A 142,388-nucleotide genomic window follows, 5' to 3' on the forward strand; every position below is an offset into this window, starting at 1 on the left:
TGTGCAGCCACGTGTAGAAGCAGTGCGTGCTGAACATGGTTCTTCCTCTTTGTCTTGGCAGAGGCCGCATCAAGGTAGATTCAAGTGTAACATCGATGCTGCTTTTTCGAACGTTCTGAATGTTACAGGTTTAGGCATGTGTATCCGCGATGAAGAGGGAGTTTTTGTGCTTGCGAAGGCTATTCCTTTACCGGTTGTGCATACTGTTCAGGTAGGGGAAGCTATGGGCCTTTATTATGCTTTGGAGTGGTTGAGTGATATGAGATTTGATAATATTGATTTTGCCTTGGACTCTAAAACTACAGTGGATGCTTTTAATAAGTCTCGCCCGGATGTCTCTGAATTTGGGCTCATTATCTCCGCTTGTAGAAGTCTCTTCGATTTGCATTTCACCAACTCAAAGGTTGAGTTTAACCGGAGACAAGCGAATGAGGTAGCTCACACGCTAGCGGGGGTTGCCACATCTAAAGCTAGTCCCACTACTTATTCTTATGTACCTCGTTGTATTGAACACATTATTATTAATGAAATGATCTAAGTATCTTTTATTCAAAAAAAAAAAATATGTGGTAGTAATGTATATCGTTACACTTTTTTTTATCCAAAGTGGACTAGATTGATGGTCTTGTTTGGAGAAGCACAATTGAGGATATAGGCAGCTCTTTTGAAGGGCGTAATGTCCCCGCAAACATTATGAAAATAAATTCAATTTTTATCAAGGGTGTAAAAGAGGGTACGTGTACTTCCCTCAAAAAAAAAAAAAAAAAAGAGGGTACGTGTACTAATGTCTTATTGCTGTCACTAGGTCGCATTTTATTAAGGCTAAAATATGGTTTTAGTCCCTGCAAATACGTCTCGTTTTGGTTTTAGTCCCTGTAAAAAAAATTGTAGTTTTGGGTCCCTGCAAATTTTTTTGTTTTTTAAAATAGTCCCCAAAATGGACTATTTTCATAATCAAAATATTTTGCAGGGACCTTTTTAAAAAAATCAAATATTTTGCAGGGACCAAAAACTACAAAATGGATTCAGTCATCATATGCCACGTATGCAAATCATCACAAAAGTAGGGTCAAGACTATTTTCAAAAACAAAATATTTTGCAGGGACCAAAAACAACAATTTTTTTTCAGGGACTAAAATCAAAACGAGGCATATTTACAGGGATTAAAATCATATTTTAACCTTTTATTAAATTAAGAATTTGTCAACGACTTTAGTGAGAGTATGTGTTTATTGTTAGAGACCTAACTGATAGTAAGTATACACAGTCAGAGACCTAACATCAAGTTGGTGTTTAATGAAATTTTGAACAAAACATATAATTAGATGAAATTTAGGGATTTGAGATTCAATTTAAGGACATTGATTTTTCAGTTCAAGAACAAAGTGATCATTTTCTATTTTCACTTTAATCTTGCGACACATCGGAATATAAAACCTTTGCCACATCATTACTTACCAGAATTATTTAACGCCAAAGACTATAGTGATAACAGAAGTGCACATCTAATAACTACTTTGTATTTAATCGTGAGTGAGACACCTCTATGACAACCAACGAGGTGCAGAGTCCGGACCAAAATGACCATTTACTCGAATAAATTATTTTAGATAGTAGTTAAAAAAAAAAGGGTTAATTATGTTTCTAGTCCCTATAAAATAGCGACCTTGTAAGTTTAGTCCTTACTTAATTTTAATAGCATTTTTAGTCCCTATAAAAAAAATTTACTTATAATTTTAGTCCCTGCTAAAACAAAGTTTGATTAATTATCCTTAAACTCTTAAATTTTTGAACGATTTTTTTGAGACAAGATTAGAACACTATGAAAGGTTCGTTTACTAAAATTTAGAATTTTCTGACATGAAATGAATTAAATATGAATTTTTTAAAACGACAAAAGTTAAAGATAAAAAGTAATAAAATCTGGATGTAGAAATCAAATTTTGCAATAATTTTTTGCGGACGAACTTTTAGTAATGTTCTAAACATGTCTGCAAAAAATTGTTCAAAAATTTAAGAATTTAAGCATAAATTAAACAAATTTGAATTGAGTAGGGACTAATACTCAGTGCAGAAAAACAAAATTAGGGACTAAAAATGCTATTAAAATTAAGTAGGGACTAAATTTACAAGGTCGCTATTTTATAGGGACTAGAAACATAATTAACCAAAAAAAAATATTGGTGAAGAAAAAAAATGATTTTAGACAAATATGAAGCATTTTAAGTGGTAGGGTTTTGATTAATTAATGTTTCACTCTCTCTCTATCTCTCTATAAACCCTTGCCGCCGTGGGAGCTAGAGCTAGCTAGCCAGGGTTTACTGTTCAATTCCATTTCCGATCATGGAAGGAATCGAAATGGAGCAACCAACATTCAACAACGAATCCAACGATGATATATGCAATTCAATTCTCTCTCGTTTCTCAAAATCCACCGCCGTTAACCACCAACACCTCTGCACCGTCATCGGCGCAATGTCACAGGAACTCAAAGACCACAACCTCCCTTCTTCCCCAGTCGCATATTTCGGCGCAACGTGCTCCTCCTTGAACCGCATCGTACCGGAACCTAATCCACCTGACCACGTCATCGAATCGCTTTTAACCATTCTCTCGATTGTTATCGTTAAAGTGCCCGTGGCTGTGTTGAAGAAGGAGAGAGAGTCTTTGTCTGAGCTTATTGTGAAAGTTATTCATTCTCCGTCGTCGAAAAATTCGGAGAGTGTCGTTGTTGATGGATTGAAGTGTGTTTCGCATTTGTTGATTCATAGAGATAGTGTTCATTGGTCTGATGTGTCCACGTTGTTCAATCTTTTGTTAGGATTTCTTACTGATTCACGATCCAAGGTAACTATTCGTGAATTAAAAACTTCGTTTTTCTATTGATTTATTTGTGTCACTTTAGAAGTAATTTAATTGTGTTTAAATTCAAATGTTTGCAATGATTTGATGGTTACTATTGATTGGAGCTATATGGATGCATAATTTGCGATTACTTTAGTTGATACTATCCTAATACAAGTTGTACATTGCCTTTGGGTTGGTTTGATCCTGCGCAGTGTTCAATCTTCCACTACCGTCATTTTGCTCACAATTTTTTCGATGAAAAGGCTCTAGTTTTCAATTGTTATTTATAAGGAAGATGATTTATAATTTGTCTTTTTTCCCCTTTTCATCTCTAACATTCGAATATAGAGCAATAAATACTTTGTTCATGCAATAGTTGGGATTGGGACATGTTTCACCATTTTAATTTGCTGACCTTGTGTGTGTATTGTGTAGAAATTTTAAAATTTTAAATGTTTTGGACTTTTGGGGGTAAGGGGATGTAGCATGGTTACATGACTTTTGATTTGTTTTCTAAATTATGGTATATACTTGAGTGGTGTGTGCTGACTAGTTCTTGCAACAGGTAAGAAGGCAATCCCATTTGGGCCTCCGTGATGTCTTGATAAACTTTCAAAAGTCTTCACTATTAGCATCTGCGAGTGAAGGTGTCAAAAACCTACTTGAAAGGTTTTTACTGCTTGCTGGTGGAGCAAATGCAAATGCTGGTGAAGGAACTAAGGGAGCCCAACAGGTTTTGTATGTTCTTGATGCCTTGAAAGAATGCCTACCTTTGTTGTCACTAAAAGACAAGAACAGCATTCTCAAGCACTTCAAAACTCTATTGAATCTGCGTCAACCCCTAGTCACTAGGCGCATAATGGATGGTTTGAATTTTATCTGTCTTAACTCAACATCAGAAGTTTCCTCTGAAGCACTGCTTGAGGTGTTGTGCACATTATCGGCTCTTTCTACCTCATCAAATGAGATTTCTGGAGATGGTATGACATTTACTGCTCGCTTGCTTGATGCTGGAATGAAGAAAGTTTTTTCTCTGAACAGGCAAATGTGTGTAATTAAGCTTCCCAGTGTTTTCAGTGATCTCAAAGGTATCATGAGTTTCGATTGTGTTTGTGCATATATTTACCTGTTTTTTTTTGGCAACTATGGAATTATATTTTTTTACTTTGTGCAGATATTTTGGCATCTGAACATGAAGAGGCCATATTCGCAGCCACAGATGCACTCAAAAGCATGATCAATTATTGCATTGATGAGAGTTTGATTAAACAGGGAGTGGATCAGATAACTCTGGATGAATCAAGGAGATCAGGACCAACCATTATTGAGAAAATTTGTGCAACTGTTGAGAGCTTACTTGATTATCACTATGCTGCTGCCTGGGACAGAGTTTTTGATGTTGTTTCCGCAATGTTTCACAAATTAGGTATTTTGATTGCTGTTAAGTCTTGTTTCTGTTTCTTGCATTGGCTTATAATTTATATAGTTTGTTGGTTGTTCATTCATTAGTTTGATTTATTGTAGTAGTTTGAATAATAATGTATACAACTGTTGTTATACTTCTCCCGTTTTTTCTGTTAGATTTTTTCTTACATAATGTATACAATTGTTGTTGTACTTCTCCCGGTTTTTCTGTTAGATTTTTCCTTACAATTTCACATAATTTCATTCCTCAAATAATACAGTGTAAAATTTCTGTTACTTATTTTTGAGATTACTGCTATATTCAATGCAGGAAGTAACTCTCCTTACTTTATGAGAGGTATACTCAAAAACTTGGAAGATATGCAGAAGCTGCCTGATGAAGATTTTCCCTTTAGGAAACAGGTCTAACTATCTTTTCTGTGTTGCATTTTTTTGTTGCCAAACCACACAAATACGAAACTCAAAATCTTATAAAATGAGCTTTGATATGTTCTTTACCAGAACAACCATGTGTCCCAATTATATGAACAGTATCTAATATGTCTGACCTGTAAAAAAGTAGAATGTCTTTCAAATTATTATATTTATGATATTGATGATTTCAAAAGCAAATAGGTGTTTTGTAGCAACCCTGTTAGTTATTCTGTGACAAATCGTAGTTTATCATATCATACATATTAAAATGGGCATTCGATGTTGTTGATGATGATGTATGCATGTTTATTATATTATTATTATTATTATTGTTATTATTATTATTATTATTATTATTATTATTATTATTATTATTATTATTATTATGTGATTTGTCTATAACAAAATATAGTATTGAATTTCTATTGATTCATGGGAATTTGAATGGTTTCCTGGTATTTTTTTTGGCCAATATCATAATCAAGTTGGTTTTTGTTAGAGGATCTGGGAATTTGTTTGATCTTTAATTTTTTTTCATGTACAACAAATTACTGATGTGAAGTACTACTATATTCTATGTCGTGCAGCTTCATACGTGCCTTGGATCAGCCCTTGTTGCAATGGGACCTGAAACTTTCTTATCCTTTATACCATTGAATTTGGAAGCTGAAGATTCATCTGTGTCAAATATATGGCTTTTTCCCATTTTAAAACAGTATATTGTTGGTGCATGTCTAAAATATTTTACCGACGAAATTTTGCCTATGATTGGACGTATTAGGGAGAAGGCTCAAAAGGTATTGGACATTGTATTTTGAGATGCAGCGTTTTTCTTCTCTCCATGGTATTCATTTCCTACTCATTATACTTTGCAGCTTGAGAAGCAGGGACTGACAGTGTCATCAAGGAATGCAGACGCACTTGCTTACTCTTTGTGGTCTTTACTGCCTTCATTTTGTAACTATCCTTCAGACACAGCTAAAAGCTTCAAGGATCTAGAGAGACATTTACGTAGTACACTAAAAGAAGAACCTGATATTCGTGGAATAATATGCACTAGCTTGCAGCTTCTGATTAGACAAAACAAGAACATAAAGGACTCAAATGATAAAGATGATATTGGGCAAGATATGGCCAAAGAACAAGTCTTGGTTAATTACTCGCAACAGGTTGCAACAGAAAATTTGAGGGCATTGGAGATATCTGCCAAGAACTTGTTGAAAGATCTGTCAGACGTGTTCCTGAAATCTACAAAAGATGATGGTGGTTGTTTGCAGGTACTATTTCTTCAATGTACTATAGTTGAGCCAAATGTATGGCATTGCATTCCATGTTCTTGCAATTGAGCATGCATGTTGGCATAACATAAAACTGGAGTTTGCAGTTCTGTTTATGTCACTGTTTTGTTTTTTTTTTTCCTGTTGTGCTCGTATGTACTAATCTGATAATGATTTTTAGAAATGTTAATAAAAGTAACCATTTTTTAATTTCATTCCTCACGTTGAAAGATTGCTGCATCGTTTTCATGAACAGATGAAGTACTCTATTTTTCTTGGTTTCTTGATATATAGGAAGCTTACAGTGATGATTTTGCTTCATTTACAGGGCACAATTAGTGACATTGCTTCTATAGCAGAAAAGAAAGTCGTACAAAACTTATTTAAGAAGAAGATGTCAGACCTCTTAAAATGTACTCAAAATGCCAACAGAATAGATGGTTCAGACAGCTCTATGCAGATTGATGCATCAAATGATGAATCTCAATCAGTTCTCAGGTGTTGATTATTTTCTATTTCTCTCAATTGTGTCTGATTGATTTTTTCGTGAAGTTGGAAATTATATTTAGTTCAATCTGCATTTTACCTGAGTTATCTTATTTGATTTTTCGGTGTTAGTATTATTTAATAGAATTTCTTTTCATCCCAGGGCGCGGCTTCTTGATTTCGCAGTTTCATTGTTGCCTGGATTAGATACAAAAGATATTGATTTATTATTTCAAGTATTAAAGCCAGCATTGCAGGTTTGTCGGAGATATATAGTTCTCCTTGCAAGGAATTACTGAAATTTTGTTTTCAAATAGAAAAGTTACGATGGTTATTGTGATCATTATTTGCAGGATGTTGGTGTCATGCAGAAGAAGGCATACAAAGTTCTCTCGATCATACTCAAGGTATTTGTATATTTCCTACTATTTGATTTTTCTTATTAACACAGAAGTTTCAAATTATTTTAATATTTTGGTTAAAATGTTCAATCACGGGTGTTGTCATGGTTATGCTTCTTCTATTTGTTTTTATTTGTTGGTTTATCCTTCTGAGCTAGTTCCATGTTAGAAAAACATTTCTGCTTACTGTTTTCTCCTTGGATTATTCTTGACAGAGCTCAGACAGTTTTGTTTCATCGAAGCTTGAGGTTCTGCTTGGGCTTATGGTTGAAATTCTTCCTTGCCATTCTTCTGCCAAACGCCATAGACTTGATTGCCTATACTTTTTGATACTCCATGTCATGAAGTCCGAGGCAGTCAAAGTTGAGTTCCTTTACTTCTTAACAGTCCAAGACTCGAAATCAAAGGTATCCAAAATTGGGTTATTGCATCCATGTTTGTCCCCTTAATGCACACTTTTGTTGTGGTGTATCTGATATGTTCGGTGTCTCTGATATGTTCTAAATATTGTCTTGTCTCATATTATACTTGTACTAATAGCATGAATAATCTGAACTTATGTACTGCCGACAGGATGATTCAATGGCCTGGCCAGAAGTTTTCCTCACTGAGATAATACTGGCTCTTAAAGAGGTAATGCAGTGTTAGTTGTGGAAACTTAGTTATGCAGTTTTATTTGTTCCTCTGAATCAGTGTATTTCTTTTGGCTCTGCTCGGTTTTTTCTGGCATCAGTATACTTGTATATTTCTTGGGTGATCCAGTATCCACACATTTTTTAGGTTTGGGGGTGGGCTCTAGGTTGCGAGCCTTCATGAGCCTAACCATTCCTTGTAGTAAGTAGTGGTGAGCTGTTGCACATACAATAGCACACTGGGTAATTGAAATAGGCAACCATGTTCACACATTATGAACCTGTTTTTGTTGCTGCCATGTGTAAACACTAAGATGAATAACATAACTGTTGCATGCTACTGGTAACATCCAAAATGATGGTATTCAAGGAGTAAATAAACTCGGGCATTTATGTTTCTGTAACGACCATCTAGTGGGTGTTCTCTACATATCATGCTGACCTGTACTCTTTTGAGGTTCCAACAAGCACATATTACTTCAATCACCAAGCACATATCCCTGAGTAAAATTGATATATCTTTTTAGTCAATAAAAATGCATTACTTTCATTCAACTTCGCTCTGTAATTGTATTTAGTTTTTAAGTAATAGGATGGGATGGCCATTGTTGTGTTTGCTCTGGCAATAAAATAAACAGTCTGCGATTGTTTTCTATTTGATTTTAGTTATTATGTGGGTATAATGTTCAGAAAGGAATCAAATGATGTTTGTACCAGACATCACTTTTTGCCATCTAAATTAACTTCACAAGCTTCCAGAGGTGCTGAATTTTGAAGTTATTTTTACAGGCTAATAAGAAAACCAGGAACAGGGCTTATGACATTCTGGTCGAAGTCGCCCATGCATTTGGAGACGAGGAGAAAGGTGGGAACAGAAATAACCTCTATCAATTTTTTATCAAGGTAAATTTACAGTTTATTGTCCGTGCTTTTTCATCTTTATTTTACATATGTACCCTTTGCCTTAACCATACCAACAGTAATTTGATTTTGTGCTGTTTTGTGAGCTTAGGTTGCTCGCGGCCTTGTTGGAAAAACTCCACATATGATAAGTGCAACCGTCAAAGGTTTAGCTCGCTTGGCCTATGAATTCTCTGACCTTGCTTTAACTGCTTTTGATTTGCTTCCATCTACATTTGTCCTGCTCGAAAAAAAGAATAAAGAGATAACCAAGGTTTGTTTCATTTTCTATTTTGTTGGTTAAATGCATTGCTTACTGAAGTAACATTTCCTTGAGCTATTAATTAAATATTTGTTTTCTCCGTGTAGGCCAATCTTGGTTTATTAAAGGTTTTAGTAGCCAAATCACAAGCAGAAGGATTGCAAATGCATCTGAAGAGCGTGGTTGAGTGTTTGTTTCAGTGGCAAGATGAAGCCAAAAATCATTTTAAAGCAAAGGTTTCTGTTTTTGTCATCTTATGTGATTTCATTGATTTGTTGAGGATGGCTGTTGTTTTGGAATCCGACCTATTTATTCATATTTTAAACAAGCGTCATTCAAATTATTTTCAGGTCAAACTTCTTTTAGGGATGCTTATCACGAAGTGTGGATTGGAGGCTGTTAAAGCTGTCCTGCCTGAAGAACATATGAAACTTCTGACCAACATACGCAAGGTTAGTTGATCAACATTTTGATAATTCTTTTATGTGGAAGTCTTCGCGTAATTTTCGATCCATTTGTAAAACAGATCAAGGAGCGGAAAGAGAGGAACCGAGGTGCTAAATCTGAAGAAACCAGGTCTCATGTTTCAAAAGCAACTACATCCAGGTATTCATCCTGTATTTATTTCCTTTATTCAAAATGAAGAGAACTGATTTTAATTACATAACCCTCTGTGAGATTTTGAATTTATCCACTTACATGTAGTGGCCTTTCAAATATATATGCTAATTTCTTGTATATATTGAAGTTTAGTGAACTTCTAGGGTTAAATATATATTGAAGTTTAGTGAACTTCTACGGTTAAAAGTTATCAATAACGATGCAAGAATGGTTTTTAAGTTTGATTCACCGCTGATCTTAAGATATGCACAGCACAGCCATGTTAACATGACATGCTTGTTGTGCCCAAAAATTGACGCACTTTTTCTTCTGAATTTTGCAAGTGACAGAACATATATTAGTTCTATGATTGGGGTTAGACTTGTGTGTTTAACATCATGCACTTCTGAATCATTCTGTTTTAGTTAATATTGTGCTATAATGAATTTGGAAGCTGTATCTTGAGCTGCATTTGGACAATGTGATGTCTTTTTCAGGAAAAGTAGATGGAACCATACTGATATTTTTTCGGAGTTTGATGGAGACAGCAAAGGTAGTGATGCAGAATACCTGAACGGCAAGGCAATTTCTAGAGGGGGTAAATCTTCCACACATCTCAAATCAGCAGCATCGTCATTCAGGTAAGCTTTTAATTTGTCTGTTCATCTCATGAATTTTGCTGTGACACACTGTTATTATTGTAATATACTTGAAGTCTTCATTTTTGGATTTACGTCTGCTTTCTATCTTTTTTTTTTTTGATATTGCATAAATTGGCAGTGGTCCTTGATTAGTAATAACCGGTCCTGTGATGAGTTATCCGTAACCTACAATAGCATAAAGTGTCCTGAAAATCAATTTCAACTAACATTGTTGTTACTTGTTCCATCTAGGTCTAAGATGAGACTAAAAAACAATATTCCTGAGCACTTGTCTGACGAATCAGATGACGAGCCACTTGATTTGCTTGATCGGCAGAAAGTAAGGTCTGCTCTTAGATCTGAGAATCTCAAAAGGAAGTCCAGGTCAGACGATGATGAGATGGAGGTAGATTCTGAAGGACGTTTGATTATCCGGGAGGAAAGGGAACAGACGGAGGAAAAACCAGCCGATTCAGAATATGATGCTAGGAGTGAGCCTGATAGTCATTTGTCTGCAAGGTCCGGAACTAAAGCCCAAAAGCGGAGAAGAACAGCAGAGCCTGGTAGGGCTGGTAGGGCTTACACTGGAAAGGAATATGCTAGCAAAAAAGCTGGTGGAGATATTAAGAGGAAGGATAAGCTTGAACCTTATGCATATTGGCCACTTGATCGAAAAATGATGAGTCGTCGGCCACAACATAGGGCTGCTGCAAAAAAAGGTATGGCTACTGTGGTAAATATGACAAAAAGGCTTGAAGGCAAGAGTGCCTCTGGCGTGCTTTCTATGAAGAGTATGAAACTAAAAAGAACTCAAAAGAAAGGTAGCAAGCAATAGAAAATGTAGCAGATTGACAGAGCCATGGTTTACTGTAAGTGTATTTATTTGATGATAAAGGAAAGCAGGTTTTTGGGTTTTAGTTTTCTTATACATACACAAGAGTACTTGTGTTAAATTTTTGAATTAGTTGCACCCAGCTTCAAGACTGCGTTATTGTCATAATTGTATTTTTTTTTTTAAAGAAAACGAAATACTGTTTGAATTGTACTATCCAAAACTTTGTATTCTGTTTTTGATTTTTGTGATAAAATTAAAGCAATTAATATTGAACATTATTTTTGTTAAATAACTCTGGTCGAGTTTTTCAATGGTTGTTAGCTATCCCTAGGGCTGGAGTTTGTTCTACTCGAGTCAATACAAATTTTACCAACAGCTTTTATTTGGCTTAAATTCGACTCAATACAAATTTTACCAGCAACTTTGTTCAACTTGTTAGTTTGAATCCCATAATTCATAAACCAAAATTTAGATACTTGACCTGTTATACTAATATTGTAATGGTCTTTTTAAAAACAACTAATAATATAATGGGTACTTTTGGTTAAAAACTGTCTAATTGAAACATGTTAAGAGTATGTTCTTAAAAAATAGATGTTTTTTTTTTTGAGGAGTCACGTTTTTTTTTTTTAAAAGATGAGATGATTTTACAACAAAAAACCTTTTATATAGATGTATGCAAATAAATTGAATTAATTTTTTTAAAAGTGATTTTTATTACGATAAATAAACACAAAATAGACTCTGGCTTTGTTTATTTATAAATTCTCTAAATTATTGAATCTTAAAATCACGTTTATTTTAATTTGTAACAAATAGACCTTAATTTTAAAAAATATGAAATTTTATTTTAAAAGAGGTGACTAGTCAAATAATGTTGAAGTTGACTTGAGTTATTGTCAGCCCTCTGTAACACCTGTTTATGCGAATGTATTACCACTGCCCTGCCGCTGGCTCCTTCCACTTTCCATTAAAAAAAGAAGAAAAAAAATGAAAAAGAAAGAAAAGTAATTTCCTTATAATTCACATCATATATCTCTTCTAATTAATCTTGTATCACTGTCTCCTTCCACTTTATGGAACAACTACATTAAAAATCGTATATATATAAGAAAGATATACGATTCTTAATGAAAGGGCGTGAATCACAATCTTTGCTTTTATTATGACAAAAATCAAATCCCGCCCTTGTCGTCGTCTAATAAACATTATTAATGTTTATTGTTCTTCTCTTGTCATTGAGTAAAATTATTAATGTTTATTTTTCTTCTCTTGGCATGAGTAAGATCTAGATGATTACAGGTTTTAAATTGGCTTGTTGTTGTTGTAGTGAATTTTATTAATTATATAATGGGAAATGCTAAAGAATGCCCTTGGGCATTGGTTAAGATGATAAAAATAGAAATATTGCTTTGGAAAATGGTGAAAAAAGATGAATTTAACTACTTAAAAGTTAAGATATTGTTGAATCTAATACAAGCATACCACTTTTGAGTGGTGTTAACTTGTAAAGGGAGGTGTTTGTCGATTATAGAAGAATTTTAGGGAAGTTTAGTGTCCACGATAAAACTAGAGGGGGTGAATGTAACTTTTCCTAATCATTATGTATGAAAATAATTCTCAAGTAATTAATTTTTTTAAATTTGCAAGAGGTTTTTAAATAAGACACAGGTATTACACAATGACACATACAATTTCAAAATCCAAAGAGAAAGGGAAGTTCTCATATATATGCATACAAATAACAACATAGGAGTCAACAACGATGATATCCACTCACGAGGTTACGCAACCTAGTCTTCAATTACCATCGTCAAATTGCCATGAGTGGAAATCAGTTTGACAGGTTCGTAGTACTTAAGATCCGATGGGAGACAGATTGTCAAATGTAGTAAGCCATCATAAAGGATAAAATGTAATATTGATGCTTCATTTTCATCCCTTCACAACATAGTAGAGTTTGTCTTATGAATGAATGAGGAGTTTTATTGGTGGATACATCAAATTGTATTGAACACATTTTAAGTAATGAAACGTTTCTATAAAAAAAAAAGGTAATGAAATGTTATAATTCTTTTTTCTAACTCCCTCCGGTCACTATTATAAGCAAAAATCAACTCTTTAGGTTCACTCATTAAATGATGTATTTGGTTAATAATATAGACTAGATACATCATTTAATGAATGAACCTAAAAAGTTGATTTTTGCTTATAATAGTGACCGGATGGAGTAAACGAAAACAGAGAAAGCCGGCTGCAAATAATATACGATACCACTTAATTAAAAAATTTAACACAAGTGCTCGTGTATAAGAAAACTAAAACCCAAAAACTTGTTTTCCTTTATCATCAAATAAATACACTAAATTACAGCAAACCATGGCTCTATCAATCTGCTACATTTTCTTTTGCTTCCTGCCTTTCTTTTGAGTTCTTTTTAGTTTCATACTCTTCATAGAAAGCATGCCAGAGACACTCTTGCCTTCAAGCCTTTTTGTCATATTTACCACAGTTGCCATACCTTTTCTTGCCGCAGCCCGTTGCTGTGGCCGACGACTCATCATTTTCCGATCAAGTGGCCAATATGCATAAGGTTCAAGCTTATCCTTCCTCTTAATATCTCCACCAGCTTTTCTGCTAGCATATTCCTTCCCAGTGTAAGCCCTACCAGGCTCTGCTGTTCTTCTTCGCTTCTGGCCTTTAGTTCCGGACCTTGCAGACAAATGACTATCAGGCTCACTCCTAGCATCATAGTCTGAATCAGCTGGTTTTTTCTTCGTTTGTTCCCCTTCCTCACGGATGATCAAACGTCCTTCAGAATCTACCTCCACCTCATCATCGTCTGACCTTGACTTCCTTTTGAGATTCTCAGATCTAAGAGCAGACCTTACTTTCTGCCGGTCAAGCAAATCAAGTGGCTCGTCATCTGATTCGTCAGATAAGTGCTCAGGAATATTGTTTTTTAGTCTCATCTTGGACCTAGATGGAACAAGCAATGACATTGTTAGTTGAAATTGATTTTCTCTACACTTTATTTTATAGTAGGTTCTGGATGACTCATCACAGGATGGATTATTACTCATCAAGGACCACTGCCAATTTATGCAATACCAAAAATAAAAAGATAGGAAGCAGACAAAAATCCAGAATAACGACTCCATTTATATTAACAATGATTACAAGTGTGCCAACAAAATTCATGCGATGAATAGACAGATTAAAAACCTAAAGCTTTACCCAAATGAAGACACTGCTGATTTGAGATGCGTGGAAGATTTGCCCCCGCTAAAAATTGTCTTGCCGTTCAGGTATTCTGCATCACTACCGGCGCTGTCTCTATCAAAATCTGAAAAAATATCCATATGGTTCCGTCTACTTTGCCTGAAAAAGATATCACATTGTTCCAATGCAATTCAAGATACAACTTTTGAATTCAATATAGCAAACATATTAACTACAAAAGAATGATGAAAGCTTTAGAAGTGCATGGTTTTAAAAGTACAAGACTAACCATGGAACTAGTATATGTCCTGTCACTTTCAAAATTTAGAAGAAAAAAATGACAATTTTTGGGGTCAAGTATGTCACTCTAACATGGCTGTGCATGTCTTACAACAAAGCTTAGTGGTGAACCAAACTTAAAAACCATTTTGGCATAGCTATTTATTACTTTTAACTGTAGAAGTTCACTTAACTTAATTATACACAAGAAATTAGCATATATTTGAATTGAAAGGCCACTGCATCTAAGTGCAAGACGATAAATATTCAAAACCTCAAAGGGTTATGTGATTGAAAAGTTTCTCTTCATTTTGAATAAAGCAAATAAATACAAGATCATTACCTGGATGTAGTTGCTTTTGAAACATGAGACCTAGTTTCTTCAGATTTAGCACCTCGGTTCCTCTCTTTCCGTTCCTTGATCTGTTTTACAAATGGATCGACAATTACACGAAGATTTTAACACAAAAAAATGGCTAAAATATGCATTTGGTCCTTGCTAAAAAAAGTTGATTTATACCCTTGAAAGTTTCAATTTTTTTTAAAAAAAGTCCTTGATGTGTTCTTTTTAATCAAAAAATGCTGATGTGGTCAATCTTTGCTGACGTGGCATGTCGCCGAGTTGACCAATTTGTGCAGATGTGGCACTGATGACAAAGATATGACATGCTAACTTGTAATTTTTTTCATATTCATTAAAACTCTTCAACTCAAACCAAGAATCTTATTCATTCTTTATCTCTAATTCAGAAATTAAAAAACCATCTATCTCTGAGATTGTAATTGTGTGCATCTTCCTTCATTTACCTTGCCATTAGACACACATCACTCCACTATTATTTTCTATGATGAGATGACAACAAGAATTCATTGGTGAAAACTACGAATCAGAAGAGGATTTTTAAAGTTTGCAGAAAATGCATGGAACAGCAAGAGAGAAGAAGGCCCAGGCAGCACCACACTTGATGAGAGCCAAACCCGAGACACCACAAACTTGAGGGTACCTTCCTGATTTCAGTAAAAACATCACCCACCCACTTCCGTCTTGTTAATTCCTCCTCCACACGCATCGCAGCCTACATTGTGTTATCCTCGCTATGATGCGTGTGCGCAATCCCCATCTCCATTGCTTCACGCTCCTTAACCTTCACCCCCCCTCAACAGAACTTCACACAACGCCATCGCCAGCCTGATCTTCGCCCTCATCACAACAGCTAGTAGTCAGGAACTGTGATTCCGAGGACAGAGATTCTGACATGCGATAGACTGCGCAGCGACATTTTTTTGAAGAAGCTGGAACTTCTAGATCTAGATCTTAAAAAGGCTTGGGGGGTTGGGTAGCTCAACTGGTTTGAGCTAAGGGATGAGAAATTGGAGGTCCTAGGGTTCAAACCCAGACGAAGGAGAAAAACTAATCTAACAACTAATTACCAACATTTGGCATTAAAAAAAATCTACAAAAGGCTCTCATTTATTCGTTTTTGGGGTTCTGGGAGATCAAAGAATGTATGGATGAAGAAGAATGGGTCAGGTTTTGGAAATGAACAACAAAATGTAGCAATAAATTTGGGTTATTGCAAAACCAACATAGGTCTGATATAAAAAATAAGTTCACCAATGAGTTGGTTTCAGACTATACGAATGTTAGTGAGATGTTGAGGAGGGGTTGGAGGAGAATTTAGGGGCTGCTGTTGGTGATGTGGATAGAAGGTTGTGCAGGTTTCTGGGTCTAGCTGAAGAAGGTTAAGTTTTTTTTTTTTTTTTTGCTTTTTGGTGTTGAAGCTCAACAATGTTCATGAAGATTCGGGTTTCTAGTTGAAGAACCCCTAAATTACTTTTTTACAAATTTGTGTTAAATGTTTTTATTATTTGTATTAAAGAAGCTGATTGGGAATGGAAGTGAAACATCAAACCCATAGAATTTGTTCTCTTTCAAGTGCCCAGATCTGGATTTTGATTAATTTGTTCTCTTTCTTCTCCCTTTCAATGCTTTGACGATGGTATGTGATAGCAAGGTGAAATTTAAATTTCAAAATATGATTTTGACTAATTCGATTGACAAAGGCAGTGATTTAGATCTGGAAATTTGTGGGGGTGAATAAGGAGACACTTGGGGTTAAAGATGAAGATTGATGGATTTTTTTATCTTTAATTCATATACTGATTAATTAAATATTTTAAAAGAATAATTAAAGGTAATTATCATTTTAATAGTAAAATATGCCCAGTCAGCAATACTCACACAGTCAGCATGTGCCGCATAAGTTTAAATTGGCCAAATCAGCTAAAATTTCACCTTAAGGACTTGCTTAGTTTTTTTGAAAATTCAGGGGTATAAATCAATTGTTTTTTGCAACAACCAAAACTCGCTATATTTGCAAGGACCAAATGCATATTTTAGCCTAAAAGAATTATCAAAATGATGTTCAACAAACCTTGTGTATGTTGGACAGAAGTTTCATATGCTCTTCAGGCAGGACAGCTTTAACGGCATCCAATCCACACTTCGTGATAAGCATTCCCAAAAGAAGTTTAACCTGAAAAGAATTTGATTCTGGTTCAAAATATGAATGAATAGCTTGAATTCCAAAACAACAGCCATACTCAACAAATCAATGAAATCACATTGATTCTTTTTCTTTAAGAAACGATCACATAAGAAAACAAAAACCTTTGCTTTAAAATGATTTTTGGCATCATCTTGCCACTTAAACAAACACTCAACCACGCTCCTCAGATGCATTTGCAATCCTTCTGCTTGTGATTTGGCTACTAAAACCTTTAATAAACCAAGATTGGCCTGCAGGGAGAAGACAGGTATTTAATTAAGGGCTCAAGGAAATGTTCCTTCAGTAAGCAATGCATTTAACCAACAAAATAGAAAATGAAACAAACCTTGGTAATCTCTTTGTTCTTTTTTTCCAGCAGGACAAATGTGGATGGAAGCAAATCAAAAGCAGTTAAAACAAGATCAGAGAACTCATAAGCCAAGCGAGCTAAACCTTTGACTGTTGCACTTATCATATGTGGAGTTTTCCCAACAAGGCCGCGAGCAACCTTAGCTCACAAAACAACACAAATTCAAATTACGGTTGGTATGGGTAATGCACAGATAGTACATTTTTCTACCAATAAGAGTACAAGATGATATCAAGTGGAACCAAATAAAATAGAAGATGTAAAAAGCATAAATTAAACTGAAAATTTACCATGATAAAAAATTGATAGAGGTTATTTCTGTCCCCACCTCTCTCCTCGTCTACAAGTGCATGGGCAATTTCGACCAGAATTTCATAAGCCCTGTTCCTGGTTTTTTTATTAGCCTGTAAAGATAACCTCAAAATTTAGGACGTCTGGAAGCTTGTGAAGTTAATTTGGATGGCCAAAAGTATTGTACATGATTAACATCTCTTGATTCCTTTCTGAACATTATATCCACATAATGACTAAAATCACAAAGAAAACAATCACAGACTGCTTATTTTTTTGCCAGAGCAAACACAATAGTGGCCATCCTATCCTATTAAAAACTTAATACAGAGTGAAGTTGAGTGAAAATAATGCATTTTTATTGTCTGTAAAGATATATATTTTTGACTAAATTGACTATAAAGATATATTACTTCTAATCAAAAGTGATATGTGCTTGGTGATTGTCAATCATATTGGCATGCTGGAACCTTAGAAGACTATGTAGAGAACACCCGCTTGATGGTCACTATGAAATCATGGGTGCCCGAGTTTATTTACTCCCTAAATACCACCATTTTGAATGTTGCCAGCAGCATGCAACAGTAATGTTATGCATCTTAGTGTCTTACATATGGTGGGTACAAAAACAGGTTCACAGTGTGTGAACATGGTTGCCTAATTGCCTTACCCAGTGTGCTATTGTATGTGCAACAACCATTGCTTACAACTATAAATGGACATATCAGGAAATTCCCAGTTAGGATCAGGAAGGTTGACAACATAGAACCCACCCCCACACCTAAAAAATGCGTGGAAATTGGATACCCAAGAAATGTACTGACGCCAGATAAAACCGAGCAGAGCCAAAAGAAATATACTGATTCAGTTATTTTAAGAAATGCGACATTGGAAAGGGACAAATAAAACTGCATGACCAAAAATTTCCACATTTAACACTGCATTACCTCCTTTAGAGCCAGTATTATCTCAGTGAGGAAAACTTCTGGCCAGGCCATCGCCATCGACTCATCCTGTCGGCAGTACATAAGTTCAGGTTCTTTATCAGATACACCACAACAAAAGTGTGCATCAAGGTGACAAACATGGATGCAATAACCCAACTTTGGATACCTTTGATTTTAATAAGTAAAGGAACTCGTCTTTGAATGCCTCTGACTTCAAGACATGGACTATCAAGAAATAAAGGCAATCAAGTCTATGGCGTTTGGCAGAAGAATGGCAAGGAAGAATTTCAACCATAAGCCCAAGCAGAACCTCAAGCTTCGATGAAACAAAACTGTCTGAGCTCTGTCAAGAATAATCCAAGGAGAAAACAGTAAGCAGAAATGTTTTTCTAACATGGAACTAGCTCAGAAGGATAAACCAACAAATAAAAACCAATACAAGATAATTTGAAACTTCTGTGTTAATCAGAAAAATCAAATAATATGAAATAGACAAATACCTTGAGCATGATCAAAAGAACTTTGTATGCCTTCTTCTGCATGACACCAACATCCTACAAATAATAATCACAATAACCATCTTAGCATTTCTATTTGAAAAAGAAGTTTCCAAAATTCCTTGCAAGGAGCGCTATATATCTTAGACAAACCTGCAATGCTGGCTTTATTACTTGAAATAATAAATCAATATCTTTCGCATCTAATCCAGGCAACAATGAAGCTGCGAAATCAAGAAGCCGCGCCCTGGGATGAAAAGAAATTCATGAAATAATACCGACACCCAACAAGCACATAATTTAAGTAAAATGCAGACTGGACTAAAAATTATTTCCAACTTCACAAAAAATAAAAAAATCAATTAGACGCAATTGAGAGAAATAGAAGATAATCAACACCTGAGAACTGATTGAGACACGTCATTTGGTGTATCAATCTGCATAGAGCTTTCTGAATCGTCTACTTTGTTGGCATTTTGAGTGCATTTTAAGAGATCCGACATTTTCTTCTTAAATAAGTTTTGCACAACTTTTTTTTCTGCTATAGAAGCAATATCACCGATTGTACCCTGTAAATGAAGCAAAATCATCACTATAAATATCTTGTACAAATCAAATGTAACAAATAAGGACAAATTTAATTCTCAGTTGTCAAGTAATCAAGAAACCAAGAAAAAAATAGACTAGTACATCTGTTCGTGAAAAACCTTATCAGAATAATGAAGATCTGTCGGTTGTAGTTCTGTTAAGCCATATATAAGTATAAATTCTATTTCTATATTCACAATTGAAGGACCTGGTTGAACACTTCTAAAGCTTTTTGCTCAAGACATCTACTCATGGATAACTAAGGAGCAATACAAACCAATAAGCTCTGCAAGCCCACATAATCATTATTCGAGTTTTTAAACTAAAGATCGATATTTCTTTAGAGAGAGGGGGTGTATATTGTCATATATTTACTTCAATCTTAACATTAACTTATTTACTAGGAGTGAAGTGAGCTCGGACAATGACATACAAATGCAAAATATTGTATAACTCCAAAGCCAAAATGCTGGCAACTGGTGAGAATTATTTTGTTGACATCACGTATATGAAAGCTGAAACGTGCACACTGGATAATTAAAGAATTGCATAGCACATATCAAAACAACAGAAAAAGAAAAGTGACATAAACAGAAATGCAAACTCTAGTTTTATGTTATGCTAACATGCATGCACATACAGAAGACGCAATTCATATATTTGGCCCAACTATAGTGCATACTGCATTGAAGAAAGAGTACCTGCAAACAACCACCATCATCTTTTGTAGATTTCAGGAACACGTCTGACAGATCTTTCAACAAATTATTGGCAGATATCTCCAGTGCCCTCAAATTTTCTGTTGCAACCTGTTGCGAGTAATTATACAAGACTTGTTCTTTGGCCATATCTTGCCTACTATAATCCTTATCATTTGAATCCTGAATGTTCTTGTTTTGTCTAATCAGAAGCTGCAAACTAGTGCATATTATTCCACGAATATTAGGTTCTTCTTTTAGTTTACTGCGTAAATGTTTTTCAAGATCCTTGAAACTTTTAGCTGTGTCTGAAGGATAGTTACAAAATGAAGGCAGCAAAGACCACAAAGAGTAAACAAGTGTGTCTGCTTTCATCAGTTCTTGCTTCTCAAGCTGCAAAATGTACAAAGTAGGAAATGAATACCATGAAGAAAAATAACAGTGCATCTCAAAAAAAAAAATGTCCAATACCTTTTGAGCCTTCTCCCTTGCTCGTTCAATCATAGGCAAAATTTCCTCTGTAAAATATTTTAGACGCACACCAACAATATACTGTTTTAGAATTGGAAAAAGCCATTTATTTGAGACGGATAAATCTTCAGCTTCCAAATTTAATGGTATAAGGGATAAAAAAGTTTCGGGTCCCATTGCAACAAGAGCTAACCCAAGGCACGCATGAAGCTGCACGACATAGAATATAGCAGTACTTCACATCAGTAATTTGTTGCACATAAAAAAAATTTAAAGATAAAAAAGATTTCCAGATCCTCTAACAAAAATCGACTTAATTATGATACTGGCTAAAAACAAACCAAGAAACCACTCAAATTTGTATGAATCAATTGAAAAATTCAATGCTAGATTTTGTTATTTTCTAACCATACAAATAATAATAATAATAATAATAATAATAATAATAATAATAATAATAATAATAATAATAATAATAATAATAATAATAATAATATAATATACACACACATAGTCATCAACATCATCGAATGCCCAATTTTATACACATGATAAGATAAACCCAGACTTGTCACAGAATAAATAACAAGGTTGTTACAGAACGCCTATTGGCTTTTGAAATCATGTATACCATAATATAATATAATTCAAAATACATTCAACTCTGTTACAGGTCAGCCCATATGAGAAACTGTTCAAAATTGGGGCATATGGTCCTGCTGGGAAAGAACATATCAAAGCTCGTTTCATAAGATTTTGAGTTTCATATTTGTGTAGTTTGGCAACAAAAAAAAAAAGCAACATTGAAAAGATAGTGACCTGTTTCCTAAAGGGAAAATTTTCATCAGGCAGCTGCTGCATATCTTCCATGTTTTTGAGTATACCTCTCATAAAGTAAGGAGAGTTACTTCCTGCATTGATTATAGCAGTAATCTCAAAAATAAGTAACAGGAATTATGTATTATTTGTGTAATGAAATTATAGGAAGTTGTACACATATATTTAAGAGAAAAAACAGGAGAAGTGTAACAACAATTGTATGCATTATTAGTCAAAAACAACAACCAGCCTTATCCCACTAAGTGGGATTGGCTACATGGATCAAATTACGCCATTATGTTATATCATAAACCATGTTTGGATTCAACTCATTAATCTCTAAATCTTTTCTAATAGTTTCTCTTATAGTTTTTATAGGTCTTCCTCTACCTCTTGTGATATGATTATCCTCCATCTGATCTACTCTCTTTACTATCAAATCTACAGGTATTCTCTCCACATGCCCAAACCACCTAAGCCTATTTTCCACCATCTTTTCTACTATAAGTGTTACCCCAACTCACTCTCTAATGTTGTCATTTCTAATCTCATGTCTAGTCTTACCACACATCAAACGCAACATCCTCATCTCTGCTATGCTTTACTTTATTCTGGTGTTGGTTTTAACCGCCCAACACTCTGTTCCATACAACATCGCTGATCTGACAATTGTCCGATAAAATTTCCCCTTCAACTTGAGCGGTACTTTCGTATCGCATAAAAAACACTTGAGGCTTGTCTCCATTTGAATCACTCAGATGGCCAGATTGAATACGATGATTTACAATTTGAGTGGTAACTTGGGGTATGATATGATCTCGGTAGAACTTTTTTTTTAATGGCACTCTGAGGTAGAACTACTTTACCTTTTGCTGAAATTACATTCTATATACTCTATCTTGCTTCTACTTAGATGGAAGTCATACGCTCCCAAGACTTGTCTCCAAGTCTCCAACGCCCCATTCAATTCCCCCTTTGACTCTCCACGCATGACTACATAATCTGCAAAAAGTATAATCTGCAACGTCTCTTTCTCGGCTATCTTATATTTTTCCCTAGTTTCGGCATTTTTACACCTAGACCAATCTTTAAATCATTCCCTTTTGATTCAAATTTTACTCTGAACACAGTCTTTCCCTTTTGTATACATTATTAGTCAAATTACAACAAATCGAACTAACGAATGACCCAACAAACAAATTATATAAATTATACAACAATACAATAAACTGAAACAAGACTTGCAGCAATCAAAATACCTAATTTGTGAAACATAGAGGAAACAACTTCAAATACTCTATCCCAAGAAGCAGCATAGTGATAATCAAGTAGGCTCTCAAGAGTTACACAAATTTTCTCAATAATGGTTGGTCCTGACATCCTTGATTCATCCAAAGTTATCTGATCCACTCCCTGTTTAATCAAACTTTCATCAATGCAATAGTTGATCATGCTCTTGAGTGCCTCTGTGGCTGCAAGTATGGCCTCTTCATGTTCAGATGCCAAAATATCTGCACATTTAAAAGTAAGAACACGTACTTCCATAGTTGTCAAAACAAGTAACTAACTATATGCACAAACACAATTGAAATTCATGATACCTTTGAGATCATTAAAGACACTAGGAAGCTTAATTACACACATTTGCCTGTTTAGAGAAAAAACTTTCTTCATTCCAGCATCAAGCAAGCGAGCAGTAAATGTCATACCATCTCCAGAAATCTCAGTTGATGAGGTAGAAAGAGATGATAATGTGCATAACACCTCAAGTAGTGCTTCGGGGGAAACTTCCGATGTTGGGTTAAGACAGAGAAAATTTAAACCATCCGTTATGCGCCTTGTGACTAGGGGTTGACCCATATTTAAAAGAGTTTTGAAGTGGTTAAGAATGTTGGTCTTGTATTTTAGAGACAAGAAAGGAAGGCATTCTTTCAAGGCATCAAGAATATACAAAACTTGTTGGGCTCCCTTAGTTCCATCACCATCGTTTTCATTTGCTCCCTTAGTTCCATCATCATCATTTGCATTTGCTCCACCGGCCAGCAGTAGAAACCTTTCAAGTAGGTTTTTGACCCCTTCACTTGCAGTTGCTAATAGCGAAGAATTTTGAAAGTTTATCAAGACATTGCGGAGACACAAATGAGATTGCCTTCTTACCTGTTGGAAGAGAACCAGTCTATTAAACTAATCAAAAGTCATGTAACCTTGCTACAGCCGCCCCTTGCCCCCACAATTCACAATAGTAATAATTTTTCCACAATACAATAATACACGAACACACAAGCTTGACAAATTAAAAAGGTGCAACATGTCCCACTCCCAACTATTACAGACTGTCTTGCGCTCTAACTCAGAATGTTAGAAATGAAAAGGGCAAACAAGACAAATCCTAGACCGTTTCGTTTTAAATGACAATTATATATCTCAAAGCTTTTTCATCAAAAAAAAAATTGTGACCAACCGACCAATGATGATGGAAGTTGAAGATTGTATACTAGACCGGACCAAACCAAAACAAAAGCAGTGTACAACTTGTATTAGGATAGGATCAACTGAGTTTGATAGTCTTACAAAAATGAAGACATCGATCTAACAATGTCCTATAGACTATGGTATATGCACTAAAGTAATTATCAAAATTGCATCTCAATTTCAGGATTTGGATCCTCTAAAGTGAGTAAAGTGTAAAGTGAGAAAATTAAGTGTTGTTATTTAAACAAGCTCATGATTTTTTATGATCTACCTACAATACCTATGATTTGTTGATTAACAATGATATTATTCACTTTACACTCTAAAGTGAGTTGCTCCTGATCCCTAGTTTCACATTTGTATAGCTCCCAGTAACAGTAACCATCAGATTATTATAAAGGTTTGACTTTAATCATAACTACTTCTAAAGTGACAAATATCATTGTAATTTGTTGACAATGCAAAGCTTTTTACAGCGAGAGTATAACAAGTTAAACTTTAAACTTAGTTTACACAAGTAAAACCCTATCAGATAGAAAATTTGAAATTCACGAATTGTTACCTTCGGTCTTGAATCAGTAAGAAAAACTAACAAGAAATTGAACAATGTCGATACATCAGACCAATGAACACTATCCCTGTGAATCAACAAATATGAAACACATTTCAATCCATGAACAACACCACTCTCCAAACTCGATGGCAACATAACAACTTTCGCAACAAGCTCCGATAGAAACTCTCTCTTCTCCTTCAACACAGCAACGGCAACTTTAACGATAACAATTGAGAGAATTGTTAAAAGTGCGTCGATGAGGTGGATAGGTGGATTAGGTTCCTGTGCGATGCGGTCCAGGGATGAGCATGTGGCGCAGAAGTATGCGACAGGTGAAGAAGAGAGGTTGTGATCTTTGAGTTCCTGTGACATTGCACCGATGACGGCACAGAGGTGTTGGTGGTTTGCGGCGGTGGAGTTTGAGAAACGAGAGAGAATTGAATTGCATATATCATCGTTGGATTCGTTGCTGAATGTTGATTCCTCCATTTCGACTTCTTCCATGATCGGAGATAGAAATCGAACGGTAAACCCTGGCTAGCTTCCACGGCGGCAAGGGTTTAAGCTGTCGCTATGTTGAGCGAGGGAGAGAATTCTTTCAAATTTAGGATTGCTAAAATAAAATAAAATTAATAAAATACCCTGCAAAGTTGAGTAGAATTGCAATAATATTGCAACAATAATATATAAAAAAATGTTAATGGTGTTTTATTTCTGATTTTCCACTCTGTAATTTTTTTGTTTGGTTTTTGTCCTTTTAATTTAAAGATTTTTTTTATTTTGGATCTTCATGACAAATTTCGTTCCTGTAAATTGAGAAAATTTCGGTTTATCCCTTGTAATTTGAGCAAATTTCGGTTTACCCCTGTTAATTTAAGCAAATTTCGGTTTACCCCATGTCATATCGTCGATTTGTATTGTCAAAATTCTTGAAGGTCAAAAACCATAAATTTTCAAATTAGAAGGACAAAAACGAAACAAAAAAAATTACAAGGTGAAAAACCGAAATGACCTATAGTACGGGGTAAAGCACTAATAACCCTGTAAAAAAAAAATTACACTGATAATATTGTGAAATCTTTTAAAATATTAAAATAAAATTTATGGATACTAACAGAAACACAAACACGTTTCTTCCAAAAAAAATACAAACACATTTTCTTTAAGAGAAAGACAGACATGTTATGAATGATGTTTTTGTGAAAATTTAATTTTGATTATAAGTATAGTGATTAAATATTTTCTTTTTGTTTGTGAATTTGTTTACGGTATAATTTGAATAATGAAAATCTATCCCACTTATTCTTTTTATATATTGTTATAAATAATAGTATTCCTATTATAGTATACGAGGCGAGATTGGCTAGACCAAAACCTGATCCTAACTTAGAGTGGGCCAATTATTTAGACTCGAACCCAATCCTAAACTTGATTAAATTTGATGAGATATGACTCCAATAAAAACAAGACGATACAAGAACACTACCGAGTATCTTTCAAAAAAAAAAAAGAACACTCCCAAGTTGATCCATTCCACCTTAACTAAAATCACTTTAATCTATATAATGTTCATGTTACAGCATTCCACCTTAACTAAAAGCACAAATTATGATTTACATTCAAAATGAAAGGATCAATTTTAAAGTATTAAACAATAGAACTCGCTGCTTTAAGTGGTAGATAATAGATATGACATGTATAACAAAGTGATAATATTAATTGCTAAAATAGTTATTTTACTAAATAAAACATATAAATGAATTAAAAATACAAAAAAGGGAATAATAATAATTCGATAATAATAATAATAATAATAATAATAATAATAATTCCTTCAAAATAATAATAATGATGATGATGATGATGATAATAACAATGTAAAATAATATCATATATTAATCAATTTGGGTTAGGACGGGTAACACATATATATGTCACTCCTTCTATTGTGTCTCATCCTTGTTTGTGTTTTTTGTCCCTATTTTATTCTTTGATTGAATCACACCCGACCCAAATTGTATGGGTTGGGATGAGTTAAAGGTCTAGGTATGGTTTTGTACATCATTACTTCTCTTTACCAATTGATGGTTAGACAAATGCAAATATAATTGAATACGAGTTACTTGTGTCTTTCTTATATATCGAAGTCCACGAAGGTTGTGGAAGTGATAGAATCGATCAAGACTCACTGTAACGATAATTGGGCATTTTACTTGTGTTCCATGTTTTTTTCATCACTAACCAAAGAAACTAAGAGCATGGAACCAATTTATGAGAGAGTTACACACACACACACACATAAGGGAAACAATAAATGTCTAAGAGCTCGAAAGATCAAGCCAAACGTGTGATGCCACATATCTCCACCAACAGGAGGATTCATGTATTACATGCATAAATAGCCAAGCGAGACTAAATTATATGGCTCACGTTGTTTTGGCCAACAGGACTAGTGCTTGCATATAAATATTAGACTTGTAGATTTTCTGAACACACAAACAACCAAACAAGCTTTTATGCATTTTATCATTTTCTTTAATTTACTCTTTTATGTATTTCTTGGTCCAGTAGCCCAAAAACATCCAAAATATCGCACCTAACACTCTTTGGAGTAGCTAAGGAACTCATGGTTCAGGGACAAAGTTCATTCTCAAGTATGGGTCGCTTGAGGAAATTTTAGTGGTTGCTAGTAGTTATCTAATACATGAGATAACTTTAAAGTTCAACAACAAATTTGATACGTTCGATGGGACTTTACGACCATAAAAATTGAAAATTCAATTTGTCGGATTACGGCTACATTTGGTGTATGTACTAGCATTTTATTAAAGTCTCAGCAGCATAGATATGCCATTCAAATTGTAAAGGTCAGTTCAACATGTATATAATAAACTTTTACAACCCTCCCATATTGTATCTATCACCATTAGCTTTCGGAGATATGTCGAACGATCCACTTGAAGCATTAGTGGTTATGATAATGTCTTTTATCAAACATAAAATTGATAGGGTATACATCACATATTATATCGAATCTCATAACAACTCGTTGATATTGTTGAAACCATGACCACAATGAGGTTCAACAAGTCAGAGAGTGGGAGGCCAAGCGAGTCATTTTTTATGGCAATTTTGTCACTTCTACAATTCAAGGAGTTCAAGGGGACCAGGGTTAAACGGGCATCGTTACAAAGCTCAATCGAATCTTATACATCTTGTACCTTATATTCCATTGATTTCTCAGTATAGTATTTTTGCCATGATTAGTCTTCGGGGTATCCAATGACAAATATTAAATTTAATCAGGCTAATCTTCAATCTGTATAGGTACATATGGAATGAAATCCACCTAAAGCAATCTGACAAATTGATATGCCGTAAGTTTCACCTTATGACAACATTGTATGTGCGAAAATTATATCTTATGTTGGAGGAGTCAAATCCAATATCCAGTATTATTATTAGTAGGAAAGTGGCCATTTAGGCACTAATTATTTGCTCTCGGACGCCATAAACTAACAAAAATACCCCTATCGACAGTTAATTACCGTTCACTCAAGTCAACTGTAGTTAACTACCACTCCAATAACCCACTTGAGTTGGCCTGGTGGTATAGGCTTGGGATCTGGGAGTGTGCTCCTCCTCAAGATCCCAGGTTCGATTCTCTCCGATGTCAATTTGGTGGGCTAATTTAACTTCTTCAAAAAAAAACAACCACTCCAATAATTGTAGTCAATTGTTGTTGCCCATACGGTAGCTAACTATCAGTTCCAGAGACAAATGCAGTTTACAATATTTGAATGCACAACCTTGACACAAAACAATATATCCTGATACCCGTTTGTCATAGACATCATTCAACAAGCAATGCACCAATTTAACAACAATCATCGCTCTTAATCAACAACAAAACATCACACCATTCATAATTCAACAACATTACACTAACTCAAAATTAAATCAACAATACATAAAATTGAAATTCAACAACAATCCAACATTACAGAAATTGACAACATCATGCAACATTATATCAAACCTCTACTGATAATACAAATAATTTGGACACTTACAGTTTGAACTAATCCAAATATATAGCTAATTGTTTTCATACATAAAAAAACATGGATAACACAATGTCATCATCCTTAAGCATTTAAGGATGACACACCCCAAGATCTATGTACCGTACATGTACAAAAATGTTGGTGCATTATCAACAAAAAAAATACGAATACCAACAAAAGTACCATATCTTATATAGTGAAATTGCTCCTTAATTTTTATCTTCTTCAAGTTCTTCCTATTCTTTATTGTCACTATCCAAAGGATTGTGAAGGACTTCATTTTATTCTTTTTTGGATTGTTTATCTTCTTTTTCAATATTCATGATGTCTTGAAACCAAAGTTGGCTATCCAAATAAGCATCTTCTCATGTCTTAGTTTCTTCTTTCGACCTTTTGGATGGAACACAATATGAAATGTGGCGAGTGAATAATATGTAATACAAGTGAGCTGCTTGATATAAGACACGTCTAGAGCACCAGTTAAGTGACAATAAAGTACCGTTGACTTGAGCAAACGATAGTTAACTGTCCACTGAAGATATTTTCGTCGGTTTAAGGTCTACAATAGCAAATGGTGGGTGCTTAAAAGCAATTTTCTATTAGTAAATAAACCAACTGCCAAAGTGACCTTTTTTTCTTTTTCTTTCTTTTTTTAGGAAAAACTAAAGTGACCTTGTTGCATATAAAATTAAGATTTAGTGAATTATTAAAAGAATAATATTTTTTGAAGGAATTAAAAGAATAATATAAAAGGGTGTTTGAATGTGTTTAGATATACCATAGACAAAAATCTCTCGGTGCGGAAGAGAGAGAGAGTGAGAGAACGACAAGGAGAAGAAGAAGGAAGAAGAAGAAGAGGATAGAGTAGCGAAGATGGAGCAGGAAGAGCACGAAGTTTATGGTGCTGACATTCCCGATGAAGAGGTTGACATGGATGCCGACATAGATGCTGAACATCAAGAAGGCGATGAAGAACTCGCATCCAATCACACCACCAAGGTTAGGGTTAGGGTTAACGAATTAGGGTTTGGGTTTCTCTATCTACGTATTCTCTTTTAACATGAATCGATTTTGCAGGAATTGGAGGATATGAAGAAGAGGCTGAAAGAGATCGAGGAAGAAGCTAGTGCCCTTCGCGAAATGCAAGCTAAGGTTGAGAAAGAGATGGGCGCTGTTCAAGGTTTCATTCTTATTATGCTTTTCAATTTTCGAAGATTTGATAAATTTTTGTTATTGATTCATTGTTTGTTTAATTCAGATCTGTTTATCATTTGGCTCAATTATTGGTTTTTTAAGCTTTTTGAATTTTTGATTTTAGATCCTGCTGGGTCTTCTGTATCTCAAGCTGAAAAGGAGGAAGTGGATGCTCGATCGATCTATGTCGGTAATGTGAGTTTTGCATACCTTTGATTTTATTTATGATTAATTCATATTTTAGTTTATGTTTTTACTCTGTTTTATATGTTTTATATCTGAAGTATGTTATGTGCAAGTGCTCAAGTAGAACGTTTAGGTGTATGATGGTTTTTGCTTATATATATGATTTTTGTTACTCAATTCTGCAATCTTTTTGGCGGTTTCCGAGTTTTTAGGTGCATCTTTGTCGCTTACAGTTTGAATTTTAGGTTAAGAATTTAATGTTTGGATTATTGGGATGGGATGGGATGTAAATCGAAATAATAAATGTTGATTTAATTTTTTTTGGGGGAAGTCAGTCGCACTGCACGTTGAAAGCGACAACAATCCTTAACATGTTTCTGAAAAGTCAAACCCTTTTCTAGAACATCCATCCCCGACAAGCAGTTTTAGTTTTCAAACAATAAATGTCGATTTTGTTTTTTTGGGAGACGTCAGCCGCACTGCACGTGATTGACTAATACGGGCCATATGCACCAAGTAGTTGAAAACAACGGTCATGAACACGTTTACGAAACGTTAGCCCCCCTATTAGAATTTAGAACATTTGGCCCCAACAGGCAGTTTTAGTTTTGAAGTCAAAAGAGATTGATTGAACCAAAAACCCTGGTATGGTAGGTACCTATGGCTAGTTATATAAAGCTAAGCACCTATAAAGTAGTTTGGAATTGGCCAAAACAGCCTGTTTCACTTTTCATTAATTTTATTTTTAGAGTGTGTGGAATGGTTGAGATGGGAAAGAGGTTGTATGGTCTACTTTACAAAGTAGTCATTGAGCCTTCCATTTTTTAAAAAAACTATCTTGAAAAGGAGAGAATTTGATGTGTGTGTTGTACATGTAGCCAGTTGGTTTGGTTTGGAGCGAGTCTGGGTAATTTAGAAATTGAGCATGGTTTTGTCAAAGGTCAAAACTCTTTGTTGAAATATTTTCTGATATCATGTCCTTTAAAGGTGTTTTAGTTTCCCTAGCATTAGTTTGTTTTCCTCTTGGAAGGGACATGTTATCAGGGTGATCTTCAAAGCTCTGCCGAATTAAGTGTTGTTAAATAGCAGTATAGCGGTGCTATAGCACTATTGCATAGTGGAATATGAACTAATCACTATTGTTCTGTAATACGCAATATGATATGAAAGATTATGAAATAGCGGCTATAGCTGTGCTATAGCATTGTTGCGGAATTTGAACAAACCGCTATATTCTGCGATCTGTAATTGACAACACATTCCATTTGTTAACATATATATATAACCCAAAATGGACTTCGGTTTCAATTTGGAAAGCCATTAAAACTAACAATAAGAGCTACTAGACCATTTGGTTGATTACCTGAATGTGATCCTGAAAACATGTCTGACTTAATTCCAGATCCATATCATCCAAATTTTTTAAAATACCCAGGTAACTCGTAAGAAACCAAATATTTACATGTTTATAATGCTGCAAAACCGATCATTTGTAAATGTTATGGTAAACTTCTCATAACTGGACTGCTTGTATCCTTCATCAGCCCTGTACTGCATGGTAATGCTTTTAAGCACTTAAATTTCATGCGAGTATACTAAAATAGTTAGAGGAAGAGGGAGACCAAAGAAAACTTTAGGCCAAACCATCTAGATAGATCTAAATTATATGGTCTATCTGTATTTATGGTCCATGGCAGAATATGGTGTCGTTTGATCCATGTAGTCGGTTCCACCTTGCGGGAAAAAGCTTTGGTAGTTGTAATCTTTGTCGTCTTGTCTCTTGCATCACTCAAAAATCACGCATTTGATGTGTGTTCAAGATTGATTCTGGTGACTCACCCTCACATGTCTAATGCATTTTTTAGTCATTTTATGCGTAATTTTCCATGTCATTTAAATCTCAAAAACTTCAACGGAGTGTTAATTCATCAAACTGGTTTCTAAAATATGAATCAGGTTGACTATGCATGCACACCTGAAGAAGTCCAACAGCATTTTCAGTCCTGTGGTACTGTGAACAGAGTCACAATATTGACAGACAAATTTGGTCAACCGAAAGGATTTGCTTATGTAGAATTTGTTGAAGCTGATGCTGTTCAGAATGCTCTCATTTTAAATGAAACTGAATTGCATGGCCGACAGCTGAAGGTTCTGATTATATGTGTAAATTCAACTAATCACTCCATGTTTCCATTTGGTTTTAATTGAATTATGGTTTTTCCTTCAGGTGTCTGCAAAACGTACAAATGTTCCTGGATTGAAGCAGTACGGAAGAAGACCTGCTGGTTTCCGCGGTAGGAGGCCTTTCATGCCTGCACCATTCTTTCCACCATATGCTTACGGGTAAGCTATCATTAGAAACTGAATAAAATAAAATCTTTACCCAGAATTCATTGTTGCTTTTGTTTCTCTATGACATCCAATGTTTAAATTTTGGCATCTTAAAGAGTAAATATGTTTACTTTTTGTGTAAATGGTGCTTCACATCGCGACTGTGATATTTAAATAAAACTAGTGGATGGATTTGCTTTTGTGATAGTAATACATCTGATGATAGGTAACCACATAAGCGTGCTTGTTAATGTAGTGAACCTCATGTTCTGTATACTTTCCTTGCAAGTGTACTTTTGTGGGCAGGGTAATACAGATATTGAGAATTACACTTATATTTGTATAACCAAAAACTACATAGGGATGCATGCTATGCCAACAGGTATATATACAGTTTTGGTATAATTGCCTGCAGCAACAACACTAACTGAATGGTATACACTACAGTTAAAATGGATGGATGGCAACTCTTAATTTGTATTTTGTAAATTTCATTTTTCTATAAAATCTTGTGTGCCTGCTATCATGACATTTGTGCAAGTGTTTGAAAGTGCTTAAAATAACTTGTATTGTTCTCAGAACTTGTTTTTAGCTTATTCTGATATAATAAGGATAGTTTATTGAAAGTTACAAACACTCATGACAGGCTTATACATAGTTTATTCTCATTTTATATTTATTTTATATTTAGAAACAACTTGTACGGACGATTTAAATGATAAGCTTTTATTCAATTAAGTATTTAGTTGAACTGTTTATCCAAGCATAGCTTTATTGTTCGTTCATTCTCTGTAAGAAAACTCTGTATCATCTAATTTGACATTGCCACATCATTAAATGTGGTAATAGCTATATGAAAAAGTAATAGTTTCTTAAATGATTTTTATTTTATGATTTGGTGGTGTTAAAAATTGACTCTGACTGGATCAACAGTAGGTTTTGGTTCCTCCTAATTGTCATTCTTTCTCTATATGATAAGATGTTAATATTTCTTCACAATCCAGGCTTTGTTTTTTTAATATTAAATTGAGATGATAAAATGTTTTTATTTATTCATGGCCCATGCTTTATGTTTAATTATTAAATAAATAATTTTTCCATGCAGAAGGGTTCCGAGATATAGAAGACCCACCCGATACAGGCCATACTAGTTCTTATTCTCAACAATAGGCGGTTACATCTTTATTATAAAGATAAGGACAGATCACTATTAGTTTGTGCCATTGTAATAATGTTTATTTGATGGAGCAAGAACACGAAGCTTCTTTTTACACAGGAAGTTAAATGCCCTTAACTGTTAAGGATGTACATGTACTATATCGACAAAGTAGGTTGATCGCCTCATTTTCCCTGAGTCATTGAGGTTTACCTGTGCAATAGTGGAGGCAACTATGCAGGGAAAATTCTCAATAGTTTACTAAGTTTTTCGGTTTGAACTTCTAGATTAAACTATTCAGTTCAATGTTGGTTTTGTTGTCTTTTTATTTTCAGAAATTTATATGAATTTCGGTGATCGAATTGGTTATGTGCTGTTGGAATCAATTTTTAAAGTTAGTTTGAAGTAGGTTTACTGTGGCTTATATTAATGTTACTGTCTCGGAAATATAGGTCAAAGAGTTGATTATGTTTCTTGATATTTGTTGCCTTGTTAGTCATCTGAGTAAGAGTGTTGTCTTTCATGGTGGCACTCATCTCACACGCTTGGGATGGGAATGTATTCTCTCTGTTGGCATTATAAGTAATGGGAAATTTAGACCCTTAACAATAAAAGAGGCTTTATTTTATTAGAAAGAAAGATTGCAAGGTTTGAATGAAGAAATATGAGATATTTTCAATGTAGAGAATCAATCCGCTCAGTACTGGAAACATACCATTATATGGTTGAACTATGCCTTTTAAAGATAAAAATGACCGTAAGTTTGATGAACTATGCTTTTTAAAGTTAATAAATACTTCATAGAAAATTAGTGTTGTGAGAACCACTAGAGCAGGTATCAAGCATTTGAGTTTTTGGTTTTTCTTTTTGAATTTGGAGAAATTTTTTGTGAAACGTTGATTTTGGCTAGGAATTAGGATTGCCTTCACTGAATCACTGCCATTGCTCCAAAGATTTTTTAAGAAATGCAATTATGAGGAACATTGAGTTATGAATTTGGTCAATAGGGGTTTGATGAACTTCAACAATAATATGTTAATCACACACAGCCAAAAAAACACCAACACAGTACAATTAACAAGTTTCTACTGACAGGTGTAACAGCAAACAGACCAGTCATTTTATAAGACGCAGACAAAGAACCATTGCTGATAGAGTACCCAATACTTGCATGATTTGAGCGTAACCAATTCCAAGATGACAGTTTTAATTGTTCTACCATAGCTTCAACTGAAATTACTTTATGTTTAAAATTTTAAAGATTTCTTGCTTTGCAAATGAACAAAATATTCACAAACTGTTCTGAATTTTTCCATCATGCTACAATCCCAACCAAATTGCTAAGACTAGCTAAACCTTTGAAAATGGTTGATTGACTGATTTGCACCACACCGTATTTGGAAATTTCATTTACCTCTATGTTGGAAATTTTCTTTTCTTTTTTCCTCTTCTGTAATATGTCAGTTCGATTGGCTATATATTTGATAGCATCGATATTTTTTTTGATATTATGAATAGATCCTACCATAGGGTTGAATGACCCTATTAGGAGAAACGATACTTAAATCAAGACTCTCCTTGGTAGTAAAACCAATATTCTCACTTGAATCTCTATGATTGAAGTCTAAAACAAGATTATATTATAATAATCGTTCACAATATTCGTTTATTAACACGGTATCATGTAACACTGCCTTTCCTTTTCTCACTAGTTTGTTGCAACTTAACAAACTTTTCTGCTTGTTTGTCTTGATTAGCACCAGTAGATCAAGTCTTAGACTTTGAACATAAGTGGTCTGTTAACAATTAGCACCTCTTTGATCCATTAATTTTTGTGTTTATTTGGTTCCTACTATGCCTCTTAGTTTGAACTTGAAGACAACTTCTTTTACACTATATTTGATAGAGGCAACAACACTCTCTAACAACACTCTCCTATATTTGATAAAGCGGTGATGCCTGCATTGATTTCATCCAATAAAAGAATGAGTGTTAACGTTGAAAAAAGTGTTGCTAGCACTAGCCTATTTGATATGGGTGAAATTAGGAAAAGAGAAGTTGAAGAGAAAAGACACACTTCTCTCGATTGGTCTAGTAGAGAAATAGAAGAGTGATAACTTTTGGGTGGGACCCACTGAAATATCAATCTTCCCACTTATTCAAAGAAGATCGAGGGAGACAATGCAGCTCATATGATGATTGAATTACGAATGGCTGACAATGTTATTAAGTTTAATGAGTTCAACGACAAGGAACTAAAAATCGTTGGACATCACGTTTTGTGTGTGGAACCAATCACGGTTTCACTTTTTCATCTGGACGTCAATAGTAGATAGATATTCTTGTAAAAAAAAAGCTGAAAAATATATTCGAAAAAAATATTTTGAATCCTAAATATAATATAATATAAAATAAACACATTGTCTGAGGCTAACAATCATACATTTATTTTTTCTTTTAAAAGAATCTTAAACGTAGCACATCTAAATGGTTTGATTAGGTTATGACCATTGTTTTTGAGAGTTCAGTTTGGTTTAGAACCAAGCAACACACTCAACTCCAAGTGCAGGGGAAGTAAACAAAACAGAAAGTGCAAAGAAGATTTTCCACTCTATCTTGCTCATACTTACAAGAGGAATGATGATAATCTAATCTAATCAAGCAATATTTGATCTAGGTAAATTGGGCATGAAGTTTCACCATTGACAAGCATTCTAAGACCAGCTTTAAGCTCTGGTATCCCTTCCTCCAAAACAGCACTCACAGCAAAGATAGGAACACCCTGGACTCTTCTCTTTAACTCTTCATACACTTCCTCAGCACCTTCCTCATCAATCTTATTTGCGACTATCAAGGATGGCCGATTGGATAAACCCTCCAGATGGTACTCAAGCTCTAGAACCAAGTCTTTCAGTTGTTCCCACGGTGAAATTCCTTTTCTTCCCGGTAAAGCAGCAGCCACGTCTACCACATAAGCCAGAACCTTCGTGCGTTCTATGTGGCGCAGAAATGCATGTCCAAGTCCACGATTTTGGTGTGCGCCCTTTATAAGTCCAGGAATATCAGCCACAATTATCGACATATCATCATAGTTCAAATTCCCTAAATTCGGCCTAAGGGTAGTGAAGGCATAGTGACCAACAGCAGGCTTAGCTCTCGATATAGCTCCAAGTAAAGTGCTTTTACCAGCATTAGGCATTCCCACAAAACTAACATCAGCAATGCACTTCAATTCTAATATAAGAACAGTTTCAGAACCAGGTAAACCTGTACTTAAGGAAGAGTTAACACTGTCAGTGTCCTGAACATTGGTTACGTGTTGACCTACCCCTGCCTTCGTAGTCGGAGGCTTCCTAGGATCTTTTTGAATAGACACATTACCGAGACCACCTTCTCCTCCACGAGCAACAATAATCTGTTGACCTTCTTCTGTTAATTCAGCAACATTACTAAGGATCTCTGGTTTCTCTTCTATATCCTCTGAACCAAGTTCGGGAGTTTCATTAGAAGATGAAAGTTGAGAAAGTACATCTGCTGATGCAACACACGTAGATTTTACAGACTTCTCAACATTTGCTTCAGTAGCTTGGGATGAAGAGCAGCCAGTAGGATGTATTGCATTGACTTTTTCCTGCTTTGTAACGTTGGAAGTAGAACCATCGCGAGGGTTGGAATGATCATCTACAAGTACACCAGGAACATCCCAAGGGTCTAAATCTGCCGAGGATTGAACTTTTTTTACTATAGAAGGAATATCACCACTAACAAGATGAAGTACAGTGCCAATCGGTACACGAACAACCTATTAAAGCAAGTTAGTTTGGATAAGGTCAATTTTGTTTTGAAAACACAACCAAATAGAAGAAAATAAAAATACGAAACAATTTTTAAAGGTGAAAGAACAAGTAAAAGATCAATAACCTTATCAGCACCCCTGGTTCCTATCTTATTTTTTGATGATCCATGTCCTCCATTACCTGCTATCTACCATGCACCGTTAGTGTCACTGACATGAAAAATCTCATCATTTTTTGACATAATTTTTTTTGGTAAAATATATAAGTGCATACTAGATGACGCTGCAGACCACTGAAATCCCAAACTCTACGAGAGCATTCCAGAATTACATCACCACCTACCCCACCACTGCCACCTACATTAAACAAGCACACTGTTATCAGCTCTACAACACTCCATCTAAATTTCTTGACATCAACTGGATGATGGTATTCACAAATAAATAGCATGTTTCTGATTGCTGAATAATTAAATCCGTATATATAGGTTTGTATCGACTTAGTCCTCCAAATTACTAACAATTCAAAATGTATCCTGAAATTGCAAACTGGTGCTGAATAACTTGAGAGATTAGTTCTCAGCCTTTTGTATTTATAATAAGAATATGTACAAAGTAAATCCCATGATCATAGGGAGTAAATCTGTCCTAATTATATAAGAGATATTTACAAGGAAATAAAGATAATATAAATAAGGAGATAATATATCAGTCAATGATACTATTATTACGCATATCTCAACACTCCCCCTCAAGCTGGAGCATACAAATCATATGCATCAAGCTTGTCACATATGTAAGTGATCCTTGGTCCTCGAAGAGACTTCGTGAAGATATCGGCTAGTTGATCATTAGAACCAACAAAAGAAGTAGCAATTTCACCGGACATAATTTTCTCACGAATAAAATGACAATCGATCTCAATATGCTTAGTTCGTTCATGAAAGACTGGATTAGAGGCAATGTGTAGGGCTGCTTGATTGTCACAAATGATATTCATAGTGCCTATTTTACTGAAGTGAAGCTCTTGGAGAAGATGCTTGAGCCATATGAGCTCACATGTAGTAAGTGCCATAGCTCTATATTCTGCCTCTGCACTTGATCTAGCAACGACATTTTGCTTCTTACTTTTCCATGAAATCAAATTGCCTCCAATGAGAACACAATATCCAGATGTGGACCTTCTGTCAGAAGGACTTCCAGCCCAATCTGCGTCTGTATACGCAACAATATCTGAATGACCTCTCTCTGCATAAACAAGACCTTTTCCAGGGGCTCTCTTGATATATCTTAGAATTCTAACCACAGCATCCCAATGAATATCACAAGGGGAATTCAAGAATTGACTAACAACACTGACTGCATATGAAATATCAGGTCTTGTCATGGTCAAATAATTCAGCTTCCCAACTAACCTCCTGTACCTTCCTGGATCTGACAAGGTCTCCCCTTGATCAGGTAGCAACTTGACATTTGGGTCCATAGGAGTATCAATCGGCTTGCAATCAAGCATACCTGTTTCTTCCAAGATATCTAGAGCATACTTTCTCTGGGAAATAGAAACTCCTGCCTTAGATTGAGCCACCTCAATACCGAGAAAATAACGCAACCGACCTAGATCTTTAACCTGAAAGTGTTGGACTAGATGTTGTTTAAGTCCTGCAATCCCATCATGATCATCACCTGTAATAACAATATCATCAACATACACGACCAAATAGATATATTTGTTGGATGAGCATTTATAAAACACAGAGTGGTCGGCTTCACTTCGAATCATGCCATATTGTTGAACAACATTACTGAATCTCCCAAACCATGCTCGAGGGGATTGTTTGAGACCATACAAGGCCTTATGAAGACGACAAACATACCCACGACACTCCCCCTGAGCAACAAAACCAGGAGGTTGCTCCAAATATACTTCTTCCTCTAAATCACCATGAAGAAATGCATTTTTTATATCCAACTGATATAATGGCCAATGTCGCATGGCAGCCATAGAAAGAAATAGGCGAACAGAAGCCATTTTAGCCACAGGAGAGAAGGTATCGCTATAATCTAGGCCAAACACCTGAGTGTATCCTTTAGCCACCAAACGAGCTTTCAATCGGTCAATCCTCCCATCTGGACCAACTTTAACAGTATAAACCCAACGACATCCAACAATAGATTTTCCAGAAGGAGGTGGCACAAGAGTCCACGTCTGATTAGATTCCAAGGCTGTCATCTCATCAATCATAGCCTGTCGCCAACCTGGATGTGAAAGAGCTTCCTGTGGAGACTTAGGAATAGTGACAGAAGAAAGAGAAGATATAAAAGTGCAGTGTGTAGGTGATAAACGATGATGACTTAGGAAATTATAAATGGGATGAGGATTACGGGTGGAACGTGTACCTTTACGTAAAGTAACAGGAAGGTCATCTGACAATGTCGGCGGATCTGAAGTAGAAGACGAGATTGGGGCAGGAGATGAGTCACTTGGACTTTCTGTAGATTGTGGATCGGCAGGAGGGAGACGTGGACGACGCTGATAAATTTGCAGTGGAGGAGGTGGAGGTGGAGGTGGAGGAGGACTAGGGGGTTCCGTAGAAGAGGATGGAGTTGACTGATCAATGACAGGCGTGGGTGGAATTACCGGGACAAGGAAAGGAATTGGTAATACTTGAGAGATAGACTCAGACTCAATGGAAGACGCAAAGAAAGGTGTATCCTCAAAGAATGTGACATCAGCAGACATGTAGAAGCGATGTGTGGAGGGACAATAGCACCGATATCCTTTTTGAACTCTTGAATAGCCTAGAAAGACACATTTAATTGCACGAGCACACAATTTATCTAAACCTGGAGTAAGATCATGAACAAAGCAAGTGGATCCAAAAACCCGAGGAGCAATACGAAACAAAGGTTCATCAGGGAACAATATGGAATGGGGAACCTTGTTTTGGATTGCAGATGATGGCATTCTATTAATCAAGTATCCTGCAGTGAGGACAGCATCACCCCAAAATTTCAAAGGAACATTGGCATTAATAAGCAAGGTACGTGCTGTTTCAATTATATGACGGTGTTTACGTTCAGCAATGCCATTTTGTTGTGGGGTATGGGGACAAGATGACTGATGTATCACTCCGTTTTCAGACATAAAAGAATTAAAAGATGTTGAAAAATACTCTTTTGCATTATCACTGCGCAAAATGCGAATAGAACAACCAAACTGATTTTGAATTTCCTTAAAGAAATTTTGAAATACACTTAATAGTTCTGATCTATCCTTAAGTAGGAAGATCCATGTACATCTAGAAAACTCATCAATAAAAGTAACAAAATATCTATGTCCTACAACTGAAGTGACTCGACTTGGTCCCCATACATCAGAATGAACGACATGAAAAGGAGAGCGGGCTTGTGACTGAGTACTGCTAGGGAAGGAAGACCGGACATGTTTCCCAAGCTGACAGGATTCACAATCCAATGACTGCAACTGAGACAAATTAGGAACCATAACTCTAAGCTTTTTGAGACTTGGATGACCTAAACGACGATGAAGAAGACTTGGAGACTCTGTAGTAGAAGAGGATGCAATTGTAGATGAAGACTGAAGGTAGTAAAGTCCATGTGACTCATAGCCTGTACCAATCATCTGCTTCGTACTCCGATCCTGTATAACAAAAGAATCAGAAATGAAAGTTATAGAGCAATTAAGACTCTTGGTTAAACGGCTAACAGAAATCAAATTGAATGGACAGTTGGAAACAAAAAGAACATTGTCAATATTTAAAGATGGGAGAGGAGTGGCTTGACCGACACCACTTGCTTTAGCTTTAGAGCCATCTGCAACAGTGATATGATGTGGGATTTTAGGTTGGGTTATTTTTGATAAAAGAGATGGATTACCAGCCACATGATCAGAAGCTCCAGAGTCCAAAATCCAAGGGCCAACAGATGATGATTGGGAGAGACAGACTGTAGAATTACCAGTGTGAGCAACTGTTGCCGATGATGAGGCTTGTGAAGCCTTAAACTGCAGGTATGACTTGTACTCCTCATCAGATATGACATTGTTTTTGGAGTTTCCATTATCAATAGACTGAGCCACATTCACCGATTTTTCTGGGAAGCCAATAATGGAGTAACACTGATCTTCATAATGACCAAAGCGTTTACAATAAGTACATTGAGGACGGCCACCACCACGACCTCCTCGGCCTCCCCTACGACCACGGCCTCCGCGACCTGCAAAATTTGAAACAAAAGCAGAAGATTCCAAGTCAGTTTGAGACCCGTTCCCCCCTGATCCTTTCGGATCAGGAAGACGTGTGAGGCGCCTGATGAGATCCTCTGCCGAGGGAATATCTGATGCAGAAAGAATGTTGCTCCTAACTGACTCATACTTTTCATGAAGACCATGAAGGACATAAACCATGCAAACATTATCCAATTTCTCAAGCATCTTCTTTGGGTCGTTGTCAGTCACAAGGAGCTTGAACTCAGTTACGGCTGACTGAGCTTTATTAGCATAAGTTTTGATGTCATCTTCTGTCATCTGCAGGGTGGCTAGATTATGAATCACACCATAAAGACGTTGGATATCATTAGAATAGACATTCTTAGCTTTCTGCCAAATATCATAACAAGTGGTGTACGAGCGATAATGGACCAGCAAGGAGGGCTCAATGGTTTGCCACAAAAGAGAGACTAATTGACAGTCAGCTTGCTCCCATTCATCACGCAGATCTTTTTCAATTTCGGAGGACTGCTTAGTGAGGTGATTTGCGAGCTTCTGTCCAAGAAACCACATGTTAACAGTAGCTGACCAATTGAGATAATTATCACCATTTAGTTTCTCCGACGTTATAGAGGGATTGCCGGAGAAAACATAGGACACAAGACTCTTAACAGAGGATCCAGCCTTATCCGATGTTGAAGTCATCTTTGACAGCACTTGGGTGTAAGTGGGACCAAGGACAGATTCGGAACAGTGCAAAAAACTGTTCACAGATCACAAAAAGACAGCGGAAAAGTGGAACCTACCGACCAAACTGAGCCAAAAAAGGATTTAATATCAGAGGTGGTGTGATACCTAGGGCCGGCGGTATAGATCAACCGGCGGGACAACTAGGTTTGTGACTTGACGGCTAGGGTTTTGAGATTTTAGATTTTTGCTCTCAGGCCCACTGATCGTGAGCTCTGATACCAAGTTGAGAACAAGGTTTTCTGGTGCTGAATAACTTGAGAGATTAGTTCTCAGCCTTTTGTATTTATAATAAGAATATGTACAAAGTAAATCCCATGATCATAGGGAGTAAATCTGTCCTAATTATATAAGAGATATTTACAAGGAAATAAAGATAATATAAATAAGGAGATAATATATCAGTCAATGATACTATTATTACGCATATCTCAACAGTCCCCATGCATAGATTGTTATCAAACATATCCCTTATACTATCCACTTAACTTTAAATTCATTCCCGATATTACCAACTTAATATCATTATCATTATAGCTATTGTAAACATTAATGAGGGGATGAACCTTACTGACATTTTTCAATATAGCGATCGTTTTGAATTATTGAAAATGTGAGAGACTAAGCTGATAGAGTCCTATAATTTCAAAGACCAAATTGGTTATTTACTCAATTAAGCATATGTCAAATTATTATTTTTTGAATGACAAATGTTAATAGTTAGATTAGATTAATATTTACTCATTTGTCCGGGTTTGAAACCAAGACCTCCAACTTCTTATCCCTTAGCTCAAACCAGTTGAGCTACCCGATCCCCCACATTGTCAAATCTAGAAGATAATAACATAATAAAAAAAGAAGAAGAAAATGCACCATCAGCTATGGCCTTTCTATCATGTCGACTGCGGCGAGAGCTGGTGCAACCATTACCACCATCTCCTGCTTTTGCAAATATCTTAACTTTGTCAATCATTCTTCTCTCCTACAAACAAAAACCTCAATGCAGTGAGTACTTACAAACAGAAAATAAATAAATCACAAAATGTCATTATTTTTTTTCATGGTGGTAGAAAATGAGTTGGATTGGAGATGAACCTGCAAAGGGGCAAGCTTAGACTTGCTGTGAGGAGAATCTGAATAACAAGAATAAAATACAGTAGACCATCTCGATACACAAGTTCGAGTAAAAGCTTCTACTTGTCGAACATATCTTGCTTCAAACACCAACATTTTTGTCTGTGTTTGTTATGAATAATCTGTCAATAAATTTGTAACTTGTTGCTTCACACCTTCAAAATGAACTGAACAAAGAAGAAAAAAGATTAATGTTAGATCAAAGCAAAGCAAAAAATAGAAAAAAGAAACTTTATTTATAGGATTTCTCATTGGGGAATTTTGTCGAGCAGGTGTTATGCATAGCCAAATTTTAATGGTTTTGCGTTTTTGTGAATATTTTGAATAGTTAATTTTGGTACATTTTTTGTTTAAGAGAAAAAATGGATGATAGTATATAAATCAGCTATTTTCAACAAACAAAATATAAAAAATGGAAACTAAAAAAATGCTAGCAGAGAAAGAAGCAACAGAAGAAAACTCACGAATGTGTGAAGGATTGGGGTCGAATTGGTTGGTGCCGCCGAAACCAAATTCTTAAAAAATAAACAAGTTAACAACGATAGATGTGTCAAAGTACAAAGGTTGTTTGTTGTTTTGGTGCCAGGGTATCGGTAAAATGTTGAGTTTGAAGTTGAACTAACACTGTGTTTGGAACAACAGATTTAGAGGGGAGAGAAGTTAAGGGAAGAGAAATATTGAAGAAATGGACAATTTCTTCTGTTTGGCATAGCGATGAAATAGAGAAGAGAGAAAAAAATCTGCGGGACCCACAACCTTTTTGTTTCTCTTCATATGTGCGAAGAAAGTTGAGAGAGAGGACTCAAACTTTACCTTTTCCATCTATACCCCTACCTTCCTTGCTTCTCTGTTTGTTTTACTCTCTTCAATGGCCAAATTAAAATTCAGAACGGTGATGTTGGTATTGTGTCGAGGTTATCAGAAAATTGCATATCTTAATTTACTTCTGTAACTTCTGTAACAAAACACGATTAATTTCTGCATTTAATTTTGTGGGTGGTGGTAACAAATCAATTGAATCCTCTCAAAAAACAATAATCAATTGAATAAATTTGGTTGTGGTTTATGTGAGTGAGAGTTGAAAAATTATCTACTGATTTGTGCAAAATTGGGGAACCGAATAAAGTACTAGTATTATTTCTAAAGTAAATAAGTTAAAACAACCCACTAACAAAATTAAAAATAAATAGTTTAATTATTTGGTTATTCAACTAAATATTAGTAAGAAAAATCCTCCTCTAAAAAAAGCAGTAAGAAAGTAAATTAGTTTTCCCTTAAAAAAAAGTAAATTAGTTTTCACTTAGAAATGAAATTTATAAATTGAATGGTTATTTTAAATAAGGGTATATTTGTCCTTTTACAAAATAACAATACTTCTTTCTCTTCTATTTCTCTTTTCATTCTCTTCTATCAAACAACCCTTCAAATCCACTCTATTTCTCATCTCTTTCTCTCTTTCCACACTCTCTCTCACTTATTTCTCTCTTCACAACTTCTCTTCTAAACCAAACACACCCTAAGTAAAAGTGTTGGGTGACATGTCATAATGGCTTTTTTCTCTTTCTTTTACAATAATTTTTTATTTTATTTTTATACTTGTGACATTGTGGTGTCATTGGTTTGACGGGTAGCTATATGTGGTAGGCCAATGTCACATGACATTGACACTTCAATGTCACCAAGTACTACCCGTTAAAGTGAGTTTAATAAATTAAGTAAACCTATCAGTTAATTGGGTCTGTAAATTGAAACCGAGCATCCAATTAGTGTCCTTTGATTTTTGAATCGAACTAGAAAAGATCAGATAACTTTCAATTTGGCTTGTTTGATTTTTCAGTTTGATCATTTTTGTCTGACCGCTTACATCTCAAGATATAACAAGTAAAGTGTATCTTAGATTATTTTTTTTTGCCATACTTGAAGAAAGTAGCATAAAGTACATTTTTGTACATGGATAAAAAAATTATTCTACATGACCATATTGAACCAAAGTACATTTTTGTGCACAGATAAAAAGATGTCTAAATGACCAAATAATCTCAACGTAAACGATGTTGAGTCATATTGTACATGTAGAAAAGTGTACGTTATGATTTTAGTTGTACCGACCGTACCTACATTATATTTGATGAAGATGATACTGAGACATGGTTAAGAAAACTTGAAGTGTTTCCCCTAATTGACTGTACCTTTGAATGACATTTTTTATACACTATCATCAAATAGGATGAATATAGTTAATTTTTGCTTGAATTTCAATCCAACTTTTTTATTTTATACAAAATTTCATCCAAGTTAGATGAATCAAATTTTGTCTATATTTTATTGCGAAGAGCGATTATATATTATTAGAAATACAATTAGCTCTTTTGGTAATCCATGCCTAAACAATTTGCATTCTTCAACTTTCTTATTTTAGCATACAACCCTCATTCTTCAATGTCTGATATTTCATGCTGGAACTTGAAGCATTGTATTTTAGAGAAAATCATTACAATTTTAATTTATGGTGATTTTCAAGGGAATAAAAGGAATTCAGCTGTAGCTATCAACAATCACATACACATCTCATATTGTGAACAATCCCCATCTGGCAGGTTTATTTGTTTGGTTTTCTTTGTCCTAGTTAGTTCAATTTTCAGGAACACAGGTCACCCTTTTGTAGCGTCTAGTTTTCATATGTATCCAGAGGTTTGTGGCAACATTGTTGCTTTGCTTGATCAATGAAGCCAAAATAATTTTGTTTTGTTAAAGAATAGTATTTTTTAACAAGAACCCAAAAAAATCATTTTGAAAATAACTGGACCCTGTTATTATTATTACACGAAGAAGCAGGATCCTGCAGGCAATTGCAAAATGCATCTTCATCCTTAGGAAATGATGTTGGTAGAGGATGGTCAGGAATGACACCAACCTACATCCAAATGCAAGGTGTTAAAAGGGGAAGTCGTTGTTTTTTTTTTTCTTTTTTAAAAAAAAAAAAAACTGGAAATAGAAGAGCAGACCTTGTCAATATCTGTGTGCGCAGGTGTCTCGTAGCGAGCAACTGTAACAACTAGTCCTGAGCCATCTGAGAGCTCAAATACTGATTGGATCTTCCTGCAAGATGTGTAGCTCATATTAGGAAAATAACATAAATTTTCGTTTCTTTGAATTGAACCAAACCAAAAGTAATTTACCCTTTTCCAAATGTTGGCTCTCCGTACAATATGGCCCGCTTGTTATCTTTCAATGCACCGGCTAATATTTCGCTGGCACTTGCAGTTCCCTTGTTTACCTGATTAGGCTCAAGATATTTAATTGCTCATTTTTACCATACAATTGACAAATTGGAACTCTGAAGGAGAGAATTATCAGCAGTGAATGAACAACTATCTAGATTTAAAACAATTATGCAATATCTGTTCTTTCTGTAGTTTACTCCCTATTTTTCCCATAATCACAATTAAATTGATTCATGGACCTGACCGAAAGGTGTGTCTGGTAAACAACCACCCTCGAGTATTTGCTGGACTACACATTAGCTCAATCTCATTCATTTCTATACAGCAGCAAGATCCTAAAACTAGTAGTTTCACTTACATCACAGGTGCCTAAATAACTATGAAATGAGAGAGAAACTTGCAACATCTCAACTATTGAGGAATGAAGCCTAATCCATGACAGTTTATTAAGAAATGAAGATGCATATTGTTATCATTAGACTTGATGTTGCATACTACTTTAAACTAAAAAAGACCAAATATACAAAGTATAAACAGTTTCAAAAAAATTGCATACATTCAACCACGAATTAGATGAGAAAATATGTTATCTACGGTACCGCTGTGGGATCACAGGAAAGGAGTCAATAGAACTCTTAAACACCCCTTACCCAATAACTGCTTACTATCCCCACAGGAGTCAATAGAACTCTTAAACACCCCTTACCCAATAACTGCTTACTATCCCCACATATCTACCCAATACAGAGTTTGCGATTCTCTTGAAACCCGTACGAACTGCCCAAACCCAATACAAGTATCCCTCAATGCATGCATGTCCTGCAAATCCTATTTTTGCGAAACCAACTAGTACATGAAGAAAACAATAATTTATAATAGAGAATCATTGTAATTGTATTATGCATTTGTGCCCGACACGATATATGACACCAATGCAATGAGAGGAGAAAGCAAAATAAGAAAATTACCAGCACAGCCAGAGGTTCAGAAGTTGCTAGGGCACTACTTCCATCTGTATCCAGTATATCTCGAACACCACGACTATCACAAATATACACAATCACACCTTTGTCCAACCTAATTGATAGTATCTGTTAGAACTTGAAACTGGACAAAAGATAAATAGTTTAAAAACAAGAAAAAAAATAAGGTATGACTGGAGGAGTTCATTTTCGGCTGTTATTGTAAGAACTCTTCACAACCCAATTTTGCAATGCAATCTATTTCAAAATGGTAAAAGGTGTTTCTGACTGTATGGTTAGCACTTGTGATCCATAAAAGGTGAGAATACTGGTGTGGTACCATGCTGCAGAAATTAAATAATTGTAACCGGAATGATAAGATAAAAAATTTACTTGAATTTCATGCCCACCAGCCAAAATTGATATGCAATGGATGTAAAAAATGTCAATAGCTGAAAGACATATCTTACCAAAGCTTGGCAATCTCAATTCCTTCTGGGAAAAGACCACCACTGCAACAAATATAAGCTTCAGAAAGCTAGTGATTGAAAGTATATAGAGGCAAATGTTGATTGCTAAATCACCTATTATCTCTGAGGTCCAAAACAAATGCATTTACATTATTACTCCTGAACGTATTGATTGCTTCTTTGATAGCACCTGCAAGGATGACAGATTACGGTAATGTGACAAACAAGTATCAATAATTTCAACATAATAAATCATGCTTAATTTAAATCGTCAATGAAGTACAAATTTTTTATATTTGTCATATTCAAGTTAAAACTCCAACTAATGACTGAATTTAATACCACGAGGTTCATAAAGAAGTATCAAGCGTGCGACTAAAATAATATGATTCAATAACATATAAAGAACATCAACCCAAATTCCCATCTCCATTAAGCATCAATCCAACTAATTTTTTGTATTTTTTGCAACTATCATTCAGAGGAATGGAAAATTGTTATCGGTTGTACCACCACAACCCTAGTCATCGAAACACACTATTCACCAAAAAAAAGGCATCAATACATACATTTTTCGCTGAAAAGTAAAATGTGATATTGGTCAGTTCAGAGAAATAAATAAGACAGCTGCAAGGGCATCAACCCAAATGCCCGTCTGCAGTAAGCAGGTTCCTAAATATAAAGAGAAACAATCCCAACAAGGCAGGGAAGTCATGCATAGCGCGCTCAATACTTAGTGTGGATGTATTTGGTATTTCTTACTTCAGTCTATCAAGTAAATGCCATAAAAATTTAAAAACATTCATGAATGTTTCTTTAAAATATTCATTAACTGGTCAAACTTCATATGGTCATCGGGAAAATGTGACTCTTTACTATACCAAAATGAGGATTATAGCAAGTAAGAATTATGGCTTGGAGTACTAGGTAGAAAAATGTATGATGCATCACATGATTAATGCATATTGGTTACAAAATTATCCCTTTTTTTAGTTAGTACATAGAAGCAAGAAAAGTTCTGCTTGGCCCATCAATCACAACTTACGAGATGCATTTTGGTTGAACGATGTTAATTTTATATAACCAACTGTTGGGGAATTATCTCCTGCAGCAGGTAACTTGCACAGTCTTGACTTCACTGGATTGACTGTAACTTTCTCTCGCCTGAAATGCATTGATTCATCTTTTTAGTTGTTTAATTAGAAATGATTTTTATCAGTAAAAAAAAAGAATTGAAATGATTTTCTTTGTAAAAGAAAAAGGTATCAATTAATTAGGCCTCTCAAGTAATGGTAATAATACTTATGACTAAATCAGCAGAGTTAACAGTGGTATCAATGATTAGCCGAGTGTAATGTAACTATATATAATGAAGCATTATCAAACTGCAAGTTTTTGCATCATCCTAGGTAACAAAGCATATTCTCTAAGGTCAAAGCTTCAAATCTAGTACTGCATCGAAAGAATACCAACTTACGTTAGAGCTAGGTGCTTTACGTCAGAACCACTACGTATGGTCAATGCAACAGAGCTTCCATCAGGTCCTCTGTAATTTCCTTTAGAAGGTCAGGCAATCAAATAGATAAGCTCAAAGCAGATAATGAGAAGTACAATAAAATTTGGTCTTTTAAATGGTTGATTACATTAACTTTCAAGTAATTAAGAACCTCATAAATGGCTCATACTAGAGTAACGGTCAATCTAGAAAACCTTCAAGCAGATTAATTCACAATAAATACAGCAACTATCAAAGTGTTCTTCCACCAGGCGGTATTGACTACATGGATTTAATGGCGCAATAATACTTTGTCTTGGACCATATATAATAGATAGACCATTTAATTCTAAGTCTCTTTTCACAATTCGGCCTATAGTTTTCTATGGTCTCCCTTTTCCTCTAACTATTTCTCCACGTATGTTTGAACCAACTGAGACGAGACTCTACCTTTTTATCTACAACAATGGAAGCTATATCGATTTTCATTCTAGTGACTTCATTTTTAATCCTATTTTAGTATGACTACTTGTCCAACATAAAATTCTCATCTCAGTAGCAACCAGTTGTATGCAACTTTACAGTTCTTAAGGCACAACAAGTACTAGTCCAATATTTATATCAAGTTATCAACGTAATAGTAGTAATACTTTCAACTTGTTGGAAAACTATCAAGACATAAATGCAATCTTATCTGTTGATGTTTTGCACATTATTAACAATATGTTCTTTTTATTTTAACTTTTTCACGTTTGTCTAAAACTATTGATTCGAAAGCACAAGTGGCATGTAGGATGAAGAAAAACCCACTGTAGGCGTTCAGCTGCATCATACAGACCCAACTTTTCTGTGCTCATATCATCAATGGCCAGGATAACATCTCCAGACAAAACACCAGCTCTATATGCAGGACCTCCTGGAGAAGCTGAAATGACAACAAGTCCATCGGATGGCATGTCTGCTTTGGTAGGGTAGCCTATTGATATCCCCACTCCAGTTAGAGCGCCTTTAGTTCCAGACTGCCTTCAACAAAATTTTAATTTTTGGTGTTATCCAATATGCATTACACAGTCAGGACTATATGTGAAATAAACTAAAGGAAATCTTAAAATGATATAGATTTGTACCCTCAAACTTCTGAACTTCTCAGGCTCTAAAAATCTAGTGAAGGGATCATCCAATGTGGCAAGCATCTTTCTTATCGCCATATCTGAGAACAAATGCAGCAACAACAATTTTCAGTAAATTTGTAAACTTTTGACTGCATAGGATTATGCAACCTACTTAAAAAAAACTTTCCTGAATCATAAAGTTCCATCTGGACAATTTAGCCTGGTGAATAAGTTGGCAATTTTATCATTTTTTTACTTTTAAAATGAGTCATTATCCACTTCATTTTGATACTTAAAGTTTAAAAGTGTGAAATATAATTTTCATAACAGAAAAATCATTCTTCAATCTGTCCAGGTCATTCTCGCTGATTTATTTTCTGACATGCATCATGCATCACATAGATCAGATATATGTGGTGCGGCTTATCCTCTCATAATTAACAATGATCAATATTGACAAGAATTTAAGCTATTATACTGCTTCCCATTATTATGTCGAGACTCCAGACAATCACCAATGACAACCCAAAGTCAAGCTTTCAACCATTCCATTTTTATTCTGTGGAGAGCTGTGTGCATTTAAACTAAAAAACATAGTGCTAGACAAGAAAAAATCTACTTAACATCTAACCATGTTTAAAACCACCACCCATGAAGATGTTATCTTGCATACCAAGAGTCAAGAGGACAGAAAAAGGAAAATCAAATCGACCTACTTATCTTCACAAATTTGAATCTAGAACTGAGAATATGATGACCACACTTCTATCTGAAACCAACTAATCCAAAGCAATTTGTTGCAGATTAAATCATCAGAAAGTACCAGCATTTAACTATATCAGATAGTTCTGGTTCTGGATAAGTATAGTCAGTTGCTCAGTTTAACATATTTTGCCATCAAACATAAGTTCTCTCTACTAAAACTAAAACTTAGACCGATTTCAGTTAAACCATTTTACTCCTCATCAAGCAAGCATGAAACAATTCAGTGAAAAAGTTAAATTGTAATTCCACTCCTCAATCCCTAGAAGGCAATCATAAATGATTATCTATGTCAAAACAGAGATAATTTACCATAAAATTGTTTTTGTTCAGCAAGTTGATAAAAAAAAAGTAAGAGGTAGAAAGTGAAAGTCATACATGTCTCTTCACGGTTGTTCATGGGTTCGTTGCGCAATGCATTTTCTCTATACCTAAACCAACTCTGTCCATTAAAATTCTTGTCGATATATGCTCGGTCAATTGTTCTCCACGCCTCCAGAAAGAGGAGATTCTCTTCCGTCAGGGCCCCTTCAAGGGACAAAAAAGAATCAAACACATAAATTGAGAGAATAAAGAAGAAATGAAGACGAAATAACACAACAACCAAGCCACTACTAGTATATAGTACTAGGTAGATTTGGGTCCTCTAAAGTCAACAACCTCAACCATTAATAAGAAAATAAAGAGTTGATACTTCAACACCATATTCTTTGTTATGCATATGTATGTAGTATTAACTATTGAATTATTGAACCTCTTAATCTACACAATCCATGAAAGGAAAATGCAAGAGTAAGAGATAAATTTCGGTGTAGAGAACAGCATGCTCTAATCCATTTTAGTATTTCAGAATGAATTACAAAGATAGGCACTGGACCTTATCTACAATGGGAGAAGTAGTGCTAGGGACACTCTTTTTTCAACACTCACTCTCTCGATAAGTGAAATGAATGTAGGTCCCACATGAAATAGAGATACTCACACGAGTTCCACCCATCGAGTGAGTGAGTGTCAAGGTGAATGTTGGAAAGAGTGTTTCTAGCACTCCTCAAAATGAGAGACATAACTGAAGAGTGATTAAGTAACTAGACCGATGGCATAACAAACTTCTAACAGCTGTAATAACTGACTAATTAGATTCAACTAACTGAAACTAAATAAAATCATATAATGTGATTTATTCATCAATAATTATTATTACTTAATTAACACTCTAAAGCTATGAAACACCGAAAGTCTGATACAAACATGAACACCGGACATAACACTTACACAGACACGTAATGTAACTATATGTCTGACATATGTTAGACACAGACACGCCTTCGATTTGAAGTGTCAGTGCCACGTAATCTAACCCAAATTCCAACACAAATTCATTATAAAGAATGTATTTATTTAGAGATAAAACTTACAAGAAGGGTTGTTAGAAGCTAAAGAAACCGACACAACCAACATAACTCCAGCAACCAACCGCACAAACAGTAAAGAAGCATGCTTCACAGAAGAATCCTTGTTCCATTTCCTCCTTCTGCGAAGGAAACTCCAACTTTGAGGAAAACAAACGTTGTTTACTTTTGGCACCACCCCAATTGAAAATTTAGTAACTTTCTTCCTCTTATGTGTGAATGAAAATGAAAACCTTGATTCTACTACGGAAAAACAGTTCCAGTTTGAAACCTGCAGCATAAATATTGTTATTTTACGCGGTAAATAATCAGAATGATGAAGAAGGGGAAATTGAGAAGGGAACCTGAAAAACGGAGATTGTTGGGTAACGAAGAGGGAAAGAAGGATTGATTACAGAGCTAGCAATGATCTCCATGGAAGAGTGAAGGCAGAACCTACCACCTCTGCCTCAAACCACTCACTATCTTGTTTCTTTTACATTATCGTTCTTTTTTTTAAATTAAATAAAATAGGTAAATAAACAAATAAATGTATTAAATTAAATAATTAAGAATGTCTTTCCTACTAAATCTATACTATATATACAAAAATACAGAATTTTGAGCCGACTTTTTTATTATCTCACTTGTACTTCTAAACAATTTTTTTATAATAATGTTTATTGTGGTTATCATTGAAAAAAAATAAAATTTATATTATGTTTGTTATATTATTAGTTTTATTGAAATAAATAAAATTTAGATTTGTAATAATATAAAAGTCACAAACATTATCCTAGTGGACATATTTTAGTTGGTAAAGACAATACATTGTAATATGCAGATTTGGGGCTCAAACCACTAGACTATTTTACCAATAAAAAAAAGTCACAAACATTTGTATTTGTATTTTTAATCAAAATTCATTAAAAAAAACACAATTCACAATTACAAACAATAACACAATAAAAATAGCAGAAACACAAACACATTCCGCTAGTATTTTGTAAAATAATTCAATTAAGATTTTGATATGGTTTTGTTTAAGTTTGTTAAAATCATGAGAAATGAAAAATATGGCTCTCCAATATAGCTTAGTCGATAGGATATATGTAAGGATTGGATTGAGAGTTCAGACCCAGATTCTCCACTTATTCTTAAAGGGTAAATTTTTGGTCATTAGACTATTTGACCAACGACCATAGCTCAATTGATAGGAACATTACATTATACGTGCCGCGGTCGAGTTCAAACACCAAATTCTTCACTCATTTGACAAAAAATATATTTTTCATAACTTTTTAAAAATAATTTGATTTTTTTAAATACAATAAATGTTTAAATTGTTTTGTTTTGATTGCATGAGGATGCGCTTAATTTTATGTGTTTTTGCCCAGAATCGGAGAACTATTTACGTTGAACTCATTACAATTATATGTTTTTTTTTTATTTTTTTTCTTCCCCAAACCAAGAGCATAATCGTGGAATAATAAAAAAGAGAAAAAGCAAAATAATAAAAAAAAACATAAACAAAAACGAAAATTAGGAGTGTCAGAACGGTCATAAAAAAGTTTTTGAGGCAAGGTGGCATAGAATCCTACCAAGCAAAGCCTAAAGAAGCGGAGAATTGCTCTTCGCCCATACCCTTCCAACATGAGTTAACTCACGCTGAAAAATGTACCTATGCGAGTTAACTTTACTTTTTTATGGGAACGACAGTTCTCATAAAAGGATGATCCAGGTAGAGATGTCAATGAATATCCATAAATACGAGTAGTATGATACCCATCTCCGTCTTGTTACCCGTGTTCGTCCCGTACCATGTGGGTACCTATTATATGCGTAATCCACACATATTAAAGTATCAACGAGTATTCAGGAATAGCCATAGATTTATCTATTATTATTTTTGTACAAAGAATAACATTTTTTAATTCCCTAAAAAAACATTTTTTTTAATTACGTAAAAACTTTAACTTTTAATCATCAATACATAATCCAATCAAATTTTATAAATTATATCATAATGGATACAAAATTTATGATTTTTACATAATTGGTTTAAATTATTGAGACCCTACACTTCTATACACACAAATAAGGATATTTTAGTTATTTTTATTATCGGGTACAAGTATCATCACATCTGTGTATCTTTCATTATAGGTACTTTAGAGTCTAAATTATACTTCCTCCGGTCACTATTATAAGCAAATTTTGACTTTTTAGGTTCATTCAATAAATGATGTATGTGATCTACAATGTAGACCACATACATCATTTATTGAATGAATCTAAAAAGTAAAAATTTGCTTATAATAATAGCGGGTGGGAGTATAGTTTATAGTTTATGGACTACATTTTGGAAATTAGATAGTCTACTATAAAGGGAAAAAAATGAGTTGAGACATTGTACGAGGAACATAAGATAACATAAAAAAATGTTGCGCGTGTCCGTTCGTCCCACACAAAAACTACATATACGGACGAGACAAAATCCAACCTCAGAAGAAAAGTACCAAAACCAGAAATCTGACATCAGCATTTAGCACCCATTCAAAATCTACTTTACTAGATGCCATTGCTCTCTTCCGCAAAAGCTTTCCTTATCTTCCCACGCACCATGTCATCACACTTAACCACCAAAACGCGCCTCCGTGGCGTCGTTTTCGACATGGACGGAACTCTCACCGTCCCCGTCATTGATTTCCCTTCCATGTACAAAGCAGTACTCGGCGACGATGAGTATCTACGCGTCAAAGCCTCAAACCCTGCTGGAATCGATATCTTGAAACTCATTGATCACTGGTCTCCACATCAACAACGCCAAGCCTATGATACCATTGCTCATTTTGAAAAACAGGCTCTCGATCACCTCCAAATCATGCCTGGTAGTAAATACCTACTTTTCTTCTTCTTTTGTACTTTTTTATATTAGGTAATTGATTAATTAATTATGCTGCAGGTGCTTCTGAGCTTTGTAATGTTCTTGATTCAAAGAAAATTAGGAGGGGTTTGATTACAAGGAATATGAAATCTGCTGTTGATTTATTCCACCAACGCTTTGGGGTCAGTTTTACTTTTCTTTCTTATATTACATACTTACAACTATTCAGAGTTGGACTCAATTTACATTACACAATTGGGTTGGATTAGTGACTATAAAGCACGAACACTCCTCAAATTAGCTGTCCTTCGTGTCCGACACACATAATTACAATGAATTATGTGATTTTTTCAAATTATTAGCGGTGTCGGCGTGTCAGTGTCCGTATCCGTATCCGTGCTTCATATTCAGTGTTGTCAAGCACAGATTGCAAAAAATAGTGGTTTGTTCAAATTTTGCAACACAGTAGTGCTTTAGTGTTGCTATAGCCGCTATTTAACAACATTGGCTTGGATTCATAACATGCTACATATGTTGCATTTTCATTATTGTCACGTCAACAAAGGTTTTGCATAAATAAGTTGTTTTGAATAAATTGTTTTTTAAAATGAAATCGTAATAAGCTATTTTTAATAAATAAGTTGTTTTGAATAAAAAAAACTTTAAAAATAGTTTTTTTTTTTTTTAAAAAAAACTTTAAAAGAAAATGTTTATAGAAATTTTGGGGCTTGGGGCCTTGAGGGCTTTTGATTTATGGGCTTGCATGAATGTGGGCCTTTTAATCTTGTGGATTTTTAAGCCCCATTACTATGTGGGCTGGGGCCAAAACTTCAAGGCCCCATGATATTGACACCTCTATGTATGGTTTATGACAAAAAAAAAAAAAAACTCCCTTTTTTTTATAAACATGCTCTCTGCTGTGCTTATGTTATCAAGTTACTACTATTGGCTGTAGTTTCAATATTGGGAGTTAAATCTATAAAGTTTGGTTGTTAACTATTCCATTTTGTTAATCTTTGAGAAAACAAAATCAGTAAAAGGAATTTGAGACTGTGGCATTTGGACAACTGAGTAATTTTATATGGACATCTACAACTTGTTTAGATTAATTATGTGCTTATAGCATTAGCGCTTATCATATATAATCTATTTCCATAACAAGATAGAATAAAATCAAATTGTTTTCGTACAAGTTATAAGTTGTATTCATAAGCTATCTTAGAGAGCTTTTGGAATTAAGCCGAAAACAACTTATGAACATCTTATAAGCTGTTTCCATAAGCTTTCTCAAACAGTATAAAAGTGCTTATGCTACTATATAAACCTAAATAAGTCAATTCAAACAAACCCTTAAAAGGTTCATCTGCTTTTTTACCCAATTCTATTGGAGGCATAATAAATTGAACTAACAGGTTTTTCTGGCTCTTCCCCTCCTTTTATTTGTTCATATTCAATGGTTCATCGTATGGTGAAGGAAATCACTATCTATTTTTTTCTTTCTTTCTTTCTTTCAAGTGTTGAACTCTTTCATTATATGTTTTGCCTCGTTGCTGCAGATTACATTTTCTCCAGCATTAAGCAGGGAATTTCGTCCTTATAAACCTGATCCAGCTCCACTACTGCATATCTGTTCTCTTTGGGAAGTTCAACCAAATGAAGTAGTAATGGTCGGGGATAGCCTTAAAGATGATGTAAGTGGTTTGTTTCCCATTAATTTGATTGAATGTTCATGATTTATATGGAAGCCATAATTGTCCACCTTTGGGTACAAATGAACAATCTATAGAAACAATTGTAAAATCGAAGGAAGAAATTCAGAACAGTATATATTTTCACAACAAAATCCAGAAAGGACCTAAAAGTTCTAACTAGTAGACTGTTTAGTCAGCACAATTTTTTTTATCATCATTCTGCAAACCCATAGTGTGATTGCTTGTAAAAGAACCCTATGACTCGGTCCTTTCACTATGCATTTTGGTATTTGCCCATAACTTTAACCGTTTCAATTTTATGCCACTTATAATACCGGCATTTGATTTGCAATAAGGATGAGGGTTCTTCACAATCATAAATAAGTGGCCTGCACAGGGTAACTTCAACCCAGCTTGAAGCAATATCTTTCCATTCTATGCACATATTTTCCAACGAAATATTTGTTGATTCAGATGTATTTGGAATTGGATGGTTAATTGATTGATTTTGCATGTTTTTACCATTTTGCAGATTGCTTGTGGAGGGCGAGCAGGAGCACATACTTGTCTGCTTGATCAAACTGGAAGGTATGATTCTCCCGAATATGCTAATGTCGATTTCAAACCAGATTTCAAGGTAACTTCCCTCTCTGAAGTTTACTCAATTCTTGAGACAAATTTTGAATTGGCACCATGATCTCAAGTTTTGTTCGCGTGGACCATTTATTTTGTGGTTTATGATATAAGAATCTGGAGGAGGTGACATCTACATTTGGAGGTAGTTTTATTCCTCACCTCATGTAAGGTCATGAAAAAAAAAGTCCTTGACATTTTTTGGTTCATAGGTGGGATCTTTTATAATAATGTTGTATCATATCTTGGACAGTTAATGTAAGCTTTATTGACTTCTTAGGGAATGAATGTCACAAAATAGTGGTAACTTCTGAAAATTAATGTCTGTTGATTGTAAATGATGTTACCTATTACTAGTTTCTTTGGATTCGCGGGTTCTATTTTAGATTTTGTAACTTCAATTTATCAGACCCGTTTGACACGATATTGCGCGTGTTAAGATTTCCAAGGCTGATCAGTTATTAGCATCATCGTATGTGTTTGGAATCTTTGGATATACAATTACTTGCCGCCACTGTAAGTTTGAACTCATTTCACCATTGAAATGGAGAAGCTAAAAACTAAAAGCTGCCAACAAAACGTGCGTTTACATTTGGCTAGCTGCTGAAACAAACACGCATCATCTACTTGGCATACAACTAATAATCACGACGATTTTCTTGAAAATGATTTTTTTATTAATAGAGAAATATTAGAAATAGTATTTCCTCCATTAGAGATTGCACTTCCTTGATAATAAACAAATTTTTGTAACAATAAATGCAATGTAAGTAATTTCATAGTGAGAAATGATATTTGAACATCCATTTAGTGACAACTTTTGCAACAACTTTCTCTCTCATACCCACATTATTTTTTACTTTATCTCTATTGCTATGGTTTCCGTGCCAATACCACTTTTTTCTTTGTAAAATATGGTTGTCAAATAAGTTGTCACCAAATTGGTTGTTCAAATAACACTCTTCTTTCATAAAAGGGCGCATTCTAGCGTGGGAGAGTGGTTCATGTCCCCCATGGTGGACAAGTGAAAAAGTGGCAAGTGCATTGTACACTCGTCTACTCCGTATCAATATCCACCATCTCCCTCTTCTCTTACCTTTTTCCATGTTTCTTTAGGCAAAATTCTTCTTTCATTATTCAAACTCAGCCAATTCTTGTTCTTCCAACAAAAACAAATGCTGCAGATTCAAACCAAGCAAAATACTTTCAAAACCAAAAAAATTCAAAGCAGAACATCAATCTCAGATTTAAAACTTGAAAAATGTTTGATTTACTCTATCTAATTGAAAATCGATTTCAGGTCTGAAACTAATCTTGAATCCAAAACCAGAAACCAATCTTCTTTTTGATTAACTTGAATTGGTGACGACCTTCTTTTTTTTTTTTCTCTCTTCTTATTTGTCAAAAACAATAGAGAGAAAAAAATGAAGAGTCTTAGAAAATGTGGTTGAGCCTAACACAACCTTACAAAACTGGTTTGTGAGGTGATGATTGCCCCCACTTATAAACACATTGTCAGACCATCTCTTATCCGATGTGGAACTTTTTAACAGAGAGATGGTAAGAACATAATGTGAGTATGAGAAAAAAAGTTGTCCAAAAATTGTTGTACAAATATCATTTCTCTTTTTGCTGTCATGTTGGTTCATCAACAGGGAGAGAAATTGGAAGATGGAGAATAATCCACGACAGAAGCATCCTGGGATTTGATAGGATAGTTTTGGTGTACTTTGATAAAAAAAAAAGTAATTATTTGTATAAAATGGAGTAGATGAACGGTGATGAGATGTTGCCCATTTATCATTGTTATAATTATAAGAAGTTATGATAAAATTTTTTTTTTAAGAAGTTATGATTGTCTTCAATATCATGAAAAAGTTAACATTGTAATTATTTGTAGGAAGGAATTAAAGATTGATAGCAAGCATCATTTAACGAACGAACAAAGAAGTTTAAGATTTGTATGAATGACATTCACCGATTGCAAACTACGTATACGATATTATGTACTCCCTCCCTCCATTTTAAAATGAATGTCGTTTAAGATTTTAACACATCAAGAAATGTATTAATGCAAAGGTAGAGTTGAATAGAAAAAGTTGGTATTGCATTACAAACTAAAAATCAACAATTATTTTAAAACAAAGGAAGTATAAAAATTCATTTGTCATAAATACGAGAACAATATAAATGCAAAGAAAAAATTTGAAATAATATTGCAAGGCTCTCTTTTCGAGAACCCTTCCAAAAATAAACGTATACCGCTTAAAGTGACACGCACACGGTATTCTTTAGTAAAAGGCGAAAGAATAGTTCGCTTTGTGCTTATCACACGGTTCCGTGATTTCATTTCAGTGTATCTCTTTCATTTTATAGCACAAGCACCTTACGTTACCTGCTATACTAGCCGATGTGGGACTCGCTCACATAACATAACGCGTCTGACACTTTTTTTTTTCACCTTTGTTTTGTACCTCCACAATCGAAACATGCTCTCTCTCATTCATTAATCCACCCTGTATGACTAATATTTATTCATTCTTTCATCATTTCTAATCATAAATTTGATCCTGACAAAGTAATTAGCTATATTTACAAGTGGAAAAATAACTTAGCAGAAGAGTACATAGTTCAAAATTTGATATCTTTAACAGTAGTTTCAATTCTGCATTATCTGTCTTTCTATGCTCCCTTTCCCATTTTCTAACATCTGATGACGAGAAATATAGTTAACATCAACAACATTGTCACCACTAACATACACTACTTTGAAAATATCATACTTCATATCGATCACAAATCGTTCAAGATAAGGCATCATCCATTTCATATGGTCAGAGTTAAGAATCCATGAGTAACAAAAATGAAGAGATTTCCATAAACATCAAGTTATTTTATCGTGATGTCGGTAGGTAGTTTGAATTCGGTGAATGTCATTCATACAAAAGACATTCTTACGGCATATTGATTAAAATGTATTGGTTTAATATGATTCTGGTTCCTGCAGTTTCTTTTTGAGCTATGGCACATATAATTTACCACCGTTGAGGTTTTCTCCCCTTCATGATGGCCAAACTATATATAAACATCCAAGTATCTCATCGGCATATTGATTAACTGCTCAGTATCTCAGGGGAACAAATTGCACTCACCCTGTTCAACAATGCATCACCTAATTAAGTAAACCATGTTTAGTACACTACTTAAATAAAAGTCGGGCCTTTCTACTCTCGCTTAAATTATCATTAGTATGTTTGACTTTGAGTCATGAATAAAACACAAAGCTAGTAGTTTCAGAGTTGGCTGAGCTATATGGCTGGCCAGTTTTCAGTGTTTACTAGACACTTTAAAAAGCAGATTTTTATCACCAATTTCAGGAGATTTAAGTCAGAATATCAATATCAGCACAACCATCTGTCATTACTGATCCAATACAAGGTCATCAAGCATTTCATACATTGAACTAGAATTTGCAGAATAACACTAGTACTTGGAACCTTAAATAAACATATAAAGTACACAAGCAAATAACAAATGATAAAAACAACCAAACTCTTAACAAAAATACCCTTGAATTTGCAATTCAAAGCTGAGAAACTCAACACAGACCAAACTCAAACATGTGAAGCTGGCTCAAAAAGTATCTTCCCATTAGCTTCATCCTAATGAAAGCACCCACATCAAACCCCAATACCAAAGGGATTCATCTTATTTGATCAGTATGGTGGTTCAATACCTAGGAATCTTAGTTCCATCTGGGATATGTCACAATATAAGCCCGGAAGTTGTTTCCGTCTTTGTGGATCACCAGGAAGTTGACTTGATAATATGTTTCCTATCTCCAAAATCAACTTCCTGTTCGACGTATTTATTCCACCTTTTATTATAGCTTCCATCGTAGCTTCGCTAAAATAGGCTAGGAATTCCCCACTAAATGTCTTCTCACTGCTTTGGCAAGCAGTAAAACAAATACCCAATGGATGTCCACAGCTCTTGCCAATACCTAAGAAAGGACTCTTAGGTCCCTGAATTCCCTTATCTGTTATTGTGCGATCATTGATATTGCTATTACCCACTTGATCGTCCACCTCCAGTTACCCAATCATCCCCACCGGTTTTAAAACCTCTCTGATGCCTAGAACCTGATGGCGCATATCTGTTTGATGACAATTACCTGCTTGATCGTCCACCTCCAGTTGGCCAGTCATCCCCACCGGTTTTAAATCCTCTCTGATCCCTAGAACCTCTCTGATTACTTCTATCTCTATCAAATGTAGCAACAACTTGCTTGGTGGATGATTCTGGAAGATCTTGCATAGCTGGTGGACTAATAAATTCAAATCTGGAGCCTAAATCACGCTCAAGGGATATTAGTTCGTGTACATTACAACAGCAGTACCCTCTTTTCCGGCACGTCCAGTACGACCAGAGCGATGTACAAAAGTCTAGGGGACATCGGGAAGTTCATAATGTATAATCTTAAAAAAGAAAAAGAAAAAATGAAAGGCCGACAAGATTTTCAATATGTTGAGAACATACAGAAATTCAGTATTAGACCAAACAATAAAAACCTTTTATTACAAATAGAGACCTTAAACTTAGCATACAATAAACAAAATTGGAGTTACTACAAAAGAATTAACCAAGGTACTGTTTACACATTTTATGAAAAAATGTAATTGCTAGATCAGATCCAATAAGGTAGAGTGACAGAAGTTGGGCAACACGGTCAGATGTAGTAGAAACATCCAATGTCTCACTATATCAAAACAGCAGACAATCCAACTTATATGCAACAGCTAACCCAAATTAAGAGTTGAGAAATCCTTATCCATAATAAGCTTACATTTTTAATGTAACCTAGAGATAACAATATTTCAAGATCAAAATTTGCAGATACTAAAATTCCAATAACTGTGTTAAAACCAGAATCTTGAATTTAAAACCCCAAATTTCTATTAACAATAATCCACATGTTGGGTTTATTACTAAAGCCTCAGTTGGCACAGAAGCAAGTTCTCATATACTTTATCATTCTCCTTTAACAATCTGAGAGGATTCATTTACCATTGTACTCTATACCTCTTGTATTACATTGTAAAGTCAATTTTTGGCGATAACACATTATTAAAGTGTTACTAATATTAACATCCTATCGTTTGGGAGAACCCGATTTCGATTCTTTGTGGAAACAATTCTTGGCCAGACTTCACTTACCTCCTGATCAAACTCAGGATTACTAGGACCCCCTTCCCCTAGGAGCCGGAGGATTAACACAAATTAGCATCCCACATATTTAACATTATTATTTGTGTCTAAATTTTCAACCATCCAAACATATTTGAATTTATATTTATTTTTATAATTTCTTCACCAAACTCAGTACACCTATCAAACTTAAACAACAATTTATTTTTAATACTATCTATTCTTATTACACATAAATATTAACACTAGCATTAACATTTGACTTATGTCAGCTTTATTTTGAACTTTCCAGAAAATAATTTAAAACAAACTCATGCCCGCGCAAGGGGCGGTCTAAGTCTAGTTTTAAACTAATGACCTAGCACATTTCTTTATTTTTTTTTTTGAACAAGGACCTGGCACATTTCTTTTGATAATAGTATTAGTGACATTCATTTGTTTCCTGTATTACATTTACCATTGCTAAGGTTTTTTCCCCCTTCTTCATGATGGTTAGACTATATGTGAGCATCCAAGCATCTCATCTGCACATTGATTAGCTACTCCGCATCTTAGGGCAACAAAAATTGCAATCACCCTGTTCAACAATGCAGTCACCTCATCAAGCAGTTTCACTCAAGTGGCATTTCTGCTGTTTTTTCTCGCTCAAATCATGATTAGCGTGTCTGACTTTGAGTTTTGAATAAACCATCAGAGAAGTAGTTCCATAGTTGGATGAGCTACATGGTTGCCCAGTTTTCTTTTCAGTGTTAACTAACACTTTAAAAGAGAAGATTTTTACCACCAATTTCAGGAGATTTAAGTTAGAATATCAATATCAGCACAACCATCTGTCATTATTGATACAAGGTCATCAAGCATTTCATAGATTGAACTAGAAGAAGGATGCGCTTTGTCAGCAACAGTGAAAAAATGATTCTTATCACTGATAGTTATCCAACTGATACCGGGAACTTTTCTTAAACCTCTCTCTTTCATCATTGACCTCACCTCAGTTATTTCATCCCATCTTCTAGAAGACGCGTAAGTATTTGAAAGCGAGATATAATTTGAAGGGTTTTCAGGTTCTAGCTCTAAGAGACACCTATAAGCCAAGTCTCTAGTCATTGAATTCCCATGTATTATAGAGGCTGTTAAAAGAGATCCCCAAACACTTGGACCAGGAATTATTGGCATTTCTTTGATGAAATCCAAGGCTTGATCGAGCTGGCCCGATCGACCTAACAAATCTACAACACAACCACAAATTTCAACCGATGGTTTCATTGCATACTCAGTTGTCAGGGAGTTATATATGCTAATGCCCTCATCTACCAATCCTGACCTGCAACAAGCAGAAAGAACACCAACCACTGTTATCGTGTCTGGTTTGATCCCTTGCTGAAGCATTTCGTAATATGTAGTCACAGCTTCCTGTCCTTTGCCATGTAATCCATACGCAGAGATAATTGAACTCCAAGTGATAGCATCTTTGGAGTAAGAACCATTATCAAATACTCGTCTTGCATAATCTAAACTCCCACATTTGGCATACATATCAATCAAAGCATTACGTAGAGAAATATAATCATTAAACTCCATTTTAATTGAAAACGCATGGACTTGTTTCCCTCCCATTAATCCAACAAGCAAGCCACAAGCTGGAAGCACACTAACAAGTGATACTCTATTGGGTCGTATTAGATCCTTCCTTTGCATCTCACGGAAAAGAATCAATGCACCCTCGGGCGCTCCATTCTGTACATAACCATTAATCATTGCAGTCCATACATATATGTTTCTACTTTTCATTTGGTCAAACACTCTCCTACTAAGAACAAGTTTATTACTCCTTGAATACATATCGATCAAAGAAGAACCCATATGAACATCTGAACCCATTTTCAAATCCAAGCCATTCTTCACAAGATAACAGTGAAGTTCCCTCCCATGATCCAACTTTCCACCACTATCACAACACATAGGCAAAAGACTCGCAATGGTGAAAGCATCAGCGCTATAACCTTCACACTGCATCTTTCGGAAAAAATTCCATAAACCACCATCTAAACTAGAATCAAAACTTGCCAAGGCAGCACATCCAGAAATTATAACATTAAACGAACCAACATTCCTCTGAGGCATTTCATCAAACACCTTCATAGCATCACCAAACTCACCACATCTAATATACATTGCCATCACAGAATTACCAACAACAATATCCGACACAAACCCAATCCTCACACTCTTCCCATGAATCAATTTCCCTAAAACCAAGTCCTGAAGCTCACCAGAAACTTTGGAAATTGTAGCAAGAGTGTAATCATCAGGCAACAAACAACGACCCATTTCACGAAACAACGCAATGGCATTGTCAAATTGATGATTTTTAACATACCCATTAATGAGGGAATTCCAGAGATAAACGTTTTTGGTCTGAACAGAGTCAAAGACGAACTTTGACATGGTGAACTCTCCAAATGTGGCGTATGCAGAGATGAGCCTGGTGGTGAGGAAAGCGTTTTGGGAAAAACCATTTGAGAGGATTTGAGAGTGACATTGTTGGGTGAGTTTGTGAGCGTGAAAGTCGATGCTGAGCTGAAGAAGATGAAGGAGATTCTGTGGTGAAAGGGATACAGTGGCGGAGGTGTGATAACGATAATGAGAGGTTGTTGTGCGCGAAAACGTTCTCGTCAGAAACATAAGAGCTATCGATTGCATGAAAGTGGTTGTTATAAGCTATCGTTACGTTACCATCAACTTGTTTGTAGCACTCAAAAAACTTTAGAACGGCGTAGTTTATTGTGTCATCGGTCGTGATGCTTGTTATAAGCTTTATCGATCCTCTTCCAACAATTATCTCATCATTTTTATATATCAACTTCAACATTTGAATCATTTGAATAACTTAATACTCCTTTGGTTGGAATCTTTGTTTTCGTATTTCTTCTTCAAATGCTCATCAAAATAGTCTCATACGGGGACTCAAAAGTTACTATTTAAATAGGACAATTTGATTTACATTTGAGATTTTTATGAGTGAATTGTAAATTTTTATTTATTTATTTTCAAGACCAAATAAATCTTTGTTTCTTTCTCATAGAAGCCTTTACTCTAAGGCTTAATTACACTTTTGGCCCCCTAAGTATCCAAAAGTTGCGATTCAGGCCCCCTAAAAAAAATAACTCTTTTCAGGCCCCTTAAGTTCACTTTTGGTTGCAATTTTGGCCCCCTAGCCCAATTTTGACCCAGTCAACAGACACGTCAGCGCCACGTGTGTAAATTTTTTTATTTTATTTTTTTAATTTATAAAAAATAAAAAAAAAAAATTTGTAATTAAAAAAATGTTTTTTTATTACAGAAATAAAAATGATTTTTTTAATTACAAAAAAAATTGAAAAAAAAATCTGAAAATTAATAAAAAAATTGAAAAAAAATATTATAAAATTCTGGAAATTTGAAAAATAAATAAAAAAATTTAAAAAAAATAAAAAAATTCTGGAAAATTGAAAAATTAATAAAAAATGATTAAAAAAAATAAAATAATCTAAAAAATTCTGAAAAAAAAAAAATTCGAAATTTTCCGAAAAAAATTAAAATTCTGGAAAAATGAAATTTTCGAAATTTTAATTAAAATTCTAGAAAAATTCTAATTAAAATTTTAATGAAAAATAAAAATTCTGGAAAATATTTAAAAAAAATTCAAAATTTTCGAAAAAATTAAAAAAATTAATCATTTTTAAAAAAATGAAATTTTTGAAATTTTCATTAGTATTTCTCGAAATTTCGAAATTTTCATTAGTATATATGTCGAGCTTAGGATTTTTCAGTGTATTTTTCGAAACTTCTAAATTTTCATTAGTATTTTTTCCGGGAAATTTTCATTATGTGTATTCCGGTTTACAAAAAATTATGTGTATTCCGGTTTATAAATACACAAAAATTCCCGGAAAAAATACTAATGAAAATTTCGAAAATTTTTAAATATTTTCCGTATTTTCCAGAATTTTCAATTTTTTCAATTTTCCAGAATTTCGTTTTTTTAAGAATTCCGTTTTCAAATTTTCCAGATATTTTCGAAATTTTTAAATTTTTTTAATTTTTTTCAAATTTTAAATTTTTTTAATACTAATGAATTTTCAATTTTTTTAATCATTTTTTATTTTTATTAATTTTTCCTGAATTTTTAAATTTTTCCGTATTTTTTCAATTATTTTTCATTTTTATTAATTTTTCAATTTTCCAGAATTTTTTAATATTTTTTTTCAATTTATTTATTAATTTTTCAATTTTCCAGAATTGTTTTCAATTTTTGTATTAATTTTTCAGAATTTTTTAATATTTTTTTCCAATTTTTTATTAATTTTTCAATTTTTCAGAATTTTTATAAAAATTTCAATTTTTTTATTAATTTTTCATTTTTCCAGAATTTTTATTTATTTTTTAATTACAAAATTAAAAAAAAATATTAAAAAATTCAAATATGCGTCCACGTCAGCGTTGACTGGGTCAAAATTGGACTAGGGGGCCAAAATTGCAACCAAAAGTGAACTTAAGGGGCCTGAAAAGAGTTATTTTTTTTAGGGGGCCTGAATCGCAACTTTTGGATACTTAGGGGGCCAAAAGTGTAATTAAGCCTTACTCTAATATACTTTTCTTTTTTTGAAAGAAGTATAACTATTTTCTTGTCTCCTCGCGATGTCATATGCCTAATCTGAGAGCTAAAATAAAAAAATACCTCCTCCAATAGAAAAATATCTAATTTTTCTATTGCTAATTTGGGTGGGCTAATTTAGCTTCTTCAAAAAAGTAAAATATCTAATTTATTTTTGAAAAATCATATTGTTCTTCCTCTCTTATCCTCACTCTAATCATCTTTTTCCATGAACCTCTTTCTCCTGGAGTGTTATTTTGTTAGGGGAGAAGTTGAACACACGACTTCTGTATCACTAAGAATAATATGTTACTCCCCAAACAATATTATCACTTGTTTTTTTTCAATTACCTTTTAAAAATTTATACATAAAAAGTTAATTTGAGACTAAAATTCTCAAGCATAAATCAATTGTTTATATTAATTGTTTCATCATTATTTCTTCAAATTCAACAAATCAATTTAAACCATACATGTCTTAAAGAACAATTTTAAGCAGCATATATCCCTCTTTAATTCTAGATTCTAAAACTGTCATACATGATACCATAGATACTAGCAGAATGTAATGTCCAATCGCTGGTTAAAAAATACTTTTACGTACATGTTAAAGGTATAACCTAGGATTCGGATTTGTTGCTCTAATAGATGCACACAGTTTCATTTTTCAATCTCGACCGTTCATCTGAGATCAAACAGTTAATATTGAAAATTGTGTCTTTTTAGTTAAAATAATCTCGGCCGTATAAGAGATGCCTTAGAACATCCTACTGGAATAAGAGAAAATCTGCTTCCGTATAATCCACAAGGAAAAAGATGGTATGTGAAATTAAAAAATGCAACCGTATGAGTCTATGAGATATGCTAGATTTGAAGAATCCAATTCTATCTTAGTTTAAGTCTAATCCCAATTCCCAAATTTATTCATTTGATAGATATGATAAAAATAAAAGAGCATTTGTAGTATGTGTTGCTTAAATTAGACATAAAGAATATCAGAATATGATGACAAAGATGTCATTCAAGAATTCCACATGGAGTTGTACTAGCTAGTACATTAGGTGTCTTATAATCTATGCTCAAAAAGGGATTTTCTTTTTGCAATAATGGCATGATGTGGCTTATGCACACAACTTTCCCATCCAAGTGACGCAAAGGGTCTTTAAGCTTCCACTCTCTACTTCCGCTTTGGTTTCACACAATTGCAAGACGAAAAGTAACTGGAAAAGAAATCAGAAAATCAGACTTTGTTTGATTTGCATAAGTAAAATAACAAATGTGTTCTTTTATTATTGGATCATTAAGTTTTAGAGAAAATCTTGTGTGGACTAGGACCAAGAATTTTGGTTTGGTTACACACACAAGATTTTCTCCTTCTCTCTCTTTTCTTATCTCTTCTACATTTTCTCTCTCTTCTCTCTTTGTGTGTGACCAAACCAAAATTCTTGGTCTTGGTCTACACAAGTGTTTCTCTTAAGTTTTATCTGTATAAAGAAGAAAAACATAAAAAGGAATAGGGAGTATATTCTCTAAGGATGAAATTTATCGATTCAATGATGAAAATTAACTTGTATGTGAGCCAATACTTATCTCACTTCCCCACCATGATAGTAGCTTAGAAATCAATGTTTTAAAAATAAAACAAGAGATTGAATAGATGAGACTTCAAGCTCATGAATCTATTGGTTTAATCAGTTGAACGACAATTGAATCAGATTACTAATAAATAAATAAGTATTTAAAAGGAAATTCAAAAAACAAAAAACACCTTGATGAACAAAATGCAGTTCAACTCCATTCTTAGAGACTTGGAACGAACCGTGGTTGAACTCAACTGCCCGATCCGATTTGGTTCCCAAAACATTGTTAGTATATACATGTAGAAGTGTCTAATATAATTTATAATCTACGGTTGATCAATATTTGAAAATATTTTGAAACTTTATTAATGACTAATATTGATCTTGGTAAGTAGGCTTAACTCAAAGTATTGCTCGTCTTAATGATCGAGACTGCGAGCCAATCGGTATCGGTTGGCAAAAAATATGGAAAACAAATAGTTAAGTCTTAAAATTCAAATTATATTTACTCTCTTTTGTTTTTGTCGAATAAATAGTTATATCTGTCTCGTTTATAAGGATGTAAAAAATTAAGAACTTCTACTTAAAGTTGGCAACGCCGACGTAGTTGAAGTCTTGAGCGATTTTCAAACATCGGTCTATTGTAGATCACTTGAGACACTTTTTCACACTAGCCTTTGCCAAGGAAAGTTGTCAACTCTTTGTGAAGATTAAGAATAAAAATTTCAAAGCAAGAGAGTAAAGTTGAGACGGTCACAAAAAACTAGCCTTCATAATATGATATGCTACAATGAGTCCACAGTTCATGCATCAATTAGTCTTAACACTGAGCTTTTTAGTACTATTCTTAACATAATTAAGGGTTACACAAATTTTTTAACAAAATGGAGTAACTACATTGTGCACATTGGCTGGCTTTGCTTGTAGCATTAGCTGCATTGAATTTCCAAGAGCATCATCCAAGTTCCAAAGTTCATCCCACAAATTCTCTTCATTTGAAGACTCTTGTGCATAGACATTACCACTATTATCATTGAGCATAGAATAAAAGCAACCCTGTTGTTCTTGTGTATCAGCATACATGGAAACCATTTCTTGTGTCTCTTGAGAAGTAGAAGGCACACTAGTACAGTAGTCATTTTCCTCAAGCAACAAGTCTATTATCCCTTTCATATCCATGTTGTATTGCAGTTGTTGTTGCTGCATCTGAACTTGTTGCTGTTGTTTCTTCAATTGTTGTTGCTGCTGCCTCTTGAAAGAACGATTTTTCGCCTTTTCAGCAGCATCAGAGGGGTTTTTGGTCTTTTTCTTGAAATGAGTTCTCCAATAGTTCTTTATCTCATTGTCTGTTCTCCCCGGCAAGCTTCTTGCAATCGTTGACCACCTGAAATGTTTTTTATTTAGTAATAATCAACTAGAAGCATTAACCCGTGTTGCAACGCAACGCAACACGGGTCTGGATAAAGTGTCACATGTCTAATACAGGAAACATGTAAGTTCAAGGGACATAGTTCAAATTTGTACCTGTTTCCCCACCTAGCATGTAGCTCTAGGATTATGCTTTCTTCTTGTTGTGTTATCTGACCCTTCTTGAGGTCTGGTCTTAGGTAGTTCACCCATCTCAATCTACAACTTTTCCCATTTCTTCTCAGTCCTGCAAAAATAATATATGATCAATAAGGAGTTAAGAATTCAATTGGTATTAATTAAACTAAGGTACAAAGTACTATGTTAGGAATTAAAATACAAAAAATGTGTATAAAGTTTGGTTGTATCATGTATGTATGTACCTGCAAGCCTAGAGACAGAGTTCCATCTGCCTTCACCATGCAGCTTGACATACTCAATGAGTAATTTGTCTTCCTCAGAAGTCCAAGGTCCTTTCCTCCATCTATCTTCTTCCATTACACTCCATCCAGTGTTTCCTTCCATCATTCCTGAATACATATTGAAAGAAATACTCTAAAGTTGGAACTTAGATAAAGTTTGTTTACTAAATTATGCTGTGTTGATTGTCACTGGTTTTTAGTGTTTGCTATATATTTATACCTGCAGATGTGACTCAGCTTGTTTCTATCAGTCAACCAATCTTTTAATTTCTTAATGTCCCTATCCATTTCAGTGTTTTTTGCAATGTAATTAACTTGTGTGACAAAATATATATATAAAATTGGAATTATTGAGGTTTTGTTTCAATTGTCTTATCTAGAAAACTTTTGACATAATTTTGGAAGAGCTTTATTTTACAAAAATATAATTAAAAAATGGGAAATGTTAAGGAATTATAAAAGGAAATATTGTCTTAAAAAAATTAAACTTAATATGCTTAAAGAGTAGTGTGTTGTTCTATGTTTGGTATCACGTTAAGTATGTGAGAATCATGATGACTCACTGTAATTTTCAAAAGCTAAACTTCTGAAAAATCATAGTGAATAAGTGTGATTCTGACATAGTCATTGTGATATCAAACATACAGTATTAAGTGTGAATATAAGAAGTTTCAAATTCACAAAAATAAATCTCAAATTCGAAAAAAATTGTGTGTTGCGCAACATATAATTGACATGACCCATATATTAAATACATAAGATTTTAGGTGAAGATGTATTTTCTGAACTGCATATGTTATGTCATTGATCTTAGTCCAATTTACAAAATCTCTTTAGAGCATCTCCAATGCAAATTCTTACATATAGTTCTTAAATATAATACCAACTTTTTTATTTGAGTATCACATAAGTATGTCAGAATCACGATGACTCACTGTAATTTTCAAAAGCTACACTTTGTATCTTCTGCAAAATTACGACGAATCAACATGATTCTGACATATCCACCTTGATACAAAACATATAGTATTAAGTGTGAGTATAATAAGTTTCAAATTAGCACCCAAAAAAAAAATCTCAAACTAGATAAAATCCGTGTTAAGCAACATATAATTAAACCACCATTTTTTAATATTAATTTTTTTAATGACAAATATTATTAATTGGTTGTTATAGTATTTGTTTTTTTTTTTGTCCGGATTTAAACTTAATATCTCCAACTTCTTATCTCTTAACCGATGTCGATCATCTTTTCTTAATATTTTTGTCTCTTAGTCTCTTTCTTCTACAAGTATCACATTTTTGCCACAAAAGTTGTTCTTTACCATCTCATTTCATTTCATTAGAATGAAGTCTTCTAATTCAATGAGGCAATGTGTGACACACTTATTTAGTTTATTTAGTGTTCTTAACTTTGTCATCTTTGCGTTTTAGCCTCTGCTAGCAGCCCAATATTACGTCAAACTTAGTTTATCGACATCAAATTCACAACAAAAAAAAAAATATACATACCCTCCATTATTTACATCTGTCTGATGTTACTCTTTGATAAGAAAAATCTAGTTCCTCACAGCCAATGAAGAGTTGGAAAAGATTACAAGCAGTCAATTCATAGAACGAAATCACAAAGGGGCATATTAGAAAATTAAAAAATGTGCCCAGGTGTTAGGTGACATGTTTAACTAAGGGTTAAATTGAACAAAGCAAGATTATATTTGTTTGACACCAAAACATGACAAGAGAAATGTTAAGGGAAATCTTTGTGGTGCCGACACGTATGAACGAGACTTATGTATCTAGACACTAAATTACAAATTAAGAAAGCATATATAAGGTATGATACATAAAATATTAATAGTGGTGAGCTTTTTCAAAACTGAAAATTACTAGATCCCCAATGGGCATACCCCAGGTGTTAGATTGCTTACTTCTTTGGGAGGATCAAGACACATTGTGTGTGATATTTCATTAAAATAGAATAAGATTGGATGCCATTTTGGGTATTGGGGAAATTAAATATTAACCTTATGATCGAGTGGATCGTCATGTTAGGGACAGGTGGTGCCTCGTAAATATATTTTTGGAAATAGGGTGCTAGGTGGACTGCTGAGCCATGAAAAATTCCAAAAATATTTCTTCTTTTTTGGGTAATTATATATGATTATATTAAGGACTAGGGATTTTTTTGTCTTTCTTTCGCTCTCCCTTTCCTTGGTTAGAATTATAATCTTGGGTTAATTATGTTTCTAGTCCCTATAAAATAGCGACCTTGTAAGTTTAGTCCATACTTAATTTTAATAGCATTTTTAGTCCCTATAAAAAAAAATTTACTTATAATTTTAGTCCCTGCTAAAACAAAGTTTGATTAATTATCCTTAAACTCTTAAATTTTTGAACGATTTTTTTGAGACAAGATTAGAACACTATGAAAGGTTCGTTTACTAAAATTTAGAATTTTCTGACATGAAATGAATTAAATATGAATTTTTTAAAACGACAAAAGTTAAAGATAAAAAGTAATAAAATCTGGATGTAGAAATCAAATTTTGCAATAATTTTTTGCGGACGAACTTTTAGTAATGTTTTAAACATGTCTGCAAAAAATTGTTCAAAAATTTAAGAGTTTAAGCATAAATTAAACAAATTTGAATTGAGTAGGGACTAATACTCAATGCAGAAAAACAAAATTAGGGACTAAAAATGCTATTAAAATTAAGTAGAGACTAAACTTACAAGGTCGCTATTTTATAGGGACTAGAAACATAATTAACCCTATAATCTTTCATTTTTAATGTGAAAAAAATAAAATGGTATGTTGTCTTTTTTTTGGTAGTGAATGGTATGTTGTCTTTGTTGCAGCGACATAAGATCAATCGATTTTCAGGATTAAAGTATGAATTTAATTTACGTAAATCACTCTTTGATAGTATCACGATTATATAGTATCTAAAACAGATATCTATTTGTAATCTTTTGATTGAATGTTGTATTAAAAAAAAAAAAAATACAATGCATACAATTTAATTTCATAAATCATTTTCAAGACTCGTGAATTAAAACTTTTTTTAAGGTATTTTGAAGTAGAGCGGTGCTATTTATAGTGACATCTTCTTTAATGATTCACGAAATTTCAAGCAACTAATTAAAACTCGAAAATGGCTAAAAATCATGCAGGTAATAGGTTGGATTTTTTAACACTTTTTAAAGTTAAGACTCTCTTACTTGTAACGTCATCGTGAAATAATTTTTCGTGAGGTTGAGCATTACCCTTAAAGTATTTTTTTTAATAATATTCTCTTTTTTACCTTTTTCATAATAATATTTCTTTTGACAACACGAATTAAAAACTTGTAAAAGTATAAAACGTTAAAAAAAAAAAAAACTTGTAAAAGTATGTACATTCATTTTAACTTTAATTTTTGCTTCTTCACATGGTGTGTAAGGTCGTATTTTTGTTTTTAACATTGATTCAACGTAAATTAAGTGTGGCTTGGCACGGTGGAAGGTAAGCAGATATAGTGAACTTGTCCAAATTTGCTTGTCCATGATTTAGGTCTAGGAGTTGCTTCATAAGATTCAAAGGTTTGAGAGAGACTTTATTTAGGGAGATGAAAATCACCATCATAAAATTGGGCGGTCTAGCAATTTGCAACTTTTTTGAAAAGTATCAAGTGTGTTTAGAAATAGTGAACCAAATTTTCTTAAAAAAAGGTATAATATCTATCTCCCGTGGTCTTTTAAAATAGATGTTTGTAATGAGATAATCATTTTATTTTATTTTGGTAATAAATAGGACATTTAAGTCATAAAATGTGTTCCTTCAACAAAAAAAAAAGTCATAAAATGTGTGTATCATTACCCTATTTTCAACTAAATTCAAAAATGTTTATGTGACTGTTTAATGCTAAGACGATAGGTCCAAATTCACTCTCATCATAACTAAGGTTCATTGGAGTATTATTTAGTCTTAGTTTGAAACAAAATCAATAGATTACATGATTTATAATGTTGTTTATGAAATATTTATTTATAAAATTAGATTTGAATTCATAAACAAGAATAAGAAAATATGTTTAAGTAATCATATCTGATGTCATAAGTATTAATGTTAAGCCGTCCTAAACAATTTGTAACATAATTTGTTAAAAGTAACCGTGTAAACAATTTATGACATAAAAGACAAATCTGCTATAAAATTTTTTAAAAGACTAATTTGTTACGAATATCAAACTTAAAGAACCGCATGCATAAAATGTTTGTCCTAAAAATGAAGAAAAGAAATAGTGATACATGCATGTTTGATGAAATGTGGTAGAGCCTTGCGTTCCAAAAATTAGTAACGGTTCTTCTAAAAAAAAATGAGCAATGATATTTGGACATCTATTAATAACAACTTTGGTGACAACTTTGTTTTTCTCTCTTCTTATCGGTCAAAAACAATGGAGAGAGAAAAAGAAAAATAGAGGTTAAGAACATTATGTGAGCATGAAAGAAAAAGTTGTCACAAGATGGTTGTACAAATATCATTTCTAAAAAAAAAAATAGTAACGGTTCCTTTGTATTTTGATGACCAAGTAGTCTTTCAATGGTTTAACACAGTTTTTCCTTCGCATTAGGATATAATGGAGGAGTTTTACTAACTTGTGCTCTAAAAACACATACTAGGGAACATAAAATTTGAAAGTTTACATTGAGTAAAATATTTTGAGGTCATTTAATATGTTGAAGCATAAATTCAAACATACAACATTCATCATCTTCAAATTTAGTGCGCGTGAGAGAATTATGACATCAATTATATGATGTGATTGACAAATATTTGGACATCTTAGCCATTTAGTTTACAATCAAATGCTCAATGATCACAAAAGAATGAGACATCACATCTCTTTCCAAAATCTTAAAACATTAAATATGAGTCATCCGTTTTATATATTCAATATTTTACTCATTCATAATCGGTGTGAAACTAACTACTTACACTTGAATCCAACAATATTAACATATGATAAAAAACCATATATCCCATCAAGATTTTTTTTACTCAATCTCTTCTAGATGCTACTTTTAATATCCGAGTGTGGTACGGATTGATCCTATTCATAATTTCAAAATTCATAATAAAGTAAAATCCATGATATACTTGTACTAGTTAAAGCACTTTGTTTAACAGCTAAGCTTGTGTGCGTACTTGAAAGAATTTTTTAAGAACTATAGGTGAAAGAATCACATGCAAGCATTATTGAGTTTAGTAATTTTTTTCTAAAGAATATTGTTTATTGTTGTGAATGAGTTTAGGAATTAACGTTTTACAAATAGTAGCCCACCAAATTTCTTATGTATAGTCAGAATCTGAAGATCAAATATCATATGTTCTTTTTGGCTGTCTTTTCAACATAGATTATGATCCATGTTTAGTGATTGTTGCGGGGATCACAATTTTTTTAAAATTGAACCATTTGTCTTTAGAGTTAATTGTTTAATATGAATAGATAAACTTGACTAGTTAGAAGAAGCGAGAGCAATAAAGTTAAAAATCTTATTCATGAGCCGAAAAAATTTAATTATTAATACTTTAACATGATGGTGTGTTACGTTAAATGACATTTTGTTTTGTCCAAGTTGATTTCACTTCACACATAACCATAAACACAAGTTTCATTTAAAAAATTTGTGTATTGGACTTGCGTCATCAAAACCCTAAAACCAAATAGCGTTGATGAGGATCGAGGAGTCTGCCTAAAAAGTTATGTTTTTAACAAGTGTGAAACTTGGGGTTAAGTTTATGTGTAATGTGACAATAACTTGGACAACTACGTGAAACATCAACATATTTAATAGAGTTACTTGGCGGAGGGAGAATTTTGACATGTTGGTAGATAATTTAGTGGAACAATTTGTTATTTCATAAATTTAGGGTCTAAATTGTTAAACACTAATAATTTCAAGACCCAAAATAGTAGATTACGTGAAACCAAGACTTTCAGGCCCCGTTTGATTGTCAATGTATTATAAAAAAAATGATATGATATAAAACTAGATAGAGATAAGATAATATATGAACATGATAAGTATTTATTCTGTCATATATTTGATTTACATGATAACAAACAAAATAATAGAGTGAATCATCAACTTCGTCCCTGAATTTTCACGGGTCGGCCAACTTCGTCCCTCAATTATGCCAAATATCAATTTAATCCCTGAATTTGTTAAATGTCAATCAAGTTAGTCATTCTGTTCAAACGGAGCGTTAACGGGGCTGACGTGGCCGTTAACCTCTCACATGTCAGACGCCACGTAGGCAGGGACTAATTTGGCTGATAATAACAAACATTTCGAAGGACTAAATTGATTGATTTGCAGAAAATGTTTTGGCTTTCTTCCCAAATGGCTCTTTTCTTCCCCAACAGCTCTTTCTTCCCCAATTGTATAAAATTGGAACCCTAATTACACAATCTGCAATCTACACTCTATAATCACGACAATTTCCTCCAATAATAAGTGGTCTAGTTCTGCCCCAATTCAAAAAACTTCAAAGTCTAATTTTTTTCGTATTGAATCTGAAAGCCAAAATCCTCAAAATTTCTTGAAGCAAAGCTATTGAAATTGAATCTGGAATGATGTGGGGTGGGAATATGGGAAAAAACGGTTATGAAAGTCAAGCTTCATCTTCAAGCTCCAAGTTTAATGGTGTTGTGAGAGTGCTTGAATGTTGGTGTCCTACAATTTGTGTTGTTAGAAAATCCAATACTTCAAAAAACCCAAGAAGACCATTTTATGCTTGCCCTCTGCCAAAGGTTGGTTTAACTAATAAAAAGAGGTTGAAGATGATTGAAAAATGTAATCTTTCTATAATAATATTGCCATCAAATTAGTCCCTGAATTATTTCTCTATCTATCAAATAGATCCCTATGATAGAGATTTTGGCAAGTGCACCAAATACTATCGAAGTAGTAAAAATATCGATCCCACGAGGACTGTTTTAACTTCAATATTTCAATTGCGTTATAAAAATAGAATGTATAAAATTTATTTTGGTTTGCCACTAGGCAGTAGATTTGGTTTGATTTTAATTAAATCAAGTAACAGAAAATAAAGATTTGATTAAGAAAATATGAGAGAAAGATGAGATCAGATCCGTCGAATCCTCTAAGTTCCCCTAATTGGTCTACTGCACCTATTTGTTATGAATCCTGATCTAATTTACGATGATTAACAAAATAGTCCTAATCAATCCCTTGAGTTAGGACCCTCTTCTTAAACTACAGCCCCTAATTCCTTAGGTGGTCTAATAATTCTTGAAGGTTTTACCGAACGTTAACCTATTATCACTAACAAACGATTATCTATTCCTAGACTAACCCTGTTTATTAGAACAATTCAATTAGGTCTAAGTCGAAAGCCATGGTCAGTGGTCATTCGTTCTCACAAAATCAAGTTATATGTGATCAAGATATAAAAAGCATTAAGAACAATTGAATTGAATAAACTAGAATTGAATTCATAAACAAAATAGAGTTTCACAGCAATATGTGTCAATTAGGGTTACAAAGATTCATCTCGGATCTAATCTCTAAGAGATTTAGCTACTCATAATCGAGTTTACAAATAGCATAATCAATGAAATAATTAAAACATACATGAATTGGTAAAAGGATGAAGAAATCGCCCTTCTAGCCGTCTCCGATGTCTCAAAATCGCACTTTGCCCTCCAAAATCGTAACCCTTGTTCTTCAGGATTAGTGCAGTATTTATAGAAGTCATGGGCCTGACCCATCAAAATCGCGCCGCGCCATGTATATAGGCGTGCCGCGATTTCCCTCAAACAGGGAGGTTGTAATTTCGCTTCAAAAATCGCAGCACGGCTTGAAATTGGCGTGGCGCGATTTGCTTCAAACAGACTTCAATATTTCAGCTTTTTGCACTCCAGAACAGTATGAATTGCATGAGAAATCTATCAAAATGTCACAATAAGTCCTAAAAATTACGTAATGACAGCATGTCATCACCTTACGTTGTATAAAAAACCATCAAATAAGTCCCTGAATTGTTTAATCAGATATCAAATTGATCCTTGAAACTTATATGTACAAAATAAACTAAAAAAAGCAGAACACACAAATTGAAATTGAAATATTACATAGGCATAAGTCATAGGTCATAAGTCATAAGTCTGAGAAATTACATAGGCAAAAGCAACCCAACTATGGGGCATTAACAAGTAATAAGTCTTAAACGGCAAAAAGAAACCCAACTATGGGGCATAATTCAAATAAGCCAAAATATTACAAATCCAAAACATCTATTAAACTCCAGGAAGCATCACTTCTTTGGAAATCTGGGAGTTAGTATAAACTCCATGAATTTAGTAGGTCGAGTCGAACCAGATGGACCATAAGTTGGATATGGAACCCTAATTATGCCAGCAGGAGTTGGATGAGCTGGGTCGGAGAGACCACCAAAAAATCAGAACAAGAGTCGTCCGCCACTCCAACCTGTTAGACATGTGAATTTCGAAAGATTTCCTACTTTCGAAGAGGAGGAGGATGCTGACCCGGACACTACATCATCTTCCAAAACGAGGCGGGGGAGACTAAAAAAAAATCAGAACAAGACGCCACACCAAGCTTTAGAAATATACAAGAAGAGAAGGATTATGACTTGCTTAAATATGAGATGATGCCGGAATATATGCCGGTGTTAAGAGATATTTTCCGCAATCACGGAGATATCGTTAAGGACTGTTCCCGACAGAAAAGGTAGATCGGAAGCGGTGGTTGAAGATGGTATGTCATGTTGTGTTAGATATTAGTAAAACCGACCAAAAAGCATTGGAAATAAGTCATTTGAAAAGCAAGTTGACTACTGTTCGTGGAATGAAAGTGGATGTAGAATGACTTATCACTGACCTGGATGAGTTAATTAGTGAGAAACAAGAAGTGGATAATTTGGAAAAGAAGCGAGAGGAAAGCCGCACGCAAGTTCAAATTTTGCGAAGTGAGTACCATGTATGCCAGGAACGAGCAGACGAAGTCATACGTGCTAGGGATCTGGCCAAAGACAAGTTGCAAGAGAAAGAAATTAAGAATTCCCAGCTAACTGAAGACGTTTCCACTGCCGAATCTAAATTAAAAAAAACTTGGTAAAATTTCGCGTATCAGTTGGAGAGGTCAGTGGAGTCGGTGTTGGTTCTTCATAATCCTTTGAGGTTTTGGTTGTTTCTTTTTTGTCGTCTTGGTTGAATCTCATGATCCTTGTTCGGCTGGCTACGGCTGAAGAATGTATGTTTTTTGATGTTCTTTGTAAGCCCGTTAGACGTGTGTGGCAAGAAACAAGATCCTAAGAGGACTGTATCTTTTTTCCAAAGGATTATTCGGCGCCTGTTATTTGTGACAGCTTAGGAATCTACAGTTTGTACCATTTGTTCCTGTTGTATTATTGATGCTGTCTTGGTTATAGATAATCAGAATGGTGTGGGTGATTAATTGGGAAATGATTTTTCTATTAAGAGTTATACTAATTGCCAAAACAATCCTTAAAAATTAAGAGTCATACCTGTCCAGCATTTGCAACAACATTTCCTGCAGTTTCTGCATTTCCAGACACAACATTGTCTGGCACAAAGTTAGGAGCATTTCCAGGCACAACATTTTCAAATTTTTAAGTCTTAACCCAAAACCCTAAAACGAATAATCAAAACAACTTTCTGAAAAACGCAACAAACATAAACAAAGAACAAGGCAAGCATCAACGATCACAGAAATAAAATAAACAACATGATCAAAACTTATAACGAAAACACAAAAAAAGGACAAAAACAGGGTGAATACGAACACATAAACTTGATAAACAACAGGAAAGGCGTTACCTTTAATCGCAGCCGAACACACAAAAATGTCAAAATCGTCGGAGATGATGATGATTTTGGAGGGGTGAAAATGGAGGATGTTTTAGCGGGAAGAAGAATGGTCAAGGACGTTTTTGATGTTCTGAAATGTGAAGCAGGAGGTATGGGTAATGCAGGGGCAAAATGGGAAAAACAGGAAAAAAATAAACGGAAAAGTGAAAACTCAACTTTTTCCAATTCAATCAAATTAGTCCCTGAACACGTGGCTTCCTTCTTGCCACGCATACAAGACAACACAGCATGCAGGGCGACATATCAGCATGGCTAACAGAGCACTTGGACGGAGGGACCTTTTTGATGGACGTCTGACAAATTCAGGGACTAAGTTGATATTTTGCATAATTGAGGGACGAAGATGGCCGACGCGTGAAAATTCAGGAACGAATTTGATGATTCACTCCAAAATAATAGGAAAGAGGAAAAATCAAAATCGAATAAAAAAAAGATTAAAAAAAAGAAGAGGAAAATTTGAAATCGATAGAATAAGTAGAGAAGGAAAAATTGAAATTGAAATCGATAAAAAGAGAAAGAATCTATGAGTAAAAGGAAGAGGAAAAAAAAGAGAACAGGAATCTATATAAAAGAAGGAAAATATTGTTAAAAAAAGTTTAATTAATGATTTGGTCCCTTAAGTTATTTATAGGTTACAATTTGGTCACATAAGTTATTAACGTAACAAAATGTTCCCTTAAGTTACTCTCCGTCAGTCAATTAAATATAAACCGTCAATTTAAAAAAATGTTAAATCATCCTATGTGGCATATGACTGGGCGGAAAAACGGGTAAATGAGTGATGATGACGTGGCATAAGTCTGTTGGGCATAAATTAATGTAACACCCACGACTGATGAGAGCAGGGGAGTGATCGCCGGTGCACAAGGCACGACAATGAGCGGCTCCCGACAGCATCTAGAAGAACCGAATCACATCGGAATGAGAGGGATCCTGAGGCCGTGTAGGTATGGAACTATATGGTTGAAGGAAGACTTATAAGAATTGTTTGGTACTACTTATATCAACAAGATGCATCTTCTTTTCGGTAGCTCATTCCATAAGAACTCCACAGTTAAGCGTGCTTAACTTGGAGCAATTTTGGGATGGGTGACCTACCGGGAAGTTTCTCGGTAAGCGTGCGAGTGAGGACAAAACACGCTGAAAAGACTCGTGTTGGTTTGTAGGGTCAGTCGGCAATGCTTAAAGTCGTCTGGGATGTTACAAATGGTATCAGAGCAGACCTCTCCCAGTACGGTGTGGTTCGTGGACGAACCAGGCGGAATGTAACGCCCGTCGTAAATTATTTAATTATTTAGAAATATATTTATATATATTTATATGATTTATGATTTAAGTGATTTATGAGGTTTATGTGATTTTATGAGAGATATATGATTTACCTGAAAATTATGTGATATATGCGATGTTATGATTTTTTAGAGATGTTATGAGGTGTTGAGACTTATTTTATTATTTAATAAAATAAGATTTAAAAATAAAATGAATATTAAGTTGTGGGGTTGTTTTGTGAATTTAGAAAGTTTAGTGGCTGTTTTAAATGATTTTACGTCCTTATGTGTAATAGTGACTATTGTGATTAATTTCATTGTATGTGTGCTTGTTATGATGTGATGATTTTCTTTGTATTTGGATTGATGTCCTTGCCGTCACATTCTATTAAAATTGTTAATGATATTGTTTATATTTATTCCAATCAAGAGTTTATATATTAGTTTTAGATTATCATTATTATTTTTATTCAGAATACTTTCGGGTAACTAATATGCCTAAATATATGTTAGTTTTGCCTTTTGCCTATATATACTAACCTATTAACCTTTATGCTACATACGACGGCAAACTTCTTGTTTCTACTACCAGCCACACACAAAACCACTACCCAATAACCTAACATGTGCAACCTAGATGTGCGTGTACCAAATTCCATCATTGTACACATCCAGAAAATCGAATACAAAACTTCCCTTAGAATTAATTGATTAACCTTTGGATTTCAAGAGAAGAATCCCATAGACGTCACCAGCGCTAGTGTTATAAGAAACATAAATTGATTTCGACATAATCAGAGAGGCAAACTGAAGATAGAAAGAAGTAAAAGGATGAGGCTGCTATGTTGACGCAAAGGATAATTTTTGGAAGCTTAAATCCAGGTAAGGGTGAGACTAATTTTCAATATTATTAAGAGTATGATTCTATAGGATGAATTTAGCATGATTAGATTAAGTTTTGGTGAGAATTTGGAATTAGGTTTAAGACCGAATTTGATGATTGAATCATGAAAAGACGTTAGGTTGATGCTAAATTAGTGTACAGAACTTAGATATACCATAAGATGATAATTAGATGTTGAATTGAGGTTAGAATTAGGAGATTAAGTGAAAAGTTGGAATTTTTAGGTTTCTGGCCGTACTGACATTCATCGTTCGCGCCTGCGAGCAAGAACACTCGCAACTGCGAGCTACCCCAAGACACTCGCAACTGCGAGTACCATCGCTCGCAACTGCGAGCCAGACCTTTGAGCTCGCCACTGCGAGTAGAATCACTCGCCACTGCGAGTTAGGCTGTCAGTTGCCCAAAATTGTCCCGATGCGATCCTTTCGCACGTATAGTCTTGAGCTGACCTTAGAAGTAAGAATGAGGGAGGTTTAGGATGTTTCCAGATGTTACAGAAGTCTGTTTATATGACTGAAATGATTAGTAATGTTGCATGAATAATGTTATGATGTTTTATGATATTTATGTTGATGTAATCCATTCCTTAAATGATGTTGAGATATTCCAACACTGGTATATGTTGCAAATCTGTTGCTGTTCATTGCTGCTGACCTATAAAGTCTTTAAATTGCATGAGTCGGTCTATGTTGCAAGAGTTTAAGAAGTTGTCCATGATTATGAGTCGTATGAGTTGTTTATGTTGTTGTCTAAGTTGTTGGAAGTTGATGTTCATTGCATACTCATTAAAGTTGGGGGCTTTAGGCCCGGCAGCCTTTGTGCTCATTAAAGTTGGGGGCTTTAGGCCCGGCAGCCTTTGTGCTCATTAAAGTTGGGGGCTTTAGGCCCGGCAGCCTTTGTGCTCATTAAAGTTGGGGGCTTTAGGCCCGGCAGCCTTTGTGCTCACACGTTGAGGAGCCTATTATGCTCATTTTGTTGTTGATTGGTACCACATGCATTTGCATATCAAGAAGTTTCATGATGTTTAAGTTGTCAAGTTGTTGTTGAGTTGATAGAGTTGCATGGTCAAAGATGAGTTGTGTCGTCAAGTTGAGTGTTAAGTTGATTATGATTTGTGATGAAAATTAGTAATGATATTCGATGATTGTATTTGTTATGAAATGAAAAATATGCTAATTGTTAATTGTTGATATGTTATTAATGCTTAAGTTGTTAAATGCATTTTATTGGATTATATGCTTAATGTATTGATTATGAAATCTCACCCCTTCTGCGTATATGTTGCCTCGACCGTGGGTAATGTGCAGGTAATAAAGATTAGAGGCGTTCATGAGTGGACTCTCAGTTGGTGTCTAGGTGCTCTGATACGTAACGGGATGGGGGCTTGCTTTTACTTCTGTTCCTTATGTGTCTCTTTTATGAACTAATTTATGGGATTTTTTCAATAAGGCCTGCGTGCCAAGACTTTCTAAAGTTGAACTATTTTCCGCTGCAACAGCTTAAGATTTTTCATGATGTTGAATTTGAAGGATAATTATTACTATCTGTTTTGAGATGTTAAAGTAGTGTGTGGCATTCCGTTATGAATTAAATACTCTGATTTTAAATGAAATTTTTATGTTGGGAAAACGGGGTGTTACAATTGGTATCAGAGCAGGTCGGTCCATCCGGCCAAATAGATGAGTCGAGTAGTGTCGTTGACGGTTGAGATACCGTCATTGAGTTGTCATGTTTGTTGTTTAACCCTTAGTATGAACTGGTTGGAGTACAACCATGTTCACATTAATTGTTTTAGTAAGTCGGTGTATTTCTCTTCTGCTGAAGAAGAAAGTGGAGCAGAGTTTTTGTCTACTAAGCAGCTGAAGCAGTTAGAACGTGATGGAATTTGTCTGCCTCTAGAGAGAGAAGTTGAATTTACGATTGATCTCATTCCAGGAACGAAGCCCGTGTCTATGACACCTTACCGTATGTCAGCTTCTGAGTTGGCTGAGTTGAAGAAACAGTTGGAGGATTTGCTTGATAAGAAGTTTATACGACCAAGTGTTTCACCTTGGGGAGCGCCGGTATTATTGGTTAAGAAGAAAGATGGTAGTATGAGGTTGTGCATTGATTATCGACAGCTAAATAAAGTAACCATAAAGAATAGGTATCCACTTCCAAGAATTGATGGTTTGATGGATCAGTTAGTGGGTGCACGTGTGTTTAGCAAGATTGACTTGAGATCGGGTTATCACCAGATTAAAGTGAAAGATGAAGATATGCAGAAGAATATGCTGAGCATTTGAAGATTGTCTTGCAAGTGCTGAAAGAAAAGAAGCTTAATGCTAAGTTGTCTAAGTGTGAATTCTGGTTGAAAGAGGTAAGTTTTCTTGGCCATGTTATTTCTAGTAGTGGTATTGCAGTCGATCCGTCTAAAGTTGAAGTAGTATCACAATGGTGACTTCAAGGTCGATGAACAAGGTGTGTTGAGGTTTCGAGGTAGGATTTGTGTTCCAGACAATGATGAGATAAAGAAGATGATTCTTGAAGAGAGTCATAGGAGTAGCTTGAGTATTCATCCGGGAGCTACAAAGATGTATCATGACTTAAAGAAGTTGTTTTGGTGGTCTGGATTGAAACGTGATGTAGCACAATTTGTATATTCTTGTTTGATTTGTCAGAAGTCGAAGGTGGAGCATCAGAAACCTGCTGGGTTGATGACACAGTTAGATGTACCAGAATGGAAATGGGATAGTATATCCATGGATTTTGTGACGAGTTTGCCGAATACTCTTAAAGGGAATGACGCTATTTGGGTGATTGTTGATAGATTAACGAAGTCGGCACACTTCATTCCAATTAATATTAGTTTTCCTATAGCTCAGTTGGCAGAAATTTATATTCGGGACATTGTGAAGCTGCATGGTGTTCCTTCAAGTATTGTGTCAGATAGAGATCCAAGATTTACTTCTAGGTTTTGGAAGAGTTTTCAAGAGGCTTTAGGCTCTACGTTGAGATTGAGTTCGGCTTATCATCCTCAAACAGATGGTCAGTCGGAAAGACCAATTCAGTCACTCGAAGACTTGTTGAGAGTTTGTGTACTTGGACAAGGTGGAATTTGGGATAGTCATCTTCCGTTGATAGAGTTCACATATAATAACATTTATCATTCAAGTATTGGGATGGCGCCTTTTGAGGTTTTATATGGTAGGAAGTGTAGGACTCCGTTGTGTTGGTTTGAAACAGGCGAAAGTGTGGTTTTAGGACCAGAGATTGTTCAGCAGACTACTGAGAAGGTAAAGATGATTCAAGAAAAGATGAAAGCGTCACAGAGTCGACAAAAGAGTTACCATGATAAGCGTAGAAAGGACCTTGAGTTTCAAGAAGGAGATCACGTGTTCTTGAGAGTTACTCCGATGACCGGTGTTGGTCGTGCATTGAAGTCAAAGAAGTTAACTCCGAAGTTTATTGGTCCGTATCAGATATCGGAAAGAGTTGGGACGGTGGCGTTCCGAGTGGGTTTACCACCGCATTTATCGAATTTGCATGATGTGTTTCATGTGTCGCAACTGAGGAAGTATGTTCCAGACCCGTCCCATGTGATTCAGAGAGATGATGTGCAAGTTAGAGACAACCTTACGGTGGAGACTTTACCTTTGAGGATTGATGATCGCAAGGTGAAGACGTTGAGAGGCAAAGAGATACCTTTAGTGAGAGTTGTTTGGAGTGGGGCGACTGGTGAAAGCTTGAAGTGGGAGCAAGAGAGTAAGATGATGGAGTCTTATCCAGAGTTGTTTGCTAGAGGTAAATTTTCGAGGACGAAAATTCTTTAAGTTGGGGAGAGTTGTAACGCCCGTCGTAAATTATTTAATTATTTAGAAATATATTTATATATATTTATATGATTTATGATTTAAGTGATTTATGAGGTTTACGTGATTTTATGAGAGATATGATTTACCTGAAAATTATGTGATATATGCGATGTTATGATTTTTTAGAGATGTTATGAGGTGTTGAGACTTATTTTATTATTTAATAAAATAAGATTTAAAAATAAAATGAATATTAAGTTGTGGGGTTGTTTTGTGAATTTAGAAAGTTTAGTGGCTGTTTTAAATGATTTTACGTCCTTATGTGTAATAGTGACTATTGTGATTAATTTCATTGTATGTGTGCTTGTTATGATGTGATGATTTTCTTTGTATTTGGATTGATGTCCTTGCCGTCACATTCTATTAAAATTGTTAATGATATTGTTTATATTTATTCCAATCAAGAGTTTATATATTAGTTTTAGATTATCATTATTATTTTTATTCAGAATACTTTCGGGTAACTAATATGCCTAAATATATGTTAGTTTTGCCTTTTGCCTATATATACTAACCTATTAACCTTTATGCTACATACGACGGCAAACTTCTTGTTTCTACTACCAGCCACACACAAAACCACTACCCAATAACCTAACATGTGCAACCTAGATGTGCGTGTACCAAATTCCATCATTGTACATGTAACATCCCGCTCATCAGCTAATGGAAATTTCATCTGCTAAATGTATCAGAGGACTAAGATTCATTAGAAAGTGATCATGATGAATAAAGTAAGTAAGACGAAAGATATTAATGAGTAATATCAGTCAAGCATGAGTTATGTATCAGAGTCAGGTGAACACGACTGAGGTGAAGGGCAAAGTGGTAAAACGTCGCAAGCGACTATATAAGGCCATAAGGGCCATTTTCCCTCATTTCCCACTTCACTTTCTCTCTCTAGGTTTTGGGAAAAACATTTCTCTCCCCCTTCTCTCTAAGAATTGCGCCTCCCTCTCCTCTCTAAGTCATCCAATCTTCCTTCAAAACATGATCAAGCATGGCTTAACAAGCAAGAAACAAGTGGAGGAAGAGATTAAAGCATGGTTTGGAGGAAAGGGCTAAAGATCAAGAATGAAGAGGAAGCTAGGGTTTGGTGCTAGATGCTTGGAAAGATGCAAGGAACTTGATTAGGTGAGTTCCATAGATAGTTTACCTACCTTTGGTTATGTAAATTCATGCTAGAAAGTAGAGATTTATGTTTATGAGGGGTTTAGAACCTTAGTGTACTTTTGATAAATTCTTGTTGATTACTTGTTAGTTTGCCATGAGATAAGTTTAGAAATGTATATGTATGTTGCTGGATGTTTTGGTGCATTGCAGGAACCATTAGAATGAGTTTTGGGTCAAAAATTGGAAATTTGGTACCACAGACCCGAAGAACTACGCTATTAGCGAAATTCTACGCTAATAGCGTAGCTCCCCAGAAAAGCCACGCTCCAGGGGCGCTAATAGCGCAGCCCTCTGGACCAGCCAACATGCTTTTTGGCTGTTGGCTCAGTGTGGGTCGGTGGTGCGTTCCGAAACATTTCTTTCATCGTTTTACAACTTTATAACCCCAAAACAACATCGAAGCAATGCACATAACATCAAACGATTCTTGAAAAGGAAATCATGGCAAACTTAACAAGAATGGCAAGAGTGAATCAAAAGAGCGTAAGCCGATATTACTCGGGTAGTGATGAATCAAATAAGGGCATGAACATAGAGCCTTGACATAGCTTGTCAAGAACTAGAATAGTTAGTAAAGAATAGAATGCTAGGCATGAGTAGTATGCTTGATTAGATGCGAAGTGATATAGAGTATTCTCTTCGTATAGAAGCTAGAGTGCCATACGAGTATGGCAAGACGTGAATTGATTAGATATCTCTTCACACAGAAAGTTAAGCAAGCATATAGTTTACCTCTAGTTGGATCGTATAGGCATCCGAGGTAAAAGAGATAGCTAGCATAGATTTAATACTCATGCATTTATAGACCAAGACTTTAAAGTAAAGGTGCCATGTCTCTTGTGTCCACACTAGGTTGGCTCAAGGGGTTTCCATTAGGTGAAACGGGGTTAGCCGTAAGGAACCCGCATGTCACTTAGTAAGAAAGATGTAGTGGTCGTGTCTCTTGTGTCCACATTAGGTTGGTGCAAGGGGTTTCCATTAGGTGAAATGGGGTTAGCCGTAAGGATCCCGCACGTCACTGCAGGAGTGCCGTTGGTTATACCTTAGATAGGTTTCCATCGGGTAGATAGGGATTGCGCTCGGGGTTACTCCACTCGGGGCTTTCCGTAAAATGAACTCAGATAATGTTTGTTTGTTAAACGCTAACTTTATGAATGAATCTGACTGTGCATATTATTAGATATATTATGTTACGTCATAGAGCCTTGACGTAGATCGTCAAGAATAGTAGAGCCTTGACGTAGATCGTCAAGAATAGTAGAGCCTTGACGTAGATCGTCAAGAATAGTAGAACATAGACGTAGATCGTCAAGAACTAGTATGATAGCAAGATAGAATATGTTGTTAGATACAACATAGTTATGCATAGAGCAAGAATAGAGAAAGATATACCGATGACGATCTTAGGTTTCCCCTAATCGTCCGGTTTAGAATTGTGTCATGATTATAGTATGCTTAGGCCTCGATACGTAGAGCGTATTCTTGGCATTGCGGTTTTAGTTTCCCCTCGACCGCCATGACACGTATAGGATGTGAAGCCTATAACAAGTGAGATAAGACTAAGACGGCCGTAGTATGCACACCGTCTAAGTATGCAAGTCCCCACACACGTATAATCAACCGACAGGTTGTATTCTAGACACGTGGTGACCGTAGGTTTCCCCTGAGGTTACCTATAGCCTAGGATTTAGGGGAACTCACTGAGACATTATGTCTCATCCCAATCCTTTTTTGTTTCAGATAAACAGGTTGGATTAGCAAGCTAGTAGCCGAATGGATGATGCGTCAAGTGTTCGTTCGTACCCGCTGCAGGATGAGATGGTTATGCAAGGATGCATTCATTATACTTTAGAAAAGTTGAGTTGTATTATTATGTACGAACACATTTGATTGTATTTATATTCATTCGTAGCTGTATTGTTGTAAATTTTTAATGTATCCAGTACTAAACTAACGCACATGCTAGACTTTCTAGATACGTCTAGTATGGGTGTTACAGTACACATCCAGAAAATCGAATACAAAACTTCCCTTAGAATTAATTGATTAACCTTTGGATTTCAAGAGAAGAATCCCATAGACGTCACCAGCGCTAGTGTTATAAGAAACATAAATTGATTTCGACATAATCAGAGAGGCAAACTGAAGATAGAAAGAAGTAAAAGGATGAGGCTGCTATGTTGACGCAAAGGATAATTTTTGGAAGCTTAAATCCAGGTAAGGGTGAGACTAATTTTCAATATTATTAAGAGTATGATTCTATAGGATGAATTTAGCATGATTAGATTAAGTTTTGGTGAGAATTTGGAATTAGGTTTAAGACCGAATTTGATGATTGAATCATGAAAAGACGTTAGGTTGATGCTAAATTAGTGTACAGAACTTAGATATACCATAAGATGATAATTAGATGTTGAATTGAGGTTAGAATTAGGAGATTAAGTGAAAAGTTGGAATTTTTAGGTTTCTGGCCGTACTGACATTCATCGCTCGCGCCTGCGAGCAAGAACACTCGCAACTGCGAGCTACCCCAAGACACTCGCAACTGCGAGTACCATCGCTCGCAACTGCGAGCCAGACCTTTGAGCTCGCCACTGCGAGTAGAATCACTCGCCACTGCGAGTTAGGCTGTCAGTTGCCCAAAATTGTCCCGATGCGATCCTTTCGCACGTATAGTCTTGAGCTGACCTTAGAAGTAAGAATGAGGGAGGTTTAGGATGTTTCCAGATGTTACAGAAGTCTGTTTATATGACTGAAATGATTAGTAATGTTGCATGAATAATGTTATGATGTTTTATGATATTTATGTTGATGTAATCCATTCCTTAAATGATGTTGAGATATTCCAACACTGGTATATGTTGCAAATCTGTTGCTGTTCATTGCTGCTGACCTATAAAGTCTTTAAATTGCATGAGTCGGTCTATGTTGCAAGAGTTTAAGAAGTTGTCCATGATTATGAGTCGTATGAGTTGTTTATGTTGTTGTCTAAGTTGTTGGAAGTTGATGTTCATTGCATACTCATTAAAGTTGGGGGCTTTAGGCCCGGCAGCCTTTGTGCTCATTAAAGTTGGGGGCTTTAGGCCCGGCAGCCTTTGTGCTCACACGTTGAGGAGCCTATTATGCTCATTTTGTTGTTGATTGGTACCACATGCATTTGCATATCAAGAAGTTTCATGATGTTTAAGTTGTCAAGTTGTTGTTGAGTTGATAGAGTTGCATGGTCAAAGATGAGTTGTGTCGTCAAGTTGAGTGTTAAGTTGATTATGATTTGTGATGAAAATTAGTAATGATATTCGATGATTGTATTTGTTATGAAATGAAAAATATGCTAATTGTTAATTGTTGATATGTTATTAATGCTTAAGTTGTTAAATGCATTTTATTGGATTATATGCTTAATGTATTGATTATGAAATCTCACCCCTTCTGCGTATATGTTGCCTCGACCGTGGGTAATGTGCAGGTAATAAAGATTAGAGGCGTTCATGAGTGGACTCTCAGTTGGTGTCTAGGTGCTCTGATACGTAACGGGATGGGGGCTTGCTTTTACTTCTGTTCCTTATGTGTCTCTTTTATGAACTAATTTATGGGATTTTTTCAATAAGGCCTGCGTGCCAAGACTTTCTAAAGTTGAACTATTTTCCGCTGCAACAGCTTAAGATTTTTCAGGATGTTGAATTTGAAGGATAATTATTACTATCTGTTTTGAGATGTTAAAGTAGTGTGTGGCATTCCGTTATGAATTAAATACTCTGATTTTAAATGAAATTTTTATGTTGGGAAAACGGGGTGTTACACGGAAGCTGGTGGGCATGTAACACCCACGGCTGACGAGAGCAGGGGAGTGATCGCCGGTGCACAAGGCACGACAATGAGCGGCTCCCGACAGCATCTAGAAGAACCGAATCACATCGGAATGAGAGGGATCCTGAGGCCGTGTAGGTATGGGACTACATGGTTGAAGGAAGACTTATAAGAATTGTTTGGTACTACCTATATCAACAAGATGCATCTTCTTTTCGGTAGCTAATTCCATAAGAACCACACAGTTAAGCGTGCTTAACTTGGAGCAATTTTGGGATGGGTGACTTACCGGGAAGTTTCCCGGTAAACGTGCGAGTGAGGACAAAACACGCTGAAAAGACTCGTGTTGGTTTGTAGGGTCAGTCGGTTGGTTTGTAGGGTCAGTCGGTAATGCTTAAAGTCGTCTGGGATGTACAATTAGAGATGAAATTAGGTTTTTTTTTTTCAATTTCCATTACTTCTCAATCGTACCTTGTTTCCTCTTATCCTTCTCCATCGATCTCTTCTTCTTCTCTGGGATGTACAATTAGAGATGAAATTAGGGTTTTTTTTTCAATTTCCATTACTTCTCAATCGTACCTTGTTTCCTCTTCTCCTTCTCCATCGATCTCTTCTTCTTCTTCATCGATCTGCATCTTCTTCTCCTTCTCTTGCTTCGTTTTCTTTCAATTCCACTATGTCTAGTGCAAGCCAAAGCTCCACACATGTTGGGTCTGTGTTGAGAAAAATATCTGATAAAAAATGTGGTTGTAAGGATATTGAGGGTTTTGAAAACTGTTACTGATGTAATGAATCCAAACTATGGGAAACAATTTTGGGGCTGTAGAAACTATAGAAGCAGATTGGATCCTGGATGTAACCATTTTAGGTGGTTGGATGATGATACTGTTGATAAAAGAGATATGTTAATTGAGAAGCTTAAGAAGAAAAACTTGAAGATGAAGTTGGCGCTGGCTAGTACAAGAAAGCAATTGAAGATGTCAATGGTGTTTGGGCGTATATGCTTAGGGGTGAACATTGTGTTGGTTACAATGTTCATGTCACATAAATTATGTGTAATAAGTCTATTTTTTTTGGGTCAATTGTATTTGAAATAGATTTAGGATTTTCTGGGTATGTATTTGAAATCAATAAAAAGGAAGAAAAAAAAGAGAGAAATCTAGAGAGAGAAAAATATAGAGGGGGAAGAAGAAGAAAGGAAGCAGCTTAGATGGTATACCGCGCATGCAGGATGAGTACAAAATAAAGATTCATTTGATCAAATCTAATAGGTTAATTTTAACTCAACCGAAACTTAAATAGAAATTACAAAGGAGTGATATGATATGATAATTAAAATGAATAATTTATCTTATCTCATAAGTGTATCAAACAGAAGATTAAAATATAAGTGTATCAAATGGAAGATTAAAATATAATAAGATATATTAATTATATTTTATCTCTCTATCTTGGTCAACAAACACAATCTTATAGACGGAATTAGTTGATTTTAAACACATTTCAGAAATTAAGTATGTCACAAACCCCATAAATTTGAGTCCAACTTTTACAAATAAACGTAAAAAAAAAAAACTTTTACAAATAAGGATGTTCAAATCTAAAAAATTGAAAACTGCACAAAGCTAAATATTATTGCATATTTTGGACCTTCTTTCATGAAAATCGCACAAATTAGATTGAAATTCAGATTCTTTTCTTTTAAAAATCAAACCAAAATGCATATATAAATTTTAATACTCGTTTGTTTATTTATTTATTAGGAGAAGATGTTGCATTAATTGGTTTTTATGGCTTCGAACATAACTGATCATTGTTTTTCGTTAAAATTGATTTTTAATATATTACTATTTGTCATATTTTGCATCAAACATATTTACTTAACCGTGATTTTATAATATTAGTACTGACAACATTTTTTAGGATTGTAATTTTGATAATTGGAAACTCTTATCCAATTTAAATTACACTATTTCAGATCAGATCGTTCTTTTTTAAGAATTATCTAAACCGAACCAAACCATAAGTATTTTAATTTTTAGATCAGCTAGAATTTTTTTTCTTTGTAGTCGAACCAAACTACATCGCAAACACATCTACTAACACATCTATGTCAAAAACTTAGGATATATAGTAATAATTATACAGTAAGAGACTAAGAGTGTAGTGCAAACCAAACTATTTGTCGTTGTTGTTCTGATATTCTATCATGTGTTGGATGTTTGGCACTACACCGTCCAAATCAAAGCCAAAGCTTTGTTTTATTTGGACAACAACAATGATAATAACACCACTTGCAAAGTATATGATGTAACATTATAGTACTACTATATCAAGAGAAATGATATTTTGACAATCACTTTTTGACAACTTTGCACAACCTTCTCTCTCAAACTCACATAATGTTGTTATCATCTCTCTTCCTTTTTCTCTCTCCATTGTTTTTGACCAATAAGAAATGAGAAAAACAAGGTTGTCAACAAAGTTATCATCAAATGGATGTCAAAATATCATTACTCGTATACCAAAACAATGTTTTCTTCTAGTTTCTAGTTCCACACAACATCCTAATCTCTGAATTGTTATGGGAATTGTGAACCAAGTTCATAAAAGTACTCATACTTTAATTACTTTGACCGAGAGATGCATGATTATGCAGTAGATATCCATATGGTCAACCAGTCAAAGCCTTAGAGTATGTGATCATATTCAAAACACGATTGCCACACATTTGGGCAGGCTTACATAGCCATCATTCTCACTGTAATCCACCATCTTATATATTATTATTCAGTGTTCTTTTGGGGGGCTTAATGTATTCTATTTATGATAGACATCATCATACTTACACGCTGAAATTATCCATTTCGTGATGATACGTGATATTAAAATATTGATGAATTCACTTATAACTTGTAAGAAGGATAGTTGATGAAGACACAATTACCTATCTAGATTCTAGAGTATACTCGTTATCCATATGTTCATATAAAATATGATAATTTTTTTTTAACGGCATAAAGATCAATTTATTGAATGAAAACATTGATTTGTACAAGTAGTACTCTACCCATCTAAAAATAAACAAAGGAGTAACTTAACTCGAACAATAAGGTGCATCTTGGAGTGGGTAAGTGAGTGTGTCTTGGTTTGACTTTTGTTTGACATGTCGTTGTGTTTTTTATTTGGAACTTCCGAAATGATATTATCTTTGTTGGATGCTCAACCTCAGGCGATATAGTGGTCAAGAGGGTCCCCCACCACATGAATTGGATACTGTCCTTGATGACAAGAAATAATATAGGTTTTGAGTCATAAATTAGTATCATTTTCGCAATAGAATAGAAAATTTATGTTAGTTTTAATCTAGTTTTGTTAAAGAAATCATTCAAAAAGTCATGAAAGACCACGGGACGGAAAGATGTCTTGAAGCTATAGAAACCCACCCGAACCAGACAACTCTATACTTGTGATATGCTTTTTACAAGTTTATCATTGATTAAGCTCGAAGTTTAGTCGTTACAAACCTTCTAGTAAAAATAAATGGAGCAAGGAGTGAAGAAACTAAGGAGTTGACTACTGCCTACCTAGCATCCCGGGCTATGAGCCCCACATCACGATAATATGAGGAAAATCATGGGGATCATTATTGTCTATCTAGCATCGCGGACTATGAGCTCCGCATCAGGTGATAGAGCTATTAGGTCAAAACTTACGTTCTCTACTACCTTGCATCGGTAACTAATTTCCCTATAACTTAGGTAAACATACACCTATAAATATTGAACCCCTAGGTCAGAGGAAAACACATTTTGAGGAGCAAATGAATTCAGAAACACGATTTCTGAAGGATTTAAGCAACCAAAGTTATTCAAGAGCCAAAAAGTCATCAACCCGTGCTCCACTTCTCATGATTTTTTTTATTCATACCTAACCTTATCTTATGTATTTAGAAGCTATGAGTACCTAACCCTCTCTAGGTTAGGTCATGAAAGAGGAATTTTCTTGCAATTAGTTGTTCATGTAACTTAAAATGATTCTATAAATTTTAAGTCGATTACTTTGTTATTTAATTTGGTTAATCCGTTCCTAAATTTAGAGTGCCTATAAAGATTGAACCCCTAGGTAAGTTGACAAACACATTTTGACGAGCAGACGATCACATAAACACGATTTCAAAAGGGTTTGGAGCGAGCCACTGGAATATGCTTCCACTGGATGCCATGGTGGTGCTTGCTCCTGTTCTACCTCTTCCCGGTTCACCCCAAGTTGTGGCTCAAACACAAGCTCTGGTTACGGCATATGAGTGGGTTCGCCTCTCTAAATTTTGCACTACATTTGGTGCTCAAGCCTAATAGAGGTAGTCGTGTTAATGCGATCAGTATGCCTGTCCATATTTGAAACATTGACAAAGACATACATAAATTAGTATCCAAAATGCATAAATGAAAAAAAAAATGGCAAAGATTTGAGCAAATGTGTACTAATATCTTGTGTCGTAATTTTTTTTTCCCTTTCTAAATGTGATAGATTTCAACAAGCTTACATGAAAAATGTCACAACATGATGATATTTAGATTTGGGGGAAAATGGAGAAGTGAAGATGTCTGGGTCGATTAGTATACGGGTTTTTAATTTCAGATTATAAACTCCGAACGAATACATTTTTGGAAAAACACTAAGACATGGAGGGATTTCACAAATTGAATTAGGCTTACTATAAATATTTTGAAATTTGTGTAGTCAAAATTTTAAAAGTGTAAAACATGATGTTTTCAATGCAAATGTTTCTTTTTTTATATTATAAATATTTTGAAATTTGTGTAGTCAAAATTTTAAAAGTGTAAAAAATGATGTTTTGAATGCAAATGTTTTTTTGTTTTGTTTCCTTAACTAGTGTCATAAGGGTACCAGTTAACATGATCCTTTAAATAATTTTATATAAGTATGTCTAAATTGCTTATTTTGTCCCTTAATTAATTATTGAGTTTCAATTTGATTCCCTAATTAATAAAAGTTTCATTCTAAATGTCTAAGATTGACCAACGTTACAGTGGTCTATCATAGACCTTATTAATAAGTTTTTTCCTTTTCAAATTGGTTCATACCTCAATCTGAATTTGGTAATCGTGGCCAACATAAAACACAAAAAACTATCCGTTCAATTACAGTTTTACAAAATAGAACATGGTGATATAAAAATAGTGATCTTTGTAGCTCTGGAAATAAACTTGGAAGAAACAATCGTAAACCATTGTCGATAACCATTTGGTTGTCAAATTAGCTAATCTCGAATACTTAATAGAGTGCCTTTTTTCCAACATTGGAATAGATTCTAGGATGATAAAGGCAGAATCTAATAACATTTTCTAACTCAATTGTGTTGGTATGGTCTGATAGGTTCAACTAAGTCTTATTTTGAACATGCCATCTCTTTCTAAACAAAAAGTTGATAGAATTTATGCAGTTCCATGTTATGATTCAAATAGCACTTGAGAAAATACACTTGGCAAAATGTAATTGGTTGAAGTAAGTGGACATGTGGCTAGTGATTGTGCATAAATAGGGAAAGGATGATCATTGAAGATTATGAAGAAAAATGATGAAGTCCCTTTGGTACTCTCTTTGAAAGTAATGGCTTGAGTCTCTTTGGACCAAGTCTTCTTCTATCTTCCTACTAGTTTCTTAAGTTGTCAATTTACATTGTATTCCATCAATTTCTCTTGTATTGTGTTTTTCATTGAATTCAATACAAATTATTTCATCTATTTCACTGCATTCATCAATTACAAAGGGCCAAACCTTTACATTCCATTTTGTAATTACCTCCAGCATAATGTGAATATTGTGATCACATGAACAGATTACAGATAGGCTGTCGTTATTCCCAAACTTTAGGCAGTGATTATTATGGAGAGAGTTGTTTTGATTATCAAAGGTAGTTTTCAACTTAAAAAAATAAGTTGCTATATATTCATAATATCAAAATAAATGCAGCTTATATAGCCAAATCAAATTGTCACTAATGAATAATAAGCATTATTCTAATCATATATTCATGCTATAGACATGAGCAACACAAAAGGTAGAATTAGTCATAAATTTCTCTACCTTCACCGCAGAGGCAAAGTATCCCAATGCTGCCTCAGCTTAAGCATGAAAAAAAAGTAGAAAAAGACTATGTGGAGGCAAAAGTTGTTTTGGTGGTTCATAGTTTCATACGATACGATTGCACTTGAATGGTTAAAAACACATCATAAATATGATTACAAATTACTAATAATTTGACATTCAGAGATATGATTACAGGATCAAAACAAAATTTTTATGAGTATTACTTTTCCCACCCTATGGTCTTCTCCCGCGCCCTGTAAATTTTCCAAAAATGCCCTTGTGCATTCCGGATTATAGAATCCGGATTGCATTAGCACCATGAAAAAAAGTATAAATGATGGAATTTTGAATTTTGGGTGTAAAAATCATGGAGCAAATGATAAGAGGAGAACTTTTGTATATTGTTAGTGCACTCCAATGTGCTCCTGGCTTGGTTGAACTTATTATACATGTAAACATGATTACCTAAGCTTCTGAGCTTATTTCTTATTGTTGTATTTTGACACTTTAATTTTTACACTTTAGAGTTACATCGATGCTTCTACCGTACAAGTGTCAGATCATTCAGAAGAGTTAGAATGCAGTAGTGATTGCCTTAATAATCTGGAGATGGTGAATATCCATGTTAGAGCATGTAGAATTTCTCAGCATGCAATGAGTTTGATACGGTTCATACTTGCAAATTCAACATCGTTAAGGACTCTTACTTTTAAAGTTTGTCCTGGTTCTAAGAGTTTAGATGCACATAGAGTTTTAGAAGATTTGTTACATATGAAAAATTTGGTGCTGGTGCATTCCGGAATATAGAATCCGGATTGCATCAGTACCATGAAAAAAGGGTGTTTAGGAGGTTTTCGGATTATGTAATCCGAAAAAATCATGTAACGCGCCCTATTTTTTGAGCTTTCCGGATTACAAAATCCGGAAAAATCCGTAACTCACGTTGAAAGTCAACAAATAGGGTGAAAAATGATGTTTCCGGATTACATAATCAGGAATACGTTAAACAATTCGGATTTTGTAATCCAGAATGTGATTATATGGAGGATTTCTCTAGTATGACCAATACTTTTTCCCAGAAACAAGCTTTGAATTGCATAAAAAATGGTTGGGATATTTTGTTGGGAAGAATAAATCCTTGGAACCCAGTGTTGGAGTACTTATTTCTCTACATAACAATGCTCAAAACATGAAGTTGACATATCCATAACTCTTGTGATGAATGAGACAAGTAAAGTTTCAATACTCACTTCAAAGCATTAGAATCATGACCTAACAAGTATTTGAAAACTTCATTCAGTGCTGATGCCTTTGGAAGAAAGAAATTAAGAAAGACAACTCTGTAATATCATTCATATTATATTTAAAATTTGCAGCACATTGCAGAATATACCTCTCTCCATAAATGTTAAGTGCACCGTTATTTTTAAAATTTGTAGCTTGTACATAACCAATTCCACAGCAATAGAAAGCTTAAAATCAAAAAAATTCTGGAAAAACATCATTCCGGATTATAAAATCCGGAAAACTCCGAGGGTGCGCGAGGAAAGGCATAGGGTGGGAAAAGTAATACTCAATTTTTATTAATTAGAAGACAAAAACAAAACTCAAAGATTATTCAAAAGACCGAATTTAACCTTTAAGTGTCAATTCATTTTTTTTACAAGATATAAGTATCAATTCATATAAATTATCAATATTAATTCGTATTTTTTTTGTCCAGGGTTCGAACCGCAGACCTTTGCATATATTATGCATTGTCCTTACCAGCTCACGACAATATTAATTCGTATAAATACATTAACAAAATAAACATTCTTAAAAAAAATAACAAAAATAATGATTTAATTTATATAGGGTGCGTTTGATTTGCTAAAAAATGAAGCACATGACTAAACAACTCAAGTTGTCCTGTGTTTGATTTGTAAAACTGTTTCAGGTACACGACAAATTGGAGGCAAGGGACATGACATAAATTCTCACAAAACCACATCACAACTTTTTGTCCTACGCACAAGTTATCTAAAATACCAAAATAACATTTCGTCCCCAAAAATCGTATAAAACAAAAAATAGTTCAATCATATAAAAATTTGTCTTGTACTTTTCTATCTTGTGTTGTGGTATTCTATCCTGTATTATGTCTATTACTTACTTAGGGGTGGGCATCGGTTCGGGTCGGTTCGGGTTCGGGCTCAGATCCCTAAACCGAGCCAACCCACGGGTTGAGAGCTACAACCCTATTGCAACCTAAATTCACATCGGGTTTTTCGGGTTCGGGTATATCGGTTCCGGGTTTGTTCGGTTCGGGTAAACGGGTTACAACATCAGAAGAAAAAAGCTCTTAAATCATATTCTGATTCCATTCAAACCCAAGAAAGAAACTAGATCTAAACCATTTTTTCACAAAACTCTCAGATCTGAAGAAAAAGAAAGAAGAAGAGAGCTTTTGAAGTTATTAATTTGTCAAGTTTTCCAGTTCCAACCACTGATGAAGGTGAAGGTGAAGGTTTGGTTCCAGTTTTCTCCAGATCTGAACAAAGAAGGTTTGGTTGCATGATTTGGTTGTTCATGTTTGATCTTACATGATGAAGGTTTGGATTTACAGTTCATTGAACTCTCAATTAGAAACAAAAAATTACTTGTTATGAACTGCAAGGTGAAGGCGGCGAGAATGTGTATTCTGTATGGTTGGTGGAGACTGAGTGGAGTTCACAAGAGAGAAGGAAGCATATCTTTTAATTAACTAAGTTTTGATTCAAGACTAAAATAATATTAACATATGAGCTGGTTTTAATGTTTTTTTTTTTACGTGAGTGATATGTTGGACCCAGTATTTAAAAAGCCTATTACTCTATTAGTAAGTTTATATATGGGTTAGTCGGGTTAATTCGGGTTCCGACGGGCTCAAAATAGCAAACCGAACCGAACCGAACCGAATATACCCATAATAACCCGTAAAATTAACCCGACTAACCCGCAACCCGTATTAATCCGAACCGAATGAAACCGATTGCATCGGGTTGATCGGGTTAATTCGGTTTGATCCGAGTTTGCCCACCCCTATACTTACTTACCTTGTAAAGTTTAAAAAATATATCCAGTTATTGTTACGTGTCAGACTCATCCAAGTCAGATCCGACCTTTCAACCTTAAAACTGAATACACCTATTCAATGTTTGATTCGGTCTTAATCACCTTTGCCAAAACAAACTCGGACTCTATCTTTCCCTTTCCCACCAAAATCCCAAACCACTTTCCGAAACCCAACAATTTTCCCACCAATAAATAACAAAGAACCATCCTAAATGGACCCCCTTTCATATTATTATTCAATTCACATGAAAGAACAAAACAAAACAATTTTAAAGCCATCAATTCATCGCCAACTCAATGGATCCCAAAACCGGGTTCAATTCCATTTCCAGAACCTTCCACAGTCTAAGAGCCCCACTCAACCTTCCTCCACCACACGCCAATATCTCCGCCGCAACATACACCTTCTCCCTCCACAACTCCGACTCACACACTTTCCTCATCGACTCAACCACCTCTCACAAACTCTCTTACTCCACCTTCATCCAACGCTACAAAACCCTCGCAAAAAACCTCACTCTCCGCGGACTCACCAAACACCATACCGCATTGATTCTTTCCCCAAACATCGTCCAGGTACCAATCCTCTACTTCGCATTACTCTCCATTGGCGTGGTCGTTTCACCAACAAACCCAATTTCCACTCCCTCGGAAATTTCTCATCTGGTAAACCTCTCTAAACCGGTTATCGCTTTTACGACGTCGTTTTTATCTCACAAACTTCCGAAACTCGCTTTTGGAACGATTCTCATCGACTCGCCCGAGTTCGTCTCACTCACCACCGAAACAGATGTTACTTCGACGGTGTCGCCGCCGGAGGTCAGTCAATCCGACGTGGCGGTCATTCTGTACTCATCAGGTATTACTACAAAGAGCAAAAAATATAGAAAAGTGAAATGAAAAAATAATATTCATTATTAACCTGTAACTAACTTTTTTATCACTAATATCAGGAACCACAGGGAAATCGAAAGGAGTGATGCTTACTCACCGCAACTTGACGGCGACGGTGGCAGCATACAACGCGGTTAGGATTCCAACGGCGAGTCCTGCGGTTTGTTTGCTGACAGTGCCGTGTTTTCATGTGTACGGTTTTACGTACCTTTTGAAGGGTGTGGCTATGATGGAAACGGTGGTGATGATGGAGAGGGTTGAATTGGGGAAAATGCTGGGTGCTGTGGAGAGGTTTAGAGTGACTAATGTTGCGGTGGCGCCGCCCGTGGTGGTGGCGATGAGTAAAGAGGGAGTGGCGGATGGGTATGATTTGTCGTCGTTGAAAACCGTGGCTTGTGGTGGTGCTCCGTTGGGAAAGGATAACTTTGTTGCTTTCATGGCAAAGTTCCCTCATGTATCGATTATCCAGGTTTCTTCTCAAACTTACAACACAACATGCATTTAGGGTTATTTTGAGAAAATAGAAGATGCACTGACAGTGTAAAATATATAGAGACATCCAATGAGCATCTTGTATTATGCTAAATCACAGAAATGTTTTAAAATTAGTTGTATGACATGACAATTTGATAGTTTCTTATCGGATGAAACTGTAAAACTATTTTACATTTTGTTATAAATAATGTTTGCCTATGTCAAAAAAATAAAATAAAAAATGTTTAGAACTTTATAGATATAAGAAAGACGTCCTTTCCTTTATCCATGAATGGGTGGGAAGAGAAATTCCTATGTGAACTCGAAGGGATACACTTACCAAGGAAATAGATCAAGTAATTCCAAACTGCATTTGTGAGTTGCCTCAAAAGTCTTTAGCATTTCTGTAATAAATTTAGGTGGTGATCTGCTGAGGGTGGTAGAAACGTTCACCGATTAAGCTAGAGCAGACCTGGAAGAATAAAAGCAAGAAGGGGACTAAGATTTTGAGGCTTTAGTGGATTCAAAAAGCCATTGGGAAAAGGTGTTGAGGCTTCAAATTGGAAATAATTCCCGCATGTCAAGATATTTCCCATGAGGTGATTTTATCATGGCCAAAGTGGGGTATCAACCTAGTTATGTCTCGAGAATTTTAATGTATGCCAATGAAATGTTTGAACTCGGTGCTAGATGGGTGATTGGTGACGAGAAACAGATTAATATTTGGGGTGATATCTGGATGCCTGAGAAACACAATTTTGAAGTCTCCACCTGAGTCACTCCTTGATCAAAGTGCTAGGATCAGTGAACTTGTTGATGCAGGTACAAAGCAATGGAATTGAAAATTTTAGTTATTGAAGATTTTAATAATAACTTTGATGCACAACAAGTCACCAACATTTCCATATCTATGAGACTTCCAGCAGATTCAAGCACATGGCTTTGGGAAAAGGATGGAAGATATTCACTTCGATAAGCTTATCACCTTTTCTAAACAAGGAAACACAGAAGCAGACCCCAGAATGCTCGAATTTTAGAGCATAAGGTTTGTGAATGGCAATGTGGTATATCTCCATTCCAAACTGCGTAAAATTTCCTTTGGAGGTTTGTTTGGATTGTTGTTCGAGTAATAGATATTTTAGTTCTTGTTGGTCAATTTAGTCCTCAAATTTATAAAGTAAGTAGCAATATAGTCTCTTAAACTGAACCATGTCAGTCAATTTAGTCATTTTTTCAAATTTAACACCACAATTTTAAAGGTTCTATACTTGACTTGGTGCAGGAAGAGATTACTCCCGTCAATATTTAGGTATTTCGGTCGTTTTGATGAATTGTTATTTTATAAGTTTGAAGAACTAAATCGACCTTTACAATTTCAAGGATTAAACTACATATTTACTTCTTCCCACTAGACACAGTCTGAACGAAAAAAGAGTCAACTTAGAGCCCCCCTGCGCGATCGGCAACACCGGAACTGAAACACAAGATAATCTTTTCATGAGTTGCCCTGTAACCTGTCTGGTTGGGTTCTACTCAGCCCTTGGAATTTATGTGCCAGACGAGCTAGACATTAACTACTGGATGCTACACTGGCTCACTTTCTCTGATTAGTTAGCTCAAAAAATATTCACCACCTCCCTGTGGAAATTTCTGAAGGGAACCTCACTGTGATTGGACACCTAACATAATCTAGAAGAAAGTGGGGCCATATGGGAGAGAATGAGTTGAGTAGTGAAATTCCTAGAACTCAGTTACGGGTTTGCTATATGAAGGAGTGAGGTTGTGTAGTGGTACTGATAGGAGTGGTCATTCGGAATTATTGTTGATAGTATATTAGGAGAGATGTTCTCTCTGGTCTAGGAGCCTAGCTCTAGTAGGAGTGGTCAGACTCTAGTTTACCTTCTCTTTACTGCTATTATACCATTGTAGAGTCTTTGAGCTCACCTTCATCATAAGAGGAAAAAACGATCCTGTCGTTTCTACGTCACGCAGCGACAGAAAAGTTGTAACCAATTTATAAGATCTTTCACAAAGGAGCTATTTTCACAATCACCTCTCAAAATGCTCCCAGAACAAGTAACTCTCATTTTTATTATAAAGTGCTGCCCCAATATTATCCCTATAAACCATCACGTGGTGCCACCATTAGTTGTTAACATAATAACTCGTTTGTATATTGTCAACTGTCATTGATTTTTAACAACAAAAACTGTTGTGTAGAAATATACAATTTAGTACTATGTGTTATGTATTTAATTTTTCTAAACAAAATTGTTGATTAACATATCCATTGAAATTGTCAATTAAGTAGTTAAATACTTTAGAACTTGTTGGTTATGTAAAAGCTTATAAGATGAATACAACCTTATTATTATAGGGATATGGTTTAACTGAATCAACAGCCGGTGTTATCCGAATAGTAGGTCCTGAGGAGGCTAGCCGGGGAGGAACTACAGGGAAGCTGGTATCAGGGATGGAAGCTAAAATAGTGAACCCAAACACAGGAGAGGCCATGTCTCCTGGTGAACAAGGGGAACTTTGGGTTAGAGGACCTTCAATTATGAAAGGCATGTACATTCATTAATGCTATTCTTTTGTGAAACTAATGAAGTGTTGGTGATTAGATTATGGTTCTAAATTGCTGTTATGGTTACGATGTGAACCTTGATATTGCGGATAAACTCTGCCTCGCGATGCTATTGCGGAGACTCCTAAAGCTTTTATATGTTTTATATGCGGTCATAATTATAGTTGTGGACCGCAATTTAGAATTAGGAATTAGATTATTGCCAGTTCTTTAATGAATAATGGACATTGTTATTGTACATTTGGTATTTGAGCAGGTTATGTTGGTGATCCAGTGGCAACTTCTGTTACTTTAGTGGATGGATGGTTGAGAACCGGGGATATTTGCTATTTTGACAATGAAGGTTTCGTGTATGTTGTAGACAGGCTGAAAGAATTGATCAAATATAAAGGCTACCAGGTATGCTTCTTTAGGCCTTCAATCAGTGATTGCAAAAAAACCAAAATAGGGAACTGCTAGGTTAATTTGTTTATCTGAGGATTGTTTGCACAGTTTTTAAAATAATTTCTATTAAAATTAATGTTTTAAATTTTTTTATGATAGTTGTGAAATCTTTTTAGTCTCCAATCAAAGAATAATGATTGGATTCGTAATTCCCTTCTTGTGGGCTCAAAATACAACGTGGGAATTAAGAACTCTCACATATTGTACAACTGTTAAGAATGTGTTCATTGAAGAATTGTTCTATGTGACTGTCATGCTAAGCTACTTCAAGGTTACACAAATTGGAGATATGGTTTTTTACATGTCATAAAAAAGACAAACTTCAAGCTATATATTAAAAAGACAAACTTTCAAAAAATCATATTTGTATTTTATTTTTCACATGTCGTAAATAGTCCCTTAATCCTTTTGTCAAGGATTTGGTCCTAGCCATTGCTTTGGAAAAATCTATCGGGACAGGTCAACCTCTAAAATAAATTTCAGATCTCGAAGGATTAGTCTTCGCAGTTGGGATGCATTGGTTTACAAAAAAAGTCAAAAACTGAAATATGCAATTGAATTTTGATGTTAAAATTTTGAACTTCCATGTTTTAATGTTAAATCCTAATCTATATGTTACGTATTCTGATGTATTTGTTTTTTTTTACTACATTTGTAGGTGGCTCCTGCAGAGCTGGAACAATTGCTCCAATCTCACCCAGAGATAAAAGATGCTGCAGTTATCCCGTAATCTTCTTTTTTCACTTATCTCGTAAGTCCAATTTTTTCAAATTTTCACATAAAATATGTTTTAGAAAAGACAAGTTAATAGGACAGAATGCATAACCTTTGAAATTAACAACAGATACCCTGATGAGGACGCTGGCCAGATTCCCCTAGCTTTTGTGATAAGGCAGCCTCACAGCTCCATGGGTGAAGCCGAAATAATAAATTTTGTAGCCAAACAGGTGCTATTTTCTTGAAACTTTTTATTATTATTGTTGATATTTCAGTTTTCTTTCCCAAAATCAGTACTATTCCTTCTTGTTTGCTTGTTGAAGGAAATATAAATTATTGTTATGTATTTTATTTTGTATTTTGCTCGTGGTTGTAGGTTGCACCATACAAGAAGGTAAGGCGTGTGGTATTTGTCAATTCTATACCAAAGAATGCAACAGGAAAAATACTGAGGAAGGACTTGTTGAATAAAATTCTTCTCCAACGAACTTTCCCTAGGTTATAATATCTTTCGATGATAATCAAGATGGTGATAATAATGATGAGAATAATGACGACAATTCTAAAGGGAAAATTTAGAGGTGAGACTATGGGGAAAATTGAAGTTGTTTCACCGGAACTTGCATAGAATCGTCAATAATAGAAAAATGGTGATGCCAAAGGAAATTCTAGAGAGGTAAAGTGGTGTAGCTAGAATTCTTGAAGTTAACAAAATGATGGTCTTCTATATACAGGCACAGCCTAAGAAAAATAGAAAACCAACACCATGACAGCCGGTTTTTATTAGTACTTTTTTATAAGCATGTTCAAATGAGTTTCACATAATAGATGATTTTAATACCGATGCTTGATCCAGTCTAAAGTTAGATGCATCTATGTGATTTATAAATAATTCAGTAATAATTTAAGTTAGGGAAATGTTAACCAGTGCCTCCGGGGCACGGGTTAAGGAATTATAAATGGAAATGTTTTCTCGGAAATTGTGTAATTTACTTTTTGAAACTTGAAAAAGTGCTGCTTTTAATCTTGACTTAGTTTTTTCTTTCCACTTTTAGTTGCTTAACTAGTGCCCCGGGGGCACTGGATCAAGACCCTTTAAGTTATTTCATGTTAATAGCGTCATCCTTTGAGGCGCGATTCAGTAAGTAACAACTCACAGTATATAAGTTCATTGTCGAAATACATAGGACAGTGAATCCGACTTGCAAATGTCCAATTCTACATAATTCCATCAGTAGTCATCAGATGCTAAAGGTGGATCAATTTAGTAATAATTCCATCGGTGGTCATTAGATGGCACAAGCCATTTCAAGTATATATCACTTATCATTGCTTGGAAGTCGTAAATAGGGATGTGCAAAAATATGGTTAACCGAATCATACGAGTAAATTGAATCATAAAAGATCAAATCATATTAAATGGTTCATGCACTGAACCATAAAATTTAAAAGGTTCAACTAACCAAACTTTATCAAAAAACCGGTCTCTTGAAATATTGGGGAGTTACCTAAAGTTAATTTGTGTGTGACCTCATGCATCCATATAACAAGAGCTGGAATGCTCCTATTATTGCCTCAATTTTTTATAAGGTTATGTCTAAAATTGTTAGTCTCTATGTAATTTGGTTTTTTAAGATAAATCGTGTCTTGTGTGATGATAATGATTGGGATAGTCTTCATGTGTTATATAATGAGGAGAGTCATCATGTGTTTTTTAAATGTCCCAGTAGCTCCATGGTTTGGCAAATTTGCCCTCTTTCGTCTATTATGAATACAATCGTGAATCGAAGTCTGAATGTGTCAGGTATTATCTTTCATATTTTGTAAAATATAATTGTTGATGAAGCTGCACTGTTTGCATGGACTTTATGGAAGCAAAGGAATAACATAGTATGGAATACTGTGATTGATGCTCAATCTTATGTTGTTGAACGAGCACATGTAATGCTTCTAGGAGTGGAAACCATTCCGACAGGTTCGTGGTATTCGGCTCATGATGGAAGATATGTTGTCAGGTGGAGTAAGCCATCATCAGGATGGGTAAAATGTAATATTATACTTCATTTTCCTCCTTTCACAACAAAATGAGAATTGATGTTTGTATTAGGGATGAATGGGGAGTTTTGTTTTGGTATAACATAATGATTTTTGTTTTGGTATAACATAATGATTTTCTCCATTTATGATGTACATGTTGGAGAAGTTCGTGACTTACTTTCAACTCTTCCTTCTTTTCCCTCCTCCTTTTTTTTAAAGAAATTTCATAAGTTTTTCATTTTCTTAATTTCCATTTCAGCAAAGGTGTAGTGGGTTATTTTTTTTTTTTACTACTTTTGGAATTTCTAGGTTATGCTCGTGTTAGAGGACAAACAAATAAGGTAGTTCAATAGTTAAAGTTTCCTTATCTCACCATAGTCTTTAAATTTTTCATGAAGTATCATCTCATTTGTACTCTTTACCTTTTAATGAAATGAATTAGTTTTGTCTTTGTTAAAAAAAAAAGGTTATACTTTTGTGTTTTAATTGTGTTCTCTAGGTGTGTTTGATATCCTAAAAAATAAAGAATATGACAATTTCAATTGTGCAGTATTTGATTTGTAAAACTTTATAGGACAAGACAAAAACTGAAATTTATTTTCCCTCATTAAACCAACACACAACTTTTTATCCAACGTACAAATTATCTACAATATCAAAATAGCTTTTTGTTCACAAAAAAATCGTATAAGACCAAAAATTAGTCAATACCATCAAAAAATTCTTGTTTTGTTCAGTCTTATGTTGTGTTGTTCTGTTCAATACTTACTGTTTAACATATCAAACACCCTTAATTTCTTAAACACTTCAAACATGTTGTCGTGGAAATTTTTGTTAAAAAGAATGGACTAAAATCAGTTATAGAAAAATTTGCAGACCATACTTTGAAGACATTTTTAGAGGGATTGAAATGAAAATTAGTATATTTAGAGAAATCAACAACATATTTAATCGTTGTATACCTAAAATGCTCCACCTGATCATCCTTTGGGTCGTCCAATAGTAAAGCCCGTTAGGAATATGACATGAAAGCCCAATAAACGAATTAAGTCAAAGTCCACCGAGATTACCACCTTGTCTTTATCACATGGTGCAAAACAAGATTCTATCTCCTACACCATCTTAGGTGACATCACGTATTGAAACAACATGCAACACAGTAAAGGAACATTCTACGACGTCTTAGAAGCCACCTCGTTCTTACCTAAAAAATAAGCAGAGCATCGACACGCTTCACCACCTTAAGCATATCCAACTTCTAGAAAGTTATCAATTCTTATTTACGAGGATCTCATTTGAACCGGATAACCACCCATCTTATCGTGGTTTAATTAACTTAAACATACTGAAATATCCCGTAACCAACTACGCCAAATCGTAGGAGAAAAGATGCAACAACCAAGGAGTTTATCATGTTATGCATTACTATAAATAGGGGCATCACCCCCAAGTATGATCACGCATTATACACTTCACTTACTTACTTAGGCTCGAATATGTTTTGCAAGCACACCCCCCACGTTTTGGAGAAGGAGTATTCGGCCAATCACAATGAATCTAATCACTGACGAGATGTTGACACCTCTTACTCAATAAATACACCCTGTATGTTCATACAAGGACATTGACATCCATCGCGGGGCCTCGATAAAATTAATATATAGGCCTCAAGTAACCTCACCATTACTCGCACTAAAATCCAAATTTCACCAACAAACTCTCGTAATAAAAAAAGTATAACAAATTGTTTTTATTAGCGATTAAATCTTGTTTTTGTGTGAAAAAGTAAAAAGTAATAACTTGTTTTTTTGTATGAATGGAATATCCACTAGTTTGATTGAATGTAACGAGTGACATTACTCTTTCTCAAGATATTTAATAACTTATGAACAATGCACAAGATATTAATTAAATCATATAATTAAAAAGCAATTAATATTATATTGAAATTGTAAATTTTAATTTTTTGCTGGACAAATATTTTACACGCGCCTCTAAAAATGGGTAAATATGTTTTTGGTACTTATAAATATCAACTTTTTAGTTTTGATTCTTCTAATTTTTTTTCTTAACTTATAATCTTTCTAAAGTTTTACATCACCACTTTTATTTTTAATTTTAGTAAACTCTTGTGTAGTATATAAGATTTTGAATGATACATATTTTTTTTGTTGGTGTTAGATTTGACTTAACAATAGGCTTAACCACACTTTTGGCACCCCATGTTTGCCACCGTAGCAATTTTGACCCCTAACAAAAACAATGCAATTTTGACCCCCTAATTTTGCCAACTATGCTGAGAAGCCGCCACGTGTACCAAAAAAGGGGTCATAATCACAACTTTTTTGTAAAGATAAGGGACCAAAAAAGCATATTTTCCTAAACATGGCAAAATTAGGGGGTCAAAATTGCATTTTTTTGTTAGGGGACCAAAATTGCTACGGTGACAAATATAGGAGGCCAAAAGTGCGTTTAAACCAAAACAATAATGAAAAATATTGGAGGAATTAAAAGCCAAAGAATTTTCCTTAAAAAAAAAGTCTAAGATTTTGTTTTTGTTGGTCTAGTAGTCTAGTGGCTGGAGCTCACACAATTAAACGTGGACAAGTGGGGTGTTCGGAGTTCGAACCCCGAGACCTGCATAAATTATGCAATGTCCCTATCATTTGTGCTAAGCTTACGGGGACGGTCAAATAATTTTTTTAAAGGGATTAAAACATAATCATTTTTGTCTAGAAGTACTAGCTCAACTGACAAATACCGAAATTGCAAGACCGAATGTCGTGATCCGGATTTGAATCCGAGACCTCACAGTTGCGTGTGAGTTGATTTTAATGGATTACCACTCTATCTAAGAAAAAAAACATAATCATTTTTAACTCCAAAAAATGATTCAAAAAAAAACTCCAAAAAAATCCACATTCGACACTAGGTGATGATTTATTTATGAAAAATTGAATTTTTGAGGTTTCGTTATTCAGTGAAATTGGACGATAAAATCCTTCGTCTCTATCTCTGCAACACACTCGTTCGTTCCAGCGACTGCCGCCATTTCTTGTAAGTCAGTTTTCTTCCTAACATCACTTCAAACTCAACATTTTCTTCAAATCTTTCATCTGCTACAACAATTTACCGTTCATGTCAAAGCATGAAAAAATTAGGGTTATGAAAAATTAGGTCAACATTGAATTGACTAACTCTGTACATCAATTTTCATAATTTTCATGACCCTTTTGTTTTTTCTATCATTGGGTTGAAATGGGTCACTCCTTTTTGATTTCAGGAGAGAAAAAAATGGAGTTTGTTCATAAAATAGTCGACATAGCTAAGAGAGCTTCAGAGAGTAACACAGTGATCAATGTTGGTTTGGGTGCTGTTTTTGCAATTCTGGGAGCGAGATCTTATAATCAGCAAAAGATCATTGAAGCTTTAGAAGCTGAGAAGGAATCTTTGACCAAAACTAATAAGTCTATTAGGAACACTCTTTGGGATTGGAAACAGCAGCTTTATGCCGAAGCAGCGTCTGATTCGGCTCCAGTTCCCTTGGCAAGGCTCTATGAAATTTACGGCGAAGCTGCGCCTCCTCAACAATCTGCACCTGGTAATTTGTTTTTATCTCTTCTCTTGATATAGCATTAACCAATTCAATGAGGCAATGGAAGTGGCTAAAACGATTGTATGCATTTATATGGAAGAGATGAGTTATGCATTGCTTTGCGTGAGATATTTTCATTGCTAGCTTGCATGATAGGTTTCTACAATCATTTTTCGGCTCCATATAGTTTCCTGTGAGTTATGCCTTTGTATATAGTTTCCTGTGAGTTATATGCCTTTGTGTTTGATGAGTATGTGTATTAGTATGCTTAAAATTTGATGAATTGTTTGAGAGGGACCTAGTGTTGTCAATTGCGAACTGCAGAAAATAGCGGTTGTTCAAAGTCCGTTATGCTACAAGTGTTATAGTTTTTATTTGACAACACTTTGTACTGAATAGCGCATCACAGATTAATAACGATTTGTTCAAATTCTGCTATACTATAGCGCCACTATTTGACAACATTGAGGGAGCCTAGTTTTGTTGTCACTGTTATGGTAATTATTCAGGAAACTATCTTGTCTCAGTGTCACGAGGTCCAATTTGGAAAAACTGAACAGAACACTTGTAACAGCTGATAAGATATTACAGTTGAATGACTAGGATATTACTGTAACACGAGGTAGTTCTATTTTTTCAAATTCTAGCTTACAGTTTTTTTCATCTCAAATATATCCAAGATTTCGCCAGAAAAGAAAACCTGAAAACAATGGCTTAGCCCAAAATCAGGTTAGGGAGCCCTGATGAAATTAATATTTTGGTTTTTCCATATGATATCTAAGCTCCCAGCATGTATGTTGATTGTTATAAAGGTCATTTGGATAAGGTCTTGTTCTTGTTTGTGAGCTTATTGTCTACACAACAACCGATTCATTGGAAACTTCCAGCTGAGATAAAAACGTGATGGGGGAAATGGGAAATCGAGGGAGAAAGCAGGATTGGAGGTAAACCAGTAGTTGAGGAGCGAAATGTTGAATGTAACTTTTAGAAAGAGAATGACAAGATACTTTGAGAAAGGCATCTTTGCAAACTAGTAAAAAGAAAAATGAGAAAAAACAAAACAGACAACAATTATATACAATATCTTTCAACACCGTAAGCTAATTGTAAGAGAAACCTCTTCTAAACTCTTGAAGTGATCAATATTACTCCCCCATAGAAAAGCTAAACGATAACAATTACACACATCTTCACTCATTGCACAAGCAGTTGCAGCATTAGACACATTGAGTATTTCTACTGTTGTGGTCATGCCTTAAAATCTCATCAAAGGGAAGTTTGAAAAGCTTGTTTTTTGGTTAGCTATTGCCCCACCCGCAAGGCTCCCAGTAGGGGCCGCAAAGCGGGTGGCAGTACACCACTGCCTCACCCACAAGGTGGTTAGGCCTGGCTGCGAGGCGGACGGAGCCATCCGTGAGGCGGCTGCCTCAGATCCTGAACCTTATTCAAGCTGTTTTTCTCATTTGTTGTGCAATCTCGGGAGACCAAAAGAGGACACTTTTAGGGTAAAATTTGAGAACTTTTGGGTTAGATTCTAGGGTTGGTAAACACCTTGGACTTGGAGAGCGAAAAATCTTTGAGTCTATTGTTCATGGGTATAAATTAGGTTTGTTCTTTGAGAAATGTTGAAGCTAATTTATTGCAACTCTTTTGTATCTCTTTGTAAGAAACTCATTGATAGTGGATCCGAGAGCCGCTCTCTCCTCCAGATGTAATTCAATTTTTGGGCCGAAACGTGGAACCAAATATTAGTGTTTGTTCCTCTTCTCATTATCTTTGTTCTTTGCTTTGATTGTGGATTTGTTATACACATAGGTTGCTGGATTAGATCTAGATCTGAATGTTCTTGCTTGCATTGTTTGTGTATTGGTTGCCATTGTTATTTGCTCCTCATCTTTGTTCTGGTTAGTTTTGACAAAGGGTCCAAATTTACAACAACTACCGTGTAAATTTCTTTTACATGGCCATCTTGTAAAGCAGTAGTAAAGGTTTGATGTTGGTTATCCAAGTTAGATATTTTATTATACCAATCAGGTGAATTGGTGAATCCACATTTTCGATGCACAATGGATTGTATGCCATGTCATGATTTCTTACCTATAATTACTTCTGTTGTGGTTTTTCCAGGAGATCCTGTGAGGAAAGATGCTAATCCAGCTGGTCCAGCCAAAATAATGATCTGAGATCTGAATTGCTGTCAGGTTTTTAGAAGCTTTTAGCGTTGCAAGGCTGTTAATAAAGTATTTTCTGAGAGTAGGAACATATAATTTTGTTATCATATTATTTTTTCATTGGCAAGTAGATGTAGAACTTGGAGGAAAATTGTTTATTTATATACACATAAATAATGTAATTGTTTGCATAAGGATGTTAATGTCAGTTTTTTTGAGCAAATTAATGTCATTAACTAAATATAATACTTTCTTTTCTTTCACTTTCTACTCACTTTTACTCTTACCAAACAACTAACAAATCATCTCACTCTTACCACATATACCTCAGTTCTATTATTTCATATCTTTCTGGGCCATGTTTCACAGTCATGGGTGGTGCAAGACCTTTTGGGAAAAGGGCGTCGCTTCTGTTACCACCATGAAGCTTCACTTCATCTCCTCCAAGTGGTGAAAAGACGAATGGGCAAAATGAAGAGAAGTTAGGGTTTTGCTCAATTCCCATAGCCTACTTTTTTGCAATCTTTAATAAGCATATTTGGTTTTCTAAATGTGACAATGCAGAGAAGTAAAATGTGAAGTTTGCATTTTTGGCTTTCTCATGGATCAAATGCTTGTGCATTGGAAAACCCAATAAGCCCCGGTAGTATGCATCATTTTTCACATTCCCTCCTTCTCAAATTATAAGTAGCTTTGAGAAAAAAATTTGTCCTTAATTATAAGTCAATTTACAGTACCAATAAAACATTAATGTACTTTTCATATTATACCCTTAACTATTTATTATTATCTCTTCTTTCAATTATTTAATTTATCTTTTCCATATAATTTATTAAGGACAATTTTGTAAAATGCCTCATAATATCTCTTTCCCATACCAAATTAATTACATTTCTTAATGCGTGTGAAATTTTCAAAACGTCGTATAATTTGAGATGGAGGGAGTACCTTTTATTTTTGGATCTTTTGCGGCGCTTTATTTTTTGGAAATAGAGGAGAATAAATACATAAAAGGTTGAGTAGGGTTTAAAATTATCTTTTTGAGTCACGACGCATGGACTCCTTGAAAATATGGATAGCTACTCATCCTCAATTAGATATCATTTTACTTGCGGATATCTCTAGAGCGTTATGGGTAGCGAATTACTTAGTCCTTTTTCTTACTTTTCCCCTTGATAAAAAAAATCTGCACCTTTTTTGTTTAAATTTTGGAGTACTATTCTTAGATTTAGGCGGGATAAGTTTGCTAGTTAAGTAATAAAAATGTTATTTTGGCTTTTAGGGTTTCATGGAGACTAGCATAGATTTAAATTATGATTGAAAAATGGTAACATGTTTGTGTACTAAAGAGAAAAATTTAACATGGAAAATTATTCATTCTAATTCTTTTATAGTTGAATATTTATTCTTTTAAAAAATAATTTTTTTTAGATTCTTTAACATGTGTTTTAAATGTATAAGTTAACATGATTTTTATAGTATTACATATGTTATTTAGGTAGGATAAGTTTGATAGTTAAGGGATAAAAATGTCGTTTTAGGTTACATTGTTTCACAAAGACCACCTTGCATTTATGTTAATTAAGATTAAGATAAGATAAGATAAGATATATTTCTTTTTTTGTTTTAGAAATAGAAACAACAACAACACTCTTTCAATACTCTTTTCGTGAGTGGTATCAATGTATGTCCACCGATGTACATGTAGATCCATCGATGTATGTGAGTTTCATTTCTAAAGTTTAAACATTTAACGAGTACTCCATCAAATAAAGTGTTGATAACCATACTCTAAATAAAATGTGTGTTATTTGAACAACCATTTGTGCGATAATTTTTGAGAGAAACAAAAATATACAAAGAAAAGTATACATTGATACGGAAATCAAAACAATGGAAAGGAAAAGTATAAACACCATGTAAACATCCACTATGGTACTATTACACTAATAGTCTCCTTAAATGGACCCAAATGTACACACCATTTATTTATAATTTTTTTAATAAAAATATCTATTAAGAATTCAATGAGTCTAATGACAATACACTAATAAAGACTTCAATGAAAAATACTTAAATATTACTTCTTTTGAGAGTAGAACTTACATATTTTATTACTTTTTTTTAAACGTGAGACAATTAGTTGCTCAGAAGAGAGATAATCTTTATATAATTGTCTGTCTTTTTATCAGTTTTTTCTTCCTTTACAAAAGGTCTTTAACAGGGAGAGGTCCTTGTTAAATAAATGAACCTCGTTGAAGATGCTCTTATAGCATCCACAATGGTAGTTCCCTAACAAGGACTCCTTAAATGGATCACACGTGACACATCACTTAGTTATAATTTTTTAATAAAAACACCTATTAAGGACTCAATGACTCCAATGACTCCAATGACAATACACTAATAATGACTCAATGAAAGTACTTAAACATGTCCCACTATCTTTACATATTAAACAAAAATAATTTATCTATTACTCATTTTTATAAGTGGGACCAAGTAGTACACATTTTATTACTCATTTATGCAAATGGGACCAAGTAGTACACATTTTATTATTATTTTAAACGTGGGACCCGTTAGTTACTCAAGAGAGAGAGGGTCATTATATAGTTGCTCGTTCCTTAACGTGGACTCATTTTTTCTTCCTCCAATGAAAGATCTTTAACGGAGAATGGTCCTTGTTAAGTAAGGACCCCAATTGGAGATGCTCTTAGTATAAAAAAAGAAAAAATTATGACAAAATGTTGGTATAAATATCATCTCTTCTAAATAAATGCATCAACTTATAAGTAGGTGGTGATAATTACATCCATTAACACGCAGACGCATTACCAGTTTTCTCAATCAATTCTCAATCCGGCATCACGTTAGGTTTCATCCGTATCAGCAGCGCCACTCTGATGACTACCCAGCCACGGAAGTCACCGCGTCGACGCCGTAAATCCAATCCACCTCCGTCAGTGTCCTTCCCCGACGAGGTTATCACGGATATCCTATCTTGGCTTCCAGTCAAACCTCTGATGAAGATGAAGTGCGTGAGTAAGTCTTGGAAAACCCTAATCTCTGATCCTAAATTCATCAAACTGCACTTCAATCGTTCTGCTGCACGTAACCCACATTTCTCACTAGTCACTTACAAGAAACCCACAGAAAAATATGATTATGGTTTCGTACCCTTCCCCGTCACTGATTTATTGGAAAACCGTAGTATCATCATTCCCAATGATCCTTACTATCGATTGGATGACAAGGATTGTTGCGAAGTTGTTGGTTCCTGCAATGGACTGGTTTGCTTGCTCGGTTACGATAAGAAAGTTATGTGGCTCCGAGTCTGGAACCCCGCCACCAGGAAAATATCTAATAAATTAGGGTATTTGTTCAATGTCAATTATCGTTCGAATTTGTGGAGGTTTGTGTTTTGTTATGATAATTCAACCGACACTTATAAGGTTGTGTCCTTACATTATCTAAGCAACAAACCAAATGTGAGCATTTTTAGTTTGGCTGATAATGTTTGGAGAAGTATTCAAAGTTTCCCTCTTGTGCCTCTTCAGGTTCTCTCTTCTTATCGGAAACTGTATGGTGGTGTACAGTTCAGTTGCAGTGTTAACTGGTTGGCACCCAAATGGAGTCCTAATTTTGATAATGATCATTGTGTGATTATTTCGCTTGATCTAAGTACGGAATCATACACACAGTTGATGCTCCCTCCAAGTGTCGAGAACTTGGCACCTTCATCAAATATTTGTGTGTTGATGAACTCCTTTTGTTTTTCTCATGATTCCAACAAAAGTGATTTTGTTATATGGAAGATGACGGAATTTGGAGATGACAAGTCTTGGACTCAATTCCTTAAATTTAGCTATCACAACAATCTTCGAATGAATAAAAGATTTGATCCCGTGAGTTTGAATTTAAAGCCATTGCATCTTTCTGAAAATGGTGATACAGTGGTATTCGTAAACTGCCTACAAGACCAAGCAATTCTCTATAACTTGAGAAATGATACAGTACAGAAATCCAGAGTTAACCATAAGATATGTTGGTTCTCTATTAAGGATTATGTTGAAAGTCTGGTTTCAGCTTGGTGATAGTAAGTTCTTCTCCAACGTAATGCTTGATTGAATTTATGTTAATTCATGTTTATGGTTTTGAGACTTGGTTTCGATTGTGTGATAATTTCCTTTATATCAAAACTTTGTCATAGATATGGTGAATCGACTGACTGATCCGAATACCATGTTTAAAACTCAGTTATCTATGTATATTTTAATTGTGTGTGATTATCTATGTATTTTTTAAGCATATAATGTTTTTGGAATTCAATATATATTCAATATTCAATATTCTTCTTGGTCTGATCATATCATTTCAAGTACACTCATGATGATTTTGGAAGTGAGTTATTTGATTTTTATACCTGATAATGATATACTTTTATTAAATTTAGTTTCTTATAACACAACCCTTGTATCACCTGCTGTACAAACTTGTATTATTGCATACTGGTAGAAGCTAATTTCTTTCATTTATTCACAATTTTCTTTAATCTTTTCACAATCATAATAGAAGCTAATTTCTTTCTTTTTTTCTTCATAAAGGGATATGGCTTCACTTTAAAGAATAAGACATTCACTTTTCTTTTGTGTCTTTATTTGTGTTTTGTTGTTTCACTCTCTTGTCTAATAGGAGTCCGTTTCAAATTGTAGATCCACAATCTTAACTTCGAGCAAATTCAGTGTTATTGATGGTTCTTGTCGTGATGGTAGGATGAAAGAGACTTATTGGAGCTACATTCTCTTTGGCCAATAGTATCTGTACTAGTTAAGACATTAGCTGTCCTCTTGAATTTGATTTCTATTTGTGATTGTTTTACAATTCTACTCCTTTTTGTGTAAAGGCATGTGAAAATCTAAGACTCTTTGAATAATTTGTGTACACTTTTTGTCGGACCATTTGATTATTAACCTTTTTTATATAAGCTTATATCCTTCCATATTTAGTATATATTTGCAATGAAACATGCTCTGTTTGTGTTAGATTTGCACTTAACAATTATATTTCTCATCTTTCCTACAAATTTATTTCTTTTTCTGGATGAAATTATGAAGACAAACAAAGATTTGCATTTGTTTATTTGTTTCCTTTCCAGATCCCTGTCTTTTTAACGGGGGTATTACAGTGTTTTACTTGTGTAGTTTTTCACCTATACACAAGTAGATATGTATTCCCATTTTGTTAATATTGCTGCTATTTTAGATGTTGATATAATTTGGTGTGTTTGAATGAGTTGATGTGAGATCAAGGACTTGAACCACTTATCTTGTGAAATCCAGGTCTATGTGTGTTTTATAGTAAGTTAAAAATATATAATCATTATTGATTTGGACAACTTGGTGTTGCAGTCAATCTTACTGTCTTAGTGAAGGTGGTCCTAGTTAATTAGGTTCACAATGTTGACTGATGATGCCTTAAACCTCATAGACCTCACTCATTTATGCATAATTTCAACTTCCCATACTTGGTGAGGTAATATCAAATGTGGTCAGTCTGGATACTAACTACTCAAATTGGAAGCTTACGTGAATCAAAATTTGGCGTAATCGCTTGAAATTAGAGTAATTTATTTCATGTTGTGAGAACATTCTGGTTAAGGTCTAATTGTACGAGGTTAAGATCAATGAGATTGTGGATCTTGCATCTGAAGTGCAGATTAAGTGATGGGTGGAATTTTAGTTTAAATATAATCAAGTAACTGCAGATTGTAATCTTTTATACCAGGCTCGTTGGCCTTGTTTGAGGCCACATAGAACTCTATCTAGCTTGCAAATTAGGGAGTCATCTGATTACTCAGCCTTTGGGGCTGCTGCATGTATACCTCTTCTTCTAAATGCCTATTCAAGAGGCATGTCTGGATAGAGTGTTGCATATTAGCTATATATAGCTAGAAATAGAATGGACAAGTTTGGTTTTGCATTGCAATGTAAAGGTTCCTTGTACATTGCAACTAGTCCAACTTTTAAAGTGCGAGAATTTCAGGTAAAGGTTCTTCTGCATTTACTAGAAGTAAACCGAGACTAAAGTAGAGCAGATTTTAATCTTTCAAAATAGTCTCTTTGGCCTTGTTTGAGGTCACACAGACACAGTACTCCATTTAGCTTACAAATTAGGGGCTTCTGCATGTATTTCTCTTTTTCTAAGTACTATATTTAGTTTGTATTTTTTTAATGTCATAGGAACATTACTTTCATTTGCCAGAGATTATCTAAGCTATTTTTCTCCTTGATATACATTATGTAATATATTGAAAGGATGAGTTGTGGTTTCCCAAACCTCCGGGGCATATGATACAAGTTTCAGCTACACCTTGTATATGTTATTCTTCAAGAAAATTGCTTCAATTGAATTGAATATTTTTCTGAAAGTGGCTGCGATACAAAATGTGTAGAGTATTTGGTAGCTGACTTTTTAGAAAATGAATGGATGGAGGACACAACTAGTGTTGATATTTGGACACTCGGGCTCCCATCTAAGCTTGGCTTGCTTGTTTATAGGTTCTTTATGTACCTCTTTCTTTGGAATAAAATAATTGCGTCTGTTTACCTTTTTCACATGTGTTGGTTCAATTCTGAAATAGTTTTTTTTTTTCTTCCTTATTTAGAATCAGTACCTTATCTTTTACGAGTTTATTACATGTTCTGAATTTTGTAACCTGTACTGTGAATTGTGGTAAAAGTTACGTGTCTTGCTGCAATTTTGTACATCTAAAGTGAATTTTTTGTAACATCTTGATTTGATTTGTATTGGGGTTGTGTTCGTAGTGTCATGAATTTTTAGGGTTTAGGTGCATTCTTTGATTTTTTTTTCCTTGAACCTTTCCCAGAAGTTTTGACAACTCTCAAAAATACTGTCTGTTACTTTTGTGGTATTAACTTGACCTGATTTAATATAGATATCTGCAATTTTTCTATTAACTAATAGTTTCGAGTTGCCATAGTTTTCATGTCCAAATAAACTTCTTTTGACAAAATCTGCGGTTAGGAAAATTTATTCGAGTATTGTTGGGAGGCAAAATATTGCAGTTGATCTACTATCTTTCTCCTTTGCTTCTGTTCTTCATTAACTCATTGAGGCAGAAACTTCTATTAGATTAAGTTAACCTTACATTTATGCATACAGCATTACGCCTCACCTGTGACGTGAAAAAAATCAAACAGTTGTGTTGAACGTGCGGTTATGACTTGTCCTGTCCATCACTGAAGCATTAGGGACGATGATTGTATATCTGGTTGAATCATTCACTCAAACAACCAAGAGCCATTGTCATACTTCTTTTGCCAATTTTGTCAGATTGGTTCAAAAAATCTCAAGGGAAGGCTTTTGTTTATTCACATTATCATGCCTAGGTTATTGTCTTGAAATACAACAGGAACTTTAATCTTCCCTCGAAAATAATATAAAAATAAAAACAGGAACTTTAATCTAATTATTCTTATAGCATTCAGCAGTAACAACATTATGGTGAACATTTTCTTTAAAATACCTCCCATTTTTTTTCTTAGAACTTTCTGCAGGTGCATCAGCATGGGGAATATTTTTTCAACCTGATCTCCAATTTGTCTAAGGGTCTTGTTAACTTGTGCCCTTAGGGCACAAGTTAAGAAACTAAATGTAGAAACTTAATCTTGGAAATTGTGCATTCATAACCTTAAAAACTTCAAAACTTATATTTTCAATGCAATATTTATTTTTATATTCTATTTTAAGATCCTTATCTTGTGCCCTGAGGGCACAAGTTAACATTTTCCTTTGTCTAATTACCTTGTCGCATGTGACATGTCAATGACATTTCACTAAAAGGAATGCTATGGACAGTTTTAAAAAATAAAATAACATTGAGAGACGAGAAAATATTACTAATGATAACGGTGTTACTAATGATCATTTTGCGATTGTCCCATATAGAATTTGAACTCCGTTTCTAAGACATGGCTTGTCATAGACCTGGTGAAAAAATAAGGCTTAGACTTCGATCCTCCCTGGTGCCAATTTTGGTGCGCAAGTCCAAATAGAGCTTTGTTCTAGCTTTAAATGGGGGCCCCTGCAAGTAGATGGTGAGATTGGTCCCCTCGGATTAGTCGGTCCTTGGATCAAATACCGAGTTAAAAAAAAATAGCAAAACTAAGTGAGGACAAAATAGGAATAACAAAAAAAATGAAATTGCCTAGACGTTTTAGTAATCATAATGTTAGTGTTGAAAGACGAATGGATTGTGACCATGGGCTGCTTCATTCATTCAATGGAAAGTAACAAGAAATATCACTCCATGGACTTTTAACAATTAGTACATTGATTAATTAGGGTAGCCATCTAATCACAATCGATTTAGTATCCATTTTGTTATTGACATCCTCTGTTTTCAACCAAAATAGTAAAAATATATATATAAAAATAAAGACACTACTTAATCTCCCTCTATTATATTTATATCCACCTTACAAACTGCAATACCTACCTATCTATCCTTCTTGCTGCTTCAAGCATGGCTTTTAGCTCTTCATCTTTCATCTCTTACAAGGTCTCCATTAAGCTTACACTAACACAAAAAACGGTTCTATATTTATTGCAATTAATTGAATAAATAGAAATATAGTTTTTTCTTTGTTAGCTTGATACTAACACAAATTTGCAACTTTGATCTTTTTGATCCAGAAAGAAAATTTGGGTTACTTTGTTTTTCCTTCATCATTTCCATCCTCCTTTATCACCGATAAGAAATGCAAGAAAAAAATATCAAAGAAGATTGTTTCTTTGGTGTCACCCCAGAAGAACAAACGCAACCCGTCTGCAACTGGCTCAGTTTGGTTCAACTCTTTTACACTCTGCTTTTTTTAGTTTAAGCCTCAAATTTTAGTTCTAATGATGTTCTTGTCTTGTTGATTCACTGTAGAGTAAAACTCCAATGACTGCGACGGAGAAGATACTCGCTAGAGCTTCTGAGAAGTGTGACGTTAAGCCGGGGGAAAATGCATGGGTTAATGTTGATGTTTTGATGATCAATGATATCACTTGTCCTGGTGTGTCTGGAATCTTCAAAAGAGAGTTTGGAAACACTGCAAAGGCATGTATACTCCAATCTTCATTAAGGAAACAATGTTTTAAAAAATTGGATCTATATATGAGTAGAACTTTTGGTTTATGGTTCATTGACAAAATAAATATTGAAAAAGTGAAATGTAAAATTTAGGTACATTTTCTTAAGTATTTTTTCGTGGTTCTTTACTTAAAATACAAGGTTATAACATACTCTGAGAAAATTATGGCTTTGAAGAGGTTTTCTTATCTGTCCATGTTTCATGAAGCTATTTAAGTTTATGGGTGTTTTGGAATTGAAGGTTTGGGACCGTGAAAAGATTGTAGTTATTCCGGATCATTACATATTCACAAATGATGAACGTGCACACCGTAATGTGGATACTGCAAGGGATTTTTGTATGGAGCAAGATATTAAGTATTTCTATGATATTCAAGATCGCAGTAACTTTAGGGTACGTATGGTTTTTGCTTAGTCTTCACTAGCAGCGTTTTTGTTCTTTCATTTTATTTTTTTTTATTTGCTATTGTAACATTGTTCTAAGTTACATGATTACATCCCCTGTTAAGTTTTGAATAGCTCTAATTGACCGAATTATTCTTAATTCCATACCAAATTTTCAAATTGTATGTAAACATGTGTAAATTAAGTTTATACAATACTTCAATTAATTTTGCGTAAACATACTTAAACTAAACTCATGAAGACTTTTAATGGTTTTTATATTGTTTCATCATTTTGGTATAATTTTTTTTAAAAAAACAGTTTTAAATGAAAGCTTTGTTTAAATAACTTCTCATAAAAAGTCAATCTAGTAATATTTTTCTTTGACTTTTTTAGATTATAAAATTTCAAAAAATGTTTATAATTAGGAGCTATTTTAAATAGTCTCATATAAATATTTTTGAGATATATCTTTTTGAAAAAATATGTGATGAGTAATACGCTAAATCTTTGACAACAAATATCTAAGTGCCTAAAAAAAATGAATATCTAATTCACCTAATGTCAAAATTGTTTTTTTTTAATTTAAAACAAATAAGTTGGAAATTACTTATACTAGTAATTTGTTTCTTTTTTGTATTTACGCAAAAGAGCATTTGGGTGAAATAATATATAACATGACCTTTTTAGTCAATGGCCAAATTTAACTCCGGCCATACAAATGCAACAATGTTAAGTCTCTAAAGAAAACTCTAGAGACAATTAAAGTTGACTAAGTTGATAAAGATTTCATTTACAGAAAAATATCCTATAATCGCTATTTGAGTGTTATCTATCCTGACATTGGTGGACCCTCGGAACTTGACTCACTTAAACTTCCCAAAGTCTAATACCAAATCCCCACATATCACTCACTCCTCTCCCTGCTCTCTGCTGCGGGTTGTTCTACGGCGATTCCCGCCGAAATTCAAATGTGTGTTGGCACAAAGTTACTGCTTAGTTGAAAGGTTAATTAATAATTTGAACTACTAATTATTAGTTTTCATAACTTTTTCATTCGTTTGAGCTGTTCTTATTTCTAATTACCCGGTCGTGCTGTATAATTTTATCCTTTGATTTTTTACAACACGATCGTTCATTTTAACTAGTGAAGTTTTTACTAGAGAATCAAACTTTAACAGTTATATCCAATGAGATTACATGCATATGTCTCTTCTAGCTTAATAAAGGTTCGGGTCGAACCCGAGGTTGGGCATGCAAAAACTTCTCTTAGGGAGAGTTTGCAGTTGCATGAAGACTCAAGGGATTAGTCTCGCAGTTGCACGAAGAGATACTCGGTTTACACACACAAATACTTTAGCAGTTATTTTCATGTCATGATGTAATTTTAATTTATTGACTTGCCAATAAATAAGGTTCAATTGCTTATAAGATCTTACAGACTTGAAAATAATTTATACCTTGCAGGCAAATCCTGATTATAAAGGTGTATGTCATGTTGCTCTTGCACAAGAGGGTCATTGCAGACCTGGAGAGGTGACTTCTGTTACAACCCCTCTAATTACTAGCTAGATATGGTCCATGTTTTGAATCCACCGTTCTAATTGCTTGACATATGATAGCAGGTCTTGCTCGGTACAGATTCGCACACGACTTCAGCTGGAGCGTTTGGTCAATTTGCTACTGGAGTTGGCAACTCTGATGCAGCTTTTATATTGGGGACAGGGAAGATCTTACTCAAGGTAAGTCAACACATTTCATCATTTAATAGTATGTGAAAAACATTTGACTAGTTGAGGACTCAAAACCCCTTCGGAGTTTGTCTGTGATGGTTAAAACCATTCAAGTTTCAGTACTGATAATGTCCTGAATACACTTACTGCAGGTGCCTCCAACATTGAGATTTGTAATTGATGGCGAAATGCCAAACTATTTGCTTGCAAAGGATCTAATTTTGAATGTAGGTGATGGGTTCCTCTCTCATGTTCTTCCATTTGAATCAAATGTGGTTAATCGAAAGTATATTATACACTGTAACTATTATTTTCTCTTGGTGGTGTTCCATGTGCAAACATTAATAACCAACATTCAGATCATTGGAGAAATATCTATGTCTGGTGCAACATACAAAACGATGGAGTTTGTTGGGACCACCGTTGAAAGTTTAACTGTATGTATACAGAGATTTTTCTTTTTCTATATGCGAATGTTATTTTCTCAAGTATAAGATTTCTGAAGGGTTGCATTGTAGATGGAAGAAAGGATGACACTATGCAACATGGTTGTAGAAGCTGGAGGGAAAAATGGTATTGTTGCTGCTGACAGGACCACATACAAGTACCTTGAGGTAGTGTGAATTTCATTATTTATGTCTTCTCTCGGAAAGAAACCTTGTAATATATGTTTATGTGTTTGCGTACAACTCACACTTATACATACATGCAAGAGGCTGAACTGTCAATATAATAAAAAATAGTGATATGCGCTAGTTCTGTAATGCTTTAGATAACGATCCTGCAAGTGTTTATTCATGTAAACTAACAAGTTTTTCCAATCATATTCTTATTTCATTTTTAGTAATTGTAGATCTTAATTCTTTCTCCTATGTCTCGCTGCCATGGATTATATATTGTTTGATTGATTGGCACAGGATAAGACATCTACACCCTACGAACCAATTTTCAGTGATGAGAAAGCAAGGCAAGTTATGTTTCCACTTCAATTCTCATACATATGCAATTATTATTGTTTGTTTGATCTGTAATCATCAAGGTATAAATTTTCTTGTGATTGTAATTATCTCAACTTGTTGCTTGCATCTGGCGTTATTTGAATTCAAGTGTGAATGATTTAGTCTTGCATTGACTAAATTTGGGCTAAATGACGAATACATAAAAGAGTCCTATACTAACACACCTTAATGCTTTGGGTGGAGATTTGGTGTTCTGGTCTCTCAGTGGTCTTGGTCATTACTCAATTGTTGCTATCGATACTCTCCAACAATTACCATGTTAGATGGACCAGATGATTTTGAATCAACTTTGGTCTTAGCGTGTACTTTAAGATCTCAGTTCTTTCAATTGTAACTTTTAATATATCACCCTTTCTAATTTGGATTGACCAACTGAGTAAAGTTTTTATAGCAGTCTTAATGATGAGTTCATTTTCTGCAAATATAAGAACTTTAACTCTTGAAATTATGAATTTTCATGTTACATCAAAATTCTGCTAATAACTGGGTGACATGGAGAGCTAGCTATCTTATATTTTAGTTCATTTCTCAGTATTACGCAACCATGTCTTTTCAGTACACGTCATATATTTCCCTCTTCTGTTCTCTCTTATGTGACTAAAAACTGTTTTTCATTTTCTTTCTTGTTGATGTGCTAGATTTCAAGCGCAGTACAGATTTGATGTATCAAAGATGGAGCCATTGGTGGCAAAGGTAGTTTACTTTAGCTTCCTCATATTTTCATTCTTCACTTTGCCTTAAAATTGTTATGAATCTTTAAAAATTCGTTTTATTTCTGATTCCTGATGTAATTTAATATATTGAAACTATCAAACAGCCACATTCTCCTGATAACCGTGCTTTGGCAAGAGAATGCAACAATGTTAAAATTGACCGAGTATACATTGGATCGTGCACTGGTGGAAAGACTGAAGATTTTATGGCTGCAGCGAAAGTTTTCTTAGCTGCTGTATGTCTGCTATAGTTTTCTTTCTCTTTCATTTTCTTTTTCACATGAAAACTACATATAACTTACATTCACACTGCACGTTTATAATTTTCAATCATTTTTACTATCTTTTAGCATAATGAAATCGGTTCAACTGTAGGGGAAAACTGTCAAGGTTCCTACTTTTCTTGTTCCTGCTACCCAAAAGGTGTGTGGAGGTGTACTACTTCTATTTAAGAAAATAGGCTATGTTTCTAGTTTTAGAAATGTTAATCACCGGAATCGCGGATTGAACATGTCACTCATTACAACTTTTCCAGGTTTGGTTGGACATATATACGCTTGAGGTACCTGGCTCGGGTGGCAAGACATGTTCAAAAATATTTGAAGAATCTGGTTGTGATCCACCTGCAAGTCCTAGTTGTGCTGCATGTATGGGTGGCCCAAAAGACACATATGGACGCATAAATGAACCCACGGTAAGTTAAACTCAAACTTTTTCAGAAATAGAACATCAAAGGAAAACCATATATAGCTATACATTTCACATGTTAGGGGTTCTGTTTTGATCATGTTTTTATATTTTCTAAATAAGTACGTGAAAATAAATAAATAAATTTTTTGCATAACTGTATTTTGGCAAAGGCTCCTTGCCAAATACTTTAGAGTGTGGACTATGTTGGAACTGATAGAAAGAGATCAAATAGAGTGGATCATGCTTCATTGTTCAGAGATTATTTGTTTGTTTATTATATTCCATGTCAATAATTCCATTAAAACTAAATTTGATACAATGATAATTTCATTCGATTGCATCTCATTCTGTATAATTTCAACCATCACTGAATATAGGTTTTGCGTCAATATATATGATGTCGAATTGATATAGTCCATGTGTTACCAAAAATTTCATATAGTTCCTTAACCAATGGAAAGAGATATTCTCGCAGCTTTGGGCTCTCACTGACCAAAAAAATCTTCGGACAGTGAAATGCTCCTTCAAATTTCAGACTTGAGTCTTAATCAATCTTAAACCTAATTTTTTATCACCTAGTTGTTCAAGTAACTTCCTGATTATATTAAATGAGTTACTTTTATTTCTTTTCTTTTCAAAGCCAACAATATGTATTAGCAACTTTTTGTCTCAAGTTATCAAAATCAAGAATAGGAAGAGACAGTCCATTATAATAATGCAACACACTAACACAACTTTTTTATGTCACAATTTTGTATTTTGGTTTTCCTTTTGATGTAACTGATTAGAGGACTCTGAAAACAGGTCTGTGTCTCAACAACAAATCGAAATTTCCCTGGTAGAATGGGGCACAAAGAAGGTCAGGTGTATCTTGCTTCCCCATATACTGCAGCGGCATCTGCCTTAACAGGTTTCGTAACTGATCCGAGAAATTTCTTGCAGTGAGATTGCATATGCAAAAATCAGTTTCTACTTTCTTTCCATGTCAGGAAGAAACCGAATTTATATTAAAATAATAATGTATTTTAAGTCAATTGTTTTTCTCACAAATTAGAGTTTGTTAGCATATTGTTACAACTTGGCAGAAATCCACAGAATTGTTAGATTAGATCATTACAACAACTTATGTATACATTCATGCCTAGACATGCAAGTATTTCTGTTGAATTTCACGTGCAACAGCACCTGAATAATGTAATGAAGAAGCAAACTTATGGCGTCGGTTCTTCACATACGAACTTCCTGTATCAAGTTAAATCTCAGTGTATCAATCCCAAGCTTTATGTTTTTTCTTTTGGAAGCTTAAGTAAAATTAAGGTGCGTGTGGTTGGATAAATAAACATCTAATAACTGGATTCCAAAACAGACTAGTTGCAAAGCGAAAACGAATAAGTATCAATGTAGACTTTAAATTTTGTTTGGAGAACATGAAAAGACTGCGGCATGTCACCGAAGATGATAGAACCTATGTACTATAATACACTGTAGATTGAAGGCGTGTTTGTAGTCTAACATGGACACGACATCAACAATGTGTTTACATTCAATCAGTTTCGTTTTTTTAAATTATTATTGGTGTTTATGTGTAAGTGTCGTGTCTGTGTCTGTAGAGTTCTCTAAAACAACAAAATGCTACCCAAAAATTCAATCAGTATATTGAGGTTCTCATTTTACAAAAAAGCTACTCATCATATACATACATGCAGTGGTAACTTAGACAGAGATTCCCATTCTACAACTATAAGAAAACTGAGAGATAAATAAATATAAATATATAATTATATGATGTATGATGTGTATAGAGTTATGTGGAATCCCTTTCAGATATTAGCAAAGCGAAAGTGTGCATTAGTTAGAATGACACAGGAGTTAACAAAAAGAGAATAATAAATAAAATTACATTTTAGTCCTTCCCCATGATCCACCATGCATGCAATGCTACCTCAGGCTGTGTTGTCACAGAAGGCTGCTACTGTCTTCGGTCGAAGAAGTTCGGCGGCGATTCTTCTTCTTGGCCAAGGCCTTGGCCTTGGCCTTAGAGTCACCACCACATACAACGGAGCACTCAATACCGCATATATTACTAAAGCAAGAAAACAACCCATTCCCTGACCCTCCTTCCGTGTGCCTCCGCGAGTGGCGGCTGGTCTTTGTGCTCGTCGTTGGAAAGCTCGATAACTCACCGTGGTCTATCACCGGAGGCAACTCCGTTCGCCACCTCTCTAATTTTGACTGCAACCCCTCCACGCTTTCATCCAAGCTCCACCCTCCCACTGTTGAGTTCTCCTCATCGATAATCGGCTTCCTTGCCATTGCAGCCGCAACCTCAGATGGAGATGGTCCCAGCTCTGATTCCGTCATTATAACCGGCCTCATGTTAGCCAAGTTGGACCTCATCGGTGTAGCGTATTCCATTGCACCGTTCATCTTCCCAAACGGATGCATTGGGGTGCCCCTGTGCGAACCGCCAAATCCCACAGCAGGGTTAAACTTTGAAACTGCAGGAGAATTTCTAAATTGTGACACCACAGCCGGAGAGTTTCGAAACTGTGGCATTGGTGAATTCCTGAACTGCGGCATTGGAGAATTTCTAACCTGGTGCATTGGCGAGTTCTTATACTCCGGCATAGGAGAATTCCTAAACTTTGGCATTGGTGAGTTCTTATACTCCGGCATTGGTGAGTTCTTATACTCCGGAATTGGCGAGTTTTTAAACTGTGGTTTAGGAGAGTTCTTATGTTCCGGCATAGTCGGAGATCTTATAAATTTCGGCTTCGGAGAATTCTTATACTCCAGCATTGGAGAATTCTTATACTGCGGCTTTGGAGAGTTCTTAAACTGCGGCTTTGGAGAGTTCTTAAACTGTACCGGAGATTTTGGATAATGACGTTTTGGTGTGGCCTTAACTTCATATGCAATTTTCTGTTTCTGATTGATATCAGTATCGGTTGTCGCAGCTTCAGAAACTGTATTAACATATGAAACATTCTTCTGGTTATCATCATTATAATTAACATTATTATCATCAATAACATGTTGATGAGCAAACACGTTTTCATTGTTATTGTTGTGTTGTTCTTCATCATCGAACCGTGGTGGTGGTGGTGGTTCCACATGTGCATCAGAAGGAGCAGAACTTGTTTTTCCATTTTTAACCTTCCACGGTACAATCTCATCGCTAAGAACAGAACCAGAAACACTGCTGATAATAGAACTAGCCTTAGACGTTTTCTTCCTTTTCTTTTTCTTCTTATTCTTTGTCACCTTATACTCGCTAACTTCAGAACCAGAGATTGCAGAATTAGCTCTTTCCTTGTAAATTTCAGCGCGTTGTTGTCGCAAAACCGCCTCAGAAGCAATAAGAGAGCTCGTATCACTTTTCGTTCTCCGGAGTTCAGGTTTACCACCCCCACCAGCGGCAATGACATGAGGACTAAGATGGTTATGGCTATCATAAGCATCTTTTTCTCCCATCAAATGCCGGTAACCAACGGCGGAGGCATTCAGCGTATAAAGCGGCATACTCCGCATGGAACTATCAAGAACGGTTACGCCAATGTTGAGAATTCCCTGAGGTCTACCGGAAGGACGACGAACCTGAAGAGCAACGAATCGCATTCCCATAGGAGCACGGTCGTTGTGGAAAGGTCTAGTTGGTGGAGGAATTAGGTTTCCAACGAGGACACGGACGGTGCCAACGTGGATATCTTTGAACCAATGTAGAGCGTAAACTTCAACCATGATTGCCGATGTGTCGCTGTATAGAAACTCTTCGTCCACACGGAAAACGAATTTGTCGTTCCATGTTGGATTCGTGTGGCCTTGTGTGTCCACACGCGTGGAAAGTTTTCTATCAGGATGAACCCATGCAACCGCGTAGGTTCTCATGTTTCTTCCCAGAGAAGCCAAATCTTGTGCTGATATAACATTTAGTTCCAATAATTGGAATGGCGCCAATATTTGCGACATTGTTAGTTTCTACCAAATTCTTTAACGTGATGATTGAGTCTTTTGTTGTGGCAAAAATATGATAGATAACAGGATCTAATGCAAACCTTGGCGCCCGGGCAATAAAAGTAAGATAAGAGACCAAACCAATGTTATGTGGAAAGATGTAACAAATAAACCTCTTCCCGTCACGGTCAAAAACCGTGATGGGAATGTAAAATGTATATGAATATGAATTGTTTTTATTTAAGTTTGTAGGAACGAACGTATTTTTTGTAGAGTTTATCGGAAGTGTTGGAACGTTTGAGGTTTTTGAGCCAAGAGAAGGTGAAAAGGGAAGGGAAATGGAGGGTGCGATGGGTGGAAGGGGTGGTGCCGCTCGTGGTCGTCCGGGAGGTGGACGACGAAGGAGGGCGTGACATGAAGAAGGAAGGCTCTAAAGAAGAAGAAAGGTGAAAATAACAAAACATGCAAATAAGGCTTTTGCTGTCATTTTTTCGTTCCCATCACACTGTACTCTAACGACACCCAATCATTTGTTGCTTTACTTCTCTAACCTTTGTTTTCTCCGTTTTTCCCGTTACCCTTTGCCATTATAGATTTTCCAATATTTTTTATCTCTCTGTTGAAATATACCAAAATAAAATTTGATTTTGACAAAGGTTGTTTGTTGGACCAACAATGTTGATAACAAACAAAATATCTGTTACGAACATAAACCAAACATAAATTATGACAGATTGTATTACAGATCGTACCTTCCTTTTTTTGGAAAAAGTTATTAGGTTCCAACATTGTGTGCAAGTTATTGTCACGTACGTTTTCAAATATAATATGGCAACAAAGGTGACATGCACATCACTCAACACCTTTTATACAATGCATTAGTTTGGAGGTAAATATGAGATGTTTTTGTTGATTTTGGACACATGTAATTGTTTTATTATTTATACTTTTTGGATGTCACAACTACAATATCATTCAAATTAACATGTTTAGCATAATTATAATTGGATCAAGTTTAAACATGAATACCGGTAGTGAACACATTTTGGTCCTCTCAATCTCATGTTATAACGAACCAAATTTGAATAGGAGAAAAAGCATTGAAATGTTTGTTCCAAACCAAGTACATGATACAAATATTTATAGATGATTTCTGTTGGTGTTTCCATACAGTTGATTTTTGAATCAACAGTTTAATATTAGATTTTTAAATTGTGCTAACTTATACTTACAAAACCAACAACTTTTTTTTATAAACTCTTGTCGGACTCTATCTTTGACTTTTTCAATATTTAACGAGTTATTTTATTAAATAAAAATTAATATTATTTACCAAAAATCTCAACGAAATAGCATTTAAAAAATTTAGAGTTTGTTTTGTTTTTTATTTTATTTTTTGTAGATAGATGAATTGAAAATAGTCATAGTAAACTCACAAACATAAGTGGAGAAGTCGTGGTTCGAACCCCGATCATGGTGTCCGGCCTAACAATTTCAACAATTTTTTCATTTGAGCTAGGATTTGTGGATAAAATTTAGTTTTTTTTTTTTTTGACAAAAAATTATAGAAAGCTATCATAATGTTTATAGACTATGAAATGATATTTCTTTATGAAATAACTTTTCTTAAAGTACAAGAGTTTACCAACAGTTTTTTTACTCACAACAATAATTATTAACTAACTAGTTTAGAAAGCAGTTATATCCAAACTCTGTAATTTGTCAATGTAATGTACAAGCTTCCATATTCATATCTCAACTATGTGAGCTGAATTGAAATAGTTCATAACAAGTTCTAATAACAAGTTCTAATAAAGAAACAAATTGATTTGTTGTTGAAAAGTAGATATGGAAGATCTTAATTAGGCTGCAATTTTTCATAAAATGATGACTATGTCACAATATGAACAAGAAATAATACTCTGTAGTGTCCTAAGACATCAAAATATGAACAAGAAATTAAAGAACTGTTTAGGAAAATGCAGTAACCAATGTTGGATCTATTGACTGAGGCACATTAACACCCAAAGAAAAACTTGATAGTGACAATTTATAGTAGTTGGTATGAACTGACCTAGATATACATTGCACATTATATGATACATGAACCCTAACATTTCTCAAATAGTAATATCTAACTCACAAGACAGTCAGCCATAATGGAGTGGAGCTGCTTGGCTGGGACATGTCTATGATGGATCCACCTTTTTCGGTGTGCTCTTCATTAGTGTTGTGACTTTGAGGGTGATCTTTGATGTGGTTTAGCATAGACATTTTAGCCATTTCTTCAAGCATTTTGGGGGGAATAGGAGGCATAAAATGACCATAATTCTTACACTTGGTAGGGTTGCTGCTGAATTTTCTGTCCTTGTAATCCATGATCCTCCTTCCAAAATGATTATACCTAAGCCATGGCCCCAAAACATTTTTATTTGTTGATTCTGCATTAGTTTTGGTGTCGCGCAGTTTACAATTGGCTTCGGTATGACCAATCAAGCCACAAGCGAAGCAGAATTGAGGGAGGTTCTCGTATCGAAAATCAATCCAATGTGCTCCATCCTTGGCGCTACCAATGTAGATTCCTGCTTTGATTGGTTTACTGATAGCAAGATTTACCTTGATTTTGATGATCAGTTTTTTTTCGGGATATTCGTATAACTCTGATGCAAGAACACTACCAATGCTGGATCCTATCTTGATTCCCATCTGCTTAGTTCTGCATTGAGTAGGTAATCCCCATAGTTGAATCCATACGGGAGCATGACAAAACTCTAACGACTGCGCGTCTATGTCTCTTCTCCAAGGATGTACGATGAGCCAAGAATTCCTAAAATACCAAGGATTACCTCGAATTATTCTCTTCATATCTTCTTGTTCGTCCATAAAGAAATGGAATAACTGTCTCCGATCTGTTCAACCCTAAAACCCTTAGGATTACACCAAATGTTAGATAACGCGTTTTGAATTGATTTCCAGTGAATAGCTTTTTCGGATACAATCTTTCCAAGAATGCTGTTTTGGCATTCTTCTAGTCTCTCTCGTATATCACTGTCATCAAAGTAGATGAAAGAATCTGTTTCAGCAGTGTCTCCAGTAACTCTTTCTTCTGTTGGATCATTTTCAATGGCAGGATCTTGAGAAGTGATTGCATTTTGATGATGCATCTTCATCAGGGGTAGAGAACATAGAGAATTTTTCATCAACTTGTTATTGATTTGAGTAGAATTTTGTGTAGGATAAGGATTGTTTGGTGAAATTGGCAACATGGTAAAAATGCAGGGAAGATGAAACACAGGATAAGATCTCAGAGAAAGAGATACAGTGAATGACAAATCAAGAAAAAATGGATCAAGAAATCACCAAGAAGGGAGTTTGATGAAAAGATGATTTAGTGATAGTAGTGACATGCACATTACTCAATACCTTTTATATAATGCATTAACTTGGGGTGAATATGAGATTTTGTTGTTGTTTTCACTTTGATTTCTAACACATGTTTGGATTATTATTTATGCTATTGGGATATACTTCACAACTATCTTTTATCATGAAATTTACATGTTTAGCATAATTAATAATTGGATCAAGTTTAAACATGAATAGTAACAACTTAACTAAGTATTAGTCTATTATCATTTTTGCTATAGTCAGTTAATCATTCTGTTATGCCATATTGAGACTTAGCATAATTTGAAGAATTCTCTGATTCAATTGATTGAGTAAAGTGAAAAGTGGTTACAAAAGTGGAATTTGCACCTTATATACAAGATGAGATGAAAGTGTGGTTCTAACCAACTGATTAACAAATTTGACAAAAGCTTAACTAACCAAAACAGAATAACAGAATGGTAAAATTGACTATAGCAAAAATGATGATAGTCTAATACTAGGTTAGCTCACTAGCTTTGTGATCCTTAAAAAAATGCTTTGTAATAATCTACAACTAAGTTACCTAATATTAAGTAAACTCTTACGAAATTATGAGTCGAGTGTACATAGACTCCACGAGCTTACTTAGACTCTCGAATTTGACAATCTTGTTAGCGAGTTCCATTAGCAAGTTGAAGAGGGTACATATTGAGCACGGCCAGTTTGGATAGTAACCGAATGTCGGGACTCGAGAATTTTAGTAAAGAAGTCAACCAATTGACTTGCTTTGTTAAGCAGAGAGGTGCAATGGAAGAGCTTTGATTACAAATTTTCCTAACATTATGATATTATTTCTCTGATATTTTTCCTCTCATTGAAGCTTGGTTTGGCTGTCACAATATAGGTCAACCAACTGATTTCACATGGTGTAGTAGACAATAGATATGCTCAATGAAGACTACTTTAATTCATGTGATGGGAGACTTTCGTCTTACGTTTCTTTAACATAATCACGTTCATCTTGTTTCTTGTACCTTAGTTTCATACTTCAAACATAAAATAATTTCTTTATAACATTCAACAAATATTTGAAATTTTGACAATAAAACCTACTCCAAAAATTCATAATATTTATACTATATAATTTTTGAAAATTATTCAAAAAAATTATAACTTAATTTTTCAGTAAATGTTTTTCACTTGTAAATCTCTTATTTGTTTTCTCAAATGATAAACAGCATAAATTTTTAGCTTATTATTTAAAACTGAATTTTTTATCTAGTTTTATGTAAATATCTAATTATATCTTGTAAAAAAAAGTTTATAATTTTTTTCAAATATAAAAAAAATACTAATATTACAACATCACGCTATAAATCTAATAACTAGCCGCCTAAAGATAATAATATCTCATCATCTACCTAAGGAAGGAAAAAAAAGATAACAATGGCTTAAAATAAGTGACTTGTTTGATCATTTTAGATCTATTAAAAAAGAGTTAAGATCCTCTCCAAAATGTAAGAAAAAACTCATTTTCTTTATTCTAAAATATAAGTAAAAAGACAAACTTTTTGTTTTAGTTTGTTAATAAATGTGATTTGAGTTTTTTCTTACAATTTGGGACGGACGAAGTATAAGTGAAAGAGAGAGAATGATTTTAGGTGCGTTTGTCTAGTATCAGTGGTGAATTATCATAAATGTAAAAAAAAAAAATATTAAATTGAGAGTAATGAAGTTCATATTAATTAAAATGTTTAATTAAAAAATAAAAAATTATAAAATAAAAAAAAATCTCATATCTTAATAACTTTGTCTCTTTCCATAACAATGGTAGAAATATCATCATCAGACTTTGCTTTATAAGCACAAAAACTCAATATACTAAATTCTTAGCTTCACAAATCTAGTAATAATAATATAGAGATATATCTAAATATTTTTGATTATCTTGTGGCTAAACACCATGGCTGAGCTTCACAGTCCCAACAAAACACCAACGGAAGATGAGTTTCATTACCCCTTACGTTCATCTCCATCATTTGAAATATACAACAACAACGATCCTGAACAAGTTCTGAAAAGAACTGTTATGAGTTTAGAATCCATTGGAAGTAGTAGTGACTTCACCTTTGAAAGAAGTAAAATGGATTTGATTCAAGAAGAAGAAGATAATGAAAATGATTGGTCAACTGAGATTCAGAATCTGGGTGTTGAGGATGACGATGATGTTCAACCATCTACACCTCCTATGTATCTTGCAACAGGACTTGGAGTTGATGGTGGTGATGTTGTCTCTGATAATAATAATCTTATTATCAGTGATGATATGTTTATGCCAAATTTGCAAGAAAGTGAGAATCTTGAAGAGTATTGCAAGAGAATGGTTCATGATTATCCTTCTCATCCTTTGATTCTGAAAAAATATGCACTGTTTTTACAAGTGAGTTGTTTATTTTTTTAGGGATTTTGTTTCTTATTTTTTTATTATTAAGCATGGACACTCCTCTGATTAGACGTGTCCCAATGTCGTGTCTGACACTCACACGACACATACTATTACTATGAATTATGTGATTTTCTCAAATTACTAATGGTGTCGGCATGTCCGTGTCGTGTCTGTATCCTTGCTTCCTTGGTTTTAGTCAATTAGATTTTAGTTTACTTTCCATGTTTTTCAATTCAAGAAGACACATACATATATATTTTTTTTACGGATGACACCTTACTGATAAGTGGGTAGGTCGCTTGGGAGGGGTGGTGCAGAGTAATGTTGTTAACTGGACTGTAGTACTTAAACACTAAGCTTTAAAGTTTCAATATTAGTAGAAAGGATCTGCAGTCAGAGACTTAGGCACAATAGACCGAATTATGTGATCAAACATTGTGTGTTCTTTTTGTATCTCTTACTTTTGGACCAGATTGTTGTTCTAAATTTTGATTCTGAATGAATAGATGGTTTTGGATGATATGAGTAGTAGGCATTGAACCTCTAATTAATTGATGTATTAAGTCTCATAGGGACTAAATTTACATATTAATGAGGCCACACATAGATAGATTTCAAATAGCGGTAACACTCGCGGTTGTGTTGCAGTCCATTATATTGTGGAGAACTGCGGTCAAATGTGGTTGGTGCAGCCTTAGTCAGGACTACATTATAGTTGTGAGACTCCGAAATTTTGATGTCGCAACCAATATTGTTGCAGCTGACATTTTTTTAACACTCTTGCCTGCTCCTGCCTGCTTAGTAGAACTAATAACAAGATACTCCTATTGATTTTTTAGAACGATAAATTTTCAAAACAAAGTAGAGATAAAATTTCACAACCACTGGGAGTCTAGGAGAACTTGTTTTTCACAACATTTTTAGTTTCCTTTTGATGAGCTTGATGTTTCTTATAGTTCTTATCAGATGCTGTCGTCTAATTTTCATCATCTACTAATAGGGTAAGGGGGAGCTTCAAGATGCAGAGGAGTACTTTCATCGCGCTACTCTAGCTGATCCTAATGATGGTGAAATTTTGATGCTCTATGCGAAGCTGGTGTGGGAGAACCATCACGACAGAGATAGAGCAGCGGTCTATTTTGAACGTGCAGCTAAAGCTTCGCCTCAAGACAGGTAGCAACACTTCCATTCTATACAAAAGAACCTGGAATGGCTCTTTTAACTTGTAAAATGTTGAGTTGTCCATGAATAAAAGATAACAGTAAACATGTAACATCCTTTTCAGCGATGTTCTTGCAGCATATGCTAGTTTTCTCTGGGAAACAGAAGATGACGAGAATGAAAGTGAAAATCATACAACTCAGGTGCTTTTTTTTCTTTTCTTCCAGCTATTTTAAGGCCATTGTCTTCCAAATGACACCGATTGTTTGTTTAATAATTAAAGATTATAATTGAATACAGAATGACATCGAAAAACAAGAGACTAAACCTGTCAATACCTCAAATGAAGAAAATGGTGCAGAAAAGCTTGCAACAGCTAATTACAGTGAAGACAGTAATGATGCAGATTATTTGAAGAGGATGGTTAATGAGAATCCTAACAATCCTTTGTTTCTGAAGAAGTACGCTCAGTTTCTGTTTCAGGTGAGGCTTCAAACTTTTTTTATGTTCACAGACGCATACACATCCTTTAGGAGTATAATGTTAGGACTGATTCAACGCCCGAGCAAATTTCAGCCTTTTGAGCATAAAATGTACAGATGATACTAAATCTAAATTGTGACTAAATAAAATTAATCATGTATGATCATCATTATAGTATGAGGCTATGAGCTTCACATGGTTATAGACATGCTATTACTTGGTGTTTGAGGCTTATAAAATTGCATTCTCTTCCACCTTAAAATAATGTACAGTCAAATAGAGATCTAGAAGCAGCAGAGGATTACTACTCAAGAGCAATCTCGGCTGATCCCAGCGATGGTGAAACAATATCAGAATATGCTAAACTGCAGTGGCAACTTCATCATGATCAGGAAAAAGCTTTGTCTTTATTTGAACAAGCAGTTAAGGCTACCCCTGGAGATAGGTAAAATTCTTGTGACACGTTTTTGATATAAAAGGTTTTGTTACTTCACATTCCTATTAATGCTGCTAAAACAAAGAAGAAAAATCATAGGTTATTACAGAATATTAATTCTGTTAGAGATTAGTTAGTTTGCTATGATTTTAGTTTGGTTGTTAATCATCTCACAAGCTCTATAAATAGATCAATTGTATCTCATTTTCTACATTTTTTCAGTATGATTCCTTATGATGCTTTCTCTCAACCTTCATTTTTTCCTTCACTTCCACGTCCTCTGATTTCCAACATAGGTGATCAAGTCCTTCCCCATTAAGAGTAAATCAAGTACTAAAAGAATAGTTGAATCATACATAACTCACTATACATGTGTCTTTAAATTGTAGAATTTTGAATTATGAAAGAAGTAACTTAATAAAACAATTTTGATACAACATAAGTGTTTAGTAATACTTTTCTTTCTTCCAGCAATGTTCTTGCAGCATATACATGCTTTCTTTGGGAAACAGAAGACAAGGAAAGCTGAATTCAAAAGTAGAACCAGGTTCGATAGATCTGCTGCAAAATGTCGTTGTTATAGGAGAATAAGGAAAACCAAAAACAATCAACAGAGGAAGCAGCAAAATTAGCTCATCTAGATTAAAGAAAACCATACTTTTATTCATTCTATTTTGTTCTTATTTCTAGAACAACGAAATTAGCTACAAACTCTCGCTTCCCTTAAATTACTACTTTGTACGGAGAAAGTTGTAAATCTTTCACCATAAATTTACCACTCATTATAAGTGCACTTTCTACAAAGATCAGGATTCAAAAACAAAAATTTATTAATATATGTAAGATGCAACAAATCATCAAAATGTGCATCAACACCAAAGAGTAACTATCCAAGTAACAAATAAAAGAACTGAATTAATGAGCTCCAACAAGTACACACATATCTTCTGTAGTGGGAACCTCATCAAGGACCTTAACTGCACCAGTTTTAGAGATTTCAAATGCAATAGTTGATGCAGTTTTTGTTGAATACTAGTTAGTGTTTGTTGAATACTAGTTAGTGGATTTGAGGAATAGGAAAAATGATTTACGGGCAAAGACTACTTAGAAGAATAGATGAAGGAATAAACTAAATTTCCCATTTCATAATTATTCCCTGAGCCAATACAAGATTATTCCCTTCGGTCTCAATTACAGGGGTGAGAAAACGGGTCATGCCCCCCATTTTGGCCAGCCATGTCGCCAACCTATCTAAAACTGGGCAAGGGGGCGAGCCTTCATCCACCCCGCCCCGTAGGTTGACTGGCTGACTGGTCGATAAAAAAGTTTGTTCAATTGAAACTGATACATATAGTCCTAAGCCTTATCATCTGATGACTCAATCTACTACTTAAATTTGTCTACATAGACCTCTTTTTGATTGTTTGTGGAAAAAATGAAATGTGAAATCCCTTACTTCCATGTACATTGAATCGTTCCTGAGGTAAAGTTGAAGTTAAAGACATCCAATCTGATTCTGAACATGGAATGGAATGGATCTGTACTTGCGATTTTCTGCCTCCGGTGTTGTTTCCTTTTTGAGTTTATGCGATGAAAAGATATTTAAACCAATAGAAGAATCCATAAAATCATAGCATATCAATCCTTTAGTCTGCATCAAGAAAGTTCATCCTGTTCAAATCCTCAATTTTAATCATTCCTCCAGGGGTTTCCCCTAATAGAGTCCACTCTTCTCGAATATCAACACTTATAACCACTTGGTGTGGGTGGCGGTGTGTTAATGGCAAAGGGCACTCTAACACTATCAAATCCCACTTGTGTGACATAGCTGTAGAAACCTCACATGTATGTTACATAGCACTAGTTATGCATTATCATGTGATAGTTGCTACTGCTATACAACACAAGTAGAATTCTACTCTATCATAGCTGAGAACACGTTAAGATATGAAAAATTAACAACTCGCTGCTGCTTTTATATTCCACATTTTCTGTTTTATTCGCTTGGCTTGCCGATGTGGGACTATTTAGATCACTGCAGTGGATAATATGATATGAGAGTCTCTACACTTTCCACCTTTTTTCTGTCATATTCTTTCTTTTAATTCCCTCTCAATATAACTCATAAACACGTCAAATTGATCTTTCAATTAAAATTAACTTAATATTATCTATTGTATTCCATATTATATGATTCATTTAATTAATTAACCTTTTTTTAAAATGTAAACATAAATTTAGAAGATTTTCCACTCAAAAAATAAATCTCCCAAAATAAAAAACTAATCTCACATACAAACGTTAAGAAATAGATTTAGAGGAGTTTCCCTCAATAAAATATATTTAGAGAGTTGCTTTTCTCTGGCCCCTGCCGACGTAAATTTGGAGGAATCAAATTTTTACTTCGAAAGAAGCCGAAGAAAAGAAGCTATCATAAATAATAGAATAAGCTCGAATGGCTACATTGTAGGCTCGCTTCGGTTTTATATTGGACATTTGTTGTATTTCTCTCTTGATGTACCCATGTGGGACTTACAAGCACTTCGTGTGGTGATACAAAACTGGCTATGCTTGTACAGTGGA

The 142,388-nt window shown here is 34.6% G+C and overlaps 15 protein-coding genes, 1 long non-coding RNA gene and 1 other non-coding gene across 23 annotated transcripts in view; 10 read left to right on the forward strand and 7 right to left on the reverse strand.

The window, feature by feature from the left end:
• Positions 1-2,244: 2,244 nt before the first annotated feature.
• On the forward strand, positions 2,245-11,010 carry LOC146956583 (uncharacterized). The gene is made up of 18 exons (XM_085729639.1): positions 2,245-2,848; positions 3,414-3,936; positions 4,023-4,274; positions 4,584-4,675; positions 5,275-5,484; positions 5,563-5,964; positions 6,293-6,462; positions 6,614-6,707; positions 6,804-6,857; positions 7,067-7,258; positions 7,425-7,484; positions 8,273-8,386; positions 8,496-8,657; positions 8,753-8,881; positions 8,996-9,097; positions 9,172-9,251; positions 9,743-9,886; positions 10,139-11,010. Exons 1-18 carry the CDS (start codon positions 2,345-2,347, stop codon positions 10,719-10,721), a joined length of 3,867 nt encoding a protein of 1,288 aa, XP_085585765.1. The 5' UTR covers positions 2,245-2,344; the 3' UTR covers positions 10,722-11,010.
• A 1,966-nt stretch (positions 11,011-12,976) lies between these two features.
• On the reverse strand, positions 12,977-25,182 carry LOC146956584 (uncharacterized). Its single transcript, XM_085729646.1, has 18 exons — positions 24,487-25,182; positions 23,054-23,609; positions 22,712-22,963; positions 21,453-21,544; positions 20,634-20,843; positions 20,166-20,555; positions 19,276-19,445; positions 19,030-19,123; positions 18,880-18,933; positions 18,546-18,722; positions 18,380-18,445; positions 17,432-17,545; positions 17,118-17,279; positions 16,894-17,022; positions 16,658-16,759; positions 14,566-14,645; positions 13,959-14,102; positions 12,977-13,700 (listed from the first exon to the last, which is right to left on the reverse strand). Exons 1-18 carry the CDS (start codon positions 24,982-24,984, stop codon positions 13,118-13,120), a joined length of 3,873 nt encoding a protein of 1,290 aa, XP_085585772.1. The 5' UTR covers positions 24,985-25,182; the 3' UTR covers positions 12,977-13,117.
• A 4,141-nt stretch (positions 25,183-29,323) lies between these two features.
• Positions 29,324-33,783, forward strand: PABN1 (polyadenylate-binding protein 1). 3 transcript variants are annotated; one of them, XM_085729709.1, is made up of 6 exons: positions 29,324-29,546; positions 29,625-29,727; positions 29,866-29,936; positions 31,884-32,075; positions 32,155-32,270; positions 33,364-33,783. In XM_085729709.1, the coding sequence occupies exons 1-6, from the start codon at positions 29,421-29,423 to the stop codon at positions 33,407-33,409; spliced, it is 654 nt and encodes a 217-aa protein (XP_085585835.1). In that variant the 5' UTR covers positions 29,324-29,420; the 3' UTR covers positions 33,410-33,783. The 3 variants fall into 3 exon arrangements, with proteins under 3 accessions (XP_085585835.1, XP_085585844.1, XP_085585831.1); XM_085729718.1 differs by having other exon boundaries at positions 33,367-33,783; XM_085729705.1 differs by having other exon boundaries at positions 29,625-29,936.
• A 2,051-nt stretch (positions 33,784-35,834) lies between these two features.
• LOC146956586 (GTP-binding protein Obg/CgtA) lies at positions 35,835-44,010 on the reverse strand. Its single transcript, XM_085729677.1, has 6 exons — positions 43,784-44,010; positions 43,281-43,486; positions 43,059-43,167; positions 37,485-37,567; positions 37,336-37,398; positions 35,835-37,216 (listed from the first exon to the last, which is right to left on the reverse strand). Exons 2-6 carry the CDS (start codon positions 43,413-43,415, stop codon positions 36,068-36,070), a joined length of 1,539 nt encoding a protein of 512 aa, XP_085585803.1. The 5' UTR covers positions 43,416-43,486; positions 43,784-44,010; the 3' UTR covers positions 35,835-36,067.
• A 2,001-nt stretch (positions 44,011-46,011) lies between these two features.
• On the reverse strand, positions 46,012-53,230 carry LOC146956587 (Peptidase S41 family protein). The gene is made up of 13 exons (XM_085729693.1): positions 53,098-53,230; positions 52,760-53,024; positions 51,723-51,872; positions 50,598-50,680; positions 50,281-50,489; positions 49,453-49,521; positions 49,021-49,139; positions 48,090-48,165; positions 47,976-48,017; positions 47,512-47,620; positions 46,499-46,596; positions 46,325-46,418; positions 46,012-46,233 (listed from the first exon to the last, which is right to left on the reverse strand). The coding sequence occupies exons 1-13, from the start codon at positions 53,167-53,169 to the stop codon at positions 46,105-46,107; spliced, it is 1,515 nt and encodes a 504-aa protein (XP_085585819.1). The 5' UTR covers positions 53,170-53,230; the 3' UTR covers positions 46,012-46,104.
• A 1,845-nt stretch (positions 53,231-55,075) lies between these two features.
• On the forward strand, positions 55,076-58,367 carry LOC146956588 (Haloacid dehalogenase-like hydrolase (HAD) superfamily protein). Its single transcript, XM_085729700.1, has 4 exons — positions 55,076-55,623; positions 55,698-55,801; positions 57,176-57,310; positions 57,843-58,367. The coding sequence occupies exons 1-4, from the start codon at positions 55,308-55,310 to the stop codon at positions 58,005-58,007; spliced, it is 720 nt and encodes a 239-aa protein (XP_085585826.1). The 5' UTR covers positions 55,076-55,307; the 3' UTR covers positions 58,008-58,367.
• A 1,797-nt stretch (positions 58,368-60,164) lies between these two features.
• LOC146956589 (U5 spliceosomal RNA) lies at positions 60,165-60,281 on the reverse strand. The gene has a single exon (XR_015025072.1). It is a non-coding gene; the product is annotated as a U5 spliceosomal RNA (small nuclear RNA).
• A 1,082-nt stretch (positions 60,282-61,363) lies between these two features.
• Positions 61,364-66,052, reverse strand: LOC146956590 (pentatricopeptide repeat-containing protein At3g12770-like). The gene is made up of 2 exons (XM_085729704.1): positions 63,609-66,052; positions 61,364-62,702 (listed from the first exon to the last, which is right to left on the reverse strand). The coding sequence occupies exon 1, from the start codon at positions 65,852-65,854 to the stop codon at positions 63,950-63,952; it is 1,905 nt and encodes a 634-aa protein (XP_085585830.1). The 5' UTR covers positions 65,855-66,052; the 3' UTR covers positions 61,364-62,702; positions 63,609-63,949.
• A 4,059-nt stretch (positions 66,053-70,111) lies between these two features.
• Positions 70,112-71,384, reverse strand: LOC146956591 (uncharacterized). The gene is made up of 3 exons (XM_085729728.1): positions 71,158-71,384; positions 70,892-71,021; positions 70,112-70,751 (listed from the first exon to the last, which is right to left on the reverse strand). Exons 1-3 carry the CDS (start codon positions 71,312-71,314, stop codon positions 70,244-70,246), a joined length of 795 nt encoding a protein of 264 aa, XP_085585854.1. The 5' UTR covers positions 71,315-71,384; the 3' UTR covers positions 70,112-70,243.
• A 15,206-nt stretch (positions 71,385-86,590) lies between these two features.
• LOC146956592 (uncharacterized) lies at positions 86,591-87,106 on the forward strand. The gene has a single exon (XM_085749499.1). The coding sequence runs from the start codon at positions 86,591-86,593 to the stop codon at positions 87,104-87,106; it is 516 nt and encodes a 171-aa protein (XP_085605625.1).
• A 1,024-nt stretch (positions 87,107-88,130) lies between these two features.
• LOC146956593 (uncharacterized) lies at positions 88,131-90,279 on the forward strand. Its single transcript, XR_015016554.1, has 2 exons — positions 88,131-88,282; positions 90,062-90,279. It is a non-coding gene; the product is annotated as an uncharacterized LOC146956593 (long non-coding RNA).
• Positions 90,280-101,623: 11,344 nt separating this feature from the next.
• Positions 101,624-107,298, forward strand: LOC146956594 (4-coumarate--CoA ligase-like 9). Of its 2 annotated transcripts, XM_085729737.1 has the most exons (7): positions 101,624-102,197; positions 102,292-102,701; positions 105,084-105,273; positions 105,550-105,692; positions 106,396-106,463; positions 106,582-106,684; positions 106,831-107,298. In XM_085729737.1, exons 1-7 carry the CDS (start codon positions 101,636-101,638, stop codon positions 106,957-106,959), a joined length of 1,605 nt encoding a protein of 534 aa, XP_085585863.1. In that variant the 5' UTR covers positions 101,624-101,635; the 3' UTR covers positions 106,960-107,298. The 2 variants fall into 2 exon arrangements, with proteins under 2 accessions (XP_085585863.1, XP_085585869.1); XM_085729743.1 differs by lacking the exon at positions 106,831-107,298 and having other exon boundaries at positions 106,396-106,488.
• A 4,168-nt stretch (positions 107,299-111,466) lies between these two features.
• On the forward strand, positions 111,467-114,520 carry LOC146956595 (uncharacterized). Its single transcript, XM_085729754.1, has 3 exons — positions 111,467-111,548; positions 111,775-112,092; positions 114,214-114,520. Exons 2-3 carry the CDS (start codon positions 111,786-111,788, stop codon positions 114,267-114,269), a joined length of 363 nt encoding a protein of 120 aa, XP_085585880.1. The 5' UTR covers positions 111,467-111,548; positions 111,775-111,785; the 3' UTR covers positions 114,270-114,520.
• A 2,442-nt stretch (positions 114,521-116,962) lies between these two features.
• LOC146956596 (F-box/kelch-repeat protein At3g06240-like) lies at positions 116,963-119,249 on the forward strand. Its single transcript, XM_085729759.1, has 2 exons — positions 116,963-118,356; positions 118,973-119,249. The coding sequence occupies exon 1, from the start codon at positions 117,164-117,166 to the stop codon at positions 118,352-118,354; it is 1,191 nt and encodes a 396-aa protein (XP_085585885.1). The 5' UTR covers positions 116,963-117,163; the 3' UTR covers positions 118,355-118,356; positions 118,973-119,249.
• Positions 119,250-122,748: 3,499 nt separating this feature from the next.
• LOC146956597 (3-isopropylmalate dehydratase large subunit, chloroplastic-like) lies at positions 122,749-129,189 on the forward strand. 2 transcript variants are annotated; one of them, XM_085729778.1, is made up of 15 exons: positions 122,749-122,841; positions 122,976-123,122; positions 123,214-123,384; positions 123,659-123,811; positions 125,269-125,337; positions 125,427-125,543; positions 125,687-125,761; positions 125,894-125,971; positions 126,053-126,148; positions 126,452-126,501; positions 127,192-127,246; positions 127,371-127,502; positions 127,642-127,689; positions 127,802-127,960; positions 128,761-129,189. In XM_085729778.1, the coding sequence occupies exons 1-15, from the start codon at positions 122,806-122,808 to the stop codon at positions 128,899-128,901; spliced, it is 1,527 nt and encodes a 508-aa protein (XP_085585904.1). In that variant the 5' UTR covers positions 122,749-122,805; the 3' UTR covers positions 128,902-129,189. The 2 variants fall into 2 exon arrangements, with proteins under 2 accessions (XP_085585904.1, XP_085585908.1); XM_085729782.1 differs by lacking the exon at positions 127,642-127,689.
• On the reverse strand, positions 128,942-132,418 carry LOC146956598 (Calcium-dependent lipid-binding (CaLB domain) family protein). Its single transcript, XM_085729771.1, has 2 exons — positions 129,857-132,418; positions 128,942-129,198 (listed from the first exon to the last, which is right to left on the reverse strand). The coding sequence occupies exon 1, from the start codon at positions 131,923-131,925 to the stop codon at positions 129,913-129,915; it is 2,013 nt and encodes a 670-aa protein (XP_085585897.1). The 5' UTR covers positions 131,926-132,418; the 3' UTR covers positions 128,942-129,198; positions 129,857-129,912.
• A 4,752-nt stretch (positions 132,419-137,170) lies between these two features.
• TPR4 (Tetratricopeptide repeat (TPR)-like superfamily protein) overlaps positions 137,171-142,388 on the forward strand; it is a 7,901-nt gene continuing 2,683 nt past the window's right edge. Inside the window, exons 1-6 of one of the 3 annotated variants that reach the window (XM_085729800.1) lie at positions 137,171-137,719; positions 138,726-138,898; positions 139,011-139,089; positions 139,187-139,369; positions 139,642-139,814; positions 140,277-140,609. In XM_085729800.1, coding sequence (XP_085585926.1) covers positions 137,243-137,719; positions 138,726-138,898; positions 139,011-139,089; positions 139,187-139,369; positions 139,642-139,814; positions 140,277-140,334 — 1,143 coding nt within the window. In that variant the 5' untranslated portion in view covers positions 137,171-137,242 and the 3' untranslated portion in view covers positions 140,335-140,609. Of the gene's footprint in view, positions 137,720-138,725; positions 138,899-139,010; positions 139,090-139,186; positions 139,370-139,641; positions 139,815-140,027; positions 140,207-140,276; positions 140,610-142,388 lie in introns of those variants that run through there. The other 2 variants (XM_085729791.1, XM_085729805.1) reach the window with 2 other exon arrangements.

Source organism: Medicago sativa, chromosome 1 (assembly GCF_051527215.1).
Source record: "Medicago sativa cultivar Bolivia chromosome 1, Bolivia_mono, whole genome shotgun sequence".
Classification (NCBI taxonomy): domain Eukaryota; kingdom Viridiplantae; phylum Streptophyta; class Magnoliopsida; order Fabales; family Fabaceae; genus Medicago; species Medicago sativa.

Bases quoted from the DNA above. Each gene is read 5' to 3' on its own strand.
- LOC146956583 (XM_085729639.1), top strand. From the start codon at position 2,345: ATGGAAGGAATCGAAATGGAGCAACCAACATTCAACAACGAATCCAAC. The intron at 4,275-4,583 runs GTATTTTGATTG...TATTCAATGCAG, and splicing joins CGCAATGTTTCACAAATTAG to GAAGTAACTCTCCTTACTTT. The intron at 9,098-9,171 runs GTTAGTTGATCA...TTTGTAAAACAG, and splicing joins TTCTGACCAACATACGCAAG to ATCAAGGAGCGGAAAGAGAG.
- LOC146956584 (XM_085729646.1), bottom strand. From the start codon at position 24,984: ATGGAAGAAGTCGAAATGGAGGAATCAACATTCAGCAACGAATCCAAC. The intron at 14,103-14,565 runs GTAATGATCTTG...TATCTTTTTCAG, and splicing joins TCAAAAGCAACTACATCCAG to GCAAAGTAGACGGAACCATA. The intron at 13,701-13,958 runs GTAAAGCTTTAG...TGTTCCATCTAG, and splicing joins TCAGCAGTGTCTTCATTTGG to GTCCAAGATGAGACTAAAAA.
- PABN1 (XM_085729705.1), top strand. From the start codon at position 29,421: ATGGAGCAGGAAGAGCACGAAGTTTATGGTGCTGACATTCCCGATGAA. The intron at 29,547-29,624 runs GTTAGGGTTAGG...TCGATTTTGCAG, and splicing joins CATCCAATCACACCACCAAG to GAATTGGAGGATATGAAGAA. The intron at 29,937-31,883 runs GTGAGTTTTGCA...AATATGAATCAG, and splicing joins GATCGATCTATGTCGGTAAT to GTTGACTATGCATGCACACC.
- LOC146956586 (XM_085729677.1), bottom strand. From the start codon at position 43,415: ATGTTGGTGTTTGAAGCAAGATATGTTCGACAAGTAGAAGCTTTTACT. The intron at 37,568-43,058 runs GTGCATTTTCTT...TGTTTAATGTAG, and splicing joins TAGAAAGGCCATAGCTGATG to GTGGCAGTGGTGGGGTAGGT. The intron at 37,399-37,484 runs GTATGCACTTAT...GGTGCATGGTAG, and splicing joins GTGGTCTGCAGCGTCATCTA to ATAGCAGGTAATGGAGGACA.
- LOC146956587 (XM_085729693.1), bottom strand. From the start codon at position 53,169: ATGGAGATCATTGCTAGCTCTGTAATCAATCCTTCTTTCCCTCTTCGT. The intron at 48,018-48,089 runs GTGATTTAGCAA...TATTTGTTGCAG, and splicing joins TTGGACCTCAGAGATAATAG to TGGTGGTCTTTTCCCAGAAG. The intron at 46,234-46,324 runs GTCTGCTCTTCT...ATTTGGATGTAG, and splicing joins CGCACACAGATATTGACAAG to GTTGGTGTCATTCCTGACCA.
- LOC146956588 (XM_085729700.1), top strand. From the start codon at position 55,308: ATGCCATTGCTCTCTTCCGCAAAAGCTTTCCTTATCTTCCCACGCACC. The intron at 55,624-55,697 runs GTAGTAAATACC...ATTATGCTGCAG, and splicing joins TCACCTCCAAATCATGCCTG to GTGCTTCTGAGCTTTGTAAT. The intron at 57,311-57,842 runs GTAAGTGGTTTG...ACCATTTTGCAG, and splicing joins GGGATAGCCTTAAAGATGAT to ATTGCTTGTGGAGGGCGAGC.
- LOC146956590 (XM_085729704.1), bottom strand. From the start codon at position 65,854: ATGCAATCGATAGCTCTTATGTTTCTGACGAGAACGTTTTCGCGCACA.
- LOC146956591 (XM_085729728.1), bottom strand. From the start codon at position 71,314: ATGTATTCAGGAATGATGGAAGGAAACACTGGATGGAGTGTAATGGAA. The intron at 71,022-71,157 runs GTACATACATAC...TTATTTTTGCAG, and splicing joins CTCTGTCTCTAGGCTTGCAG to GACTGAGAAGAAATGGGAAA. The intron at 70,752-70,891 runs GTACAAATTTGA...AAAACATTTCAG, and splicing joins CATGCTAGGTGGGGAAACAG to GTGGTCAACGATTGCAAGAA.
- LOC146956592 (XM_085749499.1), top strand. From the start codon at position 86,591: ATGAAAGCGTCACAGAGTCGACAAAAGAGTTACCATGATAAGCGTAGA.
- LOC146956594 (XM_085729737.1), top strand. From the start codon at position 101,636: ATGGATCCCAAAACCGGGTTCAATTCCATTTCCAGAACCTTCCACAGT. The intron at 102,702-105,083 runs GTTTCTTCTCAA...TTATTATTATAG, and splicing joins CTCATGTATCGATTATCCAG to GGATATGGTTTAACTGAATC. The intron at 105,274-105,549 runs GCATGTACATTC...GTATTTGAGCAG, and splicing joins AGGACCTTCAATTATGAAAG to GTTATGTTGGTGATCCAGTG.
- LOC146956595 (XM_085729754.1), top strand. From the start codon at position 111,786: ATGGAGTTTGTTCATAAAATAGTCGACATAGCTAAGAGAGCTTCAGAG. The intron at 112,093-114,213 runs GTAATTTGTTTT...TGGTTTTTCCAG, and splicing joins TCCTCAACAATCTGCACCTG to GAGATCCTGTGAGGAAAGAT.
- LOC146956596 (XM_085729759.1), top strand. From the start codon at position 117,164: ATGACTACCCAGCCACGGAAGTCACCGCGTCGACGCCGTAAATCCAAT.
- LOC146956597 (XM_085729778.1), top strand. From the start codon at position 122,806: ATGGCTTTTAGCTCTTCATCTTTCATCTCTTACAAG. The intron at 125,338-125,426 runs GTGACTTCTGTT...ATATGATAGCAG, and splicing joins GTCATTGCAGACCTGGAGAG to GTCTTGCTCGGTACAGATTC. The intron at 127,961-128,760 runs GTAAGTTAAACT...CTCTGAAAACAG, and splicing joins GACGCATAAATGAACCCACG to GTCTGTGTCTCAACAACAAA.
- LOC146956598 (XM_085729771.1), bottom strand. From the start codon at position 131,925: ATGTCGCAAATATTGGCGCCATTCCAATTATTGGAACTAAATGTTATA.